The sequence below is a fragment of the Bubalus bubalis genome, chromosome 7 (assembly GCF_019923935.1).
Source record: "Bubalus bubalis isolate 160015118507 breed Murrah chromosome 7, NDDB_SH_1, whole genome shotgun sequence".
NCBI lineage: Eukaryota > Metazoa > Chordata > Mammalia > Artiodactyla > Bovidae > Bubalus > Bubalus bubalis.
Window position 1 is genome coordinate 52637948 of NC_059163.1, and position 144179 is coordinate 52782126.

Here is a 144179-nt window from a genome sequence, read left to right on the forward strand (position 1 = left end):
CTAGATTTGTGTAAAACACCTAATCTGTTTCTCCATAAGGCTCTTCTATGACACACTATGGTTGGTTTGATGAGCACCGTTTTACTTCTTGGCTTTTTTCAGAGCTCACACTGTGTGTCATCCCCAACTCCCACTATGCGCACGCGCGCGCGCGCGCACACACACACACACACACACACACAACTGATTCAGTAAATCAAATGAGACAGACTGTCAGGGTCAAGACATGGCTGATATACAAAATCAGGTTCTGGAGGGCACAGATCCCTCTAACATAGTTTACAGGGAATTATAATTAACTATGACAGCAGAATAGGATCCCTTTCCCAGAAGACAAATGTTACAAAAAGGAAAAGAAAAATCAAAGAAAGAGACATAGAAATAAAAAGTCACATGACATTGTTTGAAAGAAAGGATTTAAATAAATTTGAAATATTTCAGCCCCAAATTGGCAAAAATGTGTATTTCAGAAAATACAGAAAATTTCCCAGTTTGGAAATTATTCCAGTCCTTTATCTTTTACAACAATAAACAATGTATAGTAGCCTAAGGATATATCCTTCAGCTTTCCTCTCCATTAATTTTTTGTAATGGCTCTCAGCATCTTTCAGTTATGCATTAGAACAATAAGAGTAAAATTTTTGATGGGAGAACTTTCAACTACCGTTGTATAAATATATGCAATATCATATTGTCAAATTGATATCATATTGATTATATGCAGAAAAGTTACCTAATCTTTGAAAAATGCAAAGAGCACCTAGACAAGTATTTGTTATTCACCACATACTTCTAATAAATTCATTCCTAAGTTTGCTGGCTAACCAGAGCAGTGAATGAGTGTGTGCACCCAATAAAACAGTTAAACAGCTATGCAAAGTGCATTCTTAATTGGCCAGAAAAACAACAACTACTACCCAGATTCCTTTTGAAATCAACCTTTAACTGTATTCAATTCTTCTCAAAATTTATTATAATGAAACTATTGTTATTCAAATTATTTAGTATGAGGTACCTTGACTAATGTGGTTTGATGAAAGAGAATAATGTTTAGTAATTAATGGGTAGAAGAAGAAAAATAAGCAAGTCAATACCTATATTCAGAGAAGACTAAAGAGATGGAGAACCAAAGAGGAGAAAAGCCCTTGTATTTCACTATCTGTTATTCTGGGCAAGAAAATATCTGTAACCTTGTTACCCCATCCAGTTCATTTTAAGTGATTTCAGAAGCTAGGGTAGCAACAGATACTCATACACAAACATTGTTACTTCTACCTTGAACTATTTGCTGGGGAGACAAATACTCTAAGGTAACTCCATGGTAAATTGCATTTCATCCTTGAATCTGGTCAGTTCCAGGTAGTTGTGAGATGATTAAGGACACAGCCAAAGGCTCCAACCCCACGGGTTTTGCGGGAAGCAGCGATCTGGGAGGGCATAGAGGAGGAAGATGGCTGGGCAGAGCGAGCCTGCTTCCACCGCCACCACTGTCAGCCTGTACAGTTGTTCAGGCTGCCAGAGGCTTTCTAGTTGCCATAGCAACTGTTGGGCTCTGCTGCAAACTCAAAGCAGAGCCTCTGAAGTTAGGTACCAAACACTGGAGCTCAACAAACGCAAAGGGGAGAACAAGGATTACACATGTATTCGATCTACAGCTCCTAGGACTGAAATAATCTCTCTAAAATCGGATTTTTGTTATGTTTTTGTAAAATGAGATAATTCTTGCCTGGTATTGTTCATTAGTATCATTTGGTGCCCAGAGCGAGGAGACAGCAAATCCTCTCACTTGTAACTGCAACGGAAGTAGGGTGGGTAGGAAACGTGATTACCAGGAATGCACCCAGCTGGCTCATTCACTCATACAGTTATATATTTCAATACCTCCCGAGAACATATTTGTGTGGGGCATTATGCCAGGTGCTGGGTCTGAAAAGTAATGAGACACCGCCCCTCGCAAAGTAACAACAGTAATTACCAAAATTAGCAGAACCTTCGCGAGCCTGGGGAAAACCAATTAGGCATGGCAAGCTCCCCACGGATCCCTCTTGGAAGACAGATTCAGAATCCAAACGCGGGAGAGGAAAGAGACTCCCGAAATAGAGTCGGTCAGGGGGGAAGGCTAGGGGAAAAGAAGGAAGCCGCCTTTCCCTAGGGAGAGAAATCTGTCAGAGCCACTCAACTGTTTCTCTGAGGCTGCCAGGGAGAAGAGGTTTGTTTTTCTTTTAGGAAGAAAAGAGCCCTTTTCCCTACTGGGCTCGATTTCTAGTAGGGGAAGCTCCGCCTCCTTGGGCTGTTGATTGGCCCAACTTTTTTTCAGCTAATTTCTACCAGCATCCTCTCGGTCTGATTGGCTCTCTTTGCTCAATTCCGCTGGGAGTCGCATCCTACCTGGTTGGGAGGTGTACAGCCTTTCCACCTTCTCCTTTCTGTACTCACCAGTCTACAGCTGAGGTGGGAGGAAAAGTCCTGGCTGGAGAACTAAGAGGAAAAAGCGATCCCCATGGGTTCTTGGAAAGCTCTTCTCTTCTCCCCTTTTCTTCTGTGGAATCAAAGGAGAGGGGTGAGGTTGATGTTCCTGTTACTGACCGTGCATCTGGGAAACTGGTGAGTAAAATCAAGGACTTCAAACTATTCTCTGGTATCTACCCACTCCCTCCTCGCTTCTCTTTAGAAATCATTCTGGGTTAAATAATTTGCTTTTCCCCGGGCACATTTGGGATATTTTACCATCAGTTTATTTTTTTTTTTTTTATTAGACCTACTCATTTTCTGATAGAATGAAATGAGCCTATGTGTGAAGCACCGAAATTAGCTCAGTTGGTTTTGACTTGAAGCGCAGTGGAAACTAGTAAAGACTCAGTTACTGGAAGTAGGGAGGGGAGAAATGATTTTGTAACTGCATTTAGTGAATGAATGCCACTGTTGAACTTTCTGAATGATTCTTCATTTTAAAGACAAAGTTATTTTAGAAACTTGTTACACAGCATGGAATGTATGATGCTTTTCTATACACTAATATTGCTCTTTCCCTTATCTTTACTTTTTTGTTATTCTAAAAAAATTAGCAAAGTTTTAGTCAAGAAAGATCATAAATATGGCTAAAAAAATCCATCAGGGTGGCAAGTGTGTTATATTTGTTAGAAATTAATTGTGCATAATTTATTGAGTCAGTTTTGAATGATTTTTATTTTAATTGGCTGTGTACAAGTAAATGAAAGTGTTATGTTGATGTGAATGTCCTGGATGCATGTGTGTGCACGCGCGCGCGCGCGTGTGTGTGTGTGTGTGTGTGTGTGTATGCGCATGTGTATGACAGAAAGGGAAGGGGGGGCAGTGTTTAGAACTCAAGAGTAAAATGTAATCACTATAGAGATGGAAACATGCCTTTATAACTACTTGCATCACTGCTAAAATTTATTATGATTATGATTATTTTTAGCATATAGCTAGAGTGCTTTTTTTTTTTGCCACTACTGGCCTTCAGAACTGTATTTTCTCTCCAAAAACAGAGAATAAAGTATGCTAAGTAATATGAGTCTTGCCAGAATATGATTGACATTGTTTTTTAAATATTACGGTTTTAGTTTTCCCTTAGAAACGTAAATGTTCTGTATGGGCACAAACATATTATGTAATTAATAACTTCTTATATTTAAGTGTGTCATATTGGTTTATTTCTTTGAATCTATTATAAAATTATGAAAGATACCTTGGTAGGCCATATATCAGTGCTGTCCTGCATCTTCATAATAATGCAAATGAATCTGTGTTCTCATAAGTAAAAACAGATTTCCCAGTGGTTTTCTAAAATAGCAACCTGTATGCTCCTTTATCACTCCATGTGCAAGTTTCTTTTGCGACCTAATAGACAAGCTGCTTACTAAAGGGCATACTGTCTTTCTAAAGAGATGTTTGGTTTTAAATAATATATTTTCTTCTTGAGGATATTTGCATTATCAAGGTTCCAGAACTCTCTTTCAAGCTGCTCAGAAATAGAGAGTTTTGTGGTAGTGTAGACAGAGATGGACTCTGGTAGTCTGGAGACATGATTCTATGTGTCAAGAGTCCTTAATTTCTCTGAACACAGTGTCTTCATTTAGAAAATGAAGGAGAGTAGTAGATCATTTATGATTTCTTCAGGTTTTCATATACAATATGTCCAAGATTTGAACTGAAACAAAATAACTCAGTAGTCATGTCATTGGCTTTTCTTAGGAGTTTTCAAGAGGGAAATTTTAATTAGGAATGTCATGTGCATTTTTTGCCATTATGGATAAGTGAGAGAGAGACAAATGTGTTAACAGCTAAAGTAAATGAATTATTTTATCATAGTACCAAACAGAATATAAATTTTTCTGGCCAGTGAATAAATACATAGTAAAAAAAAATAAAGGTATATGTTGCTGTTGTAATTAGCTCTTAGGGTCTTAATGATGAGAATGTATGTATTCACTTTTCAAAGTAGCTACAGTTGTGATGAACTTTTCATTCTTTTAATATTTAGTTGAAGATAATTGATGTAACCATGTATAAACCACTTATGTTCATATTTTATTCTTGCTTTCTCCTTTTTTGAGAGACCTTCCTAAAGCTAACCACAGATGGTTCTTTCTAAGAATTTTGATGTCTGATGCCAGTTTCTAAATTAAATCTTCAAAGTCACCTATTTTGGAATTTACCAAATTGGAAGCCATTGTTTTTTTTGTATCTAATCAGAGATAGTAGCTTGTTTCCTCATTAGTTTTCATCGAGAGTATAAAGAAGAGACATTTTATTGATTTTTATATTGCTGAATTATGAAAACTGATCCTGTTGTTGTAGCTAAAACCTGAAGTCACAGTTCCTGTGTTTTATTCTCAGTGAGGCTCTGTGGCATCTTGGCAAGTTGGTTAAATTTTCTCAAGCTTGAGTTGTCTTATTTGTAATGTTGAAAACAACCTCATTTTGATCAGACTTCGTAAAAGAATTGAAAAAGTGGTGTGAGATTTTGGCTGTTCTAAACTAATTCAGTGAGCTTTGACTAAGAAGTTATATTTTGAGAGAGCTCAAGGAAGAGAACTCATTTTTACTTTTAAAAACAATTTCTTAATCAATAATCCTACAGTATAGCAATCATTTGCCTAAATGACAATATTCAAGTATAATTGCTTTTAAAATATATTATTTTCAAATAATTTTAGTAATATATTTTGTGAAGATGATAATACATGGTTTTTCTTTAGACATTTAGATTTTTTGCTTCATTCTCTAATAAAATATGGGTGCAAACTTACAGGCAAAATGACTAATAATGTTCTATAACAATTAGACATTTTAAGAAGAAATGAGAGACAAAATAATTTTGAAGCTAAAATGCAAATGCATTATTAATAAATCCCCTGTTTATAGAGTCTTTCAAGTATACTCTTCTTCCCTTTTATCCCATTATATACTATGAGACACATTTTTGGTTAAGCAACAAAAGGAAATGTCTGATTTTTCATTTAAAAATGGAATAGACAAATCTGGTGTTTTATATTTATATACAGGTGATTAAGATTTATCTAAGAAAATAATAATGACAATGGGGTCCCAAACAAGAGGAGGCAAGGCAGGGTGGAAAACTGAAAAAAAAAAAAAAAAGGCTCTTGAGATATTATCAAAATATGATAAAATGACTGCCACAGGCCTCTAGAGATTAATTCACATATATGCATGCTACCAACTGAGAATCCTGGACCTGATCATTAGATATAACACTAGTTTCAGCTACACCCCTTCCCACTAGGGTCATTTCAGACAAATCTTTGAGGCAGAGTCCTCATTTGTGAAAAGCAGAAATGACATCTACGTTTCGAGCTTGTTTCAAGACCAAGAAAGAAAATTTGTGCAAAGTAATGTCACCTAAATTTTTAACTCAAATGACATAACAGATATTCTCAGAATCACAGTAACTCTAGAATTATTTATTCTAGTTAAAGTCAAGCTCCTTGAATTATTGTGCATTATTATTAAATATCTTACAATGAACTGAACTATGAAACTACTTTTCATATTATTAAATCTCTTTTGAATTAGAGATACCATAAAGCCATCAGAAGCGTCCCTGATGGCGGAGATGGTAAAGAATCCACCTGCATTTCGGGAGACTGGGTGGGGAAGATCCGCTGAAGAATGGAATGGCTATCCACTCCAATATTGTTACCTGGAGAATTCAACAGACAGAAGCCTGATGGGCTACAGTTCATGGGATCACAAAGTTGGATACTACTGAGTGACTAACACTTTTACACTTTCAGTTTTGAATTATGAGAAATATCAGTCTTTCATTCAACAAATATTTACTGAATACCGGCTATGTTCTACACAGTACAACTTGCTGGTTTACAGTGGTGAATAAACTAGACATGAGTACTAGCCATATGGAAAGTACTTGTGTCCAGTGTTTTAGATGAGTAATACTGTTATACTCACTGCTAAGGCTGAGATTTATGATATTACTCAAAGGGAAACATCTTGTAGTCAAAATAAGGAAATATACCTTAACTCCAAAGATAAACAGAGGAGTCTAAATTTTTAAGGTTCAGTTCAGTTCACTTCAGTTGCTCAGTCATGTCTGACTATTTGCGACCCCATGAATCACAGCACTCCAGCCTCCCTGTCCATCACCAACTCTCGGAGTTCACTCAAACTCATGTCCATCGAGTCGGTGATGCCATCCAGCCATCTCATCCTCTGTCATCCCCTTTTCCTTCTGCCCCCAATCCCTCCCAGTATCAGAGTCTTTTCCAATGAGTCAACTCTTTGCATGAGGTGGCCAAAGTATTGGAGTTTCATAATGCTCAAAATTCTCCAAGCCAGGCTTCAGCAATGCATGAACCGTGAACTTCCAGATGTTCAAGCTGGTTTTAGAAAAGGCAGAGGAACCAGAGATCAAATTGCCAACATCTGCTGGATCATAAAAAGCAAGAGAGTCCCAGAAAAACATCTATTTCTGCTTTATTTACTATGCCAAAGCCTTTGACTCTGTGGACCACAATAAACTGTGGAAAATTCTGAAAGAGATGGGAATACCAGACCACTTGACCTGCCTCTTGAGAAACCTGTATGCAGGTCAGGAAGCAACAGTTAGAACTGGACATGGAACAACAGACTGTTTCCAAATAGGAAAAGGAGTATGTCAAGGCTGTATATTGTCACCCTGCTTATTTTTTAAGGCTGGAGGGTACTAATAGAAAATATCACAGTCAAGGCAAGAAAATTAGAACACCATAAGATTACTCATTGACAATACCAGAAAACCATGGGGGAAATGTCTCCAAAATAAAGAGACATGTTCAACCTAGAATGTTACTTAGTGGAACTACAATCAAGCATGAAGGGAAAATAAAGATTAGATACCATTATTCTCCCAAATTTACAGATGGAAAAATCAGGGCACATCAATTTTTAGGAACTCATGAAAGATGCCAGATATCTCAGTGGTAAACAATCCTCCTGCAATGCTGCAGACATAGCATGGATCCTGTGTCTGAAAGATCCCCTGAAGGAGGAAATGGCAACCCACTCCGGTATTCTTGCTTGGAAAATCCCATGGAGAGAGAAGCCTGGCTAGCTACAGTCCATGGGTTCACAAAAGAGTTTAACACAACTACATAGCTAAATTCAGTTCAGTTCAGTTCACTTCAGTTCAGTCGCTTAGTCATGTCCAACTTTTTGCAACCCCATGGACTGCAGCACACCCTGCATCCATTCCCTGTCCATCACCAATTCCCAGAGCTTTCTCAGACTCATGTCCATCGAGTTGGTGAAGCCATCCAACCATCTCATCCTGTCATCCTCTTCTCCTGCCACCTTCAATCTTTCCCAGCATCAGAGTCTTTTCCAATGAATCAGTTCTTTGCATCAGGTGGACAAAGGATTGGAGTTTCAGCCTCAGCATCAGTCCTTCCAATGAATATTCAGGACTGATTTCCTTTAGGATTCACTGGTTGTATCTCCTTGAAGTCTAAGGGACTCTCAAACTTCTTCTTCAACACCACAGTTCAAAAGCATCAATTCTTCAGTGTTTAGCTTTCTTTATGGTCCATCTCTCACATCCATACATGACTACTGGAAAAACCATAGCTCTGACTGGATGGACCTTTGTTTGAAAAATAATGCCTTTGCTTTTTAATATGCTATCTAGGTTGGTCATAGTTTTTCTTCCAAGGAACAAGGGTCTTTTAATTTTGTGGTTGCAGTAACCATCTGCAGTGATTTGGGGGCCCCCCTAAATAATACAGAGTAGGCACTAAATAATACATAGAAATAAAGTGAAAGTCACTCAGTCGTGTCCGACTCTTTGCAGCCCCATGGACTGTATAGTCCATGGAATTCTTCAGACCAGGATACTGAAGTGGGTAGCCTATCCCTTCTCCAGGGGATCTTCCCAACCCAGGGATGAACCCAGGTCTCCCGTATTGCAGGCGGATTCTTTTTACCAACTGAGCTATCAGGGAAGCCCAAAATAATACATAGTAGAGCCACTAAATAAACAGCAGCAAAGATCATCTTGCTGATAATGCTGAATCCATGACTCAGATCCATGTGCTCTCTGCACAGAACCTGAATTTTTAATCACCTTTCCTCTAAGATTACAAATGCCATGTAAATCAAAGCCATTAACATAACTGTGGATGAGGAAAGCAAGGGATGGAGGGAAAGGATGAGGAAGGGAAAGTAGAGAAAAAGAGAGGAGCAGAGAGAAGAGAGGGGAGGAGACACTTGAGTGTGATTGAGAGAAGCACAGTAGGTACACTATCCACTGTGTACCTGACACATAATCTAGAATATTATGTGCAGTGCTGGATTAATTATTTTAGGGAAAAAAACTTCAACAAACTGGACTTCTTGATCTAGGAAAAAACCCCACTGGATAAAGAGTTAAAAGTGAGAATTTGGAATTCAGGAAACTTGTATTGAGGCATCTTATATTCTTAAGGATGCCAGAGAAAATCATGCTTGAATTTACTAATTATAGATGTTATAAACAATCCATAACTAAGTAGTGAAAGCTATGTGAAGACAGATTTTCATCCATACAAAAGTCTTCTAACAAAGTAATGGATGCCTTATCACTAGACTTTTAGCAGAAACTTGTTAGCAGGAGATGAAATCTATGGTTTTCTTCTTTTTAAATAGCTCAGGATCTAATTCTATCTGTACTAAAATAGTTTAGCCAACTGAAGCCCCATGTTTCAGGAAAGAGTCTTAGCTATTAATTTAGTAATCAGTTATTAAACATTAGCATTCATTCAACAAATATTTACTCAGTGCCTAATATTTATTAATCAGAGTCTGGGAACTGGGATACAGTGGTAAGCAAGACATAGTCTTTTAGTAATGTTTGTATATTTTAGACAGGACATATATGTGATAGTATATGTGCTGGGCAAAGAAGGCACAGCCCCAACCCCCGTGGACTTAAATTCTAGTAGTTAGTGTTGAGATGGTCTGTCAATATAAAAGCAAAAACAGTAAAATACTGTAACTCTTCCTCAGAATTCTAGATGAGCTATAAAGAGGTATCAAGGAGACTGGCATCAGTTGCAACTCTAGGAAAAGACTAATATTCTTAGCTGTCATATGCATAAGTTCATATGACAGCGTTAGTGTTAGTAAAAAATATGCATAGAGAGAGAACATTATATTCTGTGGCCAGAGATATGGCCTCACATTTTGGTGAGCCTTTTGAAGACTATATTCCCAGGATATTCTTTACTTTGGTCATTTAATGTGTTTCATTAAAATGGCAATGCTTCCCTGACAGTTTAGTTGATAAAGAATCCGCCTATAACACAGGAGAACCTGGTTCAATTCCTGGGTGGGGAAGATCTGCTGGAGAAGGGATAGGCTACCCACTCTAGTATTCTTGGGCTTCCCTTATGGCTCAGCTGGTAAAGAATCTGCCCACAATGCAGGAGACCTGGGTTCTATCCCTGGGTAGGGAAGATACCCTGGAGAAGAGAAGGGCTACCCACTCCAGTATTCTGGCCTAGAAAATTCCATGGACTGTATAGTCCATGGGGTCACAAAGAGTTGGACACGACTGAGTGACTTTCACTTTCTAACATCCTGTTAAAATCTATATAATTTAGTTAAATAGTAAATTTCTGAACTGTAGGAATCCTTTTCTCCTAAATACAATCCATTTGGAGATTTAACATTTCTCCTTACTTTTAGACAAATATTTTGAGTAACACAGGGATATAGAAAGAAAGTTAACAAAGACTCTGAACTTCAACCTGTAGATGGATGGGCATATCAGAAGGCTTATGATTAGAAAATTAGGTTTAATATAAAATTTTAGCATTGTTGTGATCAGGGTATGATTAACTATAAGACTATTGAATCAAGGGTTCTGGAAAACAAGTTAATCTTTGGGTATGTTACTAGGACCATGATTCGTGTTTGCAGAATTTGAGAACTGCTTTAATAAAGGCACATCATTCACCTCTCAGTCATCTTGCTATTGCTGCTGCTAAGTCGCTTGGGTTGTGTCCGATTCTGTACTACCCCATAGACGGCAGCCCACCAGGCTCCCCTGTCCCTGGGATTCTCCAGGAAGAACACTGGAGTGGGTTGCCATTTCCTTCTCCAATGCATGGAAGTGAAAAGTGAAAGTGAAGTCGCTCAGTCATGTCTGACTCTTAGTGACCCCATGGACTGCAGCCTACCAGGCTCCTCCATCCATGGGATTTTCCAGGCAAGAGTACTGGAGTGGGGTGCCATTGCCTTCTCTGTCAGTCATCCTAGATGTGTAGAACTATCAGAATAATTTTCCAACACATGTAGTAGAGGGTTTTGAACAAGGATTACTTTTATACTAAAGAGTCATATTGACTGAAACAAGGTAGCTCTATTGGTTAGATTAAGTTTTAATCAGACATCTGTGTTCTTTAAACTGATTTCTTACTCTGTGCAGGTGACTTATGAGTGTACATTTGTTCCTGTCATTTCCTTAGTAACAATTCTTTCTGAAAACCTTCAGATTGTCATAACTGTAGTTGATGAGAGTGTTTTGTTGTTTCTGTTCTACTCATTTGTATTCTCTCCCTTTTAAAGTGAAAGTTCTGAGAAGATACTTATGTCAGTGAAAATATTTTACCTCTTATTTTACGATCTCAAGACTCAGGAAAAAGTATACCTTTTTGCATTCAGAAGAACAAATTCCCATTTATTTCTTCCATTTAAAGATCTTTTCATATCTTTTATAGTTTAATAACCTCAATATTATGCCTCAATTTTGCAAAAATTTTAGCAGCCTTATATAATTTATCTGAGCATCAAAGTCTTAGAGAATGTGAATGTCATGAAGAGTTATATTGTTTCTAAGTCTAATTTATGTTATGTTGTGTTCTATGAATATAAAATGAAATAATGAAAAATTTGGTGTTCATTCTAATATACTTTCAATCCAGCAGTAATTTTTTAATAGACTGAAGAAAATTATGGTTTATTTTCCTTCCTCAAAAAAATATTCACTTGGAAACAGGCTCAAAAAACATTTATAATCCCCCCTAAATATTATTCTTTGGAATCATGGTTTACAATTTTACAAACTCTGTTTCAAGAAAATAGAATTGGTGTGTCAAACAAAGCAAATAAAAAATCCAAAAACTTGCATAAAACATTGTTTTATTATTAGTATTTTTGGATCAATCACTAAACCATGAGAATTTCATAACTATGAGCAAAGATGTTAAGAAAAAATAAGCTGCTTTATTTTGTAATTTTCTCTTTTTGTTCTCTTTCTAAATATATGTCACTATACTAATTAATTTTTTAAAAATATATTCTGATATGAGTCTTTCCCTTTTCTTATTAACTATTATAACTCTACATTCCTATATCTAGTCTAATCAGATCAAATTATGTTCTACTAGATTTAGGAATTTGTTATACTCCTTTTTGAAACTAAGAATGAAGCACTGTGTGCCCAAGCAATCTCTATGGTCATTAATTTGTTAACCTTAATGTAGTTTGACAGATTCTATGTATCCTACTTTATCAAGAAAGTCACATAAAGTTCACAGTGTATGAAGATATCATATTTTATTTTTTCTTCTAGACTAATATTCCACATCTCAAATTGTAGAATCATTAATATTTAATCCAATTTCTATTCTATTCTGTGGACATAAAATATTTTAAGGTTTTTTCCACAGATAATTAGAATTTATTTTTCTTTATTTTCTTAAATAATTTAAATAATCTCTTAGTGATATACATATATGTTGCTGCTGCTGCTGCTAAGTCACTTCAGTCGTGTCTGACTCTGTGCAACCCCATAGACAGCAGCCCACCAGGCTCCTCTGTCGCTGGGATTCTCCAGGCAAGAATACTGGAGTGGGTTGCCATTTCCTTCTCCTATATGTCGTTGAAGTACATGGGAAAAATAAAACTTTTTTCCCTAGTGTCATAATGTTTTTGACCATGTAATGTTAATAATAATAGAATAATACTTATTACGTTTCTACTTATCAAAATTACTTAGCCATTTAAAGCCTATGCCTCCAGATTTTTCTGTAAGTTTAAACAAGTATGTGTACACACATTTGTGTGTACATTTTTTGTACAAATGAAATCTAACACTTGTTTTTGTCACACAACTAATATCAAAGGTATTTTTCTAGATTTATATATATACTTAGTTGTTGTTGTTGTTCAGAAGCCCATTCTGAATTTTTGCAGCCCCATGGATTTCAGCATGCCAGGCCTCCCTGTCCCTCACCATCTCCCAAAATTTGCCCAAATTCATGTCCATTGCATCGGTGATTCCATCCAGCCATCTCATCCTCTGATACCATCTTCTCTGTCTGTACTCAATCTTTCCCAGCATCAGGAACCTTTCCAATTGGTCAGGTGTTTGCATCAGATAACCAAAATACTGGAATTTCATCTTCAGCATCAGTCCTTCCAATGAGTATTCAGGGTTGATTTCCCTTAAGATTGACTGATTTGATCTCCTTGCTGTCAAAGGGACTCTCAAGAGTCTTCTCCAGCACCATAGTTCAAGGCATCAATTTTTCATTGCTCTGCCTTCTTTACTGTCCAGCTTTCACAACCATACATGACCACTGGGAAGACCATAGCCTTGACTACAGTCTTTGTCGGCAGAGTAATGTCTCTGCTTTTCAACACACTGTCTAGGTTTGTCATAGCTTTCCTGTCAAGAAGAAAATGTCTTCTGATTTCATGGCTGCAGTCACCATTCACAGTGATTTTAGAGCCCAGGAAAAGGAAATCTGTCACTACTTCCAACTTTTCCCCCTCTATTTGCCATGAAGTAAGAGACACTTGCTCCTTGGAAGGAAAGTTATGACCAACCTAGATAGCATATTAAAAAGCAGAGACATTACTTTGCCAACAAAGGTCCGTCTAGTCAAGGCTATGGTTTTTCCAGTGGCCATGTATGGATGTGAGAGTTGGACTGTGAAGAAAGCTGAGCGCTGAAGAATTGATGCTTTTAAACTGTGGTGTTGGAGAAGACTCTTGAGAGTCCCTTGGACTGCAAGGAGATCCAACCAGTCCATTCTGAAGGAGATCAGCCCTGGGATTTCTTTGGAAGGACTGATGCTAAAGCTGAAACTCTGGTACTTTGGCCACCTCATGCGAAAAGTTGACTCATTGGAAAAGACCCTGATGCTGGGAGGGATTGGGGGCAGGAGGAGAAGGGGACAACAGAGGATGAGATGGCTGGATGGCATCACTGACTCGATGGACGTGAGTGTGAGTGAACTCTGGGAGTTGGTGATGGACAGGGAGGCCTGGCGTGCTGCGATTCATGTGGTTGCAAACAGTTGGATACAACTGAGTGACTGAACTGAACTGACTGAAGTGAATCACAGCCAGATGCTGTGATCTTAATTTTTTTAATATTTAGTTTTAAGCTAGCTCTTTTGCTCTCCTCCTTCACCTTTATCAAGAGGCTTTTTAGTTCCTTTTCACTGTTTACGTACTAACTGAATAAATTATGATACTTCTGTAACATAGAATACCACATCATCATTAAAAGGAGGGACTAAGTATCTCAGTTCAGTTCAGTTGCTTAGTCGTGTCCCAACTTTTTGTGACCCTGTGGACTGCAGCACCTCAGCTTTCCTGTACAGCACCAACTCCTGGAGCTTTCTCAAACTCATGTCCATTGAGGCAGTGATGCCATCCAACCATCTCATCCTTTGTCATTTCCTTCTCCTCCTGCCTTCAATCTTTCCCAGCTTCAGAGTTTTTTCAATGAATCACTTCTTTGCATCAGGTGGCCAAAGTGTTGGAGTTTCAGCTTCACCATCAATCCTTCCAATCACTATTTAGGACTGATTTCTTTTAGGATTGAATAGTTTGGTCTCTTGCAGTCCAAGAGACTCTCAAGAGTCTTCTCCAACACCACAGTTCAAAAGCATCAATTCTTCGGTGCTCAGCTTTCTTTACGGTCCAACTCTCACATCCATACATGACCACTGGAAAAACCATAGCCTTGACTAGACAGACCTTTGTTGGCAGAGTAATGTCTCTGCTTTTTAATATGCTGTCTAGGTTGGTCCTAGTTTTTCTTCCAGGGAACATGGCTTTTTTATTACCGTGTTCATATATACACATGTGCTTGCATGTGTGTTGTCACTTTAGTCATGTTTGACTCCATGCATCCAACCCTATGCACTGTTGCCTGCACAGGCTCCTCTGTCCATGGGATTCTCGTGTTTTAATTTTATACTTCATCAGTATTTCCAAGTTACCCAATTTGTTCTATTAAAGTAGTTTATTCTGTTTATGGCATCATCAACTCAATGGACATGAGTTTGAGGAAACTCCAGGAGATAGTGAAGGGTGGGGAAACCTGGTGTGCTTCAGTCCATGTGGTCACAAAGAGTCAAACATGACTGAGTGACTGAACAGAAATGGTTATAAAAATGCCATTTATCTATATAATTGCTGGTACTGAATATACGAGTACCAAAACTTTTAATGTTTTGCCAGTGTTATGGCTAAAATTTGCCATAGTTTAAACTTATTTTCCCTTGCTACCAGTAAATATTAGCATAATTTCATATATTTATTAGTCTTCTCTTCCCTCTGAAATTCCTGTACAAGTTATGTTGTAAATATCTTTGTTTTTATCCCTCGTCTCTAGTTTTTGTCTGAATTCTGTCTAATGTCCTCCATAATTTATTATTATTATTATTATTTTTTTTTTAATTTTATTTTATTTTTAAACTTTACATAACTGTATTAGATTTGCCAAATATCAAAATGAATCCGCCACAGGTATACATGTGTTCCCCATCCTGAACCCTCCTCCCTCCTCCCTCCCCATTCCATCCCTCTGGGTCGTCTCTGTCTAATGTCCTCCATAATTTATTATTTTTTTTGTCAGTTTTTTTATTCTCCTGATTTGACAACATGTTGTGTAGAAAGAACTCCTTACCCCAAAAAGTTAGAAAATAAATATTTTTGATATTTTCTTTAATTGTTTTATACTTTATTATATTTTGATCTTTAGTATGCATGCTGAGTCACTTCAGTTGCTTCTGACTCTTTGCGATCCCATGGACTATAGCCCTCCAGGCCCCTCTGTCTATGGGATTTCCCAGGCAAGACTACTGGAATGGGTTGCCATTTCCTTCTACAGGGATCTTCCAGATCCAGGGATCTAACCACATCTCTTGTTTCTCCTGCATTGGCAGGCGGGTGCTTTACCACTAGTCCCACCTGGGTATATTAGTAATTTATTATGTAAGTAGTAATTTATTTTTTCTAAATGTTTTAACAGGCGTTTACTGAATTATTCATGCTCTCATTTCTAAGCTGACTAGTCACATTTATCATATACTGAATTTCTGGACATTTGGTATATCACTTTGAATGTTTGATTTCGTTCTCACTGATTTCTTTATGTATTACCACAATATGGTTTTGATTACAGTAAATTTACTGTTTTTCTCTTTATTCTGGCAAGGCAAATTTCATCTCACAATATATTTTTCAAAAATTTCTTGTAATCCTCATATTGAGGATTAATTACAGTATAAGATTTTAACATTTTACATAGGAAGCTTTCTTTTTGTTAATTTATTTTTAATTGAAGGTTAATTGCTTTACAATATTGGTTTAGTTTCTGCAATACGTCAACAAAAATTTTAAAATATAGATTTCTTAGATTTATAAACTATTTTGAGAATTATATATTAATATGACTGTTTTATAGCCAAAATATTTGCTTTGCATTTATTTTTTCTATTCTTATATGCTTCAATTAGTTTTTTAGTTTCCTCACATAAGATGTACACCTTTTTGGCGATATTTTTGTAACTGTTTTTTAGATTGTATTGCATTGTTTTTTCTGAACTTTATGATAGATTAGTACTAGGATGAGAAAGCTACTGTGTTTTTAAAATTAATTTTATATTAGGTAAAAATTACAATAATGTATGCAGGTCAAGAAGCAACAGTTAGAACTGGACATGGAACTGCAGACTGTTTCCAAATCAGGAAAGGAATACATCAGGTTGTATATTATCACCCTGCTTATTTAACATATATGCAGAGTGCATCATGTGAAATGCTGGCCTGGAAAAAGCACAAGCTGAATCAAGATTTCTGGGAGAAATATCAATAACCTCAGATATGCAGATGACACCCTTATGGCAAGAAGCAAAGAAGAACTAAAGAGCCTCTTAATGAAAGTGAAAGAGGAGAGTGAAAAGGTTGGCTTAAAACTCAACATTCAGAAAACTAAGATCATGGCATCCAGTCCCATCACTTCATGGCAAATAGATGGGGAAACAGTGGAAAGAGTGACAGACTTTATTTTTGGGGACTCCAAAATCACTGTAGATGGTGACTGCAGCCATGAAATTAAAAGATGCTTGCTCCATGGAAGCAAAGCTATGACCAACCTAGACAGCATATTAAAAAGCAGAGACATTTTTTATTGCTTTACCAACAAAAGTCCATCTAATCAAAGCTATGGTTTTTCCAGTAGTCATGTATGGATGTGAGAGGTGGACTACAAAGAAAGCTGAGCACCAAAGAACTGATGCTTTTGAACTGTGGTGTTGCAGGAGACTCTTGAGAGTCCCTTGGACTGCAAGGAGGTCCAACCAGTCAATCCTAAAGGAAATCAGTCCTGAATATTTATTGGAAGGACTGATGCTGAACCTGAAACTCCAATACTTTGGACACCTGATGCAAAGAACCAACTCATTGGAAAAGACCCTGATGCTGGGAAAGATTGAACGCAGGTGGAGAAGGGGATGACAGAGGATGAAATGGTTGAATGGCATCACCGACATGGTAGACATGAGTTTGAGTAAGCTCCGGGAGTTGGTGATGGACTGGGAAGCCTGGTGTGCTGCAGTCCATGGGGTCGCAAAGTGTCGGACATGACTGAGTGACTGTACTGAACTGAACAATAATGAATTATCTGATTAAGGCCAATGTTTACAGTTCTTAGTTGTTTATTTTCTTTATTCACTATAATTTTACCTATGAACATCAAGATGATTTCTAATATTCTTTACATTATTATTTATTTATTTAGTGAATTTTTTTTTTATTGTGCACATTAAATGTCAGGCTAAGCAACAATGTTTTCATATTGAAAATCTTAGCCCCGGCTTTCAAGGAGCTTATAGAACACCATAAACAAGTAAATTTTATGGTAGAGTTAAGCACTGAATAGACTGAAAGCACAGGGTGGAATACACTTACTTAATACTCTAGGCATGCTTCCCTTCTCCCTCTTCAGATTTCCAAAGCATTCCTCTCTAGTGCCTTAAGTGATGGGTCCCAAATTCGTTTGTGCTTATTAGATAATCACAGAATTGAGTGGACTATCATTTCACCTCTGAAGGTTCAAATCTGTAACATTGTTATCTATCACTCTTACTTATTTTGCTTCCCTACCAACATTTATGAACAATGAAAATGAGTCAGCATCAGTACCCTACAAAGAACTCTATAATAAAGAAATAAGTGGTGAGAATATAAAGGCAAAAAGAAGAAAAATAATTGAATTTTAAAAATTGTATTTTCTCTGACTTTTAAATTAAAATCAGTGCCTATAAATACTCTTTAAAAGTTAGCTCCTGTAAGCTTTGACTTTAAGATATAGTCTACTTAGAAGCATTAGAACATTATATTTCTTCCCTGGAATCTGTCAGTTGACTTATGGAAATGTATCTGATGTTTATAAAAAAACACTAATTTGTCATGAGCAACAGTTTACCGATGAGGCCTGGCTTTTGAGTTTCATCTGCACTGTCTTAACAGATTAATGGAAGGGTCTTCCTCAGATGTCAGAACAAGGACACCTGCATTGAAGTCAACTTCATATGAACTATATACAGGGTGGCTATACAATTTATAATTCAAATTAGGCTTTCTTTGAGTAAAAGAGGGTACTAATTATAATTATTCTAGGACAACAGGTATAAATCAAGATTGTCCTGGGCAAATCTTGATGAATGTTTACCCTATTTATGAAAAATTATATTGATTGATTGACTTTATATATATATATATATTTCTAGCTGTAGAGATGAACTCTTTCATGATTATATGCATTAGCATATCTTGTCTATACTTATCTCTTAGTTATCATAAGTTTAAACTTTTACTTATTGTATTAGGAAGAGTAATATACTCATTAAAGTATTTTTACATCGAATAATTTACTATGTATTTACTATAATCAGACTTGTAAATGTATTAAAATAGCTTAGTAAGACATAAATACAGACTGATTCTTTACCAACTGAGCGACAGGGAAGCCCAAAAATACTGGAGTGGGTAGCCTATCCCTTCTCAGTGGATCCTCCCAATCCAGGAATCAAAACAGGGTCTCCTGCATTGCAGGTGGATTCTTTACCAACTGAGCTGTCAGGGAAGCCCAATATTGATGCAGGTGACTCAACAAACTTTCTTTAGTATCTGATCACAAGGGTCAGTTAAGGAATGTGAGATGCAAAAGCCTCAGAGAAGCAGATGCCAAGATGGGATTAGACATGTAAGAGATTTTTGAGAGAAATGCCCAGCAGGGTAAAGGAGAGAAAGTAGAAATAAGCAGAGAGAGCCTTCAGATAATAATGGAGATCTGACCCCTATGAAAGTATAGGGCAAAGAAGATGTTTGATTCAAAAGAGTCTCAGAATAGAATGCCCTCTCAACAAACTTTAGTCAGGCCTTCTGGATTCATCCAGCCATAGCTGCCCTGTAGAGAGGTCCCTCGTCCTGCAGGAATGGGTCTGTACTACCATTGCCACTGCCGTTGCTGTTGCTAAGTCGCTTTAGTCGTGTTCGACTCTATGCGACCCCATAGACGGCAGCCCACCAGGCTCCCCCGTCCCTGGGATTCTCCAGGCAAGAACACTGGAATGGGATGCCATTTCCTTCTCCAATGCATGAAAGTGAAAAGTGAAAGTGAAGTCGCTCAGTCGTGTCCGACTCTTTGTGACCCTATGGACTGCAGTCCACCAGGCTCTTCTGTCCATGGGATTTTCCAGACAAGAGTACTGGAGTGGGGTGCCATTGCCTTCTCCAACCATTGCCACAGTGTGGAGTTATTGCCTGAAAGCTGCCCAGGGGAGCTTGGATCTGGTGCAGACACAGTGCTGGTCCAGAGAACTGGCACCTGGGCTGTCAGTAAACCATATTCCCATCCCAGGAAAGCCGAGTGGCAACATTTTAGGGCTGCCATATTCATTTTCCTGGCAGAGTATAAAGCTCTACTTCTCTCCATAAAAGCCTCTATTTAATTATTTAATTTTTATGATTAGAAATTTATTTCAGGGCATTATCTGGTATATAGGAAGAGGCAGTTCATTTTTAGGTAGGTATTAACGTCAAATGAACTGCTTTTCATGTATTTATATTACAAAATTATAGCTGCATACTATTAATATACAGAAAAAATTAAATTTTCTATAGCTCCATGAGTATAGAACACTTAATATATTCATTATGCTACTTTCTTGTTAAATATTTTAGTTATTTTATACCTAGGGTTTGATAAAAGCAAATTATTATGTGTTACTTTGTATATAACATTCAATTATGAAACTAATTTTATATTTTTACAAGACACTTCACAATCACCAATTGAATGGATAAATCCATTAGACGCTATAGGCATATAATAATTTACTTAAACATGATCTTACTGTTTAAAGTTTGTGCTACTACACATAACACTGTGATAAGCATCTTTGTATATAATGGTTTTCTGTATTGTTTGAATGTGCTGTGCTGTGCTTAGTTGCTCAGTCATGTCTGACTCTTTGAGACACCACGGACTATAACCTCCCAAGCTCCCCTGTCCATGGGGATTCTCCAGGCAAGAATACTGGAGTGGGTTGCCATGCTCTCCTCCAGGGGATCTTCTTGACTGAGGGATTGAACCTAGATCTCTTGCGTTACAGGTGGATTTTTACTGTCTGAGCCACAGGGAAGCCCAAGAATACCGCAGTGCATTGCAGGCAGATTCTCTACCAGCTGACCTACCACAGAAGCCCGATTGTTTGAATAATTATCTCCTTTAATAGAAAATAATGTCATTTAGGGGTTTCCCTGGTGGATCAGTGATAAAGAATCTTCCTGCCAGTGTGGGAGACTCGGGTTCGATCCCTGGGTTGGGAAGATCCCCTGGAGGAGGAAATGGCAACCCACTCTGGTATTCTCGCCTTGAAAATCTCACGGACAGAGGAGCCTGGTGGGCTATAGTACATGGGGTTCCAAAAAATCGGACACGACTTAGTGACTAAATAACAGGAAGATCATTTAGATCAGGAATACAGTTTTATTTGTCTTTATGTTTTCTGTAGTTAACATGTTTGTAGCACTTGTTATTTCTGCTATAAATGAATGAAAGCATTGGATTGAAGAGTAAGCATACCTGTTAGAAAATCTTTTTCATCAGAGAGAGCGTGTGTGATTCTTTGAAATTATCATTCTAACTTCTCAGAACACAAGGCAGAGACTAAGCATCCTACACATGCACAATCCGAATGCACTTGCTAACTATTTACCACAAGTGTTGTGTTGTTATAAATTAGAAGACTCAAAATTCAACCACACTGGATTGTTTAATGATAGGATACCATGGAAACTTCAAAGAGAAAATGAGCCTTCAATCTACATCAATCTTGTTTCAAATTCTGCCTCTATTGTTTAATAGTGTGGGTCCTGGAAATTCTCTATATCTATTTTTTCTCATTTGTAAAATAGGAATAGTAATATTTATTAAATAGGACTACTCTGTATTAAATAACATAACTTAATATAGAAGAAACCTTACACACAGTTCTGAAAACATGATAGGAACTTATTGGTGCATTACTGGCCCTCAACAGTTGTTAATAAAAATGAAAACATCACTCATTAAAATAAACAAATTATAAAATTATATACTGAGGAGTCTATGTATTTCCAGTAATTATAAAATTATATTTATTCACATTATTTAAAAGAAGTGCTTGAGAATGAGTCTAGAAATTCCCAGGGAAATTTCATAAGAAAATACTACTTATTTCCCCCAAATGAATGTTCACTCAACATACGTAAATGTTACAGATCTTCCAGCCTATGAAAGACAGTGAGACATTGATATGCTATACAAACTATGTTTAACTTATTACAAGTGTTTTTTAATCCACAAAATAATACCAATATGATATTAAAGTAGTTAATATTCTGAAGGCAATTTAGAAAATGTAGAATAATGAACTATTAATATAGTGAAAGTTCCTTTCTGTTATTGCCAAAAATGAGGGAAGTTAGCTTTGTAATATCTTTGAGGTAAATTTTCATATTACCTCTGAGCTTTCTGGGAAAATGGGAATATACATCAGTGTGAGCATGTACTTTTGGGATTACCAAGATTTTGTTGCCCTAAAAGTTAGGGAAAGCTTTTATATTTTCTGAGAACATCCTTTTGACTACAATCATATTGCAAAGAAAAATCAAGTTCTTATATGTGTAATGATCTTCTCTATCCATCAAATTTTTTTTTTTTTATAAAACCAGGTTTTAAAGCTAGATGTATGCCCTAAAGTTTTGGTTATTGACAATATCTCAGCAATTCTAATTTCATAAAATTTTGCTGGAGGACATACCAGCACGGATTCCTAATACTTCAGTGTTTTCGACTCCTTAGTTCATAAATGAATGTATCTATGTACATATATATACACCTTTTATTGAGAGAAAATAAATTATTTGAAGGAAATCATATAACTGTATTTCAGTAGTATATACTCTTTAAGTTAAATACAGCAAAATAATTATGAATGAACATTAAAAATCTGTTAATATACCAGGAGTATAAAATTTGTATACTGTGGTAATATATAGTATACAATATAATATATTACAGTATATAATATATAGTATATAATATATACAGTATACAATATAATACAGTATATAATATAATATATACAGTATACAATAGAATACAGTATATAATATATAATAATTTGTATACTGAGACCCCCAAGTCTCAGTAGCTTACAAAAGGGATAAAATTATATACTCTAGTAAATAAACTACTCCCAAATCTCAGTGACTTACAATTCTAAATGTTTATTTCTCACTCAGGCCACGTGTCCATTGTAGGTCAACTGTGGCTCTGTTCAGGTTGCCTTTACTCTGATAGACAAGTCATGGAGTAGTAGCCTCTGAGTGTGTCTGGATCTTTTCACAGAAGGACAAGAGAGATATGGTGAACATGCATTGACATTAGATCTTCTGGTTGGTAGTGGCACATGTTACATATTCCATTAGCCAAAACAAACTACTGAGCCAAACTTGTGTTTAGTGGGTCAGGGATGTATAATTCTCTTTAAGAAAGGAGAACTCAGGTCACATGACCAAGTTAGAAGCCAGTGAAGTGAAAACTATAATTATCTGACAGGAAGAAGATGAGAAATATTGAGAAGACTAATACATCCGATTATCTGTTAATAACTATCAATATAATAACAGTGAAGATGAAATGAGGCACACATATTTCAAAGGTTAAGTTTTTATTTACAATGTTAATTTTTAAAAGGATAAAAAGGGTGAATGTTAACTAAACTTACTGTGGTAGTCATCTTGCTGTATACATAGATCAAATCATTGTGTTGTACACCTTAAATATATACAATGTTGTAAGTCAATTATGTATCAATAAAACTGGAAAAAAATGATAAACGAGTTAAGGACTGCATTAGCTAAGATGTTTAGGTCCACAGCAAAAGAGAGCTGAATGAATAGTGTAGAAATGACAACTAAAGCTATTATGATAAACTTCAATATCAATTGTGGGAGGGAAGCCCATCTCTGAAACATATGTAAGTAAATAATGTATTATAGATTTACCTAATTTTACCAATAAAAGTTTATATATATATTTTCACTGGGGACTAAGATTTACTAAAGATGAGTGTAAGTCTAGGATGATTTCACTCAAAGATGGTAAAGAATCTGTCTGCAATGTGGGAGAGCTGGGTTAGATCCCTGTGCTGGGAAGATTCCCTAGAGAAGGGAACGGCTACACACTCCAGTATTCTGGTTAGGAGAATTTCATGGACTATACCATGGACTGGCAAAGAGTAGGACACAAGTGAGTGACTTTGACTTTTCAAAGATAAATATATTACAACTGAGGCTTCCCAGGTGGCACAGTGGTAAATAATCTACCTGCCAGTGCAGGAGACGCAAGAGATTTGGGCTCAATCCCTGTGTTGGGAATATCCCCTGGAGTAGGAAATGGCCACCCACTCCAGTATTTTTGCCTGGAAAATTCCATAGACAGAGGAGCCTAGTGGCTAGAGTCAAGGGAGTCACAAACAGCTGGACATAACTGAGAGACTGAGCTCACACACACACCCACCCACTCACACACACACATTACTACCGCAATATGTTTCTAATATAATTCATAAGTAAGTTGAAACTTTATGCTTGTTAAACACACAGGTATAGCAGGAAGCATTAGCTGTAGGACCAGGGTTTGAGTTTCAGTTTTGCAAACAAATGAGTTTGTGCTTTCTTTAGTTCCCTACAAACTTCAGTTTCCTCTTTACAAAATAAAGGCAGTGGGTTATTTGATCCCTAAAGTCTAAATTCTAGTCCTATAATTTGATAATCAGAGTTTTCAATCATGCATATATGAAGAGTGAGTCATTCACTTATGATTTGAAAAGACAATCTTCAACCAAATTGTTGGAATAAATGTCTGGGGTCTGGGTTCTTCTGACTTAGAAGGAAGAAGCATCAGTTTGGTCAGTTCAGTCACTCAGTTGGGTCTGACTGTTTACAACCCCATGGACAGCAGTACTCCAGGCTTCCCTGTCCATCACCAACTCCTGGAGCTTACTCAAACTCATGCCCATTAAGTTGGTGATGCCATCAAACTATCTCATCCTCTATTATCCCCTTCTCCTCCAAGCATCAATCTTTTCCAGCATCACGGTCTTTTCAAATGAGTCAGTTCTTTGTATCAGGTGGCCAAAGTATTAGAGTTTCAGCTTCAGCATCAGTCCTTCCAATAAATATTCAGGATTGATTTCCTTTAGGATAGACTGGTTGGATCTCCTCACTGTCCAAGGGACTCTCAAGAGCCGTCTCCAACACCACAGTTCAAAAGCATCAATTCTTTGGCGCTCAGCTTTCTTTATAGTCCAACTCTCTCATCCATACATGACTATTGGAAAAACCATAGCTTTGACTAGATGGACCTTTGTTGGTAAAGTAATGTCTCTGCTTTTTAATATGCTGTCTAGGTTGGTCATAGATTTTCTTCCAAGGAGCAAGTGTCTTTTAATTTCATGGCTATAGTCACCATCTGCAGTGATTTTGGAGCCCCCCAAAATAAAGTCTGTCAATGTTCCCATTGTTTCACTGGCTATTTCCCATGAAGTCATGGGGCCAGATGCCATGATCTTAGCTTTCTGACTGTTGAGCTTTAAGCCAACTTTTTCACTCTCCTCTTTCACTTTCACTAAGAGGCTCTTTAGTTCTTCTTCGCTTTCTGCCATAAAGGTGGTGTCATCTGCATTTTTGACGTTATTGAGATTTATCCTGACAGTCTTGATTCCAGCCTGTGCCTCATCCAGTCCACCATTTCTCATGATGTACTCTTGCATATAAGTTAAATAAGCAGAGTGACAATATGCAGCCTTGATGGACTCTTCCCAATTTGGAACCGTCTGTTTTTCCATGTCCAGTTCTAACTGTTGATTCTTGACCAGCATACAGATTTATCAGGAGGCAGGTAAGGTGGTCTGGTATTCCCATCTCTTTCAGAATTTTCCACAGTTTGTTGTGATCCATACAGTCAAAGGCTTTGGCATAGTCAATAAAGCAAAAGTAGATATTTTTTCTGGAACTCTCTCACTTTTTCGATGATCCAGCAGATGTTGGCAATTTGATTTCTGGTTCCTGTGCCTTTTCTAAATCCACCTTGAACATCTGGAAGTTCATGGTTCACGTACTGTTGAAGCCTGGCTTAGAAAATTTTGAGCATTACTTTGCTAGCATGTGAGATGAGTGCAATTGTGCTGTAGTTTGAGCATTCTTTGGCATTGCCTTTCTTGGGATTGGAATGAAAACTGACCTTTTCCAGTCCTGTGGCTACTGCTGAGTTTTCCAAATTTGCTGGTATATTGAGTGCAGCACTTTTACGACATCATTTTTAAGGGTTTGAAATAGCTCCACTGGAATTCCATCGCCTCCACTAGTTTTGTTCATAGTGACCCTTCCTAAGGCCCACTTTACTTTGCATTCCTGGATTCCTGGCTCTGGTAAGTGATCATACCATCGTGATTATCTGGGTCTTGAAGATTTTTTTTGTACAGTTCTTCTGTGTATTCTTGTCACCTCTTCTTAATATTGTCTGCTTCTATTAGGTCCATACCATTTCTGTCCTTTATTTTGCCCATCTTTGCATGAAATGTTCCCTTGGTATCTCTAATTTTCTTGAAGAGATCTCTAGTGTTTCCCATTCTGTTGTTTTCCTCTGTTTCTTTGCATTGATCATGGAGAAGAGCTTTCTTATCTCTCCTTGCTATTCTTTGGAACTCTGCATTCAAATGGGTATTTCTTTCCTTTTCTCCTTTTCCTTTTGTTTCTCTTCTTTCACAGCTATTTGTAAAGCCTCCTCTGACAACCATTTTGCCTTTTTGCATTTCTTTTTCTTGGGGATGGTCTTGATCACTGTCTCCTGTACAATGTTATGAATCTCTGTCCATAGTTCTTCAGGCAGTCTGTCTATCAGATCTTATCCCTTGAATCTATTTATCACTTTCACTGTATAATTGTAAGGGTTGTCACTTCCATTGTATAATATTAAGGGATTTGCTTTAGATCATACATGAATGGTCTAGTGGTTTTCCCTACTTTCTTCAATTTAAGTCTGAATTTAGCAATAAGGAATTCAAGATCTGAGCCACAGTCAGCTCCTGGTCTTGTTTTTGCTGACTATATAGAGCTTCTGCATGTTTGGCTGGAAAGAATATAATCAGTCTGATTTCGGTTGACCATGTGGTGATGTCCATGTGCAGAGTCTTCTCTTGTGTTGTTGGAAGAGGGTGTTTGCTGTGACCAGATGTATTTAATACTTCTGCCTTTTATTCTTTGAACTCTATTTCACTCATCTTTCCTTGTCTTCTTTTTTATACTTGCATTTTAAATACATTTACTAGACTAATTATTGTAACTTTTCCTATATATATTTACCTTTTAATTTTTATTTTACTGTCTGGTTTAGAATCACTGTATATGACTCTACAGATTGTGGTCTGCACAAATCTAGGGCCACTACTTACACTATTATCTGCATGATCTCTGTCATTGTAAATGACAGTTGTGGGATGGGAAAATTTTATTTTATTACATTAATATACATATTTATTCCTTGTATTGATTTCTTCATTTTTGAATATAATTGAAACAGGACAGTTCATATGATGAAGGTATTAGGTATTAGGCTTACTTAGTATAAGATATTTCTAATGCTTTTTTTCACCTCTTATTACTCCCATATACAGTTATAACAACCTTAAACTATTTTTTAAAATCCTTCTTTGACTGAACTATCATACTAATTTTTCTTTGAATTCCTTAGTGTTGATAAAGCAGATGATGAAGATGATGAGGACTTAACAGTGAACAAAACTTGGGTCTTGGCACCAAAGATTCACGAAGGAGATATAACACAAATTCTCAACTCCTTGCTTCAAGGCTATGACAATAAACTTCGCCCAGATATAGGAGGTAAGTTTGAGTAATCATTCTGGGATTTTAGTGCCTATGAAAGCCACACTTACTGATGTTACTTTAATCATATCTCATATTTTTTGATTTTCTGACAAATGTTATAAACTGCTAGATTTGACAGTTATTAGTTGGACTGGTACTGCTTCAAGAGATTCACAGTTTGATGTGGGAAGAAAGATATCTAAATATTTTTGATGTCATTATTTTACAACTGCTACAACAAAGGGTGACTTAGCAAAGTTTTGATAAAATAGCCATCAAAGTTTTGATGAAATGATGAGATATTTCATTAAACAGAATATTTCAAATGTAACTAAGAGTTCTAATTCTGTAAAGTACTGCTGCGCTGTATTAGATAATGTAGAATTATAAGCCTTGAGAGTATATTTAGTGTAGGTAATCCAACTTTGTTCTTCTTTGTCAAAATTGTTAGTCTCAGTTCTGTGCATTTTGGTATACATCTTATAACATGATTAACTTCTGTTTCTCCTGTGACAATTTAAAACAAAGGAGCAAAATACATTAATAAGTCAGCAAAAATTTTTATTGAAATTGCATTCAATCTATGATCAATATAGGGAAATTAAAATGTTACCATATTGAATTTTTACCAAACCAAATTCATGATCATCATATATCCTTCTACAGGTATTCTATTTTTATTAATGTTTTCTGAAAGAAGTTCTGAACATATTTTGCTAGGTTTAATTATCTATATTTGGAGTTTTTATATAAGCATAAACAGATTTTTAAAAAAATTTTATTTTGTAAGTTTTTATTAGCAGCATATGGAAATATGATAGACATTTTGCTATCTATTGTAGCCTCAGCAGCCTTGTTGAATTTATCAGCTTTATTTATTGATTGGTGATTATTACAAATAATGACTACTTTGCAAATAGTGTCCATTTTTCAACTAATGAATTTTTACTTCATTTTCAAAAATTTTGCTAGGGTTCTTTCTTCCTCCCTAATGTTTAAAATGATTTCTGTGCATCTTTTGAAGCAATCATATTGATCATATTTTGCTGTTTATTCTACTTACCATTTGTTTTATAAATTTGACTGATTTTTAAAACATCAACCAAATTTGCATACTTATATGTCACTTGGTTGTGACATGGTAAGATATTTAAAATATCACTAGATTCAATTTGATAATATTTTGTTTTAGAATTTTATATATATGTTCAGGAATAAAATTAGTTATTTTGCTTAAAAAATTTTTTTTCAGTTATAGAGTCAAGATTATGCTAGCGTCTACAAATGAGTTATGGTTCCCCATTTTTTCTCTTCACTGAAAGAGTTATTTAAAATGGATACTGTTTCTTTTAGAAATTTGAAAAGATTATTTGGTAAAATCATGTTGACCTAGACTTTGCATTTTAGGAAAAATTTTTAACAGTTCAATTACTTCAATAATCAGTTTTAGTGGGCTTTCAAGGAATTTAAATTTACTAATGTTAAATTGTTTCATAAAGCTTTTGTGATATTTTTAGTGATTTTTAGCACTACGGATTTTTCCCCTTTCTCACTCATATTGATAAACTATTCTTTCACTTATGAATAAATCTTGAAGGACTTAAAACTTTTTATCAGTTGTCATAAAATCAAATATTGGCTCTGTCAAATTTCTTAAGTGTCACTATTTTGTTTATTATGTTAATTTATTTTTTGTTTATTTAATTTCCTGTGTTCCTACATTGTTTTAAATATTTCATTTCAAAATAGAATTTAGACTTAGTAAAATACTACCTGGGCTTCCCTGGTGGCTCAGCAGTAGAAAGAATTCTCCTGCATATAGAGGAAATGTGGGTTCGCTGTCTGGGTCAGGAAGATTGCCTCAAGAAGGAAATGGCAATCCATTCTAGTATTCTTGCCTGGAAAATCCCATGGACCGAGGAACCTGGAGGGGTACAGTTCATGGGGTTGCAAAGAATCAGACATGACTAAGTGACTCAACAACAAAATGCTATCTATACATGGAATTCCCATAAACCTTTTGAATGTACTGTTAACATTTATGTAATCATAGAACCATTACCTAAATCAATGAACTAGTAGTATCAATACAATAATATTAACTAATCTATAGACCTATTCAAATTATGCTAGATACTTCACTAATGACACTTTTTTCTAGTTCAGAACCCTAACCAAGATCACACATTGCATTTTGTTCTCATGTCTCCATACTCTCCTCCAATCTGGTATAGTTTCTCAGTTTTTCTCTTTGGTACATTAACTTGATAACTTTAAAGTATATTAGCCAGAGTAAACTGCCGGGGTCCAGCCCAGGCTGATCCACGGTATTCGAAGCGGGGACGGCATTGGCGACCTATTTAATTATTTATTCATCAAAGATATAAAGAGTAATAGAATGAGGATAGCTCAGTAGGAAAATTCAGTGGAGAAAAGAGGCTGAGTAGCTTGGTTTACGCGGGAGACCAATAAAACTTCAAGACAAGAAGTTTGCACCACTTACGTAGGCCGCAGGCGTCCTTCTGTTCTCCCGAAGGAGAGGAGACACTGAGGCCTCCCCGGTCGGATCTTAGAAGCCCAGGCATAATTAGCAAGCATGGTGGGTTCCGCGCTCCAGATGGAGACTCAGCCAGAATTTGAAAGAGAGAGCAACATGGGGAGACCAAGTTTCAGTGAACAAGGCCCGCACTTTATTTTCCAAAGTAGTTTTTATACCTTAAGTAATGCATAGAGGATAATGGGGGAAGGGGTGGAGTCATGCAAGGACAGCAGTTCCTGGTCCTAATCGAAGCCAGGCTTTTCAAACTTATCATATGCAAAAGTTCAGGTGAATTACATCATCTTCTGGCCAGGAGGCCTGTTAACATTTTAAGAAACTTATCTTTCTCTAAAGGTGATTATTCCAAAGTCAGGCACCAGCCTCCAAAAAAGCATTGGACAAAGCTGCATTCCTATAGGGCAAAGGTGAGGTGGGCTCAATCAAGAAAAGAATTAACTCAAGGGTCCAACGTTACAAACATTGAGGCTACTACTTACATTTCTATACACCCATTATATCAATCAATACACTGCCAAGGACACAGTAGGTATGGAGTATGGAGACTTAGCAGCAAACATTGGCTCAATAAGTGAAAAACCCTTCACCAATACAATTTCTAATCAATCTTTTAACTACTCAAAGGAATCTGTGTTTAGACAGTTTAGAACATCTCCTGCCTCTCACAGTTGGGAGGCTCTGAACAATCACATGTGGCCGGAAAAACCTATTCAGGCAGGCTAGAGGATTTCCAAAGGAGTTTGTAGGTTAAACACTGTCACACCCAGGAATTATTAACTGGAGCTGTAAGCTAACTCTTTTTTCAGAGAGAGGTAGTGGGGGACAGCCCCCCGTAAAGTCAGAGGTGTAGGTAAGAGCACAAAGCAGAAAGTAGGCAGACTCTGGTTTGGGGGGTAGATGCTCGAGAATTTCCAGGGGGACTCCTGAGGCTCGATCCCGCCTTTGCGTATGCCGAACCTCCTTCCTCATGACCTTTGTCATGGGCGGAATTCCTCACGCTGGCTCCCGGCAGTGATAGAATTCCAGTTGAGCTATTCCAGATCCTGAAAGATGATGCTGTGGAAAGTGCTGCACTCAATATGCAATATGCACTCAATATGCAATATGCCGGCTCCCGGCAGTAAACCACTCAATTTGTCTGATATCTTCATTATTAAATTGTGCTTATGCATTTTTGCCAAGAATACCACAGACTGATATTTTGTGCTTTTCTGCACATGTGCTCACAAAATGAAGCAGGGCAAAGGCTAACAGAGTTTTGCCAAGAGATGCACTGGTCACAGCAAACACCCTCTTCCAACAACCCAAGAGACAAATCTATACATGGACATCACCTGATGGTCTATACTGAAATCAGATTGATTATAAACTTTGCAACTGAAGATGGAGAAGCACTATAATCAGCAAAAACAATACTGGGAACTGACTGTGGCTCAGATCATCAGTTCCTTATTGCAAAATTCAGACTTAAATTGAAGAAAGTAGGGAAAATCACTAGGCCAGTCAGGTATGATCTAAATCAAAGGCCTTACAGTTATACAGTGGAAGTGACAAATAGATTCAAGGGATTAGATCTGATAGAGAGATTAGATCTGGTAGACCAAAACAATCCCAAAGAGAAAAGAAATCCAAGACGGCAAAGTGGTTGTCTAAGGAGGCTTTACAAATAGCTGAGGAAAGAAGAGAAGCAAAAAGCAAGGGAAAAAAGGGAAGGATATATCTGAATGAATGCAGAATTCAAGAGAACAACATGAAGGAAAAGAAGACCTTCTTAAATGAACAATGCGAAGAAGTAGAGGAAAACAATAGAATGGGAAAGAGTAGAGACCTCTTCAAGAAAACTGGAGATATCAAGGAAACATTTCCTACAAGAATGGGCACAATAAAGGACAGAAACAGTAAAGACCTAACAGAAGCAGAAACAATTAAGAAGAGGTGGCAAGAATATACAAAAGAACTATACAAAAATGTCTTAATGACCCAGATAACCACTATGGTGTGCTCAGTTACCTAGAGCCACACATCCTGGAATATGAACTTAACTGGACCTTATGAAACATTGCTATGAACAAAGCCAGTGAGGTGATAGAATTCAAGCTGAGCTATTTAAAATCCTAAAAGATGACACTGTTTAAGTGCTACTTTCAATATGTCAGCAAATTTGGAAAACTCAGCAGTGGGCACAGGACTGGACAAGGTCAGTTTTCATTCCAATCCCAAAGAAAGGCAGTGCCAAAAAATGTTCAAACTACCATAAAATTGTGTTTATTTCACATACTAATAATGTTATGCTAAAAAACCTTCAAGCTAGGCTTCAGCAGTACATGAACCAAGAATTTCTAGATGTACAAGATGGATTTAGAAAAGGCAGAGGAACTAGAGATCAAATTGCCAACACTCATTGGATCATAGAAAAAGCAGAGGATTTATAGAAAAACATCTACTTCTACTTCATTAACTATGTTAAATCCTTTGACTATGTGGGTCACAACAAACTGGAAGATTCTTAAAAAGATGGGAATAACAGACCACCTTACCTGTCTCCTGTGAAGCCTGAAGCAATAGTTAGAACCTTACATGCATCAACTTACTGGCTCAAAATTGTGAAAGGAGTATGACAAAGCTGTGTATTGTTACCCTGTTTAACTTACATGCAGAATACATCATGTGAAATGCTGGGCTGGATGAATCATAAACTGAAGTCAAGATTGCTGGGAGAAATATCAGAACCTTAGATATGCAGATAGTGCCACTCAAATGGCAGAAAGCAGAGAGTGTCCTGATGAGGGTGAAAGAGGAGAGTGAACATGCTGGCTTAAAACTCAACACTCAAAAAGTTAAGATCATGGTATCTGGTCTCATCATTTCACAGCAAATAGAAGGGGAAAATGTGGAAGCAGTGACAGATTTTATTTTCTTGGGCTCCAAAATCACTGTAAATGGTGACTGCAGCTACAAATTTAAAAGACGCTTGCTCCTTGGAAGAAAAGCTATGAGAAACCTAGACGGTTTATTAAAAGCAGAGACCTCACTTTATTAACAAAGGTCCCTATAGTCAAAGGGACCTTTGACATTTCCAGTAGTCATGTATGGATGAAAAAGTTGAACCATAAATAAGGCTGTGGTGGTTTAGTCGCTAAGTCATGTTTGACTCTTGTGACTGCATGGACTGTAGCCTGCCAGACTCCTCTCTCCATGGGATTCTCCAGGCAAGAATACTGGAGTGGGTTGCCATTTCCTTCTCCAGGAGATCTTACCTGCCTGGAAATCGAACCCTGATCCCCTTTATTGCAGGCTGATTTATCAGCTTTACCGACTGAGCAAAGAGTGAAGCCCCCTAATGAAGGCTGAACACCAAAGAATTGCTGCTTTTGAATTGTGGTGCTAGGGAAGACCCTTTAGAGTTTCTTGAACTGCAAGGAGATCAAACCATTCAATCCTTAGTGAAGTCAACCTTGAATATTCATTAGAAGGACTGATGCTGAAGATGAAGCTCCAATACTTTGGCCATCTGATGCAAAGAGCCGACTCATTACAGAAGACCCTGATTCTACTTTTTGTAGAATGATATTTAGAAACCAAGATCTGGGTTCTTGGTGGTGGTAGTGGTTTAGTTACTAAGTCATCCGACTCTCACGACCCCATGGACTGTAGCTTGCCAGGCTCGTCTGTCCATACCATTCTCCAGGCAAGAGTACTGGAGTGGGTAGCCTCTTCCTTCTCCAGGGAATCTTCCGAACTCAGGAATCAAACCTGGATCTCCTGTTTTGCAGGCATATTCTTTACCAACTGAGCTATGAAGGAAGCTTCCCTGATAGCTCAGTTAGTAAAGAATCTGCCTGCAATTCAAGAGACCCTGGTTGGATTCCTGGGTTGGGAATATCCCCTGGAGAAGGGATAGGATACCCACTCTAGTAGTCTTGGGATTCCCCTGTGGCTCAGCTGGTAAACAATCTGCCTACAATATGGGAGACCTGGGTTGGGAAGATCCCCTGGAGAAGGGAAAGGCTACCCACTCCAGTACTCTGGCCTGGAGAATTCCATGGACTGTATAAGTCCATGGGGTCGCCAATGTCAGACACCCCTACAAGGGTCCTTCGTATATTCATTAATATTGAGGGTCATTGCTTCTTGACTTCATTGGACAGATGGAGAAAATATATGTTCTACCTACACATTCACACATTCCTGTGTGTATCCATGTGTACATGTTTTATGAACCATGAGTCCAAACCTTTCACTTTTCCTTATTTGTAACTTCTTTTTTCCAACAAATAGGTACCTGGTTCTCATCTTCACATAGTATATTTTCTTATTTGTTCAATTCTAATAAATACATAAAGTGGTTCTATAATTTTAATAGGTCTATTAAAAATTAACTAACATGAATAAAACATTCATATACAATTAGTTTTGTGTTTATCTTTGAAGTATGTAATGAAAACACTGTTTCCCAAAATTACTTAGTTCTGTTCTTTCCTATCCCCATTCGGTGTTGTTATTTTACCCATTTTTTTCCAGTTTGGTTTCAGTGTTACTGATTATATTCCACTTTGAATGGAATCCATCTATGTTTACTTTAAGCATTTGTATGGTTTTATTTCATTTAATTCCCTAATGCACTCAAACTTTATCCTGTGTATGGTGTAAAAAGTACGAATCTAATTTTTATCTTTTTCAAATGGCTTTTCTGTTGACTCAGCATGATTTATTAAAGAGTCAATCTTTGCTTCCATTTTGAGATGTCAACTGTATAATGTATTTTCTTATGTATTTTGGTTATTTATGACCTTTCTATTCCATTTTCTTACTTGTTTTTCTATTTATTTGCCACTACACTACATTAACAGTAGAGATTCAACAGTATTTTGGTACTTGTAATGCCTTTAAAGTATTTTAATGCCTGCCCTAAAGCTGGCCCCACCTCATATTTTCACTTTAGTTTGTTTTTCCTTTTAAGTTTTCCTGGCTATTGTGTGTCTTTATATATATATATATATATATGGTTTATTCCTGTATATAGGAACAACAAGTTTAGTTCCACTTGAAAAAGATTTTTTGGTATTTTTATTGAGATTCTGTCAAACTTATGAATTAACTTTGGGAGAACTAGCATCTTTATAATATTGAGTCATTTACAACAGGAACATGGGCTGTCTTTCTGAATCTTCATGCTTATTTTCTATCTCTCTGGAATGTTTTAAGATTTAGTCATTGATTTTTGTCACATTTGTTAAATTGAATCCTAAACATTTAAGTTTTTCTTCTGTAAATGATAGTTCCTCAAACATAATATCCTCTGATTATTGTCTTTGTATTTCAGTGCTATTGATTTATGAATGTTTATTTTATATGTTTTCACCTTAATCAATTTTTATTAGTTTAAGCATTATTTCTTTTCAAAATTTTACTATCATACCATATGCAAAAAAATCTTTTTTCTTTACCAATTCATATGAAACGAATTGAATTCTCTTGTCTAAAAACATTACAATGTCTCATAGTCTAATATAATAAATTATAATGGAGATAATGAGTAACTTTTCCTTGTTCTCATTCTTAGGGAAATGATTCAAGTATTCCTTTATATGAATAGTCACATTAAGAACTTATCCCTTGATTCACTTGATTTAGTTTTAAAATCAAGAATCAATGTTGAAATTTTTCAGTCTTTTTCAACATTTATGGACATAAGTTTGAGTTTTACCCTCCTTAAATCTATTAGTATGGTATATAATAGTAATTGAAACTATTTGAATTCTGGATCAATAGTTTCTTACTAATTCTTACTTTCTTACAAATTCTTACTAAATATTGATATTTTAGTAAGATACTGATCTTACTAAAGATAAAGATGTTTGAATTCTGGACTAAGACACTTATCAAGGTGTTGGATTCTGCTTACTAATATATTATTTAGTATTTTGCATTGGTATTTATAAGTGATATTCATCTTCCATTTTATTTTTGAGTAACATTTTCATATGTTTTGTTATCCTTTTACATTTGTTTCATGAAAGGGTATTTTCCTTCATTCTCAAAGGTCTACCACTTTTTAAAATTAATTTTTATTTGAGTATAGTTGATTTATAATGTTGTGTTAATTTCTGCTCTACAGCAAAGTGTGTCAGTTATATGTATACATATATCCATGCTTTTTTAGATCTATTTCCATATAGGTCATTGCAGAGTATTGAGTAGAGTTCTCTGTGCTATTTATTAGATTCTTATTAGTTATCTATTTTATAGATAGTAGTGTATATATGTGAATTTCAATTTTTTCCAATTTATCCCTCCATCCCTCCCACCTGTTTCCCCCTTGGGAACCATCAGTTTGTTGTCTACATCTGTGACTCTATTTCTATTTGTGAATAGGTTCATTTGTACATTCTTTTTAGATTCCATATATAAGCGATATCATATAATCTTTATTTCCTTCTGTCAGACTTACTTCACTGAGTATAACAATCTTTAGATTCATCCATGTTGCAGCAGATGGCTTTATTTATTTATTTTTTATGGCTGAGGAATATTCTATTGTATATATGTACCATATCTTCTTTATCCATTCGCCCTGTTGATGGACATTTAGACTGTTTCCTTGTCCTAGCTGTTGTAAATAGTGCTGCACTAAACATTGGGGTTGGGTTTCCCTGGTGGCTTAGCATTAAAAGAATCCATCTGCAATGCAGGAAATGCATGCAGGAGATGCAGGTTCAATCCCTAGGTTGGGAAGATCCCCTGGAGAAGGAAATGACAACCCACTCCAGTTATTCTTCCCCAGAAAATCCCACAGACAGAGGAGCCTGGCAGGCTACAGTCCATGGGGTCACAAAAGAGTCAGACATGATCTGGCAACTAAACAAAAATGAAAAGAACATTGGGCTACATGAATCTTTTCAAATCATGCTATTCTCCAGATATCTACCCAGGAGTGGGACTTCTGGATCGTACGGTAGCTCTATTTCGGATTTGAAAGGTTGTTGCTGAACGAAAATACGCCAGGATTCTTGGCCTCCAGAGGAGAAGAATTCAATCTGGGGCCAGAGACGAGGCTTGATCACTCAGAGCTTTTGTGTTATAAAGTTTTATTAAAGTATAAAGGAGATAGAGAAAGCTTCTGACATAGCATCAGAAGGAGGCAGAAATAGTACCCCCCTGCTAGTCTTCAACTGGATGTTATATAGTGACTAGCAGTCTGTTAATGAAAGAAAGGAATGTCTTAAAACTCAGAATGGCACCAGGCCCCTCATCCATAAAATGCATTTTGGAATAATCTTGGCACCAGATGATTCATCTCAGGCCATAAAATGATTGACTTGAATCTTGTAGAAGGGCAGATTACCATACAAATAGTTTTGTTTACATAGATTAGGGGAATAATATCCGAGTATAACATATTGGTTTGTCAAGTAGGTTCTAAGCCAGGAGGAACCTGACTTGAAGACAGAGTTTGGGGTAAACGCATAGTACATTAGCATAGCTTAAGACAAACACTCCCATAAGAAAAATGCATTGGTTAACTCAAGGTTTGAGAATAGTTAACTTCAGGTGAAACCAGGTATCATTATGGCAACACAGTATTTTAAGAGAAACCTCCTTTTAAATTTGTATAGAGAAGGAAAAAAATTTCGCTAGTTTGTTTCCTCCTGCTGATTAAGAGAGATAAAAATGTCTGACACTTGCAGCCTATTTCCTCCTTTTGGAGACCCCTGGCCTTCCTGCCTGTTACCCTCTGAGTTTTTAAAGGAGTTTCCATGCTGTTCTCTGCAGTGGCTGTATCAATTTATATTCCCACCAACAGTGTATATGCCCTTGTTTCCACACCCTCCCCAGCACTTATTGTTTGTAGATTTTTTGATGATGGCCATTCTGACTGGGGTGAGATCATACCTCATTGTAGTTTTGATTTGTATTTCTCTAGTAAACAATGATGTTGAATGGGGCCTAATTAAACTTAAAAGCTTTGGCACAGCAAAAGAAACCATAAACGAAACGAAAAAACATCCCTCAGAGTTGGAGAATATATTTGCAAATGAATTTACTAACAAGGGATTAATTTCCAAAATATATGAACAGATCATGGAGCTCAATATAAAACAAGCAAACAACCCAATCAAAAAAATGGCAGATCTAAATAGACATTTCTCCAAGGAAGACATACAGATGGCCAAGAGGCATGTGAAAAGATGCTCAACAAAGGTCTAACACTTTCTTTGTCCAGGTGTTGGCATTGTCTGACTCTTGGAAATTTGGTAGAATTAAATATAAATTCATCCAGGTCTTGTGCTATTTGGAAATAGTTAATCTTTTGATCATTTTTTTTCTCTGCTTCAATGTTTAGTTCCCATTTGTTATTTCCTACTTCATATTTTGTATTATTACCCCATTTTTTCTAATCATGAAAATTATGAGTAGTAGATTTTTTCAGGATTTCCATTTATTATAATAGCAAATGCATTCTAGTGGTTTTCTATTAACTACGTCATAATTCCTACTCTGTCTTTATTATAACCTTCATTTTATATTGTTTATTTTATTTTGTATTGTGTTTTTTGAGCTTGAAATTTAATGATTTATTTCCCCTCTTTAAGTTTTGGTGTGTTACTATTTGTGTTTCCTTTTTTTTTTCTTCTTCTTCTTCCCTGTATATTTTACCTCATAAATGTTGTTTGTTTTTGTTTAGTCATTGTGTCTGACTCTTTTGTGACTTCATGGACTGTAACCCACCAGGTTTCTGTCCATGGGATTTTGCAGGCAAGAATACTGGGAAGAGTTGCCATTTCCTTTTCCAGGGGCCTTTCCAGACCCTTCCAGATTGAACCTGCATCTCCTGAATTGCAGGCAGATTCTTTTACTGCTGAGCCACCAGAGAAGCAAAGGTGGCTGCATTTTATTTAGTGTAGAAATATTTTGTGTTATAGCTTCATACTGACTTGTGGATTTAAACACTGAAAAGAGAACTTATTTGTCAGCTATTTGTCACGCCTATAAGGTTTTTGGGGGTTCCCTGATGGCTCAGTGGTAAAGAATAAAAACTGCTTGCCACTGCAACAGACACAAGAGACATGGGTTCAGTGCCTGGGTTGGGAGGATTCCCTGGAGGAGGAAATGGCAACCTGCTCTAGTGTTCTTGCCTGGAAAATCCCATGGACAGAGGAGCCTGATGGGCTACAGTCCATGGGATCTCAAAGAGTCAGACATGACTGAGCATAGCAGATCACAAGGCTTTTTGACTTACATTTTCCTTTATCTGATATCAAGATATTGCTAATCCTAGTATTCTTATTGTTTCCACTTGCCTGTATCTTTTTGTCCTCATTAATTTTTGCCTCTGTTGATCACTTTGTTTTAGCTATGTCATTTGTATGCACCATGTCATTAGGTCTTGTTCTGTAGTCCAAGATATAGACAATTTGTTTTTTTTTTCTTTTAACAGATCATTTGATTCCATTATATTTGTCAATATGACTGATAGGTTTGTTCTCAATTCTTTCATAACATTTTAGTCATAGTTACTGTCTTTCTATATGAGATTGGATTATTTGCACTTTAATTGATAATGTTTATATTTTAGTATTTTCAAAGCTTTATATTTTTGTTCTACTTTACCTTTATAGTTTTAACTTTCCTAATGGGCTTAGTCCCCTTTTTAAAAGTCTTTGATCTTTCTATTATCAGATGATTTTGGTATAATTTAACTCCCACCTATTATCCAAGAAACAGCCAGCTTTTTCTAGGTTTTAATTTTTCCTCTCCAATGCTTTATTATTTTTAGTTAACATATTTTCTGCTTTACAACAACATATAACAATTGTAAATAGTCTCACATCCTTGTCTCAATCTTTGTTTTAGTATTTGATCTGCATGGATATGTGTTAAAAGGCTCATCATTAGCATTTTTTTCCTGCTATTTTCCCAGTTCTCTCCAATCTAGTATATATTTTTAGAAGTTTTTCTGCGTTGAAAACTCTTTTTTCATTGACCCAGTGCTTGAAGGACACATTGGCTGCATATGATATTCTTCATTCAGGCTTTCTTTCACTGAGTTTTCTTTTATTAGACTGTTTCAGAGTTGACGTGCTTTGTGTGTTTCTTTTAAAAATATATATATTTGAGGTACAATATTGTGTCAAGTGTACTACTTTGTGGTTGGAGTTTCTTTACATTATGAAATGGTCACCATCATACATTTAGCAATTGTCTGGTCCCATAAAATGTAAAACTATTATTGATCATATTCTTTATGCTTTCTATTATATACCCATGAATTATTCGTTCTATAAATGTAGGTTTGTACATCTTAATCCCTTTCACCTATTTTGTCCCTAACCCACCACTCTCCTTTCTGCCAATTAACTGTTTTCTGTATCTATTAGTCAGCATTTGGCAGGGGGGAGGGGTTGTTTGTCTGTTTTTTAGATTATACATATGAGATTAAATTTACTTTGTTTTACTCTGACTTGTTTCACTTAGCATAATACCCTCAAAATCTACCCATATTGTTGCAAATGGCAACATGGCTAGTGATGTTGAACATCTCCAAATGAATTAAATGCCTAAATGTAAGATGGGAAACTATAAAACTCCTAGAGGAAAACACAAGTATGTTAGTCTTTGACATAAATCATAGCAATATTTTTTCAGATCTGTCTCCTAAAACAAAGGAAATAAAAGAAAAACTAAACATATGAGGCCTAATTAAACTTAAAACTTCTGCACAGCAAAGGAAATCAAAAACAAAATGGGAAACTACTAAATAGGAAAAAAAAATATTTGCAAATTATCTGACTGATAAGGGTTTAGTATCCAACATATAACCATCTCATATAACTCAGCATCAAAAATGAACAACCAATTAAAAAATGGGCAGAATAACTATCTTTAATTTTTTAAACACTCTCCAGACTATTTCCTGTAAAGTGGCTCTACCAATTTACATTCCTACAAATAGTTCCCTGGGTTTCCCAGATGGTGCTAGTGGTAAAGAACCTATCACCAATGCTAGAGACACAAGAGATATGGGTTCAAAGTCTGGGTCGGGAACATCCCCTGGGGTAGGAAATGGCAACTTGCTCCAGTATTCCTGCCTGGAAATTCCATGGACGGAGGAGCCTGGTGGGTTACAGTCCATGGGACCACAAAGAGTTAGACATGATTGAGTGACTGAGCACACACACTTACAGCAATACACTAGGGCTTCTTTGTCTCTACATCCACACTAGCACTTGTTATTTCTCGTTATTTTGATAAAGCCCTCTTGCAGACATGAGGTGATAACTCAGTATGGTTTTGATTTGTATTTCCTTGATATTAGTGATGCTGGACATTTTTTTCATATGTGTGTCTTCTTTGGAAAAACATCTATTCAGTTTCTCTGTCTGTTTTTTAATTAGGTTTATTGTTTTTGAAGTTGAGTTGTAGTGTCATTTTTGAGAAAATCTGATGCCAATACAATTTTCTTGCCCTGGTTATTGATTCAATCTCTGTTTTATGAAAGCTAGAGGACTTTATGGATTTTTCTTTGCCTTTCAGCTGGATACTTTCGTTAAGATGTATCTTAGAGTTTTTCATTTTGGGTAACATTTTTTCTGGGTAATCAATGTCTTTTTAAAATGCAATTTCAGGTTTTCTTTCATCTCTGGATAGATTTATTTATTTATTGCATTATAGTGTTGAATATTGATTTTCTTTAACTGTTTTGGTTTTCTTTTTAAGCTACAATTACAGATGTGTTAATCATAGCTTTCTATTTTCTTTCATTCTCTTTGAATTCTTTCTTTACCTCATTTATATTCTCTTGATATTTTCCTTGTTTTTTATTCATTATTTTTAGTTTATTTATTTATTTTTATATCTTATGATATTGTATTCCATTTCTTTCCTAAGTTCAATAAATTTCCTATTCATCTCTTCCTATGTATGTGTTTGTGTTTGGGGAATGGCACATTTTTAGTTTCTGAATTTCTGATACAAGGAAGTTTTTCTTATCACAGAGTGATTGCTTGACTATGTGTACTTGTTTTTTTTTTTTTTTTTTTTTTTAACTTCCTGCTTATGTGTATTGAGGGGATTTTCCACAGTTAATTTGCATTGGATCTTGATTTCTTATTTCTTCAACATTTTGGTATGGATCCTTTCCTTGCTGTTTTCCTATTTCTTTTTGCTGTTTATGAGTGTTTTGTAAGATTACTAGTTTATCAGTATTTCTTATGTCAGTAGAGCAAAACCTCAACTTTGAATGGATTCATTGTTGTGGGTGGTGTATATTTGGTTGGTGGTGAGTGAGGGGTTGCATGGTTTCCAATATATTGGCTCTGTTTTTTTTTGTTGTTGTTGTACGATCAATTTTATCCAGATTTTATTTTCCCTCAGTTCATTCCCTCTTTTGAATTCATCATCTAGTTATAATTTTATTTTCTTTTGACATTATCTTATTATATGTACAATTGTTTATCAATTTTAGTGATTAAAATATGCCTTCTTTATTAGATTTACTCATACATTAGTAACTTAACATGATTTAAGGACCTCGCAAGCCATTTACTACATAAACTCTAGTCCTTATTTTTTTTGCTATTACATTCACATATTTTCAGTCTATATTTTGAAATACTAAAAGAAACTATTATTTTTAAATGTTGAACAACAATTAACTTTAACCAAGAAATTACTCTTTCTGATATTGTTTCTTCTTTTCAGTACTGTATTTCCATTTAGAAACATATGCCCTATAGTATTTCTTTTGGTGTAAGTCTCCTGGCAAAAATTTACTTCAGTTTTTATATGAAAATACTTTTGTGTGGCCTTCAGTTTTTAATCATATTTTCAATGTATGCGAAACCCCAGAATGGCTATTATTGCCTTTTCAAAATTTATACACATTACTCCATTTTCTTTGATTATTTCTGTTGAAAATCACTTTTAAACATTAATAACTTTTAAATCAACTTTAGGCATTTTATCAAATTTGACATCATCTCATCTATTTTCTCATAGTTGTATTAAAGTCTCTGATAATCACAATAACTTGTTATTTGTGTAACTTTCAAAAATTTTTTGAAAATTTTATGTCTTGGTTAAAGGTGATTTACTTCTCTTTCATGAAATGTGTGTTAATTTTTTATTGAATGCCATGACATATTAAAAACAATAGATATTCTAGATGATGTTATTTCCTGCAAAGTTGATGTAATTTTGCTTGTGTAGTCAGGGTGAGTTTGGCCAAACTTCATTTGGCCAAAATTGGTGTATTTCATTTTGTAAAACTTTTATTTCTCCTAGAGCACAGTCATTTGAAATTTCTCAACTTATAGCCTGGGGGTTGTACTAGGATTCCCTCTCCTTGGTGGCCCTAGACTTCTCTAAATAGCTGAGATCTCTACATATTAATTTAGAGTTCAGAAGCTGATTTAATATTTGTTTCCTCAGCATCACATGTGCACATACACAATTTAGGAATTAGTACATGCCTTGAGGGAGAGTTGATTATGGGTTGTCTGATTTAATTCCCTGTGGGGCAGGTACAAGTTCTAAGCCACTGTATTTTGTTTAGACACTATTGCTGTACAATGACAGAACATATATACCAAGGGGAAGAGTGATCAAAGAATAGCATAGAACTCACATCTGCATTTTTAAGTTGAGAAGCAAACATATACATAATGATTATTTTATAGGTAGGAGTATAGGAATGCTTTTGCTGTTGTTCATAGGCATTTTAAATTGCTCATTTCCTTGACTTGGAATTGAGGATGCTTCTCTATATCTTTCACCTGTGTTACCTACTTTCATCAACAATTTAGTCTGGATATATGTACTGCTAGTGGCCAAAAAATTGGCAAGTTGTATCTGGTCCAGGTATGTTCCTTTTATGTGAATGGTACCCATAAGAAAATAAAATATCCTAGACACCCTCTTCCAACAACACAAGAGAAAATTCTACACATGGACATCACCAGATGGTCAATACTGAAATCACATTGATTATATTCTTTGCAGCCAAACATGGAGAAGCTTATAAAGTCAGCAAAAACAGGACCGGGAGCAGACTGTGGCCCAGATCACAAATTTGTTACTGCAAAATTCAGACTTAAATTGAAAAAGTAGGGGAAACCACTAGACCAATAAGGTATGACCTAAATCAAACCCATTATGAATATACAGTTGAAGTGACAAATAGATTCAAGGAATTAGATTTGATAGACAGAGTTCCTGAAGAACTATGGATGGAGGTTTGTGACATTGTACAGGAGGCAGTGATCAAGACCATCCCCAAGAAAAAGAAATACAAAATGGTTGTCTGAGGAGGACTTACAAATAACTGAGAGAAGAAGAGAAGTGAAAGGCAAAGGAGAAAGGAAAGATATACCTATTTGAATGCAGAGTTCCAAAGAATAGCAGGGATAGATAAGAAAGCCCTCTTCAGTGGTCAATGCAAAGAAATAGAAGAAAACAATAGAATGAGAAAGACTAGAGATCTCTTCAAGAAAATTCGAGATACCAAGGGAACATTTCATGCAAAGATGAGCACAATAAAGGAAAGAAATTGCATGGACCTAACAGAAGCAGAAGATATTAAGAAGAGGAGGCAAGAATACACAGAAGAACTGTACAAAAAAGATCTTCATGACCCAGATAATCACGATGGTGTGTCACTCATCTAGAGCCAGACATCCTGGAATGTGAGGTCAAGTGGGCCATAGGAAGCATCACTATGAACAAAGCTAGTGAAGGTGATGGAATTCCAGTTGAGCTATTTCAGATCCTAAAAGATGATGCTGTGAAAGTGCTGCACTCAATATGCCAACAAATTTGGAAAACTCAGCAGTGGCCACAAACTGGAAAGGGTCAGTTTTCATTCCAATCCCAAAGAAAGGCAAGGCCAAAGAATGTTCAAACTACTGCACAATTGCACTCATCTCACATGCTAGCAAAGTAATGCTCAAAATTCTCCAAGCCAGGCTTCAACAGTACATGAATTGTGAATTTCCAGATGTTCAAGCTGCATTTAGAAAAGGCAGAGGAACCAGAGATCAAATTGCCAACATCCGCTGGATCATGGAAAAAGCAAGAGAGTTCCAGAAAAACATCTATTTCTGCTTTATTGACTATGCCAAAGTCTGACTGTGTGGATTACAGAAAACTGTTGAAAAATCTTAAAGAGATGGAAATATCAGACCATCATGAATATTCATTGGAAGTACTGATGCTGAAGCTAAAACTCCAATATTTTGGCCTCCTGATGCAAAGAACTGACTCATTTGCAAAGACCCTCCTGACATTCCTCCTGAGAAATCTGTATGCAGGTCAGGAAGCAACAGTTAGAACTGGACATGGAACAACAGACTGGTTCCAAATCAGGAAAGGAATACATCAAGGCTGTATATTGTCACCCTGCTTATTTATCATATATGCAGTGTACATCATGAGAAAAACTGAGCAGTATGAAGCACAAGCTGGAATCAAGATTGCTCAGAGAAATATCAGTAACCTCAGATATGCAGATGACACCACCCTTATGGCAGAAAGTGCTGCTGCTGCTAAGTCGCTTCAGTCATGTCTGACTCTGTGCATCCCCTTAGACGCAGCCCACCAGGCTCCTTTATCCCTGGGATTCTCCAAGCAAGAACACTGGAGAGGGTTGCCATTTCCTTCTTCAATGCATGAAAGTGAAAATTGAAAGTGAAGTCGCTCAGTCGTGTCTGACTTTTTGTGACCCCATGGGCTGCAGCCTATCAGGCCCCTTCGCCCATGGGATTTTCCAGGCAAGAGTACTGGAGTGGGTTGCTATTGCCTTCTCTGGGCAGAAAGTGAAGAACAACTAAAGAGCCTCTTGATGAAAGTGAAAAAGGAGAGTGAAAAATTGGCTTAAATTTCAATATTCAGAAAACTAAGATCATGGCATCTGGTCCCATCATTTCATGGGAATTAGATGGGGAAATGATGGAAATGATAACAGAGTTTATTTTGGGGGGCTCCAGAATCACTGAAGATGGTGATTGCAGCCATGAAATTAAAAGATGCTTGCTCCTTGGAAGGAAAGTTATGACCAACCTATACAGCATATTAAAAAGTAGAGACATTACTTTGCCAACCAAGGTCCATCTAGTCAAAACTATGTTTTTTCCAGTGTCCTGTATGGATGTGAGAGTTGGAGTATAAAGAAAGCTAAGCCCCTAAGAAATGAACTGTGGTGTTGGAGAAGAATCTTGAGAGTCCCTTGGATGGTAAGGAGCTCAAACCAGTCAATCCTAAAGGAAATCAGTCATGAATATTCATTGGAAGTACTGATGCTGAAGCTAAAACTCCAATATTTTGGCCTCCTGATGCAAAGAACTGACTCATTTGCAAAGACCCTGATGCTCAGAAAGTCTGAGAGCGGGAGGAGAAAGGTATGACAGGGGATGAGTTGGTTGAATGGCATCACTGTCTCAATGGACATGAGTTTTAGCAAGCTCCAAGAGTTGGTTATGGACAGGGAAGTCTGGAGTGCTGCAGTCCATGTGGTTGCAAAGAGTCGGACATGACTGAGCAACTGAACTGAACTGAGCCATTCTAAAGTGTGAGTGTGTAAAGACTCCACTGCTTCTCTTTCTTTAAATCTTACCAGTCCTCTTTTTCTTTACCCCTGATTAGGTATAAGCCCAGGGATAAGTTGCTCAGCCTTCTGCCTAAGGAGACATTTATTCAGAATTAGAGATCAGTGTTTTTTCCTCTAATAAGACACTCTCAATAATTAAATTTATATGTATTAATTATATGTCATATATATTAATAATAGCCTTATATTTATGAGTATTGAATATTGAAAATGGTTATTGACTACTGAGTATTGAATTATGTTAGTATGGCTAAGCAAGCACATTTAAATTCAAGCTTACTTAATTAATTTTTATTTAACTATAGAGCCTCTTTATGGGGGTTAAAAAAGAGAGTGAAAAAGCTGGCTTAAAACTCAGTATTCAAAAAAACTAAGATCATGACATCCTGTCCCATAACTTCATGGCAAATTGATGGGGAAAAAGTAGAAATAGTGACAGATTTTCTCTTCTCAGTCTCCAAAATTCCTTTGGATGGTGACTGCAACCATGAAATTAAAAGACACTTTCTTTTGGAAGGAAAGCTATGACAACCTAGACAGCATATTAAAAAGCAGAGATATCACTTTGCCAACAGTGGTCCATATGGTCAAAGTTATGGTTTTTCCAGTAGTCATGTATGGATGTTGGGTGGTCCATATAGTCATGTATGGTTTTTCCAGTAGTCATGTATGCACAGAAGAACTGGTGCTTTCAAACTGTGGCATTCAAGAAGACTCTTGAGAGTTCCTTGGACAGTAAGGAGATTTAACCAGTCAATCCTAAAGAAAATCAACACTGAATATTCATTGGAAGGATTGGTGTTGAAGCTGAAGTTCTGATACTTTGGCCACCTGGTATGAAGAGCTGACTCACTGGAAAGACCCTGAGGCTAGGAAAGATTGAAGGCAAGAGGAGAAGGGGTGACAGAGGATGAGATGGTTGAGTGACTCAATGGGCACGTGTTTGAGCAAACTTTGGGAGACAGTGAAGGACAGGAAAGTCTGGCATGCTGCAGTGCATGGGGTCACGGAGTCGGACAGGACTTAACAACTGAACAGCAACAACAAAATGTACAGTGCAAAGTAGCATTTTATCTTTTCATCTCAGAGTATATATATTAAATGACTTAAGTCTCTTCAAAAACTGGTATTGGAAAAAGCTTGACAACTACTTATAAATCAGTGAAATTAGAACACTCCCTCATACCATACAGAAAAATTAACTCAAAATGGCTTAAAGACCTAAACGAAAAACATGACAACATAAAACTCCTAGAAGAGAACATAGGCAAAACATTCTCTGACATAAATTGTAGCAATATTTTCTTAGATTAGTACCCTGAGGAAAAATAAATAATAGCAAAATATAAATAATTGGTACCTAATTAAATTTAAAAGCTTCTGCACAGCAAAGGAAATTACTGACAAAACAAAAAGACTACCTATGGAATAGGAGAAAATATGGGCAGTGATGTGTCCAATGGGGAGTTAATATCCAAAATATACAAACAGTATCTACAACTCAATATTGAAAAAAACAAGTAACCCAATCCAAAAATAGGCAGAAGACGTATATAGACATTTTTCCAAAGAATACGTATAGCTGGTCAACAGGCGGATGAAAAGATGCTCACATTTTTAATTATTGAAAGTGAAAGTGAAAGTTGTTCATTCGTGTCTGACTCTTTGTGAGCCCATGGACTGTGCAGTCAATGGAATTCTCCAGGCCAGAATACCGGAGTGGATAGCCTTTCTCTTCTCTAGGGAATCTTCCCAACCCAGAAATTGAATCTAGGTCTCCTGCACTGCAGGTGGAATCTTTACAACTGAGCTATCAGGGAAGCCCAATAATGTCCTCAAGAATCATTTAGTTCTTGGTATAGACTAAGTTCAGCCCCAAGTATCATGCAATAAAGAGCAGGTATTCAGTGTTTGTTGGTTTATCAGGTGAACCAAAAATCCAATCAAATAAGACATGTACACTGCACTTAATTGCTTATAACTAGTAAAAAATGTACTTGCAAATGAAACTAATCAACCTATTGTCTTGTTATTAATTGACTTGCATAAAACCACTCTGAATATAGTTATAATTAGCTTAATAATATGATATTTTTTGTGACCCCATGGACTGTAGCCCGCCAGGCTCCTCTATCCATGGGATTCTCCAGGCAAGAATACTGGAGTGGGTTGCCATTTCCTTCTCCAGGGGATCTTCCCAACCCAGGGATCAAACCCCTGGATCAAACCCGAGTCTCCTGCATGGCAGGCCGATGCTTTATCCTCTGAGCCACCAGGGAACACTTACAACTCATAGCTAGTCAAAAATAAATGGCAGCTGATTGAGAGAACTCATTTAGAAGTCATCAGTTAAGCTATAAAACCTTCTCTACTTTACAAGACCTACTTTTATTTAAGAAATCTAATTGTTGGTTAGTAGATCCAATTACATTGTCATGTATTGTGTAAATCTAGAAGCCTACGCCTGGAGGAGGAAATTGCAACCCCCTACAGTATTCTTGCATGGAAAATCCCATGGACAGAGGAGCCTGGCAGGCTACAGTCCATGGTGTCGCAGAGTGAGATGTAAAGAGCGGGACTGAGCAACTGAGCACTCAAGTACAGAAACCTGTAGTTTTGCCTGCTGAAACTATTTATAATTTCAAAGATTAAAAATAAATATGGTTTTAAAATAATATAAGCACTGTTTCTCAAAATGCCTCAAGTTTTCCATGGAAGCTTACCAGCCTCGAAGCTCTGCCAGAGTAGGTTACCAAGACAGGGAGATTTGGGACAGGCAAGGGAATCAGACAGGCAGACTCAGCTACATATTCAAGAAGATTCATCCTGCCAGGTCTAATATAGTGTTTGCATTGTAAGAATGATAAACACTGGGCCAGAAAGGGAAATCACATAAAGTTATCCAGAAAGGATACTGAATAAATATTACTAGAAACATGCTTACTTTAGAAACTTTTAATGTATACGGTGGTTTTTCTGCTTTAATTTGCATTATCTCTATGTAAATCTCTTTGAGATCTATTATAGATTTTTTCTCACAACGTTTGTTCCCTTCTTGTCTACTTATGAAACCCTTACATGTATTCCTCAACAAGTATTTGTGGAATCAATAAATGAACCTTTGGGGGAGTAGGGAATAAAAAGAAACTATGTGAAAATGTTTTTCATAGTAAACAAAAAAATCTCATGAATGTAAATTATCATTACTATGGTAAATCTCATTATAGGAAGCCAAAAATACCTGACAAAGGTAGAAAGCCTAAATCACAATCGCTATTTAGCAATCACAAAATATTTACTATAGAGTGTATTAGTTAACCATATAATTCAGTAAATGTTTAAAAGGCTGACCCGTGCTACACATTTTGATAGAATATAAGACTATAGACATTTAAAGACTAACTCAGAAAGCACAAATGGCTGCGTACAAAATACAACAGATGAAGTTCACAGTGGTGGCTATATAGTATACTCTGAGAGTTAGATGAAAATACACCTTTCCTTGGAGCCAACTGTAAACAATCCAAAGGAATATTGTTAACAAGGGAAGAAAGGGGTGTATATACACCGATTATGCTCCTGATAAGAATCAGACCTAGAGGTAGATGCTTTACATTCATCACCTCCTTTGATCATCATAACTGTGCTTCAAATTCTAGTATTGCTGGAACTGGTTTATATTGGCTCACAATAGCCACTAATTACATATTGTCCCCACTCTGCACTCAGTGACTTCACAGTGGTATCTCTACATCAGTTATTGTGGGAGTATTTGCAACATTGAAATCAGCAAAAGATACAAATCAGGGCTTTTTTACTCATCTCTAAGAGTAAGCTTGGTAACATTTGCTAGCACACCACTGATATGCACTAAATAGATTAACAGGTTTCCCAGGTGGCTTGGCAGTAAAGAATTCACCTGTAATGCAGGAGACATGGGTTTGATCCCTGGGTTGGGAAGATCCCCTGAAAGAGGGCATGGCAACCCACTCCCTCTTGCCTGGAGAATACGATGGACAGAGGAGCCTGGCAGGCTACAGTGCATACAGTTGCAAAGAATCGGACACGACTGAAGCGACTGAACATGTGCACATGCATAGGCTCACATAACAGTATTTAGGTTCTAAAATCCATCCGATCCTAAATTCTATAACTGTTGCAGAGTAAGTCATCTAACAATTTTAACTGAATTAACTTTATTAATTTTCATGGAAGGTTTGAACAGTTTTAACATTTTTAGGCTATGTGCTGAAATATTTTTAGTCAAAAATGGTCTTTTTTAGTTACATAATTGATTTAAAAGATTGTTGTGTTTATATAATGAATCATGCTCCTTCATTTCATAGTGCAAAATGTTTTATAACTAAAATGATAAAGTATTAATGATTAGTAAAGACTTATTTAAATAAGATTTAACACCACCTCTGATTATATCTTTGAACGTTCTTTGTATTGGTATTTTGCAGTGAGGCCCACAGTAATTGAAACTGATGTTTACGTAAACAGCATTGGACCAGTTGATCCCATAAATATGGTGAGTTATGATATTAAAAATTACTATTTGCATAAAGTTCTTGAGTACATACCACAGCAATAGAATGAATATGTGAGCAACTTCTCAGAGCTAATTCTGAATGAGTTCGGGGTGAAAAGGTGAAGTGATTTTCCGGTTGTGCATAGGCTGACTCTAAGGTATAGAGATGACTTTGTGGACAGCAGTCATCTTTTGAGATTGGAAATATAGTCACATATGCCCTCAAATGCTAAAGGCACATTTAGGAGGAATGGTCCAGCAATGATTTGGATTTTAAGTTCAGGGAATAAGTTGATTTGGAGATGATTTGGAAATAGATATAAATTGAGAAAGGAGGAAGAACAAGCAGTATAAGATATAGCTTGAAGCCTTGAGAAGTGATCCAAGGACGATGCATATTAAGAATACAGATCTGACAATCAGATGGTAAATTGAGGCCAATGTGTATAAACTACAGGTGGAAAAACAGAGAAGTGCAGAAAAGGGACATACTCAGAAACGTCAGTGGGTAAGAGAAGCAGGGAGAAGATTATATTAAAGTATCTGAGGAAGAAAAGAGGATGAAGAAGAAGGAATTAATAAACAATTGTCTATGTACATGAGAATCCAATGATAAATGAATTAAATTGGGCCTACTGGTATTAGCTAGAGTCTGGTACTGATTCTCTCAGATAAAATTCAGAGGAATGCTGAAAGTAAGAAAAGAATAACAGCTGAATCATATGTCTGCTCCAGCCTCATAATTGGTCTCATACCCAACTTCTTGGCACAGAGCCCTGAAATACAGGTTCACAGACATGAAATCATATGCTGATTTAAAGATGATGGAGATTAAGTGGGAATGCAGGTTAATTTTATGAACTACTATTTTGAGAAAATTGACTTACACTATAACTACTATTTTAAGAAACTTAACTTAGAAGAGAATGAGATAAGAAGTTGGTGATAGAGAGGGAAGAGAGTGTAAGAGAACTATGGGCAAGAGAGAGAATATGAAAAAATGCCAAGGGAAGGTCATTTAGGCTGAAAATTAATAAAAGTGTGTAACTATGCTTTATCTCTTACATGTAGAGTGAATAGTTTTCCTTACCATTAAAAAGACATAATTAACACCTACAATACAACCCATAGACATTATTTAAAGTAGATTGAAATGTACTGATCCGAACCCTAATAATCCCATTTCTGAGTCAGACTACTTGTTGCTTTTCAATGGGTTCTATCATGTGTTATTTTCATCTCCTTTGATGGACACCCATGTTAGCCTCCCAGGCTGCCATAATAAAGTATCAGAGACTGGATGGCTCTAACTATAGACACTTATGTCTCAAGTTCTGAAGGACAGAAGCTAAATCAAGGTGTCAGCAACTTTACTTTTTTCTAAGACTTCTCTCCTTGGTTTGCATATATCCGCCTTTTTGCTGAATCATATAGGCTTTCTTCAGTGCATCCACTTCCCTTGTGCTCTTTGTGTATCCAAATTTTCATCCAAGTTTCATCCAAATATCCAAACTTTCCCTTATTATAAGAACAGCAGTCAGATTGGATTCAGGTCCACCCTAACAACCTCATTTTAACTTAATCATCTCCTTAAAAGCCCTGTCTCCCAAAACAGTCATACCCTAACATATTGGGGGGTTAGGCCTTCAGCATATAAATTGTGGGAGGACACCATTCAGTGCATGCTGCAGCTGCTGCTAAGTCGCTTCAGTCGTGTCTGACTCTGTGCGACCCCATAGACGGCAGCCCACCAGGCTCCCCCGTCCCTGGGATTCTCCATGCAAGAACACTGGAGTGGGTTGCCATTTCCTTCTCCAATGCATGAAAGTGAAAAGTGAAAGTGAAGTTGCTCAGTCGTGTCCGACTCTTAGCGACCCCATGGACTGCAGGCTACCAGGCTCCTCCATCCATGGGATTTTCCAGGCAAGAGTACTGGAGTGGGGTGCCATTGCCTTCTCTGAATTCAGTGCATAATACCATGCAAAGATAATTTTCTAAGGCTTTGATGATTTTTCTCCCCAACTTCATTTATTCGTTATTACAACAAATTGTCCCTTTATTCTAGTCTTAACCATTTTATACTTGAATGTTATTGTTTAGTCATTGTCCTGTCTGACTCTTCTGTGGCTCCATGGACTGTAGCCCGCCAGGCTCCTCTGTCCATGGGATTTCCGAGACAAGAATACTAGAGTGGGTTGCTATGTCTTACTTGAGGGGGATATTCCTCACCCAGGGATCGAACCTGCACCTCCTATATGGGCAGGCTATTCTTTACCACTGAGCCAATGGGGAAGCCCTTTATTATACCTGAATAACCATCGTTATATACCTAACAGTTATCAGTGTCTACTTTGTCCTATAGTATTACAGTCATGATCGGTTTTTCTCTCAGTCAACATGATGTTCATGTGTTTGTCATTAACTTTCACAGTGCCTATATTGATCACCATAGTGGCAGGATTCTTTCCACACAATAATGGACATCTTTGTTGCCTTAATGCAAATGAATATGAACTGGCTGTGGATAAGTTGAATTTGATAATCTGAAAATTGGAGCCTGCTCTCAGGGTAAAGGGTTGAAGCAAATATTGTCAGGGATTAGCTAAACCTCTGAGGAACTGGAAAGTCTGAAAGTAAAGAGAGAAGGAAAAAGAAACAATATCAGACCTTGAGGAATATATACATTTAAGGACCTGTAAGATGAAGCTGATATAGCAAATTAAACTGATAAGTTGACAAGAAAATGAAGATAAAGCGAGGGAAGGTAAAATTTGAAGGTGTTTTAGTTTTCCTTCTAACTCCAAACAAATTTGTATACAACCACTGGTTTTTGTAAAGATAAAGAAGTTTATATAGCTGTGTGTATTAATTTAACATTATGCAAATATAAAATTTTATAAAGTAATGCCTTACTAAGATGTTAATTTTCTCTTTAAAAGAATCTTAAAATATTCAGTCTCTACTAATACTTAGGTAAACCCATTTGGGGATGTGGAAGTCTAAATTTTCCTGCATTGTATATTTTTTATTTGAGCCTTTTGTCTTCAATTTGAATGAATTCATTAAAAAAAATGAGGTTATTAAAAAGAAGTAGAATTCAAGACTGAATTAGTATTCCAGAAATACTTTCACATGAAGAGCTATCAAGAGACTTCTGTGATGATATTCTTGCATAAAAGTTTCATAGTATTAAATATTTAGTTTCCAGTGGGGCAAATCACACACTTGTAACCTTGGACAGTGATAGTTTTTTTTTTTTAAGCTAATTAAGTGAAATTACTATTAAAATTGGTGATACTAAAGCACATATAAGAAAAAAACTAGAATATTTAATAGTGTTTATTAAAACAGAAGCATGTCATACTAGGAACGAAGGAACAGTTTACAGAGAAAACTATTCTAACTAAACAATGCAGGAACATTAGAATTCAATTATTATAAAATGAATAGAATTGCTTTGACTGTGACTGTAATAAAACAAGCAGACTTGAATAGAATTAAGCAAGCAAGTCTTTTCCCCCTCTTAACTATATAAACAACTTAAGGTACTGATAAGAATCAAAGCTACTATATAAGTTTAATAATTTTACTTTTTCAAATGAAATAAAATGTGGTTTGGTACAAATGCTTTTTTTTTTTTCAAACTTGGCTGCATAAAATAGTATCTGTAGATTATTGATAAGACCTAAAACAGTATCATTCTACAACCATATGTATCTTTCTTTTCTTTTTTTTGTTTAATTGAAGGTTAGGTTAATGGCTTCAATCCTGGTGTCACTGTCAAACATTGGATATTCAATAATTACATGTTAAAAGAATGAATAAATTAGTCAATAAATAGATTGTCCCATAATTTTTATTTTGAAAATTTTAGTGCAAAGTGAGTAACAGATGCAACTAATCAGAATTGGAAAAAAAAAAAAAAAACAACTAACTTGGAAAGAGGCCATTCAACTATGCATGCTCTAATTAAAACTATCTAAATGTAAACAGAAAAAAAAATACAATAAAAACTGAAGGCACAAAACGTTAATAGAGGTTATTAGACTGAAATTAAAGTATTTCATCCTCTTAATTTTTCAAGTTTTGAGGAGATTATGTGTTTTCACTCTTTTGAGTAAATATCTCAGGGTAATTAAACAATTGCAGTTATCCTCTGGTAGCACATATAACAGCCAAGGGTTATGGGAATTCCCTGAATAAAAATCAGTGAAAGCTCCAGTGAATCCAAGATGATTAATGGGTATCTAGCAATGGCACCCCACTCCAGTACTTTTGCCTGGAAGATCCCATGGACAGAGGAGCCTGGTAGGCTGCAGTCCATGGGGTCGCTAGAGTCGGACACGACTGAGCGACTTCACTTTCACTTTTCACTTTCATGCATTGGAGAAGGAAATGGCAAACCCACTCCAGTGTTCTTGCCTGGAGAATCCCAGGGACGGGGAAGCCTGGTGGGCTGCCCTCTATGGAGTCGCACAGAGTCGGACACGACTGAAACGACTTAGCAGCAGCAGCGGCAGCAACACAAGGGGAGTAAGTACAGAACAGTAATCATTGAAAATTACAGCTATAGTTTGGACATGGGTTTCCCTGGTGGCTCAGACGGTAAAGCGTCTGCCTGCAATGCCGGAGACTCAGGTTCGATTCCTGGGTCGGGAAGATCCCCTGGAGAAGGAAATGGCAATCCACTCCAGCACTCTTGCCTGGAAAATCCCATGGACGGAGGAGCCTGGTAGGCTGCAGTCCATGGAGTCGCTAAGAGTCAGACACAACTGAGCGACTTCACTTTCACTTTTCACTTTCATGCATTGGAGAAGGAAATGGCAACCCACTCCAGTGTTCTTGCCTGGAGAATTCCAGGGACAGGGGAGCCTGGTGGGCTGCCGTCATGGGGTCACACAGAGTTGGACACGACTGAAGCGACTTAGCAGCAGCAGCAGCAACACCCTTATATAGCCGAATATTAAGAGATTATCAGTATAGGTACTTTGAAAGTGTCAGACCAGAGAGAAAAACAGTGATAAAAAAACTTCTCAAGAACAAGATCCCAAATCATGTCTATAGAATTTAACTTTATATCATTGTAAATGCCAGGGTCATAGGTCACATGATCTGAGACTATGGTTCCTAAGCTGGATAGATTCTTCAGCCTTGAAATTTTTATTGGTTATGGTACTGGAGACAGGGCTGAAGACTGAAGGCACCAGTTATAAAGAGGGCAAATTAGAAAGAAGCCAGGGCACCAGCTGGGCTAGATTCCAGAGTAACTACCTGCTGGAGTGACAACACAGGGAAGTTCAGTTCAGTCGCTCAGTCATGTCCAACTCTTTGCGATCCCCTGGACTGCAGCATGCCAGGCCTCCCCTGTCCATCACCAACTCCCAGAGTTTACTCAAACTCATGTCCATGGAGTCGGTGATGCCATCCAACCATCTCATCCTCTGTCATCCCCTTTTCCTCCCACCTTCAGTCTTTCCCAGCATCAGGATCTGAGCAGTACACAAATAGGATTTGTTGTATTTAGCAAAAGACAAGTTGTTTTCTTTCTTGCCAGTATAGAAATATTTAACAATAATGCCCCCTTTCAGGTTCTTTTTGCCAGAAAAGGAAAGTTCAACTGTTCCCTATAAAAGTATAAATAATCTTAAAGCATAGGTGAACTTACAAAAGTTATAAACATTAATTATTATTGCATGGAAATAAAAAAAGGTGGATAAGAGATTTTTTCAGTAAAGAAGTTTTGTTCTATCATTTAAGCAGAATGGGCAAGCATCAAATGTCTGTATAGAAGGTGCCTGAGTGCATGCTAAGTCTCTTCAGTCGTGTCTAACTCTTAGTGACCCCATGGACTGTAGCTTGCCAGGCCCTTCTGTCCCTGGGATTCTCCAGGCAAGAATACTAGAGTGGGTTGGCATTTCCTTCTCCAGGGGATCTTCCTGACACAGGAACGAACAGGTGTCTCCTGCGGCTTCTGCATTAGCACAGATTTTTTTTTTTTTTTTTACACCACTGAGCCACCTGGGAAGCCCATGAGGTATAGTTAGAGGGTAAGGTATATTTAAATAATTCATTTGAGAATGGTGAGAACTGACTTTTAAGATTTTTTTTTAATTTTACCTTATTTTATCAAACTCAATTTTTATAATTAAATCCCTAGACATATAACTTTTGTTTAACCATTCCAAATATACTGAGAAAGCTGGTGCTTGGGGAGAAGTTTTTTCTTCATGAATCATGAATTTCTTTCAAGGAGCACATTTCTTTAGCATGGTTCATACAATTGGTCATGATGTTCTTGCTGCTACTGCCGCTAAGTTGCTTTAGTTGTGTCCGACTCTGTACGACCCCATAGACAGCAGCCCACCAGGCTCCTCTGTCCCTGGGAGTCTCCATGCAAGAATACTGGAGTGGGTCACCATTTCCTTCTCCAATGCGTGCATGCATGCTAAGTCACTCCAGTTGTGTCCGACTCTTTGCGACCCTATGGGCAGTGGCCTGCCAGGCTCCTCCGTCCACAGGATTCTCTAGGCAAGAATACTGGAGTGGGTTGCCATTTCCTTCTCTACCCAATGTTCATAAGTTCTTCCATTTCTCTGTCTTTGTCTCTTTCTGCCCCTCTTTCTCGGGGTTTCTTCCTCTCTCCTCTTTTCCTTCCCATTCCTCTCCTTCCTTTCTTCTCTTTTTTTGTTACTGATGCTTCCAGATTTAAGGAAATAAAGATTTAAACATAGCTTCTAAATATTAAATTAACTCCATGTTTTACTTTTACTATATTAACAGGAAATAGTCACTCCTTGCCAGCTATATTACTTTTAGGAATTATAAAACAGCAACACATTAAGTTTACTTGTTTCATTTGTACAACATTTTAAAGCTTGCTACCATGGTTTTTATTTCTTTTTTTGCATATTACATTAAGATTTATTTTTTCATTATATCCTTTAAAGTCAATTTCTTTTCACTGGCTCTATTTTAGGTAACTTTTGACTCAACACTAACAGAAATAAAATTAAAAATTATAAATAGATAAGTGTTATTTTCATCTCTGTGCTGCTTTGATCCAGAATGCTCATTTGCTCCAAGAATAGGAAGTTAGAGTTCTTATAAAGAAATTAAATTAACAACTAAACCTGCAAAAATTATTAAAATAATTTATACTATTTCTTAATGTTAAAAAACACTTTAAAATTTTTATTCTCTGATCTTATTAGTCTTTTATTTATGTAACACTTCTATTGTGACAGTTGATACATTGATTACTGAGTTAGAAAATATATGGCCTTCTTTGGAGAAGCATAAAACTTAGTGGGGAGGATGGCTTTTAAAGTATTAAATTAGATCAATACAGAGGATGAAGGGTCAGGAAAAATTCTGTTATAAATCCATATGTATTTTAATTTGCAAATGGTGACCCTATGCCATATTTTCTAAACTATTTTTGAATAATATCATGGATTATCATTATACAGTGGTCACCACTGTTAGCTACTATTTTAACATTTTAATAACTTTATGTACATGGCTTCCCCAAATGCTATACTATTATGCATATTTTTACTATAACATGGTATCTTTCCATGTATTGTATCATGGCTATTATTACCCTTGCTGCTAAGTCACTTCAGATGTGTCTGACTCTGTGCGACCCTATAGACGGCAGCCCACCAGGCTCCCCTGTTCCTGGGATTCTCCAGGCAAGAACACTGGAGTGGGTTGCCATTTCCTTCTCCAATGCATGAAAGTGAAAGTGAAGTCGCTCAGTCGTGTCCAACTCTAGCGACCCCATGGACTGCAGCCCACCAGGCCCCTCCGTCCATGGGATTTTCCAGGCAAGAGTACTGGAGTGGGGTCCCATTGCCTTCTCCAATTATTACACTTAATTCCTGTTTAAAAATATTAAATATTGCCTCCTATATTAAATATATATTTAATAATTCATTTTCTAATACTGTGGTTAGTCTTTGGAGGTGTCTAATGTTGAATTCTTTTTTAATGATATGCCTCCCAGCTTAGTTATAATTTTGAGTCCTTTATGTACTAATAGATATAGAATGTTCTATAATGGGCTAGTACTGCTTGACAGTTCTGGCCTCAGGTTAGGATTAGGGGGAAAAATGTCATTAAAATCTGGTTTTTAGTTTTGCTTCCTACCTAGCTAATTTAAGGCCCTATTTCATTTGTCAAATGTTATAGTTAATACAGTTATACCTTTTGAATCTACAGTTTTCACCTCTTTATTTAAATTGAGTTATATGGTACCTACCAAAGGTTTTCAGTGATGAATTCAAAGTTATTAAGCAACCACTTTGATTGTTTCATTTCTTAATATAAAATTTATTTATATGAGGAGAGTGACAAATAGTAATATGTTGCTAATAATATTTAAAAAAAAACAGAAAAACAATGAATAGGAAAAAGCAGTTTAGCACATAAGATGATGATTTATCATGGATAAAGATCACTTCAAAGGGATAATATTTCAGAAGATTCAGTTCAGTTCACTTCAGTCACTCAGTAATGTCTGATTCTTTGCAACCCTGTGGACTGCAGCACACCAGGCTTTCCTGTCCATCACCAACTCCAGGAGCTTGCTAAAATTCATGCCCATCGAGTTGGTGATGCCATTCAACCATCTCATCCTCTGTTGCCTCTTTGTCTCATGCCTAAAACCTTTCCCAGCATCAGAGTGATTTCCAAGGAATCAGTTCTTCACATCAGGTTGTGAAAGTATTGGAGCCTCAGCTTCAGCATCAGTCCTTGCAGTGAATATTCAGGACTGATTTCCTTTATGATGGACTGGTTGGATCTCCTTGCAGTCCAAGGGACTCTCAAGAGTCTTCTCCAACACCACAGATCAAAAGCATCAATTCTTTGATGCTTAGCTTTCTTTATGGTCCAACCCTCACATACACACATAACTACCAGAAAAACCATAAATTTGACTATATGGACCTTATTCAACAAAGTAATGTCTCTGCCATAATGGTATGGACCTAACAGAAGCAGAAGATTTGGCAAAACTAATACAATTATGTAAAGTTTAAAAATAAAATAAAATTAAAAAAAATAAAATAAAAATAAAAAGAGGTGAATAGAATACACAGAAGAACTGTACAAAAAAAGATCTTCATGCCCGGATAATCGTGATGGTGTGATCACTCACCTAGAGCCAGACATCCTGGAATGTGAAGTCAAGTGGGCCTTAGGAAGCTCACTACAAGCAAAGCTAGTGGAGGTGATGGAATTCTAGTTGAGCTATTTCAAATCCTGAAAGATGATGCTGTGAAAGTGCTGCACTCAATATACCAGCAAATTTGGAAAACTCAGCAGTGGCCACAGAACTGGAAAGGGTCAGTCTTCATTCCAATCCCAAAGAAAGGCAATGCCAAAGAATGCTCAAACTACTGTACAATTGCACTCATCACATGCTAGTAAAGTAATGCTAAAAATTCTCCAAGTCAGGCTTCAACAATATGTGAATGGTGAACTTCCAGATGTTCAAGCTGGATTTAGAAAAGGCAGAGGAACCAGAGATCCAGTTGCCAGCATCCGCTGGGTCATCCAAAAAGCAAGAGAGTTCCAGAAAAACATCTATTTCTCCTTTATTGACTATGGCAAAGCCTTTGACTGTATGGATCACAATAAACTGTGGAAAATTTTGAAAGAGATGGGAATACCAGATCACTTGACCTTCCTCCTGAGAAATCCATATGCAGGTCAGGAAGCAACAGTTAGATCTGGCCAGGGAAAAACAGACTGGTTCCAAATCAGGAAAGGAGTAACGTCAAGGCTGTAGTTGTCATCTTGCTTACTTAACTTATATGCAGGGTACATCATGAGAAACACTGGGCTGGATGAAGCACAAACTGGAATCAAGATTGCTGGGGAGAAATATCAATACCCTCAGCTATGCAGATGGAACCACCCTTACTGCAGAAAGTGAAGAGAAACTAAAGGGCCTCTTGATGAACGTGAAAGAGGAGAGTGAAAAAGTTGGCTTAAAGATCAACGTTCAGAAAACTATGATCATGGCATCCAGTCCCATCACTTCATGGCAAATAGATGGAGAAACAGTGGAACAGTGGCAGTGTTTATTTTTTGGGGCTCCAAAATCTCTGCAGATGGTGACTGCAGCCATGAAGTTAAAAGATGCTTACTCCTTGGAAGGAATGTTATGACCAACCTAGACAGCATGTTAAAAAGCAGAGACATTACTTTGCCAACAAAGATCCGTCCAGTCAAAACAATGTTTTTTCCAGTTGTCATGTATGGATGTGAAAGGTGGACTATAAAGAAAGCTGAGCACCGAAGAATTGATGCTTTTGAACTGTGGTGTTGGAGAAGACTCTTGAGAGTCCCTTGGACAGCAAGGCAATCCAACCAGTCCATCCTAAAGGAAATAAGTCCTGAATATTCATTGGAAGGACTGATGTTGAAGCTGAAACTCCAATACTTTGACCACATGATGTGAAGGACTAACTCATTTGAAAAGACCCTGATGCTCAGAAAGATTGTAGCTGGGAGAAGAAGGGGATGACAAAGGATGAGATGGTTGGATGGCATCATTGACTCAATGGACATGGGTTTGAGTAAACTCTGGGAGTTGGTGATGGACAGGGAGGCCAGGGGTGCTGCAGTCCATGGGGTTTCAAAGAGTCAGACAGGACTTAGTGACTGAAATGTACTGACCAGACCTACTCCCATAATATACATTAAGAGATACGTCCAAGGTAAGAGAAAACCAAGTAAGACGGTAGGCACTGAGAGAGGGCATCAGAGGGCAGACAGACTGAACCACAATCATAGACAACTAGCCAATCTGATCACATGGACCACAGCCTTGTCTAACTCAATGAAACTAAGCCGTGCTGTGTCAGGCCACCAAAGACAGATGGGTCATGGTGGAGAGGTCTGACAGAATGTGATCTACTAGAGAAGGGAATGGCAAACTGCTTCAATATTCTTGCCCTGAGAACCCCATGAACAGTATGAAAAGGCAAAAAGCTAGGACACTGAAAGATGAACTCCCCAGGTCGGTAGGTGCACAATATGCTACTGGAGATCAGCAGAGAAATAACTCCAGAAAGAAAGAAAGGATGGAGCCAAAGCAAAAACAATTCCCAGTTGGGGATGGGACTGGTGATAGAAGCAAGGTTTGATGCTGTAAAGAGCAATATTGTATAGGAATCTGGAATGTTAGGTTCATGAATCAAGGCAAATTGAAAGTGGTCAAACAGGAGATGACAAGAGTGAACATCGTCATTCTAGGAATCAGCGAAATAAGATGGACTGGAATGGGTGAATTTAACTCAGATGACCATTACATCTACAGTACTGTGAGCAGGAATCCCTTAAGAAGAAATGAAGTAGCCATCATAGTCAACAAAAGACTCCGAAATGCAGTACTTGGATGCAATCTCAAAAACGACAGAATGATCTCTGTTTGTTTCCAAGGCAAACCATTCAATATCACGGTAATCCAAGTCTATGCCCTGACCAGTAATGCTGAAGAAGCTGAAGTTGAACAGTTCTATGAAGGCCTACAAACCTACTAGAACTAACACCCAAAAAAGATGTCCTTTTCATTATAGGGGATGGGAATGCAAAAGTAGGAAGTCAAGAAACACCTGGAGTAACAGGCAAATTTGGCCTTGGAATACAGACTGAAGCAGGGCAAAGGCTAATAGAGTTTTGCTAAGGGAACGCACTAGTCATAGAAAACACCCTCTTCCAACAGCACAAGAGAAGACTCTACACATGGACATCACCAGATGGTCAACACTGAAATCATATTGATTATATTCTTTGCAGGCAAACATGGAGAAGCTCTATACAGTCAGCAAAAACAAGACTGGGTGCTGAGTGTGGCTCAGATCATGAATTCCCTATTACCAAATTCAGAGTGAAACTGAAGAAAGTGGAGAAAACCACTAGACCATTCAGGAATGACCTAAATCAAATCCTGTATGACTATACAGTGGAAGTGAGAAATAGATTTAAGGGACTAGATCTGGTAGACAGAGTGCCTGATGAACTATGGATGGACGTTCGTGACATTGTGCAGGAGACAGGAATCAAGACCATCCCCAAGAAAAAGAAATGCAAAAAAGCAAAATGGCTGTCTGAGGAGGACTTACAAATAGCTGTGAAAAGAAGGGACATGAAAAGCAAAGGAGAAAAGGAGATATACCTATTTGAATTCAGAGTTCGAAAGAATAGCAAGGAAAGATAAGAAAGACTTCCTCAGCGATCAATACAAAGAAATAGAGGAAAACAACAGAATGGGAAAGACTCGAGATCTCTTCAAGAAAATTAGAGTTACCAAGGGAACATTTTATGCAAAGATCGGCTCAATAAAGGACAGAATTTGTAGGGACCTAACAGAAGCAGAAGATATTAAGAAGAGTTGGCAAGAATACACAGAAGAACTGTAGAAAAAAGATCTTCATGCCTGGATAATCACAATGGTGTGATCACTCACCTTGAGCCAGACATCCTAGAATGTGAAGTCAAGTAGGCCTTAGGAAGCATCACTATGAACACAACTTTTGAAGGTATTGGAATTCCAGTTGAGCTATTTCAAATCCTGAAACATGATGCTATGAAAGTACTGCACTCAATATGCCAGCAAATTTGGAAAACTCAGCAGTGGCCACAGGACTGGAAAAGTTCAATTTTCATTCCAATCCCAAAGAAAGGCAATGCCAAAGAATTTTCAAACTACTGCACAATTGCACTTATCTCACACGCTAGTAAAATAATGCTCAAAATTCTCCAAGCCAGCCTTCTACAATATGTGAACTGTGAACTTCCAGTTGTTCAAGCTGGTTTTAGAAAAGGCAGAGGAACCAGAGATCAAATTGCCAACATCCGCTGGATCATCAAAAAAGCAAGAGAGTTCCAGAAAACATTTGCTTCTTCTTTTGACTATGCCAAAGTCTTTGACTGTGTGGATCACAATAAAGCATGGAAAATTCTTAAAGAGATGGGAATACCAGACCACCTGACCTGCCTCTTGAGAAATCTGTATGCAAGTCAGGAAGCAACAGTTAGAACTGGACATGGAACATCAGACTGGTTCCAAATAGGAAAAGGAGTACATCAAGGCTGTATATTGTCACCCTAGTTATTTAACTTATATGCAGAGTACATCATGAGAAACACTTGGCTTGAGGAAGCACAAGCTGGAATCAAGATTTCTGGGAGAAATATCAATAACCTCAGATATGCAGATGGCACCACCTTTGTGGCAGAAAGCAAAGATGAACTAAAGAGGCCTCTTGATAAAAGTGAAAGAGGAGAGTGAAAAGTTGGCTTAAATCTCAACATTCAGAAAACTAATATCATAGCATCCGGTGCCATCACTTGATGGGAAATAAATAGGGAAACAGTGAAAACAGTGTCAGACTTTATTTTTCTGGGCTCCAAAATCACTGCAGATGGTGACTTCCACCATGAAATTTAAAGACACTTACTCCTTGGAAGGAAAGTTATGACTAACCTATACAGCATATTAAAAAGCAGAGACATTACTTTGCCAACAAAGGTCCATCTAGTTTAGGCTATGGTTTTTCCAATGGTCATGTATGGATGTGACAGTTGGACTATAAAGAAAGCTGAGCACAGAAGATCGAAGCTTTTGAACTGTGGTGTTGGAGAAGACTCTTGAGAGTCTCTTGGACTGCAAGGAGATCCAACCAGTCCATCCTAAAGGAGATCAGTCCTGGGTGTTCATTGGAAAGACTGATGTTGAAGCTGAAACTCCAATAGTTCAGCCACCTGATATGAATAGCTGACTCTTTGGAAAAGATCCTGATGCTGGGAAAGATTGAGGGCTGGAGGAGAAGGGGATGACAGAGGATAGATTGTTGGATCACATCACCTTCTCAAGGGACATGGTTTTGTGTGGACTCTGGCAGTGCATGATGGACAGGGAGGCCTGGCATACTGCAATTCTTGGAGTCACAAAGGGTGAACTGAACTGAACTGAACTGAACTGAAGTGCCACTGCAGATGATGTCTGCAGCCATGAAATTAAAAGACGCTTACTCCTTGGAAGAAAAATTATGACCAACCTAGATAGCATATTGAAAAGCAGAGACATTACTTTGCCAACAAAGGTCTGTCTTGTCAAGGCTATGGTTTTTCCTGTGGTCATGTATGAATGTGAGAGTTGGACTGTGAAGAAAGCTGAGCACCGAATAACTGATGCTTTTAAACTGTGGTGTTGAAGAAGACTCTTGAGAGTCCTTTGGACTGCAAGGAGATCTAACCAGTCCATCCTAAAGGAGATCAGCCCTGGGATTTCTTTGGGAGGAATGATGCTAAAGCTGAAACTCCAGTACTTTGGCCACCTCATTCGAAGAGTTGACTCTTTGAAAAAGACTCTGAATTGGGAGGGATTGGTGACAGGAGGAAAAGGGGACGACAGAGGATGAGATGGCTGAATGGCATCACTGACTCGATGGACGTGAGTCTGAGTGAACTCTGGGAGATGGTGATGGACAGGGAGGCCTGGCGTGCTGCAATTGATGGGGTTGCAATGAGTCAGACACGACCAAGGACTGAACTATCTGACTGAACTGAAGTGAAGGTATCAGAATTCGTCAGAAGGTTTTCAGGAAGGAGAAATCACTCTCAAGCAGGATACATTGTTGTTATATAATCCCTAGTGCAGAGTTTAAACTGAGTTGTTTGTTGTGTAATCATCAGTTCTGGGCTTAAAGAAAATGAAGTTTTATGTGACTAACACTGAGGAATGTAGAGAAAAAAGAAAAAAAAAATCTCCTCCTTGGGGACCCTGGACTTCTTATCAACCCCATAGGAATTGACTCTCTCAATATCTTAAATCAGAAGTATTTTTATGAGGATAAGTCACTGGGTGCTACAATGTCGATAGGGCCTTTATTCTTATGTTTAGAATATGATCACTGAAACTTAGAGCTAGGAAAGATAAGAATGATAATTTTATGTAGTGCACTCATTTTTCCATTGAAAAAGAATAAAGGACTTGATCAGCTTCCTACTCTAGGAACTCACAGAATTGGGAGCTGACATGATTTCCTGTCTCCATTCAACCAGTATTCTTTAGATTACATCGTAACGTCTCACTATAACACACATTTGATGTATTTGTTGTAGTTTATCTTAAAAGTATTTAAAATTATGTATACAGTTAAAGTGGAGAAGGCAATGGCACCCCACTCCAGTACTCTTGCCTGGAAAATCCCATGGATGGAGGAGCCTGGTTGGCTGTAGTTCATGGGGTCACTAAGAGTCGGACACGACTGAGTGACTTCCTTTTCACTTTTCACTTTCATGCATTGGAGAAGGAAATGGCAACCCACTCTAGTGTTCTTGCCTGGAGAATCCCAGGGGCAGGGGAGCCTGGTGGGCTTCCGTCTGTGGGGTCGCACAGAGTTGGACATGACTGAAGCAACTTAGCAGCAGTAGCAGCAGCATACAGTTAAAGAGAATGTCCTATTCCTTAGTTGTGTTATTTATATATATATATATATATATATATATATATTTTTTTTTTAGTCCAAAGGCTTTTAAATAATGTATGAAAGCCTTAGGTTTCCGATGGGCAATGGATTTTAACTCACATCAGTTTAAATAAAATCTGAAGTAGATAAACCTTGTTAAAAGTCTCCACTTTTAACATTTTGCTATAACAGAAATCATGACAAATCTCTCTAGGAGAAGTTGTGCAAGTCCTGCAACAGGCTTTGGTTTTATCTGCATAGAGAACTCTATTTTGTGATAAGTAAACGCTGGAAGCCAGCACTTCCAATGATACTGCGAAGAGTGCTATTCTAGAAGCATACTGATACGCCAGAAATTCTCTGATTCTATGTTTGTGTTAGTAATTGAACTTGGACAGCATAATTAACTTTTGTTTTAGAGACAAAAATCTCTAATGTTAGTCTGCAACTGTTTAAAAGTCAATTCAGATTAAATAAAATTTCCATCATGAAGTCTTTATTAATTTCTCCTAGCTGAAAATAATCTCTTTTGTTTTTATTTCTCTTTAATTCTGTCTCTCCTAAGTAGTATTAATTTCCAATTTTATTATGTAAATATACATAACGGAAAAACTTCACATTCATCTTTGTAAACTGAGAACAATATAGAAGTAACTTGAACACTGAAAAATATTTGTTAAAAAGTTATTTGATGAATGTACATGGCATTATGTACTTTTGGCAATCTAAATTTACAGACATAAAAATAGAACCCAGTTGGTAACTGAATGGAGGATTTATGTCATATTATCCGTCAGTGTATTGATGACTGACTTCAATGATTTAAGTATCTGACAAAACCTTTTTTTCTTTTTCATTTGAAGAAAGGAATACCGAGTCTTTTTCTTATCTTGTGACAGTATCAAGAAGTTGGTGCTTTTATAATAATTGAGCAAAGTGGGAAGAATCCTATGAACTTGCATCGCTAAAGCTATTTGTGCTGGTGATTAGCTACACTTGTACCTTTTCTCTACGTTTATAGCCTTAGTATCTGATTCACTGCTAACCACTGATCTATTTTACTGTTTTGGCCATGTGAATCAATAGCTTAGGGAGAGATCAATGCCAGGTTCCTAGGATCAGATGAGAATCAACCCAATTTCATGATGTAATTATGCACCTAAGTTAATTATTTAGGTCTGCATTTTGTGTGATGTTAATTTCATTACTAAAAAAAGATACTGAGTTAACCTGTGCATTTAAGTTTTAGACACAGCACATAATTGCAAGCTGACAGTGAAGTGGGAAAAGGGCATGACACTCACTTTCATCAATTATGGTTTGATTGATTTAGTTAGAAGTCAAGATGGCTCACTTCTTCACCTTTACCCACTAATGCTATTTTCTGGGCTAACTGCAAGGAGGCAAAGTTTCACAATGTACATATGATCTGAAATGCTAAATGCACTGCTCCTCATCTTGAAATGTTTATCCTAGAAGCTATTCTCCTTGTTGTTCTGAGTGACTGGAAGTTCCTTTTCATGTTTCTTTTGCTTAGTTATTATGTAGATAATTATAACCTGTAAATAGGAACATGAAGTACAAGAACAGGGTTTGATCATTTTCTTGAAACTACCCTAATACAAATGAGCAAATAAAATGGGATTTTTCAATTATGTATAAAATGGCACAGGCTTGAATAACTTCTTATCTCAGTGAAGCATTTATTAAGGATTAGTAATTTAAAACAGCTTGGAAGTATTAACCTCTGCACAAAGTTTAGGAAGGATGGATTATCAAGACACATGCTCTGTATCTTTCTCTTCTTGAACCTAGATTGAGGGAATTGTGAGCAGAAAAAAATCTTCCCATTTTCCCAAAAATCTCTGCTTGAGGAAATTTGACCCTTTGGAAGTCATAACTCATCCAACAGTGATTAGCACAGTTACAAACGGGTCTGCTAAAGAAAGAACTGCCAGCTGAAAAGCAGGATCCACAACTGTTTGCTGGGTGTTTCCCAGCCCTATACAAGCTAGTTCTCAAGTGTCATTTTTAATGTCCTATTCGTTAGGAATACTGCAGCCAATATACCTACTAAGTAGCTTAAGGTTTCCTCTACCAACCAATGTTGTATCTTTGCTAATCCATAATCCTGGTGGGGTATGTTAGCCTCTTACTTTATCTTAAGCAGTTTCTGCTGTTCAGTTCTCTCTACCATTTAAAGATTTTTATTTCATTAGTCAAACTCTCAATCATACTTCTATTTATTATATTAAATATTTCTTTCTGGGTAAGTTTGGACAAGAGCTAGCATTACATCAAGAGTGAGCAAGTAATCTCTCCCACCTCAAATGACTCATATAAAACTTCATACTTTTCAGTTTATTCTTTTCCTAACCTTCTAACACCAAAGTTTCACACATACATACACTTATTTTCCTTTCTCAGTAGCATTGGTTATGCATTCTTATTCATTAATTTTATCAAATTATTATTTTTTTCTTTATTTTATTTTATTTTTTTAAATTTTATTTTATTTTTAAACCTCAAACACTGTATTAGTTTTACTTTTATAATATGGTAGGCATAACTGTCAGGATACAAAGGTAGGTTATACCTAAGTACCTACTTCTAAGAATTCTCTCATAACCATGCAATTTCCTATTTATAGTCTTTCTGATTATGAACAGAGGCTTTTCTCTAATTATGGCACCCATCAGGCCTCACTATGATGACCATTATACGTGATTGCTATGTATGTGGATTTGGGATTCAACTTAACAATGCCTCAGTTTTCATACCATCTACTCTGTGTTGTAGGGAGAATTATTTTATGTCTCTATTAATGCTAAGTTGCTTCAGTTGTGTCCAACTCTGTGCTACCCCATAGACGGCAGCCCACCAGGCTCCCCTGTCCCTGGTATTCTCCTGGCAAGAACAATGGAGTGGGTTGCCAGTTCCTTCTCCACCCATGAAAGTGAAAAGTGAAAGTGAAGTCACTCAGTCGTGTCAGACTCTTAGCGACCCCATGGACTGCAGCCCAACAGGCTCCTCCGTCCATGGGATTTTCCAAGCAAGAGTACTGGAGTGGGGTGCCATTGCCTTCTCCAGTCTCTATTAATAAACATTCCTGAAAATAAATATTATAGTAGTACTTATTTCATAGGGCTGTAGTAAGGATTTAATGACATGATACTTGGAAGTGAAAGTCACTTAGTTGTGTCTGACTTTGCAACCCCATGGACTATACAATCCATGGAATTCTCCAGGCCAAATACTGGAGTGAGAAGCTTTTCCCTTCTCCAGGGGATCTTCCCAACCCAGGGATCAGAACCCATGTCTCCCCCATTGCAGGTGGATTCTTTACCAGCTGAGCCACAAGGAAAACCCAAGAATACTGGAGTGGGTAGTCTATCCCTTCTCCAGCAGATCTTCCTGACCCAGGAATTGAACCAGGGTCTCCTGCATTGCAGGTGGATTCTTTACCAACTGGGCTATCAGGGAAGCCCTGATACATGCAAAACTCTATTTATCTCTCTCTCTCAATTTTTGATACTTGCAGAACTCAACACAATACTTAGCATATTATAAGTGTTTAATGGAATTTCTGTGTGTGTGTGTGTGTGAAAGAGAGAGAGAGAGAGAGAGTCTGTTTGCTTTAAAACATTTGAATCTAAATGACTGAAATTAGTTTTCTAGACAAAGGATAATCTGATGGCTGTTAGAGAATTTGGTGAGTGCTTGAATTTTGATATTTTAGTTTGTGCCTTTTTGTGTGACTTAATCACTCATAAATATCACAAAATTTTTATATAGTTGTTAACATGAAAGTGATTGACCTTTATATTAGTAACCATATTATAAAATGTTGAATACAATTTACAGAAAGTGTGTGAAGCGACACTGGACAGCAGTTATTGCTAGAAATCTTGGATTTTGTTTTACATGACTCATGTTAACAATGGAAAAGAAAGGTTAAGATAATGGCATACACTTTTCTATGAAAAGATTGAGTTCAAGTGCTATTTACTTACAGAAATTTTAAAATATAAAAATTCAAACTTCTGAAGAGAATGTCTAAAATAGAAGCTTTACTATCATGAATCATTACTCTCTTTTTATCTTTTAGGAATACACAGTAGATATAATTTTTGCCCAAACCTGGTTTGATAGTCGTCTAAAATTCAATAGTACCATGAAAGTGCTCATGCTTAACAGTAATATGGTTGGGAAAATTTGGATTCCTGACACTTTCTTCAGAAACTCAAGAAAATCTGATGCTCATTGGATAACAACTCCTAATCGTCTTCTTCGAATATGGAATGATGGACGAGTTCTATATACTCTAAGGTATTACTGTTTAAAAAAAAAAAAAAAAACTTGTAGTTGCTCTAATTTAGTTTCCATATCAATATTTGAAGCGCATAAATTTCCCTTTTTCAAAGTTGCAAAGTAATAAATATGAAGCTTCTTTTATACACTAAAATTTAAAAAGGTGAAATATTGTGGAAACACTTGTTTAAGCTTGGCGTTACCAGTATGTGAATAGGACTGAAAGCAAAGAGGAAAAACTCCTCGATTTCCCTGTTTTGAAGCAGAAAAGGCTATGGCATAAACACTATATTTTTAAACCTATAAGGCAAACGATTGACAAAGATTTTCTTTAGGAGTCCACCCTGCTATAACACTTTAAAATACTTTGATTTTCAGTGGTGTAGTAAAACATCCCTAACAGGATTGAATGAGGGTTGATAGGTAAGATTCAGGTTTATTTAATTCATTGTCTTGAACATATTGACTCATTATAAATCATCCTTTTAATGGAAAGGTGTTTATGATCCAAAGAAAAAAAATTACCATACTTAACTGAATACACTCTATTAATCTGCCTGTGTATGTACGCCTGTGTGTTTGTTGAGATTCTGAAGTATAAAATTTTAATCACAAACACAGAAACCACACTTGGGCTAATTGAGGCAAGTTAGTTGGCTGGAGAGAAAAATGTCAGAATTTTATTAATCATTTTTGAATGTTATAATACTTAAGATTTGAGACTTCAGAATTAATATTATTTTATATTGTATCACAGTCCATTATTGTAGGACAAAATTATGTTTTAAAATTAAAGAAAATATTTTTAATGCCTGAAATTATGTCTCATTATTTAATATTTGTTTTTCCATCTAAATAGACTGACAATTAATGCAGAATGTTATCTTCAGCTTCATAACTTTCCTATGGATGAACATTCATGTCCATTGGAATTTTCAAGTTGTAAGTGATAAAATGCTTGATATTTTCATAGAACTTTATAGTCTATGACCCTTTTTATTGAAAAATGTAAAATGATGTGAGATAAACCATGATTTATACAATTATCAGAAGTTTAAATTATGTTTAACTGTCTTAAATTTATAAATAACATTTATTTCTTACTTTCAAAAGTGATAATAAATGCATATTGAATATATATATCTTATTATTTAAAAATATTCGTTCTATCTGTATCCTTTTCCTATTTTGATTAACTAAAGGACTACTGAAGATAGATTTGTATTCAAATATTCTAACACTGCCATGAATAAAAAGTTGATTGAAATTTTATTCATCTTCTAGGAGGCCAGATTTAAGTTTATTACACTGTATTTGAAATTATATTTAATTGGTCTGGTGAAGAATTTTACCACATAAATAGCAAATATTTAAGAAGACTTTAATGAGTTGGAAAAGTCAAGGAAGAAATAAGTTTATTTCATTCAAAAGAATGAATGAAACAAAGATAAATTTCTAGAGAGAAATAATTTAGGTACACAAACTGAATATTTGTTGCAAGGAAATAGCTATAATCTTTCTATACCAATATCAGTTTTATTTAATATTTATTAACATTTATTCTCACATATGTTTTTATAAAAATATTTTTCTACATAATATATAATTGAGCAAGTCTTTAAAACACATAAAATGCCTTTAAAAATGATATTGCCTATGTCTATGAATGATATAATTCTATTTTCCTATTTTAAAATTGATTTTTAAAGATATTTTCTAGAATTTATTTACAGTAGATTATAAGTATTCATAAGTCTTTATCCTGCTTCTTCACTTTAAATATTCCCATGTATCTCTTGTTGCCCTTTATTAAGGATTTTCTTGACTTTTTAAAATTTTCATCTCACTAAAATGCCCTTTTTAATTCATAATCTCATGTCTCACTACTTTGATTTTCTAGCAATGACCTTTCAATGAATAAAACAGTCAATTAACAACAAAGACTTGATTAATAGGAACATTCAAGGAGTAGCTAATACAGGAATATTTGAAGATATACTGTATTCTCCTCTAGGTATCATGCCTAAATTCTTGGTGTAGTATCTCTTTAGCTTTGATTGTCTTTACTGGGAATATTCTATCCCTGTTAGTGCAATTGGGTGTCACTAACATCAACATAATAATTATAACCATCTTTTTTTCCACACACTCTATATGAGTCCAATAGAGAATTAAGCCTTATCCATCTAATATCTCACAACAAATATATTTAGAAGATGTCATTATAGTTCCCATTTTAAGACTCAAAATCATGAAATTTAGAGTGGTTAAGTAACTACCTCACTGTCTTATTTGACTAAGGTCTAAATCAGCATACCTGAGTGAATTAACTCCTTGAGAGGATTTAATCACAAGCCCACCCAACATGGATTTTCCCAAATTTCCTTAACTTGGTCCAAAATACCTTGTGTATTTCTAGGACATGTAGCAAAAATAAAAGCATATATTTTTTAAAAGAATGCGCTTCCATTCTAGACAGCTATAGAGAAGGTAGATGTTTTCAACACAGATAACTAACAAAGGTCTAGTATCCAAAATATATATGAGAATTCAGACCAAGAAAAGATAGGAAAAAAAAAAAACCAGTAAAATAATGGGCAATTGAATAAGCAATGATCCAAAGAACAAACTCAAAAATCTAATAAGCACGTGAAATTTGTTCTAGATTTCATTCGTATTCAGGAAAAAAAAAAAAAAAAAACACTCTGCAGTGAAAATAAAGAAGCCTGTCCACATAAACTTTAATGAGAACATGGATCAACATGCATTTTCAAACTCTGCCTGGTGAGAGATGAGGTTAATATATTCTCTATGGAAAAGAGATTGACACTATCTCATAAAGTGGGAAGTATATGTAATCCCCAACCCAGCTATTTCATGTCTAAGTATTTATACCAGAGAGACATTTACATATATGTATTTTGTGAGACATGTACAATAATATTGTAAACTGCAGTGTTAGTAATAGCCGACAGGAAAGATTACAAGTGTGGACACAGTAAAATGGATGAATAAATTTTGGCACATCTTTACAACAGAAAAAAATTTACTGCTGCTACATAAAATAGCATGAATGATGATTATAAACATTATATTATAATAAATAAGATATAAAATAATACATCCAGCATGGCAAAAATCAAGCAGAGTTCAAAAAGAACCTAAACTATATTTTTCAGAACTGCTTATCAAAAATATATACAGCCAAAATCATAAGGGGAGGATTATCACATAAATCAGGTCAGTGGTTACCTCTGGTTGAACGGGGAATAACTTTATTGGAGTGGATGCATGGTTTTTCTTAAATGCTAGCAAGATTTTATTTCTTGATTTAAATGTAATTAGCATGGACTATCATTATTTAATCATTAGGATTATTCTTTATACTATACTCACCAATTTTATGCAGTATTTTTCTATATCAACATATAAAAATGAGAAAGAATTTCCAAACATTTGTCTTTTGATAATGTTGGTATTGCAACAGTAACAGATTTGTATCTGCTAATGTATATATTTTTAATTTTAATTTTTACCTAGATGGATACCCTAAAAATGAAATTGAGTATAAGTGGAAAAAGCCTTCTGTAGAAGTGGCTGATCCTAAATACTGGAGATTATATCAGTTTGCATTTGTAGGATTACGGAACACAACTGAAATCTCTCATACAATCTCTGGTAAGAAAGGAACACAAATCAATGACTAATGCTAGCATCAAGTGGCATTTGTATTTAAATCTATGGCTTGAAATACTATACTTATTTGTATTTTATATCCAAAATATTTTTTTTCCTTCCAGGGGACTATATTATCATGACAATTTTCTTTGACCTGAGTAGACGAATGGGATATTTCACTATTCAGACGTACATTCCATGTATTCTGACAGTTGTACTTTCTTGGGTATCTTTTTGGATCAATAAAGATGCAGTACCTGCAAGAACATCATTGGGTATGATGTAATATTATGCTATAGTGTCATACAACTTTTAATGTGCTAAAAGTTTATAATTTAATATATTAGAAATATTCCTCTAACTACAGTCAGACAAAAATGGACAGATACTCTAGTGCAGTGTGATGTTGAAGTGAATATATGTAAACAAGTAGGAAATAGAATTGTAAAGAGATGGAAATCTCAGAATTGTTTTTAATAGAGGTCAAGGGAAGCATAAAAGCTAAATAAGAATTAATGCATGAAAATCATACATAATCCATGCATCTTAAATGTGGTCAGTATTGTCAATACTTTTCATCAAGACTTTATTTTTTAGCTGAATCACTAATAGGCAGTATTTATTGACTAGCGTGTATTTAGAAGGCTTTGAAATCCCCTGCTCTTACAATGGTACTAATGAATATTCAACTGTTCCAAAGGACAGGGACAAGAAGTTTCTGGGCTTCTGTTATCTATAAAATGTGTTATTATTCTGTGAACTTTTGAGAGTTGCCTATATAATAACATTGATTAAAAGGGTAATTTGTATTTAGTACTTGATAAAAGAAACTTTTCCTTTCTTTCTTTGGCAATCTGTTGCAATAATCAGTGTAATCAGTAGTAAGGCATAAGAAAATGTCCCTAATTACTATACATTTTGTTTAAAAGAAAATGATAACCTAAACTCTTATATAGATATACAAAGATAAATTACTGATTAATTGATTACTTCCCCATATCAGTATAGTGCATGAATCTCACTACTGATAATTGTGTCTTAAAAACAAAAAAGTTGGGACAGTTTCTATTTTCAAAAATAGAGAGGTTTTCCTGTGGTTCTATTGCAGCTGGTAAATAAATAACTCCATTTAGTAAATAGTAACAAAAATTGTAAAATTCAAATCACATAAAAGTAGCAAGATAAAACAGGAAGTACCTAGTTCTGTACTTGGAACTGCAACTCCCAGAGGGTCTAAAGAGAGGTATAGATACAGCTGGGGACAATGCATTCATATCTGAATGTTGTTTCTGTAATTATTTCAAATTATTTTATGTTACAAGGCAAATAAATTACTTTAGATTCTTTTTGTATGCTTCTCTGAGTATTCTTGCCTGGAAAATCTCATGGACAGAGGATCCTGTTGGGCTATAGTCCACAGGATCACAAAGAGTTGGGACATGACTTAGCAACTAAACAACAACTGAGTATAATAAATATTGTATGTTGTTTTTAAACATTATTTTCATATTTTCCCAAAAATAATTTGGATGGATTTTTTATACCTTTAGGTTTCTACAAAGCCAAAAGCCTATGCCATAATGTCAAAAAGAATAGACAATTGTGGAATTGTATTTTTACATGAATTCATATTTTATAATGTTACCGTATCAACTATAAACATAAGCCATAGTCAAATCTACTTAGAAAATATCTCTTAAAATTGTGGATCCTATGTAGTTGGAGGAGCAAGAATATTTTAAAAATTATATATCCATACATGCATATTTATTCAACATTGCATTTTAGCAAAATTTTTCAACTGCTTTATGTGAAATACGTAGTGTTCTAGGTGCTGCAATGTTAACAGTGAACATATGTTATAAAGTGCTAATGTTCATGTTAAAACAGGAAAAATTTATGTTTTAGTGGGGTATAAATGTGATGTACACATGTATAAAGCATATAATAAAATGTCAGTGAGTAATAACAGCTATAAAGAAAATCAAAGTAAATGGCTAGAGAATGACAAGGTATGTGGGTAGATACTCATTTGCTATGTTATCTTGTGGAGTTAGATTAGTCCTCTCTGAGGAGGTGGCAGAGACCTAATGAAGTCTCTGTTGGATATCTGGTATTCTAAATGTTTTCTTAATTTCATGAACTCAGAGATATTTTAATAGGAAATCCACCATATTATTTTTAAGCTAAACTCTGTGATAATAAATACTAAATAAAATAGGTAAATATCTAGAAGCTAAGTTCTGCTATAGTTTTCCTTACTTCATGAAATAGATATGTAATAGTATTTTAGTCAAGTGAAATTTAATTTCATCACTGACAATGAAATCAATCTACTTGGAATGAGACATAATAATGGAAGCAAGGGATACGTTGGGAAATCTACCTTTGACCATAGGAATGTTATGATTTAATAAATTACAAAAAATAGTGCACTCAGCAAGGAAGAGAGAAGAGTGGTAGTCACTGAGATTATTTCACACTTACTATATGAAAATCCTTTAATTATAATTTTGGGTTAAAAATAATTGAAGCAAAACTGTCAGGAATAATGAGAGAAATATAAAAAATCTACAATAATAATTGGACATTTTAATACCCTTTCTTTTTCATTTACAGAATAGCTACATGGAAAAATCAATTAAGATGTATATAATTTAAATGAAATTATCAACCTACTTTACCTGATTGATATTTATAAAACACTGTACCTAACTACAGAATATACAGGTTCAAATGCATACAAAACATTAACCAAGGTATCAACAACATTCAAAAGCCTAAAATTTTCCAGAATATATTTTCTGAGCAAAATGAAAGTAAATGAAAAATTAATAAAACTTTTTATAGGTTAATAATGGCCTCATTTATTTGAAATTTTTTAAAATGATCTTTTAGATAACCCCCGGGTTAAATAAGGGAAATTAGAAAACATTTCAAACTGAATTTCAGTAAGAAATTAGCATATAAACATTTGTAAAATGCAGCTAAAGCCTTGCTTAGAGGGGGAAATTATAGATTTAAAATCTAGTATTAGAAGGGAAGAAAGATTTTACATCTACTTTAAACCCAAGTGAAGTAAATACACTTTTTATAAATATATTAAACATAATGTATTACATTTCTGTGTCAATTTTTTATCTGAGGGACACAGATGAGTTAAGAATCTTCCCTGAGGTCACAGAATTAATAGGTGGGAGTGTCAGAATTTGAACTTAACTTGTCTCTATGACTTCCAATCCATCATAACTGTATCATCCTTAATTTTTTTCAATCCTAAGTGATGACAAAAATAAAACGATGGGCATATGAAAGAAATTATTAAGGTGTGTTTTAATGTAGACATGAAGGAAAAAGTTGGCTATTAACTTCATCATACAAAAGAGGTGCTATTTTTTTTTCAACCCAGATATTACCAGTGTGTAAATAACTGGCCAAATTAAGATTCATCTGGCATTATATTTAGTACTTCTTAGAGAGAAAACAATTCCACTAATGGTGCTCTGTTTCATGAGACAAAGAATGAGAAGTAAGGTGGTTTAGATAAGAGGAGGTAGAGCATGTGCATCAGTAAGGGGGGCTAAAATGAGCAGTGCTAAGAACACAAGAAGGCCACGGATAAAGAGAAATAGACAGCCTCAGGGATCCATACACAGGGCTTCGGTCCAGGGGGACATCCTCATTTTATATGTTGACTTCTTCAAAATATGACTTACTCTTGTCTTTTAAAAATAGTCACTTGGTATCATTTTGCCTGTATTCTTTAGTGAGACTAAAAAAATAGTTTTAGTACGTTATAAAAATGTTATGGCAGTTTGGATTAATTTTAACTCTGTGTGACAGGAAACCTTAAATCACTGTAGATTAAATTAAACAGGGGTCTAACGTGGCTTCTGATGGTCTGGCCATCATATTCCAGCAGAAATCAATCGAGAAAGAGGACAAGAAGGGCATTTCCTATCTCTCTAATGTCTAAGGTCATCTTTTGGTCCTTGTTTACACCCTTGACTTGATTCTTCTTGGCTACATTTCAGCCTGTGACCACACATAGCTAAAGGACACTGGCTTTACTTCCAGGCAGGCACAGGAAATGTGTACCTCCTGGCAGGCACAGGCCAGATAAAAATTGGATAGTCTATTATTCTGGAAGAAGGCAAGGACAGGTATGGGGAGTTATCTACTTTCAGTCCAGAGAATTTACATGATTAAAAGTCATATAAGAACACACTGAACACAATGTAGCTATGGTTACCAGATTTTTTTCCCCTGTAAATCATGAATAATCATATTCTTTTGTTTCTATTTTTTATTTATGCAAACAATATTGCCATATCAAATGGAAGAACAAAAATGGCCTAAGATCATTTTCATCATCTATTTTTCTTCCCTCCCTCCACAGGTATCACCACAGTGCTGACTATGACTACTCTGAGTACCATTGCCAGGAAGTCCTTACCTAAGGTTTCTTATGTGACTGCGATGGATCTCTTTGTTTCTGTTTGTTTCATTTTTGTTTTTGCAGCTTTGATGGAGTATGGCACCTTGCATTATTTTACCAGCAACAAAAAAGTTAAGACTACTAGAGAAAAAAAGCCAAAAATCAAGACCTCGGTATGTGAAAAAAAAAAATTATCTCTATAAACAACAACTTACTGTTGGAGATACTCTTTTGAGTTCTCTTGTTATATTTTCTTAGATTGATATAGATGCTAGAAGTACTCTGACAAAAGATAAAAAATACTAAAATGAAACTGAGTACCTAATATTTCCTACTAGCAGAAGTATACTTATATTTTTTCCCTAGAAATTACTTTTGAATCACCTCTGCAAAGAATGGTTATTATGCTGTGAAGTTTTCCACAAGCAGTAAATTCTTTGCCCTAGAAAACTCCTCATTTAAACTCTCTCTTTTAATCTATTTTTGTGACAGGACTTTAATTTCTAATATGGTTGTCCCACAAACCTAATTTTTAGAGATTAATATCCCTCTTTAATGGTGGTATTCAACTGTGTTTGAAAAACACAGCTTTCTATGTCAGAGAAAAGATATCTGTTTGGCTTTTGTACAGATACAGTTGTACTCTCTCACTCCCCCTTCGTAAGCATATGTCTACCTTAACTTATAAAACATTAAGTTTGTTAATTAGAATTAATTCTACTGACTCTAAAATAATTAAGTATTGGATGACTAACTATAATTTCTTTTTATAATGGCATTATAACAACCTTAAAGTAATACTTTTACTGAGTGTGACAGGAACTCCTCTATTTTACATGCATGATTTCATTTATGCTCATAGGCACCTAATAAATACTTTGCACAAAGACAGCCTTAGAAAGTGAAGAATCCAAGACTCAAACCCGGGTCTTTTTTGGTGCCAGAGGTCAAGCTTGTAACCCTTCCTTTATGTTGTCTGTTTTTAAAAGATTCTGAAAAATAAGACACTTCATTGCTAATTTCACTAAATGTTCTCCAAGCAGATTTGTTCCATAATAGCAATATACTTGAAAAGTATATAAAACAGTTATGCATGAGTGGCAAGCTTGTAAACTTACCATGCATGCTTGTGTGCTAAGTTGCTTCAGTGGTGTCTGCCCCTTTGCAACCGTATGGACTGTAGCCAGCCAGGCTCCTCTGTCCATAGGATTCTCCAGGCAAGAACACTGGACTGGGGAATCTTCCTCCAGGGTATCTTCCTGACCCAGGGATTGAACCCAAGTCTCTGTGTCTCATGCTTTGGTGAATGGGTTCTTTACCACTTGCAACACCTGGGAAGCCCAAACTTACCATAGCAGATACATAATGAAGCATGGGATTTTTCAGGTTATGTATTAAATTTGTAAGTTCTAGGATATAATGCTTTTTCTCCTGTCCCTCATTTTTCATCAGTTTGTTTATATAATTTTGCCACGCTTTAAAATTATATTATGTTGTACTCCAAGGACCAAAGCCTTATGTATTTGCTTCCAAATTTCCACAATATTCCAAGGAAGGAGAACACATTGTTGGTGGTCCATGTTTCAGAATTTACGTGGTAAAATTAGCCTGTGATTCTCTCAAATTGATGTCATTTTAGCTTTTTAATAAGATTTACTATGGTCTCTGAATGGACAAAGCATCAGGAGGCAATGACTTCAAGTTTAATACCCATTTGCTATTTTTTTAAGTAAAGAAAAACACAGGTTTTCTACTTTCTTCCTTTAATCCAAGCCAAGAATCCTCTCTGGATTTTCCATTTCATCATTTACTCATCCACAGCTATGCTCAATTACTACCTTGACAATTTTATTTCTGAACATTGTGAATGAAAATGTTTAAAATAAAAATAATTGACATTATAGGATACCAATGTACAGTCTCACAAGGATTCTAGAATTTCATTCTAAGAATATGTGATATAGATACTAATATAGTCTAAGGCTATTGTAGGACTACACATTATCAGTTTGACTCCAGGTCATGTGCTCTCAGTCACCTTACCAGATGCCTCACTCAGGAAGCTGAAACACTGGAGTGCAAGCTTTAAAATTATGATGTTCATATAATTGTTCATTCATCAAATGTTTATCAAGGACACCCAGGTTCTAGGTATTGTTCTAGAACAGTTATTTAAGAAAAAAATTATCTATATGTTGAATATTTATAATATATTACCAAGCCCTAGAAGCCAAATACTAAAGCTGAAAAAGTAGGGAATAAAAAATAAATGAGTGCTTAAAAGCATTAAATTATAAATATCAAAAAGTTAAACATGTAATTGACTACCTAGAGAAGAAATACATTTAGACCTATCTAAAATAAAATTCTATAGTATCTTCTTTCTGTTCAGTTACATGCTTCATTAGCTCTTTCAATACTAAATGACACTTTAAGTGAAAAACTGGATCACTAATCAAAGCTGACTCCCTGCCCAGTTCAGTGTTCAACCATATGGTCTCACTAATCAGGTAAATCAGAACACACTTCTATGAAGAATAGATAGCTCTGTTTGCTGTTGTCTCAAAATGTTCTATTTAAGGGCTTTGTGGAACCTGTGTTTTTCTTCTGTTCCAGCCAGGAGAATCAAAGGCAAGCCTAGACCCAGAAATCTTGCAGCACATTGCCTTTACACCTGTTTCAATAGTTTGTGAGTTTATCTTCCTTTCTCATTCTCTATGTCTCTGTTCTGCCAACACTCTACTTTATTTTATAAGGCCCCAAATTGTGAATAGTTTAAAACCAAGCATTTCCTTTCCTTCACCAAATTATTTATGGCAATGGGCCAGGACCAAAGATCTTGCCTAGAGTCATTGAAAGGTCAACGTGTCTATTTAAATGATACTCAAGGCCATTCTTGAGATCTCTTTGACTGCTTAGCTGAGAATTCCTGAAAAGTTCAATTTATTTTACTTAGGAAGAGATGATGCATGCATTAGTACTAAGTTGCTTCAGTTGTGTCCAACTCTTTGCAACGCTATGGACTGTAGCCATCCAGGCTCCTCTGTCCATGGACTCTTCAGGCAAGAATACTGGAGTCGGTTGCCATGCCCTCCTCCAGGAGAAAGAGATGATACTTGAACACAATAGATTTTTAGCTTCAATGACCTCTCTAAGAAAAGTATAAGTTAATAAAAATGCTTTCTACCTTATTCTCCATGTGATATTATACAATGGACCTCTTCTCTGTTTCTCTTACTCCATCCCCCACCTTCCTTCCTTCTATCTTTTCATCATTCTTTTCATCCTTCTACCATTTTCTTACATCTGTATTTCTTTATTTCTTTCTTATTTATCTTTTATTGTGAATGTCAGTGCCATTTTGACTGGGTCTTTATTACCATAGCTGAGAAAAGAAGAGACACTAAAGGAAAAGGAGAAAAGGAAAGATATACCCATTTGAATGCAGAGTCCCAGAGAATAGCAAGGAGAGATTAGAAAGCCTTTCTTAATGATCAATGCAAAGAAATAGAGAAAAACAATAGAATGGGAAAGACTAGAGATCCCTTCAAGAAAATTAGAGATACCAAGGGAACATTCATGCAAAGATGGGCTCAATAAAGGACAGAAATGGCATGTACCTAACAGAAGAAGAAGATATTAAGAAGAGGTGACAAGAATACACAGAAGAATTATACAAAAAAGATCTTCAAGACCCAGATAACCATGATGGTGTGATCACACATCTAGAGCCAGACATCCTAGAATGTGAAGTCAAATGGGCTTTGGGAAGCATCACTACGAACAAAGCTATGGGAGGTGATGGAATTCCAGTTGAGCTATTTCAAATCCTAAAAGATGATGCTGTGAAAGTGCTGCACTCAATATGCCAGCAAGTTTGGAAAACTCAGCAGTGGCCACAAGACTGGAAAAGGTCAGTTTTCATTCCAATCCGAAAGAAGGGCAATGCCAAAGAATGTTCAAACTACTGCATGATTGCACTCATCTCACTTGCTAGCAAACTAATGCTCAAAATTTTCCAAGCCAGGCTTCAACAGTACATGAACCCAAGTCAATGCTATGGTTTCTCCAGTAGTCATGTATGGATGGGAGAGTTGGACTATAAAGAAAGCTGAGCGCCAGATAATTGATACTTTGTAACCATTGTGTATATTTTTTGGGGCTCCCAAATCACTGCAGATGGTGAATGCAGCCATGAAATTAAAAGATGCTTACTCCTTGGAAGGAAAGTTATGACCAACCTAGATAAGATATTCAAAAGCAGAGACATCACTTTGCCAACAAAGGTCCATCTAGTCAAGGCTATGGTTTTTCCAATAGTCATGTATGGATGTGAGAGTTGGACTGGGAAGAAACCTGACTGCTGAAGAATTGATGCTTTTGAACTATGGTGTTGGAGAAGACTCTTGAGAGTCCCTTGGACTGCAAGGAGATCCAACCAGTCCATTCTAAAGAAGATCAGTCCTGGATGTTCTTTGGAAGGAGTGATGCTAAAGCTAAACTCCAGTACTTTGGCCACCTCATGCGAAGAGTTGACTCATTGGAAAAGACTCTGATGCTGGGAGGGATTGGGGGCAGGAGGAGAAGGAGATGACAGAGGCTGAGATGGCTGGATGGCATCACTGACCCAATGGAGGTGAGTTTGAGTGAACTCTGGGAGTTGGTGATGGACAGGGAGGCCTGGCGTGCTGCAATTCATGGGGTCACAAAGAGTCAGACATGACTGAGCGACTGAACTGAACTATTGTGTTGAAGCTTCTTGAGAGTCCCTTGGATGGAAAAGAGATCCAACCAGTTAATCCTAGAGTAAATCAGTCTTGAATATTCATTGAAAGGACTGTTGTTGAAGCTGAAACTCCAATACTTTGGCCACCTAGTATGAAGAACTGACTCATTTGAAAAGACCCTGATGCTGAGATAAACTGCAGGCAGGAGGAGAAGGGGACAACAGAGGATGAGGTGGTTGGATGGCAACACTGACTGGATGAACATGAGTTTGAGCAATGTCTAGGAGTTGGTGACAGTAGGGAAGCCTGGCCTGCTGTAGTCCCTGGAGTCACAAAGAGTCAGACACTACTGAGCATCTGAACTGAATATATTTTAATAGGATTTTATTTCTATTCATTGAGAATATGATTCAGGTATGTTTGTATCAATATCCATTTTCAGTTAAATCTAGTATACTAAATATACTGAATTATAGAATCAAGATCCCCTATGAAAGAGGTAAAGATCTCAGAAAATCAATGGTAGTAAACAATCCAAATAAAGAGTTGTTCATTTTAAAACTCAAATATTCAGCCCTTTGATGATAAAAATACCAGAAAACTATTTTATACCTATATTAGGAGCCTGGTATACCCATTTAAGGATGGAACTTTCTTATTTGTAATCTCTCAGTTGGTGGAAATGTTAAATGTTTGAAGTTTATTTCACCAACAGTGGACAAGATGGGCTTCCCTAGTGGCTCTGAAGTAAGAATCTCCCTGCTGTGCAGGAAACCCAAGTTAGATCCCTGGGTCAGGAAGATCCTCTGGATAGGAATGGTTGGTTACCCACTTCAGTATTCTTGCCTGGAGAATACATGGACAGAGAAGCCTTGTGGGCTACAGTCCATGGAGTTGCATAGAGTTGGACACAACTGAGTGACTAAGAATGGACAAGACACTATGAAGAGAATAATGACAGAATGTGTTCTCTGCTTTCAGGGCTCTGTAAATCTAGTTGTGGAAAAATGAATTAGAAATATAAACAGAAGATAAGAAATACAGTACAAATAACAGTCCAATGTAAAAATCGAAAGTAAACAAAGACACTGTAAGGAAGTATAAGTTAGATAACTGGTTTCAAATACCTTTTCAGCAGCAAAATATTTTCTACGACATATATAAGTTAAGCATATTTGAAGATGTTCTTACTGAAATAGAGATAGCCACCACGGAGTCCAAACTAAGTGGCCTGTCTCATGCACAGAAGGAATCCTGAGACATTATGTAATGTAGTTTGTAAAACACTAACAAGCACATAGTGTTGAGAAGGAGCTATACCATTGTGAGTGACAGTGTAGTGGGTGGGCTTCTCTCATTTCACTGTAAATAATTTATTCAAAGTGTATGTAAACTAATTCTTCCAAGTGGGAATTTGATAGAGAAAACTACAAAGAAAGCATGACATCTTTGAAGTAGTTCTCTGAAGAATAAATTGCAGTTTTCAGGAAACAAATTAGTAAGAACATTTGAGAGAAGGAACCATGTAATCCAGGTTGAGGTTTACATATAAGAATAAAAAGTAGACTGGTGTGTTTCTCAAGCTCTTTGTCTAATGCAATAACCACTAGCTAGGTTGATTTAAATTAACTAAAAACAACCAAAAATTTAAAATGTAAATCTTAGTAGCAGTGGTCACATTTCAAGTGCTTAATAGCCACATGTAACTAGTAGAAACTTCTGGACAATGCTGGTTTAAAAATAGGAATCTTAGGAAAGAAATTAAGCCAAGTTGGGGATAGAAAAGTTGTTTATTGCCAAGATGTTGAAGTCTCCAGCACAGGGTTAAGAAATTTAGATTTTGCCCTGTCAGCACTGATAAGCTATGAATGTTTTCAAAAAGATGGCATATTTGTTTCTGTATTTTTGAAAGACAATTTTAAGTAGCATGGAATGCTTTTGAATTACCAAAGAAGCAAGGAGATAAAGACTACTGCAAAAGTTCAAGATGTAATATATTACTGAGAATGTCACTAGAATATAAGAGTGGAAATACAGTGTGAAAGGTATTTGTGTGTGTGTGTATTTGTTTTGGCCACAGTACCCAACCCACAGCCCATTCTTCAGCTAATATATATCATATCTTTATAAATAAGCAATCCTCTACCTTTTAGAGCACAAAAATAATGAAAAGCTGTATCAATACACAGTTTCACCAATTATAAACTTTCTTTCCTATAATGGTATTCGGCAAAGCTCCCAGAAATGATTATTTGATATTGGTGAAATCTGAAATACAGTAAAGAAGCTTACTTGCGTATGGTTGAAACAAATGAACAAATCAAACAATGTATAAATGTACAAGTGAAAAAACAGTTCTCTGCTTATCAGCCTTGGTCTCAACCCTCAGAATTAGGTTTATTTGTTTGTTTTTTTAACTTTCTATTTTGTACTTTCCTCTGATAATTATTTACATTAACTTCTATGTTCTTGAAGTACCAAGATTGACAACTCTGACGAAAATCTACCTCACATCTATTTTAACACTAATATAGTTTCATAATATTTGAAATTTTGACTGATAATTAACTAAGTATTCTCATGTGTAACTTTTTGATGAAAAATTAATAATAGTGATACTAGTCAATATTTCACTAGGTCAATATTCAATATTAGGTCAATAACATGACCTAATAATGTCTGCAATGTCTGCTAATTGCTAATACTAAATATTATCAATGGTAGTAGTATATGATCTAAATAGTAAGTATTGGCCTTGGTGCTTAAAGTATATTTTGTATATTAACTATATGATTAAACTATTAGTAATAGAGTATTTAGTATATAACCAGATACATATGTATCTTTAATAGAATGGGATTGATTTCTCAAAATGTTAAGTTCAGCTATATTCTTAATGATTTTTTTGAAATAACAAAAAGATGGTATATTCTCAAAACTACATCATTTGAAGTAAAAGAAAATTCTATTTGATTGTTGTTTTCTTTATATTATTTAAACAGGTCTATTTTATTTTCTCAATGTTTGTTATTTTGGGTGGACATCAGGATCTTTATTTGAGAAATTATAAGGTAGGCTATGCAGTTGTACTTCAGATAAATAAAGTTTATAATGTTTATACTTTTCCAATTCATATTTCAGTGGTTCCAGATTACAAATCTGTATATCACAAATATTTTATTTTGCTGATACTGTATCAACTCTTTAGTTATTTTTCTTAGCACATACAAAATTCACTTCAAGTCACGTTCATCATTCAATGAAGTACAGTTTCAATTTATGATTAGTGGCATTTTGAGGGAGATAGCAGGAAACTAGAAAACCATCAATCTGAAGTGTCTCTGCAATAGATGTTCTCCATGATTTTGGCCACCAGGGATTGGTTCATATTTTAAGTGAAACATTTGCAGTTTTCCTCCATTTTTGTGCACTTTTATGTTTGATCATCCTTCTCATACAAAATTGATATCTTCCAACAAACACACTGTCTCCATTTATGGCAGTTCTGAGTGATAAAGGGAATGTGCTTTATGTCTTATAGCCTTGAAATTGCATACTAAAAATCTTATCTTTTAACCACTTTCACTCTGATTAACATTGGAACATATGCTATTTAAGTATCAAGTGATAAGAAAATTAATACAAATTTGTCTCAATTTTTTACATAAGTTAGTGCTCCACTAAAATTTAGGAGTCTAGTCAAGTATGCCCAAGTATCAATCTCAGAAGATCATCATTAACATATAATAATATATTGCTTCTGTTTTTCATGATACGTGTGCACAAGTTCAGTCACACATTTATTTGTTTTTAGGGCATTGTTTATCTTTGGACTGCACAATTTGTTTCTAATATGGATAGTATACTTTGTGTGATGGATTTATCTTTTAAAAACATCATTAAATGTGATTATTTTCTTTTTGTATCTACTGAATGTTTAATATTTATTGGTTCAGATTCTATGTTTATTTTAGAAATAAAGTGGATTTGAATATAGGTCCAAATGTTTTTAAATTCTCATTTGTCTGCTTAATTTTCTACATCTTTCTCATTCCATGTTTAATTTTCATAGTTTTGAGATTTATTTCAGAATTTAGGATGAAAATTTTTTATAAACATTTTCATTCAAATTTAAAATCAGGATAAAACAATTGTTATAATGTCAGCATTGTATTCAGTGTTTACAAAATAAAACCACTGATTATATTATATTGTGAGATTCACAGTAAAATAACCCCTGAAATATGTGGATGTCCTGAAGAATAAGGGTTACTAAAGATGGCAATTTTCATTCATAATTTACCTGCCATTTTATTTAAGCATTCATTAATGTAATTCTTCCCCAGCTATGGGGAGGACTGGAATGAGACGGATTGTGGTAGAATGAGCAAAATTTTGAATATCAGTTGTTTCCAGGCTGAGTTTTTAACTCTTTGTGCTTATCCACAACTCCAGACCTCAAATATTTTTTATTAATTTACACCTTCTTAAAATTTTCTGCTTTATCAAAATCAGATACTAACAATCTTGTATTTTAACCACTTTCACTCTGATTAACATTGGAACATATGCTATATAGGTATTAAGTGGTAAGAAAATTAATACCAACTTGTCAATCTTTATTATTTGTTCTCATTATGACTAAAATACAGTACAGAATATAACCACAGCAAACCAACATGTTTATAGTATTGTAAATATTTTACTGTAAAATATCATAGAAAATATAGTTTATCCTCATTTTAGAATTAGATTCATGGTCAAAAATAATTTAGTAGATCATCTTTTTAAAGGTATAAAATATATTTCATTTTTTAATGTCTTTTTCCTTCAAAATCTTTGGAATATAAAATAATATTGGTATATGCTACAAGGTAAATTATAGTCTAAAAAAGATGTTAGGATTGAATATTTGTTTTATTTTTGCAAAATATGATTTTTTTTTACTGCATATCACTCTTAGAGTTTACCTTGAGGGGACATATTAATCTTTTTTATGCTATTTTTTTTCTCAACACTCATTTATTATCTTACTCAGATGTCCTCTGGACTCCATCCTGGATCTACTCTGATTCCAATGAATAGCCTTTCTCTGCCACAAGGAGAAGATGATTATGGCTACCAGTGTTTGGAGGGCAAAGATTGTGCCAGCTTCTTCTGTTGCTTTGAAGACTGCAGAACAGGATCGTGGAGGGAAGGGAGGATACACATACGCATTGCCAAAATTGATTCCTATTCTCGAATATTTTTCCCAACAGCTTTTGCCCTGTTCAATCTGGTTTATTGGGTTGGCTATCTTTACTTATAAATTCTACTTACTAGGAAAAATGAAAAAGAAGTCTGACTAAATCCAATATAATCTACTGTCCTTCAATACTGCATGAAGTTTGAATTCAAAATGCAGAGAAACCAATGGTTTAAATGTGAATAGTTATTTTACCTATTTTATGGCTTTCATAGGTAAATACAGTAGCAGCTTTCAGTTTAATGTACTTTATAAAAAGCAGATTATTGCAAAATTCAGTCTATTAAAATAGTATTGTATATTTGTACTTTAATTTTCTTTATTTTTGCATATATCCTATTAGGAGTTTGAATTTATGAGTTCTGTGATTCATATTTTAAAGATGGAATAATTTATTACAAATTTTATTTAAATTTAACCAATCATTTGTAATGGTAGCCTAATCTAATGCCTAATAATATGTAATCTGTTTTTGCCTAGAAAATATTGTTAATTTGATTTTTTTTTTTGCTTTTTATATTTATGCTTTGTTTGGAATAGAACTAGTTGAAAACAGTAAACCATGATTTCATTGGGTTGATTTCTAAGAAGCTTTACTCCTCCAAACAAATTAATTTTACAATTTTTATTTTTTAAAGAAGAAAAAGCCAATTTTTAGCTTACCTTTAATCTAGTTCATTTCCTGATGAAATATTTAGGTTTGGTGGCTTGCAAACTAGGATGGAAACTGTCAAAGACACTTAAATACAAGGTGAAAAGAAATGAAAAATATTACATTTAACCATTTTATTCTCTGTTTCATGGCATTTATGAAGAACAAAGAGATTAATACTGAAATGTTTAGATCTACCAACCTGAAATTAAATGACTTTTTCTTAACCTTCTACAAAAGTGCTATATTCCTTAAATTAACGACAACTAACATTGAGGAACAGGGCTTGTATTTACTCATGTGGCTAAAGAATATTATCCAGCAAATGATTTGAAATTCAATTTGAGGATATTGTCTTAAGTACATTCTATTAACATTTTTCAGACCAATAATATTCTGGAAAAACAGTTTCAGGCCTGTGTTGCATATCATCTTTTCCAGTTCCTAAATTTCAACTTGGGCAGGTTTATGAGTTTGTTATAAATTGTAATGACATTCTCTTTTTTAGAAAATGTGAGCAGGCACAGAAATTATATTAAAGGTGAAATTCTGTTAGAGGTACCTCTAATGAAAATGAGTGTATGGAACTCTCAATTCTGAGAGACAGGAACAAAAATAATCTTACTATAGTTTAGAGCCTGTTGGTTAATAGTTTCCAAATGTCTGTTTTGTTAAGAGATGAGTTAAACTCAGGCTTTAATTACTATATTCCTGTAACTAGTTTGGCATATCAATTATTTATAAGAACTCCCTATTCATTCACCATCACCTAATCATTTGGAAAATCACCAGGGTGATCTTGAGGGGTAGCCTTTAAAAATTGGTTCCATTGTCAACAGCAACCATCAGGACAAAGTGTTTTATGGTCCTGACCCATCTTATGGTATGTGGAGGAAGCTATCCCTTGTGCACTTGACACCATGTGGTTAATGAATACATGATTATGCTCTGGCATGGTATTACTTAGGTTTTTAGAATATATAGGGTTTTTTTCAGTCTAGTATATTTCATTTTGTATCACCAGCCTACATCTAAATTTTTTCACTTTGCTTATAAATCTTGGGGAAAAGTAACCATGAATTAAGTGATATTGCCCAAATATCCACCGACACTGCTTTTTTTGAATGGAGAGCCAAATTAAACTTTGGCCATGTATATATTCACTTACAAAGTGCTCATGCTTTCATTTTTATAACATTGCATATTGACGGATATTCTTAAAGTAAGCATTCATTTAAAGATAAATGAAAAATGAAGTACCAATGAAGAATAAATCATTTCACTAAAATGTATCATGGGTATTTCCATGTTTTAAGCTCTGGCCTGCTCATTATCATGGGGGCAGTTTTAATTCTGCTGTTCTTTCAAGTCTATCTGAGCATGACCATACTTCAAAATTCTTAAAAATTAATATGAACAACTTTGCTTTTCTCAAAGTGTTCCATTAACTTGACTTCACTATTAACAATTTTCACATTGTGAATAAGAGAAAATAAAATATGATAAAAATTAGATAAAAATACGACAGATACTTTTCTATGTACATTCATTGTATATACCATCAAGACATGTGATTTGTTTTCAAAGCCAGTGGTATTCTGAGAAGTTCTATTTAAACATGCATATCAGAAAAGGAAGTGTGTACAAATTTTATTCTTTTTAAAAATGAGAGTGAAAAGAAGATGCAATTAGATTATTTTTAAAGAAATCAAGGAAATCTTACTTTAAAAGGAAATGCAGTCTAAACCCCGTTTCTCTCTTCTTTCAAGTATTAGCTTTATTATCTTAAGAAAGAATTCTTAAAAAAAAAAAATTCCTCCTCTTTCTCCAGGTGACTTACATCTTGATTTTATTGGATTCTCTGGTACTTGTGTTTTCTGACTGTTTAAATATACACCGAATAACATACACCAAAAAAAAAAAAAAAAAAAGATATAGATAGAGAAAGGATAATTGGACCAGAGGGACTTAAAATAATTTGGAGAAGTGTTAATTCACATAGCACTATCCTCTAAATATGTTACCAGGATCTAGAAGTATTGAAAAGGAAAGTCGTGACTAGGATGATTTTATTCTCTTGGATTTATGGGTGCATGAAAATATTTCATCTATTTTTGAACTGCATAGATAGACTCAATTGAAATCAAATTCCTAAAATTTCAAGTCATTTCTGAAAAAAAAAAAAAAAAGAACTTAGATTTTCTGAGAATTCAGTAGGGAAAGAGCATAATTCAAGAGTAAATCTAGCTATATAGAAGGTGTTTAATATAAGCAGAAATTAGACAATTCATTGGATACATTATATTTTAAAGACATAGATTTCATTAAGGAGTTTTTAAAACTTATTAACTTTAGGTTAAAGTACAATAAATATGGGGGAAAGAAATGGCAACCCACTCCCATGTTCTTGCCAGGAGAATCCTAGGGACAGTGGAGCCTGGTGGGCTGCCATCTATGGGGTCGCACAGAGTCTGACGCGACTGAAGCAACTTAGCAGCAGCAGCAGCAGCAGGTGGCTTACATGGTAAAGAATCTGCCTGCAATGAGGTAGACTCAGGTTCATTCCCCATTGCAGGCAGGGGTTGGGAAGATCCCCTGGAGAAGGGAATAGCTTCAGTATTTCAGTATACTGAAATATACTGAACCCCCTTCAGTATTCTTGCCTGGAGTATTCCATGGACATAGGAAACTGGCAGCCTATGGTTGATGGGGTCACAGAGTCAGACACGACTGAGCGACTAGCATTGCACTTCTCACAATAAATGTGGGTAAATATAGAAACAACCCCCAGGGTTTTTTCCCCCTTTAGTGTGTTCCCATATTCTGATATTAAATTTAATCATAAAATATCTTATATTTCAGCTTAATAACAAGACCCATATTGAGAGCTACATCCTTTCTAAGGATTCAACATCAAAAATAATGATTGACAGGACTCCCATATCAAGGGCCCATAACTGTAAGATGTGAAATTGTATTTCAAGTCAAGTGTGTTGTGAAGAAAGGCATCTCGTACTTTGATTATGCAAGAGATTTAGATCAGATGATATGTTTGAGTTTAAAATTTAAATTGATTACCAATAATTGAATAAATGCATAATAAATAAACAAACACATGTATAAAATCATCGGTTTATTTTTTGTTGCTCAGTCATTTGGTCATGTCTGAGTCTTTATGACCCCATCAACTGTAGCCCACCAGACTCCTCTATCCATGGGATTTTTCAGGCAAGAATACTGGAACAGGTTGTCATTTCTTCCTCCAGATCTGTCTGATTCAGGGACTGTGCCTGTGCCCCCTGTGTCTCCTGCATTGGCAGGCAGATTCTTTACCACTGAACCACCTGGGAAGTTCCCAAAGTTTTATACCAGTGCTTATTTTCACTCTTGAAAAATTCAGCAAGATACCACATTTGCAATTACAATATTCCATTGATCTTAGTGCTGGAGTTTAAGTGAAGTGGTTCCATAGACCTTTAATGATTTAGCATTTGTCCCAAGAATAACATTTTGAAAATAATTTCTGACCAAGCTATTTTTCTTTACATCATCAAATTTATGTAACTCTGTCACACCAAACAAAGTCCAGACTTACCTGCTATTGTTTCTATTGGTCATCATGGTTTTTGCTGCTGTAGAGCCCTTGACAAAGCATAGTAAACTTTACCATAGTAAAGTCCATTTACTTTACTTTTAGTTTACCATAGTAAAGTCCATTCCCAACCTTCTAACAAAATTTTCTAAATGTTGTTTCCAGACACTATTGACCACACTACTCTAGTCAATGTAAGGTCAGGTCTGCTTTTCTTGTGTTTTCATTTTGAAAAGAACCTAACTTAATTCAAATATTTATGCAGTACTTCCTATGTATAAGGTAATGAGGTACAAGAGGGAATATAAAAATGAACTTTCCTTAGGAAAATTATCATATCATCAGAAGATGAGTTATATAATCTAAGGGAGGGAGGGTAACTCTGAGAAAATTTCTTGGAGAATATGTGCTTAGAAATGGGAGTTTGAGAATTCAATATGTCAATAGGTGAGGTTAATAGAGAACACATTTTCCAGTTGAGTAAACATCTTGAATAAAGAAGCAGAATCAAATAAAAGTTTGCTTTTATTTGGGTACACATAAAAGTTCGTTTTAATTGAAGGTTAAAATTCATACAGGGACAAGCAAAGATGAGGCTAGATAGATAGGTCTAGCCCCATGATAGAGAGGCAAGAATACAAATTTCAGAGGGCTGGGTGATACGAGCCTAGCATGCTGCAGTCTATTGGGTTGCAAAGAGTCAGACATGACTGAGCTACTGAACTTAACTGGGTGATACCAATTCTTGAGGAGTTTATGATGTTACGTGAGTACAGAAGCATCATTATTAATATCATAAAAGTTTCATCCTACTGGTGTGTGATGCTTAGAATAAGAAAAACCAGTTAGGAAGCTTCTACTATAATACATGGAAGGAGAGAGAATGAAGGTCAGTATGCTAGGAATAGAAATTCAGTGGAGTAGGGGGAAAGATAGATCCTGAAATAAAAGGAAAAAAAATGGCAAACAAGAAGCTGTGATTAACAGACAATATTAACTAAGTGACGTGCTGTGGGTAGGAAAGGGGATCCTGTATTGCATAGTAGGTATGTGAGTGTAAACTGACAGTAAAACATTACAAGGTAATTTTGGATGTATTATGATCTTGTTGTTACTTGTAACATTTTAATCAAATGCTTATTTTTCCTACTGATCTAAGTTTTTCCCACATTAGGGATGGCAAAAAAGAATAATCTCCTGAAGTACAATCTGTCCAAATTATTATTATTTTGTAAAAATCTGTTCCTTCACTGAAAGGGCTTTCTCTTCAAGTAACTTTCTCTTCTTTCTAACTAAGGAAAAATACTATATTTGGACAAAGAGAGGAAGGAAGGAGAAGCGTGAGTAGAAATAAGTGGCTGAGTGACCAGACAGATCCAGGAAGTTGATTTCTGAATCTCAAACAATTTCTGAAATATTTGTCTCAAAATAAATTATTGTTGGACAATGGAATGTACCTGGTACCTTTGAATCTGTGAATAGTTAAGATGAGCCTGTGATAACTATAATGCAGTTAAGCTGAAAAGAGTTACTAATTAAAAGACTTTTAAGTATAGAGGATTTAAATGTAAATGGTTTGGATCTTGATAAACCGCTGTAATAACAGTTATTTGTGTCCATACATAGTCACTTTGTATAATAAAATTTTATGGCTTGTGATTGCAATGGCTTCTGTTGTCAGCTTCTGACATCATTTTGGGGAGCATTCTGTGAGTGTGTGCCAAAAGTATCTCAGTTTATCAGCCTTCTGTCCTTTAATGATTCTAAGTGCAAATAAATGCAGTAACTTATTATGAAACAAAAAGTTACATTCTCTTACAGTGGGTCTTTTTTGCAGTTTTCATACAGATAGGTCACTTTTTTGGTTCTGAATCTGTAATTATGATTTTAGCATAGAAGTTAATTTCTGATAATGTTATTTCTCATTTTTTCCAATTAAGGAAATAAATTTAAGAGTTTCTCTTTGACACAGAGATCAGAAAATGAATTAAGCTAAATGAACTAAAAGCTTAGGCAAAGATAGTTAATGTTTATGCATGATTCTCACTGCAAAGACAATGAATCTCTGGATTATTTTAACAACCTGTGATTTCATCTTAATCAAAACAGCCAGATAGTATTCCCCACATGAATCAATGAGAACAATATATATTAGCTAGGATTAATACCCAGGCCATTCCAAATACCCTGATATGAAAATGTATTATTTCATTTGAGGAAACAGCTAGTGAAGGAACATTCTCTACCACTAAAATATAGTACTTTAAAAAACGGAGGAGGGGAGTTTGTGATTCTTCTTTAACGTCCAATGCTGTTTCTATAAAAAACTGAATAAGATGTGGGAGGTTTTAGCGTTTTCTGAGCACTTGCCATGTGTCTAAAACTTTAAGTGCATTATATATGAATAGCCTAGTCTTCAAAGTAAAGAGCTATATGTAACAGATGGAAAAATTGAGGATCAATATGTTAAATGCATTCTCTAAGCTCACATACCTAAAGAAACATATGTACCTTAAGTTGTACAGATGCTTCTCTTTCAATTACAAGGAACTACTCTGATGACAACATAATTGTTCATATTTCAACATTAGAACAAGATTGCTTTCCTAAAGAGGCATTTCAACTTAAGAAAAAAACATCTACTCAATTGTGTTTGAGGCACAGAAATCCTATATTATTCAGTAAGAACATAATCTTTATCTAATGTGGACTTAATGTCAGCTGATACATTTTAAACAGGTGCTAAAAGTGATCTAAAAATTTACCCTGATATCTAATCAAATATAATACAGACTGCACAGCATGCCTCAGAGATACTGTGGGTTCAGTTTTACACCACTGCAATAAAGTGAATATCGCAATAAAATGAGCCACATAAACTTTTTGGTTTCCCAATACAGTTAATAGTGAGCTTATATTTACAGTACACTGTAGTCTATTAAGTGTACAATAGTTTTGTTTATTAAAAAAGGTATATACCTTAACTTAAAAATATTGCTGAAAAATACTAATCATCATCTGAGCCTTCAGCAAGTCATAATCTTTTTCCTGGTGGAGAGTCTTACCTAGATGTTAATGGCCGCTGACTGAACTGGTGGGTGTTTAATAAAGATTGGGTGGCTGCAGCAATTTCTTAAAGTAAGACAAAAAATGGAGTTCCCCATATCAACTTACTCTTCAAGAATTATATTTCTGTAGTTCAGTTCAGTTCAGTTCAGTCGCTCAGTTGTGTCAGACTCTGTGACTCCATGAATTGCAGCACGCCAGGCCTCCCTGTCCATCACCAACTCCCGGAGTTCACTCAAACTCATGTCCATTGAGTCAGTGATGCCATCCAGCCATCTCAGCCTCTGTCGTTCCCTTCTCCTCCTGCCCCCAAAACCTCACAGCATCAGGGTCTTTTCCAATGAGTCAACTCTTCGCATGAGGTGGCCAAAGTATTGGAGTTTCAGCTTCAGCATCAAGTCCTTCCAATGAACACCCAGGACTGATCTCCTTTAGGATGGACTGATTGGATCTCCTTGCAGTCCAAGGGACTCTCAAGAGTCTTCTCCAACACCACAGTTCAGAAGCATCAATTCTTCGGTGCTCAGCTTTCTTCACAGTCCAACTCTCATATCCATACATGACCACTGGAAAAACCATAACCTTGACTAGACGGACCTTTGTTGGCAAAGTAATGTCTCTGCTTTTGAATATGCTATCTAGGTTGGTCATAACTTTCCTTCCAAGGAGTAAGCATCTTTTACTTTCATGGCTATAGTCACCATTTGCAGTGATTTTGGAGCCCAGAAAAATAAAGTCTGACACTGTTTCCACTGTTTTCCCATCTATTTCCCATGAAGTGATGGGACCAAATGCCATGATCTTCATTTTCTGAGTGTTGAGCTTTAAGCCAACTTTTGCACTCTCCTTTTTCACTTTCATCAAGAGGCTTTTGAGTTCCTCTTCACTTTCTGCCATAAGGGTGGTGTCATCTGCATATCTGAAGTTATTAATATTTCTCCCAGCAATCTTGATTCCAGCTTGTGCTTCTTCCAGCCCAGCATTCCTCATGATGTACTCTGCATATAAGTTAAATAAGCAGGGTAGGGAGTGCTATTTGATAGCTTTTTAGACACAGAAGAAGACCATCATTCAAAATTGAAGTTAATCTTTCAAACCCTACCTTTGCTTTGTCAACTAGGTTTATGTAATATTCTCAGTTTTTTGTTATCATTTCAACAATCAAGTTTGCCACCTTATATGAGATGTTTTGTGGCACCACCAAATAATTATAAGAGTAACAGTAAAGATCACTGATCACAGATTACCAAAAGAAACAGTGGAAAGTTTCAAAATATTGAGAGAATTACCAAAACGTGTCACAGAAATAGGATGAGCAAATACAGTTGGAAAAATTTGCACCAACAGACTTGTTTGACCCAGGGTTGCCACCAATCTTCAATTTGTAAACAATACAAGATCGACAAAACACAATAAAATGAGCTATGCCTACATTTACCTTTTAGAAAAGAAGGTGGCACTCTATCACAGCACTAGGTATTGGTTCACAGCCATACCCCTTCATTTATGTGTTGTCTGGGGCTGTTTTTCCACTGTATTGTCAGAATTGAGTAGTGATGTGTGTGCATACGTGTTAAGAGTTTCAGTTGTGTCCAGCTCTTTGCAAACCTTTGGGCTGTAGTTCACCAGGCTCCTCTGTCTATGAGATTCTCAAGAATACTGAAATAGGTTGCCATACTGTCCTCCTCCAAGGGATCTTTCCAACCCAGCGGTCAAACCCACAGCCCTTATATGTCTCCTGCACTGGCAGGTGGGAAGCCCAGTTGAGTAGGTACCAGAGATCAAGTGGTCCATAAAGCCTCAATATTTACCCTCAGGCACTTTACAGAAAAAATTTGCCTCCTTTTTTTGAAATAACTTTATTGGGCTATTTAAAAGGCACCACATGTTTTTAAATGCATTTTCTTAATTTTTAAAAAATACTGCATTGGCCAAAAAGTTTGTGTGAGTTTTTCCATAAGATATTACAGAAAAATCTGAATGAGGTTTTTGGCCAACCCAATAATGCAATTCATTGCTCTTCACTGTACTTTACAGTCTCAATTCCTCTCAGAGACATTAATCACAGCTATGATCTTTTTTTTTAATCTGCTTAAAAAACTGTTGTGAATCTGTTTTATTAATTCAAATGCATGCTTCATAATTATTTCAATGTTTTCTGAAGTAGATAAAGTAGATTAATCTAGAGAGAAGAGTGCTGCTACCACTAAAATTGACACATGATGCTTTAAGTAAAAGAAAAGTGATAAATGCAACTACTAAAGTAATTGTAATATTTTCCCCCTTTAGACAGCATAAAGTATGTTTATTCATTAAAGCTGTTTTTGCCAATGTATTATCTTGCTTTTAACATTTTTCACAGTATCAAAATCTGAACAGCTCTTTCTGAATAACTTTATTGGAATAAATATTTGATTTACTTTGCACATTACTCATGTGCTCTCTCTCTGCCTTTCAGTATGTGCACTTCAATAATTAAAATTTACAATTTCAATAGTCACAAAAATTAGTTTGTTAAAAGTTCTATACTCTGACTAAATAGGAAAGCATCTTTAATATAATACTACATAATAGGTAACTTTAATAATGACATATTCAACATTTACCATAAATCAAATCTCTGAATACTGATTCAAGTACACTACTGAAAAATTGTTTATATTCATATTAAGATTTAGATTTTTAATTTTTTTACTGTTTACCTTCAAATTACTATGCAAAAATTTCAATTCTTCATTATGGCTTGTCTTTTTAAAAGATTATTCTCAATAAAATTTTGAAACTGTGAAAACCTCACTTTACATTAATCTTAATAATTAGTATTAGAATACTCTTTTGCTACACATTTTAAAATTAATACTCTCAGCTGACAAGTAAAAAAGCTTATGCCACATGAATAAGCAATAGTAAGCATTCCATTTGGTTAACTAGAAACCATAAGCTTGGTGACCCTGATAATATGGCACATGTCAGGTTCAAGATTTTTGCTTGTAAGTTCTGTGTTTATAATGTAAACTGGATTTTAAGGACTATCACAAAAGAATTAGAACCATTTGTACTGTGTCCATAATCCCTCCCATCTTCCCTGTCTCTTCTCAAGGAGGAGTAAGGAAAAAAAGAACCTATACTCTTTTCTTTAAATTTATTTTTAATTGGAGGATAATTTCTTTGCAACACTGTTCTGGTTTCTACCATACATTAACATGACTCAGCCATAAGTATACATACATCCTCTCCCTCTTAACTTCCCTCCCCTCTCTCACCCCATTCCATCCCTCTAGGTTGTAACAGAGCCCAGGGTTGAACTCCATGTGTCATACAACAAATTCCCACTGGCAGATGGTGACTGCAGCCATGAAATTAAAAGATGCTTACTTCTTGGAAGGAAAGTTATGACCAACCTAAATAGCATATTCAAAAGCAGGGATATTATTTTGCCAACAAACGTCCGTCTAGTCAAGGCTATGGTTTTTCCAGTAGTCACGTATGGATGTGAGAGTTAGACTGTGAAGAAAGCTGAGCACTGAAGAATTGATGCTTTTGAACTATGGTGTTGGAGAAGACTCTTGTGAGTCCCTTGGACTGCAAGGAGATCCAACCAGTCCATCCTAAAGGAGATCAGTCTTGGGTGTTCATTGGAAAGACTGATGCTGAAGCTGAAACTCCAGTACTTTGGCCACCTCATGCGAAGAGTTGACTCATTGGAAAAGACTGATGCTGGGAGGGATTGGGGGCAGGAGGAGAAGGGGATGACAGAGGATGAGATGGCTGGATGGCATCACCGACTCGATGGACATGAGTTGGAGTGAACTCCGGGAGTTGGTGATGGACAGGGAGGCCTGGTGTGCTGTGATTCATGGGGTCGCAAAGAGTTGGACACGACTGAGTGACTGAACTGAATTGAACTATTTTACATATGGTAATGTATATGTTTCAATGCTACTCTCTTTATTCATCCCACCCTCTTCTTACCCCACCATGTCCAAGTCTGTTCTCTATCTGTGTCTTCATTGCTGGTTCATCAGTAACATAGGTTCATCAGTACGGTTTTTCTAGATTCCATATATATGTGTTAATATACAATATTTGTTTTACTCCTTCTGACTTGCTTCACTCTGTATAATAGGCTCTAGGTTTATCCACCTCAATAGAACTAACTCAAATGCATTCCTTTTATGGCTGAGTAATATTCCACTGTATTTATGAACTACAACTTCTTAATCCATTCATCTGTTGATGGACATCTAGATTGCTTCCATGTCCTAGCTATTGTAAATAGTGCTGCAATGAACATTTGGGTATATGTATATTTTTCAATTATGATTTCCTCAGAGCATATGCCCAGTATTGGAATTGTTGGGTCAGGAACAAGATAAGGGTGCCACTATTATTCAACATAGTTTTGGAAGTCCTAACCACAGCAATCAGAGAAGAGAAGGAAATTAAAAGAAAAAAAAATCCAGATTGGAAAAGAAGAAGCAAAACTCTCACTGCTTGCAGAAGGCATAATACCATATATAGAGAACCCTAAAGATTCCATCAGAAAATTAATAGAGCTAATTAATGAATATAGTTAAGTCACAGGATATAAAACGAACACAGAGAAATTACTTGCATTCCTTTACAATAACAAAGAAAAATCAGAAAGACATGTTAAGAAAACAGTCTCATTCATTACTGTGACAAAAAGAATAAAATACCCAGGAATAAGCCTACTTAAAAGGACAAAAGACCTGTATGCAGAAAACTACAAGACACTGGTGAAAGAAATCAAAATGACACAAACAGATGGAGAAACATACCATGTTTCTGGGTTGGAAGAATCAGTATTGTGAAAATGACTATACAATACATAGCGATCTACAGATACAATGAAACTCCTATCAAACTACCAATAGTATTTTTCACAGAACTAGAACAAAAATGTTCACAATTTGCATGGAAATGTGAAAAAAAAAATCTAAATAGTAAAGGTAACCTTGAGAAAGAAAAACAGAGCTGAAAGAATCAAGCTTCCTGACTTCAGATTTTACTATAAAACTACAATCATCAAGATAGTATGATACTGATATGAAGACAGAAATATAAACCAATGGAACAAGCTAGAAAGCCCAGAGATAAACCCATGCACCTGTTGGCACTTTGTCTTTGACAAAGACAGCAGGAATATACAATGGAGTAAAGACAGCTTCAATAAGTGGTGCTGGGAAAAATGGACAGCCACATGTAAAACAATTAAAATAGACCATCCTCTAACACCATACACAGAGGTAAACCAAAATAGATTAAAGTTTTAAATGTAAAGCCAGAAACTATAAGGCTTTTAGAGGAAAACCTAGGCAGTACACGCCTTGACATAAATCATGGCAATATCCTCTATGACCCACCTCCTAGAGTAAAGGAAATAATAACAAAAATAAGAAAATGCGATCTAATTAAACTTGAAAACTTTTGCACAGCAAAGGAAACTATAAACAAGGTGAAAATACAACCCTCAGAATGAGAGAAAATAATAGCAAATGAAACAAATGGCAAAGGATTAATCTCCAAAACTTACAAGCAGCTCATGCAGTTCAATACCAGAAAAACAAAACAAAACAACCCAACCAAAAAGTGCGTAGCAGACCTAAACAGGCATTTTTCCAAAGAAGACATCAGTTCAGTTCAGTTTAGTCGCTCAATCGTGTCGGACTCTTTGTGACCCCATGAATCGCAGCACGCCAGTTCTCCCTGTCTATCACCAATTCCCAGAGCTTACCCAAACTCATGTCCATCGAGTCAGTGATGCATTCAGCCATCTCATCCTCTGTCGTCCCCTTCTCCTCCTGCCCTCCAATCCCTCCCAGCATCCCAGAGTCTTCTCCAGTGAGTCAACTCTTGGCATGAGGTGGCCAAAGTACTGGAGTTTCAGCTTTAGCATCATTCCTTCCAAAGAACACCCAGGATTGATCTCCTTCAGAATGGACTGGTTGGATCTCCTTGCAGTCCAAGGGACTCTCAAGAGTCTTCTCCAACACCACAGTTCAAAAGCATCAATTCTTCAGCGCTCAGCCTTCTTCACAGTCCAACTCTCACATCCATACATGACCACAGGAAAAACCATAGCCTTGACTAGATGGACCTTTGTTGGCAAAGTAATGTCTCTGCTTTTCAATATGCTATTTAGGTTGGTCATAACTTTCCTTTCAAAAAGTAAGCATCTTTTAATGTCATGGCTGCAGTCACCATCTGCAGTGATTTTAGAGCCCCCAAAAATAAAGTCTGACACTGTTTCCACTGTTTCTCCATCTATTTGCCATGAAGTGATGGGACCAGATGTCATGATCTTTGTTTTCTGAATGTTGAGCTTTAAGCCAACTTTTCACTCTGCACTTTCACTTTCATCAAAAGGCTTTTTAGTTCCTCTTCACTTTCTGCCATAAGGGTGGTGTCATCTGCATATCTGAGGTTATTGATTTTTCTCCCGGCAGTCTTGATTCCAGCTTGTGTTTCTTCCAGCCCAGCGTTTCTCATGATGCACTCTGCATATAAGTTAAATAAGCAGGGTGACAATATACAGCCTTGACGTACTCCTTTTCCTATTTGGAACCAGTCTGTTGTTCCATGTCCAGTTGTAACTGTTGCTTCCTGACATGCATATAGGTTTCTCACGAGGCAGGTCAGGTGGTCTGGTATTCCCATCTCTTTCAGAATTTTCCACAGTTTATTGTGATCCACACAGTCAAAGGCTTTGGCATAGTCAATAAAGCAGAAATAGATGTTTTTCTGGAACTCTTTTGCTTTTTATCATCCAGCAGATGTTGGCAATTTGATCTGTGGTTCCTCTGCCTTTTCTAAAACCAGCTTGAACATCAGGAAGTTCATGGTTCACGTATTGCTGAAACCTGGCTTGGAAAATTTTGAGCATTACTTTACTAGCATGTGAGATGAGTGCAATTGTGCTGTAGTTTGAGCATTCTTTGGTATTGCTTTCTTTGGGATTGGAATGAAAACTGACCTTTTCCAGTCCTGTGGCCACTGCTGAGTTTTCCAAATTTGTTGGCATATTGAGTGCAGCACTTTCACAGCATCATCTTTCAGGATTTGAAATAGCTCAACTGGAATTCCATCACCTCCACTAGCTTTGTTCGAAATGATGCTTTCTAAGGTCCACTTGACTTCACATTCCAGAATGTCTGGTTCTAGGTGAGTGATCACATCATCGTGATTATCTGGGTCGTGAAGATCTTTTTTGTACAGTTCTTCTGTGTATTCTTACCACCACTTCTTAATATCTTCTGCTTCTGTTAGGTGCATACCATTTCTGTCCTTTATCGAGCCCATCTTTGCATGAAATGTTCCCTTGGTATCTCTAATTTTCTTGAAGAGGTCTCTAGTCTTTCCCATTCTGTTGTTTTCTTCTATTTCTTTGCACTGATCCCTGAGGAAGGCTTTCTTATCTCTTCTTGCTATTCTTTGGAACTCTGCATCAGATGCTTATATCTTTTCTTTTCTACTTTGCTTTTCACTTCTCTTCTTTTCATAGCTATTTGTAATGCCTCCCAAGATAGCCATTTTGCTTTTTTGCATTTCTTTTCCATGGGGATGGTCTTGATCCCTGTCTCCTGTACAATGTCACAAACCTCATTCCATAGTTCACCAGGCACTCTATCTATCAGATCTAGTTCCTTAAATCTATTTCTCACTTCTACTGTATAAACATAAGGGATTTGATTTAGGTCATACCTGAATGGTCTAGTGGTTTTCCCTACTTTCTTCAATTTAGGTCTGAATTTGGTAATAAGGAGTTCATGATCTGAGCCACAGTCAGATCCTGGTCTTGTTTTTGTTGACTGTATAGAGCTTCTCCATCTTTGGCTGCAAAGAACATAATCAATCTGATTTTGGTGTTGACCATCTGGTGATGTCCATGTGTAGAGTCTTCTCTTGTGTTGTTGGAAGAGGGTGTTTGCTATGACCAGTGCATTTTCTTGGCAAAACTCTATTAGTCTTTGCCCTGCTTCATTCCGTATTCCAAGGCCAAATTTGCCTGTTACTCCAGGTGTTTCTGGACTTCCTACTTTTGCATATGGTTAATAAACACATGAAAATATGTTCAGCATCGCTCATTATTAGAGAAATGTAAATCGAAACTACAATGCAGTATCATTTCACACCAGTCAATGGCTACCATCAAAAAATCTACAAACAATAAATGTTGCAGATGATGTGGAGAAAAGGGAATCCTCTTGCATTGTTAGTAGGAATGTAAATTGATAAGCCACTATGGAGAACAGTATGGGAACTCCTTAAAACACTAAGGATAAGAATATGTACTCTTTTTTTTTTTCCCAATTATAATTTGAAAATCCTCTTATTTTTTTTATTTTATTTTTAAATTTAATTTTATTTTTAAACTTTACAATATTGTATTAGTTTTGCGAAATATCGAAATGAATCTGCCACAGGTATACCTGTGTTCCCCATCCTGAACCCTCCTCCCTCCTCCCTCCCCACACCCTCCCTCCGGGTCGTCCCAGTGCAGCAGCCTCAAGCATCCAGTATCGTGCATCAAACCTAGACTGGCGACTCGTTTCATACATGATATTTTACATGTTTCAATGCCATTCTCCCAAATCTCCCCACCCTCTCCCTCTCCCACAGAGCTCATAAGACTGATCTATACATCAGTGTCTCTTTTGCTATCTAGTACACAGGGTTATGGTTACCATCTTTCTAAATTCCATATATATGTGTTAGTATACTGTATTAGTGTTTTTCTTTCTGGCTTACTTCACTCTGTATAATAGGCTCCAGTTTCATCCACCTCATTAGAACTGATTCAAATGTATTCTTTTTAATGGCTGAGTAATACTCCATCGTGTATATGTACCACGGCTTTCTTATCCATTCATCTGCTGATGGGCATCTAGGTTGTTTCCATGTCCTGGCTATTATAAACAGTGCTGCGATGAACATTGGGGTACACGTGTCTCTTTCCCTCCTGGTTTCCTCGGTGTGTATGCCCAGCAGTGGGATTGCTGGATCATAATGCAGTTCTATTTCCAGTTTTTAAGGAATCTCCACACTGTTCTCCATAGTGGCTGTACTAGTTTGCATTCCCACCAACAGTGCAAGAGGGTTCCCTTTTCTCCCCACCCTCTCCAGCATTTATTGCTTGTAGACTTTTGGATCGCAGCCATTCTGACTGGTGTGAAATGGTACCTCATAATGGTTTTGATTTGCATTTCTCTGATAATGGGTGATGTTGAGCATCTTTTCATGTGTTTGTTAGCCATCTGTATGTCTTCTTTGGAGAAATGTCTATTTAGTTCTTTGGCCCATTTTTTGATTGGGTCATTTATTTTTCTAGAGTTGAGCTGTAGAAGTTGCTTGTATATTTTTGAGATTAGTTGTTTGTCAGTTGCTTCATTTGCTATTATTTTCTCCCATTCTGAAGGCTGTCTTTTCAACTTGTTAATAGTTTCCTTTGATGTGCAGAAGCTTTTAAGGTTAATTAGGTCGCATTTGTTTATTTTTGCTTTTATTTCCAATATTCTGGGAGGTGGGTCATAGAGGATCCTGCTGTGATGTATGTCGGAGAGTGTTTTGCCTATGTTCTCCTCTAGGAGTTTTATAGTTTCTGGTCTTACCTTGAGATCTTTAATCCATTTTGAGTTTATTTTTGTGTATGGTGTTAGAAAGTGTTCTAGTTTCATTCTTTTACAAGTGGTTGACCAGTTTTCCCAGCACCACTTCTTCACAGAGCTAGAACAAATAATTTCACAATTTGTATGGAAATACAAAAAACCTCAAATAGCCAAAGCTATTTTGAGAAAGAAGAATGGAACTGGAGGAATCAACCTACCTGACTTCAGGCTCTATTACAAAGCCACTGTTATCAAGACAGTATGGTACTGGCACAAAGACAGAAATATTGATCAATGGAACAAAATAGAAAGCCCAGAGATAAATCGACGCACATATGGACACCTTATCTTTGACAAAGGAGGCAAGACTATACACTGGATTAAAGAATATGTACTCTTAACTAAAAGTGTTTTAATGTGTTTTTCATAGTCCCAGGAGCATGATAGGATTGTTTAATTGTGTACCTTGAGGAGGGTTTAACAAAAGTACACTTTACAGAAATGTGAGCATTAGGAAAGCCCCCAGGCATCTTTCAGAATCTTGAAATTCCAAAAGGAAGAGCTCTTGTGGACGGATCAGAGGGGAGGGAGTAGTTGCAGAGAGCAAGAAAACTGTAGGCAAAGGGACATTTGATAGGTGCTATGATCTTCATTTAAGGACACTGGCAATTCGTGGCAACCCTGTTGGAGGATCCTGTGGAATAACATCATTTCCCTTCTTCCTTCTGATCATCTGTTAAGTGCTTGTGGAGTCCTAAACCAAGGCCACACGCGTGGAGCCTAGAACCAAGTCACCTCTGAAACTTACTGAGTCTTTTTGTAACCATTGCCAAAAGCCCCCTGATCTTTGCCAGGCAACTTCCTGACTCCAAATTAGGCAAAAATGCCCACCCCAGTACTCACCCTATAGCACCCTAGCCAATCACCTAACACCACCCTTCCAATAGGAATTTTGTCTCTAGGCTATAAAAATTGGCTACTAATCCAAGAAAGGGATTCCCAGATGGTGCAGTGGTAAAGAATCCAGCTGCCAATACAGGAGACACAAAAAATGTAGGGTGATCCCTCATTCGGGAAGATCCCCTGGAGTAGGAAATGGCAACCAACTGCAGTATTCTTTCTTGGAAAATTCCACAGACAGAGAAGTCTCGTGGGCTACAGACCATGGGTCACATGAGCTGGCCCTCTGTCCTAACAGTCAGCTCTCCCTGGCCCATTGGATTTGCAGCACTTTCATTATCTCTGTTCCTTACCCTTAATAAACTCACCTCAATTTGAAGTACTCTGTGTCTGGAAATTCTTTTCTAACCCACCCTTGGATTGCCACAACATTGCTTCTCATTGGCAAATCTTAACTGGAAGCCAGAAAGCAAAGGACATTTGACTTAATCCATATAGGTCCATTTTCTGGGACACAGACCAGAGATCATAAGACTGGAGATTTTTAGAGGGCAAAGTGGAAAGCATCCAGAACAATGTTTGAGGATTCTACTATGAAATTTAAGGCTTCCCTAGTGGGTCAATTGGTAAAGAATCTGCCTGCAATGCAGGAGACCCAGGTTGAATCCCTGGGTTGGGAAGAGCCCCTGGTGAAGGAAATGGCAACCCACTCCAAAACTCTTGCCTGGAGAATTCCATGGACAGAGGAGCGAGGCAGGCTACATTCCATGGGATTGCAAACAATTTGACACTGCTGTGCAACTAACTGGACATGGAACAACAGACTGGTTCCAAATAGGGAAAGGAGTACATCAAGGCTGTATATTGTCACCCTGCTTATTTAACTTATATGCAGAGTACATCATGAGAAACGCTGGGCTGGAAGAAGCACAAGCTGGCATCAAGATTGCCGGGAGAAATATCAATAACCTCATATATGCAGATGACACCACCCTTATGACAGAAAGTGAAGAGGAACTAAAAAGCCTCTTGATGAAAGTGAAAGTGGAGAGTGAAAAAGTTGGCTTAAAACTCAACATTCAGAAAACCAAGATCGTGGCATCTGGTCCCATCCCTTCATGGGAAATAGATGGGGAAACAGTGGAAACAGTGTCAGACTTTATTTTGGGGGGCTCCAAAATCACTGCAGATGGTGACTGCAGCCATGAAATTAAAAGACGCTTACTCCTTGGAAGGAAAGTTATGACCAACCTAGATAGCATATTCAAAAGCAGAGACATTACTTTGCCAGCAAATGTCAGTCTAGTCAAGGCTATGATTTTTCCAGTGGTCATGTATGGATGTGAGAGTTGCACTGTGAAAAAAGCTGAGCGCCGAAGAATTGATGCTTTTGAACTGTGGTGTTGGAGAAGACTCTTGAGAGTCCCTTGGACTGCAAGGAGATCCAACCAGTCCATTCTGAAGGAGATCAGCCTTGGGATTTCTTTGGAAGGAATGATGCTAAAGCTGAAACTCCAGTACTTTGGCCACCTCATGCAAAGAGTTGACTCATTGGAAAAGACTCTGATGCTGGGAGGGATTGGGGGCAGGAGGAGAAGGGGATGACAGAGGATGAGATGGCTTGATGGCATCACTGACTCGATGGACGTGAGTCTGAGTGAACTGCGGGAGTTGGTGATGGACAGGGAGGCCTGGCATGCTGCAATTCATGGGGTCGCAAGGAGTCGGACACTACTGAGTCATTGAACTTAACTGAACTGAAATATATGACTATACATCTAAATATACAGCTATACAGAAGATAAACTACTTCCAAAATTTTCTTTTTAAACTAGATCTAGGTAAGTTGTATCAGCGATAGTCATTATAATTAGGAAAATTAAAACCATGTTGTATAGCAAAAAAAGAGAAACTGTTTTAATGTAATACAAGATTGAAATCCTATCCTAACCTTCACTTGCTTCTGTGTGGCTGTGGACAAATTACTTAACTTTATAAGCATTGTTTGTTCATTTTTTTTAGTCTAAAAACTGGGCTAACATATACTTCAAAATATTTTTAAAGATAATATTTATATAGATCAGTCTTATGGACTCTGTGGGAGAGGGAGAGGGTGGGGAGATTTGGGAGAATAGCATTGAAACATGTATAATATCATGTATGAAACGAGTCGCCAGTCCAGGTTCCATGCACGATACTGGATGCTTGGGGCTGGTGCACTGGGATTACCCAGAGGGAGGGTATGGGGAGGGAGGAGGGAGGAGGGTTCAGGATGGGGAACACAGGTATACCTGTGGCGGATTCATTTTGATATTTGGCAAAACTAATACAATATTGTAAAGTTTAAAAATAAAATAAAATTTAAAAAAAGATAATATTTGAAAACATTTGGGGCCTTGCAGTTGCTCCTAAATTGTTAATATCTGTGCTTGATGTTTCCATGAGGGGAAAGACTTGGGAAAGGGAGATTTCTTGAAATAATTATATTTTGGTCAATAACTTAATAGGAAGCAGCTTTTTATAGCAGTTGAAAACGTGACTTGGAATTCAGATGCTATGTTTGTAGCCATATCCACTAGTTATTGAGCACATGGCACTAGGAAAACCACTTAACCCCATTCAGGGCTTGAGCCACATTCCTAAACATGAATGATAATAAATGTACCAAGTCTGTAGAATGTACAGCAGACACTGTAAAGTGAAGTGCCAAAGAAATATTCCAGAGAAAGGTAAATATCACAGGACATTACTCTTTTGTGTAATCTAAAAAATGATACATATGACGTTATTTACAAAGCAGAAATAGACTCACAGATGTAGAAAACAAGTTTATAGTTATCAAAGGGGAAGTAGAGGAGAGAAATTAGGATTTTGGGATTAACGAATAGGCATTCCTCTTTATGTAAAATAGAAAAACAACAAGGACCTACTCTATAGCACAGGGAACTGTTTCAGTATCTTTCCATAACTTATAAAAGAGTAGGGAAACGTATATATATATGCGTGTTTGTGTGTACTCAGTCACTTCAGTTGTGTCCAACTGCTTGAGACACTATGGACTGTAGCCCACCAGGCTCTACGGTCCATGATATTCTCCAGACAAGAATACTGGAGTGTGTTGCCATGCCTTCCTCCAGGATATCTACCTGACCCAGGGTCGAACCCACATCTACCTGTGTCTCGTGCATTGCAGGAAGATTCTTTACCCTCAGCCACCTGGGAAGCCCATGTAAATGCATAATTGAGTAACTTTGTTGTACACCTATACAAATACAGCATTGTAAAACAACTATACTTCTATTAAAAAAATATTACAAATCCTTTTCTTTCCCCTAGTGTTTCTCTACTATAGAGGCAAATAAAGAAAATAGAAAATACTCATTTTCCCATACTTTCTTATAATCTAAGGATGACCATATGATCCAATTCTCATTAATTAGATGTAAGAAAATGCCTGGGTGTCCCCTTTAGCAAGATTTTCTTTTTCTTCTTAAGAAATATACTGAGCTGGTATCTGCAAATAGTCATAGTCCTGTCAGCTTTTGTCAGCTTCTCTTTCTTTCTCTAGGATTCAGACAGAAGAATTCTAAGTGCAAAAGTTGATGTACAGAAAAAGTAGAAATCATCATATTGCTGATGAATTGTCATATAAGCCTTATATTACTTATGCCAGAATTTCCTATCCTCATGGATTTTTTTAAAAAGGGGAAAAACTCTATTCTTCCAGACACTGTATATGCTTGTCACAAGCATGAAAGGAAGCAAAGGGAAGAAAACAGCAGAGACTTGCCTGCAGAAAATTATTATTGACAGACATGTGTGCCTAGATGAATTGTGGATCTCACAAGTCTATTTCATATTCTATGATGCTGAGCATATGCTAGCTATGAATGCATTGGTATCCATTTCTACGTGTCTTAATTTAATGTTTTTATCACTTTTCTAACCTCTACCAATAAATACATAATTATGAAGAACCAATTGTACTGCAGGTTTCCTCAGTTTTTAGAGTTGCTTTCCACTATATTTTGATTGATTGGTTGAACCATGATGAAAATTGACATTCAAGAAGGCATGAGAATATATTGTGAAATCCTCCAAAGGATGTAAAAAATCATTTCTGGGATAAATTTTATTGTTGCATTAAAAAAAATGGATCTACATCCAGTTCGGACTATTTAGACAAACTTAAAATATCTTAAGGGGAGTACAGTGTGTATGCCATATGCTCAAGCCTTAGTTCATTGATTAGTTTATTGAGCCGTGCTGATTTCCTAGTATAAAGCTGATTCATTTTGTGATTCATCATAGAGAAAGCTAATAAGTTGAAATGCTTTTTTTTACTATTATGGAAAATGTATGTTTTCTAATGGGCTTCATAATGGTGTAGTTTTCAACCATGACCTGCTTTCTTTAAACTATCAAGATGAAAATTAGAATAGCATTTAAACTAAAATGATATATTCAGTGAAGTAAAGATGTGACTGGCTCTTTGAAAGCATATGTATCAAATCATATTTCCAGAGCTCCATTATTTACTGAATCTGTTGCACAGCAGATTGTGTTTTCCAAAAATGGTTGCCACAACACTTTACAGCATATATGATTTGTTTCTTTCTTTGTTTTACAGTGTGATTGTTTACCTTCCTTCAGTTAAGAGGTAGGATTTAATTCAGTTACTTATTAGCTGGAAAGTTCTGCAGTATCTGGACTTCCAAACATTTGCAAGTTAGTCTAATGCCATTTCAAAGACTCTTGGGGTTCACAAGAACCTTGGCATAATTTATTATTTCTGCTAAGGTATCATTTCCCCTACAATTTGCATTGTTGGCCTTTCTTATATGGTAGATCTAAGCTTAATTGTAATCTAAAGAAAGTATCCTCTGACTACTATATAAATGTGGGTGCCTCCCTAGTTATTCTCTGTATATGATTGATCTGACCCTCAACTATTCACTTTGTAGCACTTATATAAGTGGTAGCTTTTATAAGTATATAATATGCATTTATTATTGATTAGTAGATCATTCTCTATAGCTTTAGATAGTCAGGGGCCAAAGCAGCTATCACATAAGACAAAATAAATAACTATTTTTTGAATGAAAAATGGAAATAATGACTCAAAAGGGAAGTCATAATTATACATTGATTACAACAAATGTACAAAATTTTTCCTAAAAAAATATGGACTGTAATATATATATATATATACATAATCAGGTAAATGGCAGTTTAATGCTATCATTATCAATCAGTAAAAACAAAAAGGACTGAATAAAAGCTTAATCAAATCATACAACAAATGCAGAAAAACCAGAAAAAATAATAAGAAAAAATATATAAATTGATAAATATAGCATGAATTGATAAACACAGGCAGGCAATTACAAAGAAAAAAGGAAAAATCACTTTTAAAACAAGAGAAAATTAGGGGAAAAAAAACAAAACAGGTAACTCATGTAACCAAAGTTTTAAATGTAAAGAAGATAAAACCTCAAATAGGGAAATAATTGAGACATTTTAGAATACATTGTGCAATTACACAATAATAATAAAGCAACATGAAATAGGCAAGACTGACATAAAACTATTAGGTATTTCTACAACAATGTGAATCAAGAGGGAAAGGCAGTGGAGTCAGACATTTAACAAGAAACTATTTTACATTTTAAGAAATAAACAAGAGATAAGTTTTTAAAACCTCTCAATTTTATTTTTATAGAAAATACATTTTAAAATCTTAAAACCATAAAAGAAAAAAAATAAAATTACAGACCTGTTGCATAAAATATACTACCTATATTTTATATAAAATTCTACAAATAAATTCATCAATCATAGCTCCATACCTGACAGAGAATATTATTAGCTACATATGGCTAAAAGCTTCCAAAATGATAACCCAAGAGATTTGTGACCAGTAATACCTCACAGAAATCAAAGATGTAGCTTCCCAGAGGGTTTTCCTAAAACAAAATTTCCATTTCCACAGGCTATTTGCTATGATATTTCATACATATGACAACTTAAAACAATACTGCTAGCTCAAGAACTTATAGCAATGAATATGCACATACACAAATATATTTTAATATTTCAAGAAAAAGGATTTATACATTATTTAATTCAGGCAAGTTTACTATTATTGAAGATATTTAAACCATATTAAGTAATGAAGAAAAATATAGGTACTAAGGGGTTTTCAATAATAGTATTTTTGAAGAGTTATTCCATCTGAATAATCTAAGCTCATTCAATATTCATCTTTAATTTTTCTCTGCCATACACACACACAATTATGGAGTACATTGTATTTAGAGTCATCTTGAAAAGCTTACTAAATGATTTTATGGATGCTTTAATTCTCCCATTTGAATAATTCCTTGCCATGGAGGGGGCAAATTTAGGAAATGGAGCCCTATCAGGGAAGAAAATTCATTGTCAACATGTGCTTAAATAGTGGCAATACTGGATACATTATTTCATTTAATCCCTGCAATCTCCTTATGACGTAGTTATTTGAAAATTAGATGCTGAAAGACTTTGCAATGGTGGCTCAGTGGTAAAGAATCCTCCTTCCTACTCGAGAGAGACATGGGTTAAATCCCTGGATCAGGAGGATCCCTGGAGAAGGAAATGGCAAACCACTGCAGTATTCTTGCCTGGGAAATCCCATAGACAAAGAAGAATGGCAGGCTACAGTCTGTTGGGTTGCAGAAGAGTCAGACATGACTTAGCTACTGAACAACAACTAAAGGTTTTGGTATTAGAGATATCTGTTCAGGTCATGCTGTTGTTAAATGTCAGAGTAAAATTTGAACTTAGATTCAGTTCAGTTTAGTTGCTCAGTCGTGTCTGACTCTTTGCGACCCCATGCATTGCAGCACACCAGGCCTCTCTGTCCATCACCAACTCCCGGAGTTCACTCAAACTCACGTCCATTGAGTTGGTGATGCCATCCAGCCATCTCATCCTCTGTTGTCCCCTTCACCTCCTGCCCCCAATCCCTCCAAGCGTTAGAGTCTTTTCCAGTGAGTCAACTCTTGGCATGAGGTGGCCAAAGTACTGGAGTTTCAGCTTTAGCTTCATTCCTTCCAAAGAAATCCCAGGGCTGATCTCCGTTAGAAAGGACTGGTTGGATCTCCTTGCAGTCCAAGGGACTCTCAAGAGTCTTTTCCAACACCACAGTTCAAAAGCATCAATTCTTCGGTGCTCAGCCTTTTCACTGTCCAACTCTCACATCCATACATGACTATTAGAAAAACCATAGCCTTGACTAGACAGACCTTTGTTGGCAAAGTAATGTCTCTGCTTTTTAAGATGCTATCTAGGTTGGTCATAACTTTGCTTCCAAGGAGTAAGCGTCTTTTAATTTCATGGCTGCAGTCACCATCTGCAGTGATTTTGGAACCCCCCAAAATAGTCTTAGCCTGACTAAATACAGTGTGTATGTGTGTGTGTGTGTGTGCATGTATGTGTGTTCTGCTTCCTTATTTTATGGCTTGATATTGAGAAGGATAAAAGAAATGTAGTTAACTCTACTAAAAGCAAAATAAATTAACAAGTCACAGAAACATTAGAAATGGTGGCTCTCAATGTGAAATATTATTATAAACATCATGAATTATTTTATAAATAATATCTCAGAGCAATATTTTATTTCCAAATTGCTGAAATACTACAAACATAAACATACTATCATTTCATAACTACATTAACAAAGTAATAAAGTGAAGCCAAACTGCCCTTGGGATAGATGAGAGCAGCTATTAATGAAATAAGACTTTTAAAAGTCATAAAAATAACAAGCAACAAAAAACTTAAACATTTTTAGTAAACTGTGAAAAATGGGAATAACCTATTTGTGATAATCACAAAGTGCTTGACAAATATTGCTATTGTTTTATTCCTATTGAAATATACTGGAATATAAATAATTCTTTGGTAACAGCTTTTAATATTCACAAACCACTCAAGATATATAAGCAAACAAATACTTTGGACTCAGCTTTTCTCTAATTGCACCATCACTTTTTCTACTGAATATTTCTAACTTCCAATTCTTCTAAATATATATATATATGTGCATATAAAATATTCACTTAGTGTTGAGCACTGAGTTTCAATGGATATTTACCCAAGAATACATTTACAAATTTCAGGTTTCAAAATGTTTTTTGTTTTTTGAAATTCTGACTATATGATTGCCAGTGGTAATCATCTGACATATGTTAGACCTGGTCTTTCAATAGAAACAAAAGAAAGGTCCTTTAGAGTCAAACAGACCACTACCCATGTACTATATCCAATCAAATTAAATACATCACCTGAGTTTTTCATTTATCAGTTTCAGAATAACTAAATATGGTCCAACTACTCCGAATCTCATCTTGAATATCTAAATCAAAAGTCTTTCCAGTATATGTTACTCATTTCTATTTCAAGAACTTGTTCTATATACAGCATAATATATACTAGTTTTAAGAATTTGTGTAGAAATATTTGTGGTCATAAGACCCAATTTTTTGAATCAAGAATCATCAAGCAACTTCAAAGACAGCTGATGTTAAACAGCCATAAGACAACCTAATCTCACCAAAGTCAAGAATTTTCCTTTATAATATTGTTTTCCAAATTACAGGAATATTTTAGCCATTGTTTTAATGTGATCTTCTTGAAGAAAGATCACTCTCTTCAGAATGGTTATTCGATTGATTTAGATCTCATTCTTTAAAAGAACTCCTTCCTTGGTCTACCCAGTTCAATTCATTTCAGCCACTCAGTCATGTCTGACTCTGTGACCCCATGAACCACAACACCCCAGGCCTCCCTGTCCATCACCAACTCCCGGAGTCCACCCAAACCTATGTCCATTGAGTCAGTGATGCCATCTAACCATCTCATCCTCTGTCATCCCCTTCTCCTCCTGCCCTCAATCTTTCCCAGCATCTGGGTCTTTTCCAATGAGTCAGCTCTTCGCATCAGGTGGTCAAAGTATTGAGCTTCAGCTTCAACATCAGTCCTTGCAATGAAAACCCAAGATTAATCTCCCCTAGGATGGACTGGTTGGATCTCCCTGCAGTCCAAGGGACTCTCAAGAGTCTTCTCCAACATCACAGATCGAAAAAAATAAATCTTCTGTGCTCAGCTTTCTTAGACTTGGGGAAGAAGGTGCCTGGACTAAAAAGGAAAATGTGAGAATATTATGAACAGGTAGGGAGACAAAGCCTTTGACTGTGTGGATCACAATAAACTGTGGAAAATTCTTAAAGAGATGGGAATACCAGATCAACTGACCTACCTCTTGAGAAACTTATATGCAGGTCAGGAAGCAACAGTTAAAACTGGACATGGAACAACAGACTGGTTCCAAATAGGAAAAGAATTACGTCAAGGCTGTATATTGTCACCCTACTTATTTAACTTATATGCACAGTATATCATGAGAAATGCTGGGCTGGAAGAAGCACAAGCTGGAATCAAGATTGCTTGGAGAAATATCAATAACCTCAGATATGCAGATGACACCACCCTTATGGCAGAAAGTGAAGAGGAACTAAAAAGCCTCTTGATGAAAGTGAAAAAGGAGAGTGAAAAAGTTGGTTTAAAGCTCAGCATTCAGGAAACTAAGACCATGGCATCCTGTCCCATCCCTTCATGGCAAATAGATGGGGAAACAGTGGAAACAGTGTCAGACTTTATTTTTCTGGGCTCCAAAATCACTGCAGATGGTGATTGCGGCCATGAAATTAAAAGACACTTACTCCTTAGAAGGAAAGTTATGACCAACCTAGATAGCATATTCAAAAGCAGAGACATTACTTTGCCAACAAAGGTCCGTCTAGTCAAGGTATGGTTTTTCCTGTGGTCATGTATGGATGTGAGAGTTGGACTGTGAAGAAAGCTGAGCACCGAAGAATTGATGCTTTTGAACTGTGGCATTGGAGAAGACTCTTGAGAGTCCTTTGGACTGCAAGGAGATCCAAGCAGTCCATTCTGAAGGAGATCAGCCCTGGGATTTCTTTGGAAGGAATGATGCTAAAGCTGAAACTCCAGTACTTTGGCCACCTCATGCGAAGAGTTGACTCATTGGAAAAGACTCTGATGCTGGGAGGGATTGGGGGCAGGAGGTGAAGGGGACGACAGAGGATGAGATGGTTGGATGGCATCACCGACTTGATGGACGTGAGTTTAAGTGAACTCCGGTAGCTGGTGATGGACAGGGAGGCTGGTGTACTGCAATGCATGGGGTCGCAAAGAGTCTGACATGACTTAGCGACTGAACTGAAGTGAACTGAGGGGGCTCTGAATCTTTGACAGCAGCTCCGCTCAAAAGCTGCAGTCCACTGGCTATGCTTCAATTCTTGTACAGAGAAGGCAGATTTCCCAGTGAGGCCCGCCACGTAAAGCCTTTGTAATTGCCTATGATTGGGCCTGAAAAATCACACATAAGTTTTTAAACAGAAGCCAGACTCCTCATACATAGTATTTTCTCTATGGAGCCAAAGTATATTGTATTTCTTTTTATTCCCTGATAGCAGCAGCAGCAGCCACCTAGAATGCAGGAGACCCCGGTTCAATTCCTGAGTAGGGAATATCCACTGGAGAAGGGAATGTTACCCACTCCAGTGTGCTGGCCTGGAGAATTCCACAGACTGAATAATCCATGGGGTCACAAAGAACTGGACATGACTGAGTGACTTTCATTTTCAAAGTGAATGCTACTTCATAAATGAATACAAATAACCAGCTATTCCTATCTTCATTTTCAATAATTGCAAGTATGGGACTTGATAGGTCTAATAAAGGAACTTAAAGGTCTTCTATTTTATTTTAAAGGTATAAGAATTTGTACAGAGTTCTTAGCCCCTAGACTATTTTCTTTACTAATTCACTCACTTCCTATGTGATTTCATCTAGTACACACTATCTATTTAAATGCTAATGATTTCCCAGTTTCCATCTCATCCATGAACTCTATTCCCAGCTGCCAACTTAACATCCTGACTTGGTTCTCCCATAGGACCTATAATCCTGCCCCAAGATTTTGATATGTATCATCTCAAATATGTTCCTCCTTTAGTCTGCTTCATTTTAATACAGTATAACTTCAGTATTCAAGATTGCAGTTTAGTCTAAAAACCTTGGTCTCATCCCTGACCAAACATTTAAGTGCAAATATTGTTGGCTTTTCATAAAATTCTATTAAGTTAATGAGTACTTCCTAGAATTTTCAAAGCTCTGTTCACAAGAATAAGTCACCGTTACATCTTAACTGAATTGAATAGAGTTTATTTTTCTCTTCGTGGAACCAGAGGGACCCTTTCGAAACCTATGCACATCAGATCATTCTAATCCTCCCTAGCAAAGTAATGCTCAAAATTCTCCAAGCTAGGCTTCAACAGTATGTGAACTGAGAAGATTATGATCCCAGTGAAGTTAAGTGATGTGAAGTGAAGTCGCTCAGTCGTGTCCAACTCTTTGTGATCCCGTGGACTGTAGCCTACCAGGCTCCTCCATCCATGGGATTCTCCAGGTAAGAATACTGGAGTGGGTTGCCATTTCCTTCTCCAGGGGATCTTCCCGACCCAGGGATTGAACCCTGGTCTCCCGCATTTCAGGCAGACGCTTTAACCTCTGAGCCACCAGGGATGATTCAGTAGGGGGCTCTAAATCTTTGACTGCAACTCCTCTCAGAGGCTGCAGCCCACTGGCTATGCTTCCGGATGTTCAAACTAGATTTAGAAAAGGCAGAGGAACCAGAGATCAAGTTGCTAATAACCATTGGATCATAGAAAATGCAAGAAATTCCAGGAAAACATCTACTTCTGCTTCACTGACTATGTAAAGTCTTTGACTGGGTGGATCACAACAAACTGTGGAAAATTCTTAAAGAGATGGGAATACCAGACCACCTTGCCTGCCTCCTGAGAAACCTGTATGCAGGTCAAGAAGCAACAGTTAGAATCAGACATGAAACAACAGACTGGTTCCAAATTGGGAAAGGAGTATGTCAAGGCTTTATATTGTATGATGCTTATTTACCTCCCTCCCTCCCTTAGAGGGTAAAGCATCTGCCTGCAATGCAGGATACCCGGGTTCCATCCCTGAGTCAGGAAGATCCCCTGGAGAAGGAAATGGCAACCCACTCCAGTACTCTTGCCTAGAAAATCCCATGGAGAGAGGAGCCTGGGAAGCTGCAGTCCATGGGGTCGCAAAAATTTAGACATGACTGAGTGACTTCACTTTCCTTTCCTTATTTACCTTATATTCAGAGTACATCAGGTATATTGCCAGGCAGTATGAAGCACAAGCTAGAATCAAGATTGCTGGGAGAAATATCAATAACCTCAGATATGCAGATGACACCACCCTTATGGCAGAAAGCAAAAGGAACTAAAGAGCCTCCTGATGAAGGTGAAAAAGGAAAGTGAAAAAGCTGACTTGAAACTCAACCATCAAAAAACTAAGATTATGGCATCTGGCCCCATCATTTCATGGCAAATAGATGGAGAATCATTGGAAACAGTGACAGACTTTAGTTTTTTGGGCTCCAAAATCACTACAGATGGTGACTGCAGCCATGAAATTAAAAGACGCTTGCTCCTTGGAAGAAAAGTTATGACCAATCTAGACAGTGTATTAATAACCAGAGACATTACTTTGCCAACAAAGGTCCATACTGTCAAAGCTATGGTTTTTCCAGTAGTCATGTATGGATATGAGGGTTGGTCCATAAAGAAGGCTGAATGCTGAAGAAATGAAGCTTTTGAACTGTGGTGTTGGAGAAGACTCTTGAGAGTCCCTTGGACTGCAAGGATATCAAACCAGTCAATCCTAAAGGAAATCAACCCTGAATATTTATTGGAAGGACTGATGCTGAAGCTGAAGCTCCAATACTTTGGCCACCTGCTGAGAAGAGTTGATTTGTTGGAAAAGACCCTGATACTGGGAAAGACTGAAGGAAAGAGGAGAAGGGGATGGCAGAGGATGAGATGGTTGGATGGCATCACTGACTCGATGGACACGAGTTTGAGCAAGCTCCGGGAATTGGTGAAGTATAGGGAAGCCTGGTGTGCTGCAGTCCATGGGGTTGCAGAGTCGAACATGACTGAGCAACTGAACAACAACAATCTTCTTCAAGTAAAAATCCTATATCCCTTAAATGGCCTACAAGTTTACATGAACTGACTGACTTTATCTAATTTTTATCTATCCTACGGACTTTATCTACTTTCACTCTGTTCCTAGTTCTTATCACCTCAGTCATACACATTTCCTTGCAGTTGGCTCAAATATACCACTCACACTACAAGCCACACTTTGTACTTGCTGTTCCTTTTGCCTGAAAAAGCCTCCTTCTGATGTCTTGATGATTAGTCTCTTCTCTTTCTTCAGGTCTCTGTTCTAATATTACCTTATCAAGGAAGCCTTCCCCTAACTCACTTAAATACCAACATCTTTCTTCTCTTTTCACTGTAACTAATAACTCTTTAATTAATTTTTCTCCATGGCTTTCTGTGATAATTTTGAATTAAATAATTAATTCCAGAGCCTTTTTCTAAATTTTCTATTAAAGTATTACAGCAGCTAAGCATTTTTTTTTACATAGGATTTTTAACAAATAAAACTGTTGTCTTAAAAACCAGAACAAATGATCAACACATTCTTTTGAGTTTATAGTCTCCCAGTACTCATTTTAACTAAAATGAAGCCATATCTAATTTTCTGAGTGGTCAATATATGGAACTGAAGTTTACCTTTAAGTAAAATATAATTATTATAGATAAAAAAACTAATTTAGGGGTATCTTGCTCAATTGAAAAAAACTTCTCAAATATTTTTATCCATTCAGCCATTCATTCAATCATTTATATGCAGAATAGTTTTATTATGTTCATGTCATATATAATGTTGTAAGTTAGCCATCTCATATGCAAAGTTAAATAAAGCATAGCCTTTGTTCTTTCCTTTAACAGAGGAGAGATTGATGTCTAAGTCTAATCATAATTGTGATGTAATCAACAAAGCATGCCCAGATAAACTATCCTTATCAGGCAGCAGTATTTTAAATGATCTTATATTTTATGTTCTTCGTAGGAGTTGATTGTCATTAAATGATTTTCCAATGATTCTGATTTTTCAGCAGTTCAGATAATGTTTCCTAATTCCACATCAGTGAAGTTGGATATTATCCTTTATGCTTTTCCTTTGTAATAAACTCCTTTGAGGCCATTTATAATACGACTAATTTGTTCTTGCAATATCTTGCCAAGCTAACTGACACAATTTTTTTCTACCTAAAGAGAGAAGAAAAAGACCTAAGTCTTTTGCAACACTGACATATTTCAAGGACTTAAACTTAAACAATATTTGCTGTAATTATTAATTCATGAAGAGCAGAACCATTTGCACTATTTTTTAAAGGAAGACTAAATTCATGTCCCGTTGATTTTGGATATATATAGACTAATAACGGCTACCCTGGTGGCTCAGATGATAACTGTCTCCCTGCAATGCAGGAGACCCAGGTTCATTTCCTGGGTAGGGAAGATATTCTGGAGAAGAAAATGGCAGCCCACTTCAATATTCTTGTCTGGAACATTCCATGGATGGAGGAGCCTGGTAAGCTACAGTACATGGGGTCACAAAGAGTCAGACACAACTGAGCCACTTCACTTCACTTCAGGCTAATAACAAAATGTTTGCATTTTCTTCAGTGATTAGATTTTCTATTCTTCTTCCATGGAGAATTTCTTTAAAATGGCGACAAGTCCTAAAAACTAGATCACTGTGTAGGTATTTTAATGTACAAGAACATTAAGTTATGTTATGTACTGCAGATGAGTTCTTACAACACATGTTCTAGTTACAGAGCAAGTATTGTCAAATGCCTTGACATCTGATTTCCCTATATCAGAGAAGATGGATATTTGGTAAATCAAGGAATGACTGAGCAATTTTAATAGCCATCCATACTGAGATAAATTTATTTGATAATTTTTTTAACTTGTCAGATTTTATCTACATCATCGAAGATATCCCAAATTAAATTTTTAAGTGGTGATGAAACAGATGTTGGTTATGACAAGATACTTGACTACACTATTTGTAAAACATCAAAATTGTGTGTGTATATATATATATATATATATATATATATATATATATATAAATTGAGGGCTTCCCTGTGGCTCAGAGGGTAAAGCATCTGCCTACAATGTGGGAGACCTGGGTACCTGGGTTCGATCCCTGGGTTGAGAAGATCCCCTGGAGAAGGAAATGGCAACCCACGCCAGTACTCTTGCCTGGAAAATCCCATGGACTGAGAAGCCTGGTAGGCTACAGTCCATAGGATCACAAAGAGTCGGACACGACTGAGCGACTTCACTTTCATATAGAAAATTGTATATTGTACAAAAATTGCATATATATATATATATAAGCTTCTGCGCTGGCTCAGTACTAAAGAATCTGAGAAACTGCCTGCCAACCAGGAAACATGTGCTTGATCCCTGGGGTCAGGGGAAGATTGCTTGAAGAAGGAAATGGGAACCCACTTTAGATTCCTTGCCTTGGAAACCCCATGGACAGAGGAGCCTGGTGGGCTACAGTACATGGGGTTGCAAAGAATTGAACAACATAATGAAGGGGTTAACAGCCTCCATAGGGAGGCCAGAGGTCCCCAAGAGGCAGAGAAATTAAACTTGAAGTGGCAGACTTTTTTTTTTTTTCTAATCCTGTGTTGTCATGACTACACCTGGTTCCACCTAAACTTAACTTTTCTCAAAACTTGAGTTAACCAATGCTCTTTTCTTATGAAATGTTTTTCTAAAGCTATGTTAATGAAACTATGTATTTGCTTTGGAATCTGCCTTTCTTCAAATCAGATTCATTTAAGACTAACTTTTTTCTCAAACTGTGAGGCAATAATAACAACAAACCAATAAGTCTTACTCATGGAAATGTTTTCTTAAACTATGCTAATGAAGCTATGTATTAGTTAGAAATATGCCTTTCTTCAAGTCTCAAATCAATTGTTTTACGGCAGTAGATGACTACCCTTGTACCATTCTATCTCAAAATGCATGTTATGGGAGAGGGTCCTGGTGCAACTCAGTCTTAAGGCATTTCTTTTATCTGATTAGCATCTTGTTAACAGGTATAAATGGAGAAGGCAATGGCACCCCACTCCATTACTCTTGCCTGGAAAATCCCATGGATGGAGGAGCCTGGTGGGCTACAGTCCATGGGGTTGCTAAGAGTCGAACACGACTGAGCGACTTCACTTTCACTTTTCACTTTCATGCATTGAAGAAGGAAATGGCAACCCACTCTGGTGTTCTTGCCTGGAGAATCCCAGGGACAGGAGAGCCTGGTGGGCTGCCGTCTATGGGGTCGCATGAAGTTGGACACGACTGAAGCTACTCAGCAGCAGCAGCAGCAGCAACAGGTATAAAATGCCTTGCTAAAAACAAGCAAGGTGGCACTCTTTCCGCTGATGTTTATGTCAGAAGTTTTCTCTATCTCTTTTTATACTTTCATAAAACTATGCTAAATGTAAGATATAAGTGATCAAGCCTCGTCCCTGGCCCTGGATCAAATTCCTCTCCTCTAGAGGCCATGAATCCTGGCATCGTTCACAGCTCACAGCCACAATCTTTTTATAGCATATACACAATAACATATATACTGTATATCTGTATGGGTGTGTGTGTGTAAATATATTTCAAACATTGCCAAAAGACTTTCTATTTCAATAACTAACTTTTTTAGTTTTTAGTCTCAAGTCAAAATTATCTCCTAGGCTCATAATGCATACTTGTACTTTCCTAGAAACCAGGGAAGAAGAGATAAAAAAAAGAGTGAAACAAGTCCCATTAATTGTAGAAACTTACAATTTTGTGAGTGATTTTGACAAAGCTAGCTAAAATATCACTCATTACTTTAGAATGTGAAAACTATATGATCTTTTTAGTTAGTATTATAAAAATGGGTTTAACTGAAAAAAGTAATTGATAAATTTAGAAAGCTGCAAACAATTTTTTATTACTATTTCTTATAAGTTTATTGTTTTCTTAATTTTCACCAACATATAAAATATAACCAACTGTTTTTAAAATTTTAAAGTAAATGTAAAATACTGTACATCAGGTGGTTAACAATGAAATATCTAAAGAAAACAATTATATAAAAGTCAAAACAAGGAGTGTGTAGGTAAAAATAGTTTTTATACATTGATGTTAGCTGCAATTAGCAGAAATGATACAAAAATGAAAATTGGAAAAGAACATATGGTACATCAGAATTCATCAAGAAAAGAGATAATGACTCTGAAGACTAGAGACAGAAGTCTAAGCTAACCAATTTAGATAATTGGTCAAAATGTTGCTAAGAATTCTAAGTCACACCATTAAATTCAGGATAGTTTCATGAAAAAAGACAAACATCAGCACAGCATGCAGACTTCTAATAAAACTTTTCTATAAAATCTTATTTTTTCCCCCCACAGGAAATAGATAACTTTATTTATTTTTTTTGATTAGTACTTTATATTTATTATTTTTTTAATTTTATTTTATTTTTAAACTTTACATAATTGTATTAGTTTTGCCAAATATCAAAATGAATCTGCCACACATATAAATCTTATTTTTTAGAAGAAAACCCCTTGAAAACCATGGGGTTTCCAAGGCCATAAATATATGGCCTGCTGCTGCTGTTGCTGCTGCTAAGTCGCTTCATTTGTGTCCAACTCTGTGAGACCCCATAGACGGCAGCTCAACAGTCTCCTCCATCCTTGGGATTCTCCAGGCAAGAACACTGGAGTGGATTGCCGTTTCCTTCTTCAACGCAAGAAAGTGAAAAGTGAAAGTGAAGTCGCTCAGTCGTGTCGAACTCTCAGCGACTCCTTCAGTCATGTCCAACTCTGTGAGACCCCATAGATGGCAGCCTACCAGGTTCCTCCATCCATGGGATTTTCCAGGCAAGAGTACTGGAGTGGGTTGCCATTTCCTTCTCCTTATATAGCCTACACATAATTGTTGCTCATAATTTCACTTACAAAGAATTAAACCAAAAATAATGTAGAAAAAATATTATATAAAAGATCATTCTTGCCTGAATTTATCATTACTATATACATTGCGGAACAGTGATTTTCTGTCATTCTTTTTAAATTTTAAATTTGTTTTTAATTGATGGATAATTGCTTTACAGAATTGTGTTTGTTTCTGCCAAACATCAACATGAATCAGCCATCAGTTCAGTTCAGTTCAGTCACTCAGTCGTGTCCAACTCTTTGCGACTCCATGAATCGCAGCATGCCAGGCCCCCCTATCCATCACCAACTCCCAGAGTTCACCCAAACTCATGTGTATCAAGTCAGTGATGCCACCCAGCCATCTCATCCTCTGTCGTCCCCTTCTCCTCCTGCCCCCAATCCCTCCCAGCATCAGGGTCTTTTCCAATGAGTCAACTCTTCGCATGAGGTGGCCAAAGTATTGGAGTTTTAGCTTCAGCATCAGTCCTTCCAATGAACACCCAGGACTGGTATCCTTTAGAATGGACTGGTTGGATCTCCTTGCAGTCCAAGGGACTCACAAGAGTCTTCTCCAGCACCACAGTTCAAAAGCATCAATTCTTCGGCGCTCAGCTTTCTTTATAGTCCAACTCTCACATCCATACATGACCACTGGAAAAAATCATAGCCTTGACTAGACGGACTTTTTTTTGGCAAAGTAATATCTCTGCTCTTTAATATGCTATCCAGGTTGGTCATAACTTTCCTTCCAAGGAGTAAGGGTCTTTTAACTTCATGGCTGCAGTCACCATCTGCAGTGACTTTGAATCAGCCATAAGTATACATATATCCCCTTCCTCATGAACCTCCCTCCTATCTCCCTCCCCATCCCACACCTCTGGGTTGTTACAGAGCCCTGGTTTGAGTTTCCTGAATAATTCTACATATTCTATCATTCTTTGGCAATTATCAATCAGATTTTCTACTCAAGAGTCTTCCCTTCTTCTTGAATTTATTTGTTTGCTTGTTTTTTAGTGATAATATGTAAATCATGAATTTTTTTTATATCTGTTGTCTTTTATTTTCATTGACCAGATCTGTTTTATTTTCACAGCATCCTTTGGTTCAATTCAGTTGCTCAGTCTTGTCCAACTTTTTGCAACCCCATGGGCTACAGTACGCCAGGTTTCCCTATCCATCACCAACTCCTGGAGCCTACTCAAACTCATGTCCATCACGTCAGTGATGCCATCCAATGCTCTCATCCTCTGTCAACTCCTTCTCCTCCTGACTTCAATCTTTCCCAACATCAGGGTCTTTTCCAACGAATCAACTCTTCCCATCAGGTGGCCAAAGTATTGGAGCTTCAGTCCTTCCTGTGAATATTCAGGGTTGACTTCCTTTAGGATTGACTGGTTTGATCTCTTTGCAGTCCAAGGGACTCTCAAGATTCTTCTCCAACACGACAGTTTGAAAGCATCAATTTTTCAACTGTCATTATTTATTTTGAGGATTTACTTCTCAAATTTGGTCAACAGTGGGAAATTTGTCAAAATTGGCTCTTGTGTCATTTGTACAAGACTCCTCATTTGTGAGGGTTCGCAGACCTTCTGGCACAATAAGTTACTCCATAATTATCTTGCACTTTCACTGGAATCAGCTATTTCTCTAAGTATTCCTGTTTTACTTTAAAAAAATATTTATTTTAATGGGAGGCTAATTACTCCACAATATTGTAGTGGTTTCTGCCACATATTGATATGAATCAGCCATGGGTATACATGTGTCCCCCATCCTGAACCCCTCTCCCTCCTCCCGCCCCATCCCATCCCTCAGGGTTGTCACAGTGCACCAGCCATGAGCTCCCTGTCTCATGCATTGAACCAGGACTCTCCATCTATTTCATATATGGTAATATACATGTTTCAATGGTATTCTCTCAAATCATCCCACCCTCACCTTCTCCCACAAGCCCAAAATTCTGTTCTTTATCTCTGTGTCTCCCTTGCTGTTTTTTGTGTAGGGTCTTCGTTACCATCTTTCTAAATTCCATATATATATGTGTTAATATACTGTATTGGTGTTTTTCTTCTGACTTACTTCGCTCTGTATAATAGGGTCCAGTTTCATCCACCTCATTAGAACTGATTCAAATGTATTCTTTTTAATAGCTGAGTAATATTCCACTGTGGTCTATGTACCACAATTTTCTTATACATTTGTCTGCTGATGGATATCAAGGTTGCTTCCACATCCTAGCTATTGTAAACAGTGCTGCGATGAACATTGGGGTACACATGTCTCTTTCAATTCTGGTTCCCTTGGTGTGTATGCCCAGCAGTGGGATTGCTGGGTTATATGGCATTCTATTTCCAGTTTTTAAAGGAATCTCCACACTGTTCTCTGCAGTGGCTGTACTAGTTTGCATTCCCACCAACAGTGTAAGAGGGTTCCCTTTTCTCCACACCCTCCCCTCTCCAGCATTTATTGTTTGTAAACTTTTTGATAGAGCCATTCTGACAAGCATGGGATGGCACCTCATTGTGGTTTTGATTTGCATTTCTCTGATAATGAGTGATGTTGAGCATCTTTTCATGTGTTTGTTAGCCATCTGTATATCTTCTTTGGAGAAATGTCTGATTTGTTCTTTGGACAATTTTTTGATTGGGTCATTTATTTTTCTGGTATTCAGCTGAATGAGCTGCTTGTATATTTTTGAGATTAATTCTTTGTCAGTTGCTTCATTTGCTATTATTTTCTCCCATTCTGAAGGCTGTCTTTACACCTTGCTTATAGTTTCCTTCATTGTGCAAAAGGTCTTAAGTTTAATTAGGTCCCATTTGTTTATTTTTTCTTTTATTTCCAATATTCTGGGAGGTGGGTCATAGAGGATCCTGCTGTGATTTATGTCGGAGAGTGGTTTGCCTATGATTTCCTCTAGGAGTTTTATAGTTTCTGGTCTTACTTTTAGATCTTTAATCCATTTTGAGTTTATTTTTGTGTATGGTGTTAGAAAGTGTTCTAGTTTCATTCTTTTACAAGTGGTTGACCAGATTTCCCAGCACCACTTGTTAAAGAGATTGTCTTTTCTCCATTGTATATTCTTGCCTCCTTTGTCAAAGACAAGGTATCCACAGGTGCATGGATTTATCTCTGTGCTTTCTATTTTGTTCCATTGATCTATATTTCTGTCTTTGTGCCAGTACCATACTGTCTTGATGACTGTAGCTTTGTACTATAGCCTGAAGTCAGACAGGTTGATTCCTCCCATTCCATTCTTCTTTCTCAAGATTGCTTTGGCTATTTGAGATTTTTTGTATTTCCATACAAGTTGTGAAGTTATTTGTTCTAGTTCTTAAAAATACCATTGGTAGCTTGATAGGGATTGCATTGAATCTATACACTGCTTTGGGTAGTATATTCATTTTCACTATATTGATTCTTCCAATCCGTGAACATGGTATATTTCTTCATCTATTTGTGTCATCTTTGACTTCTTTCATCAGTGTTTTATGGTTTTCTATATATAGGTCTTTTGTTTCTTTAGGTAGATTTATTCCTAAGTATTTTATTTTTTTGTTGTTGTTGCAATGGTGAATGGAATTGTTTACTTAATTTACCTTTCTGTTTTCTCATTGTTAGTGTATAGGAATGCAAGGGACTTCTGTGTGTTAATTTTATATCCTGAAACTTTACTATATTCATTGATTAGCTCTAGTAATTTTCTGGTGGTGTCTTTAGGATTTTCTATGTAGAGGATCATTCTTCTTTTCCAATCTAGAGTCCTTTTATTTCTTTTTCTTCTCTAATTGCTGTGGCTAAAAATCCTAAAACTACTATGTTGAAAAGTAGTGGTGAGAGTGGGTATCCTTGTCTTGTTCATGACTTTAGGGGAAATGCTTTCAATTTTTCACTATTGAGGATGTTTGGTGTGGGTTTATCATATATGGCTTTTATTATGTTGAGGTATGTTCCTTCTATGCCCACTTTCTGGAAGGTTTTTTTTTTTTTTTTATCATAAACGGATGCTGAATTTTGTCAAAGGCTTTCACTGCATCTATTAAAATAATCATATGCTTTTTATCTTTCAATTTGTTAATGTGGTGTATCACATTGAATGATTTGCAAATATTGAAGAATCCTTGCATCACTGGGATGAATCCCACTTGGTCATGATGTGTGTCCTTTTTAATGTGTTTTTGGTTTCTGTTTGCTAGGATTTTGTTGAGGATTTTTGCCTCTATGTTCATCAGTGATATTGGCCAGTAGTTTTCTTTTTCTGTGGCATCTTTGTCTGGTTTTGATATTAGGGTGAAGATGGCCTCATAGAATGAGTTTGGCAGTTTACCTTCCTCTGCAATTTTCTGGAAGAGTTTGAGTAGGATAGGTGTTAGCTCTTCTCTAAATTTTTGGTAGAATTCACCTGTGAAGCCATCTGGTCCTGGGCTTTTGTTTGTTAGAAGAATTTTGATTACAGTTTCTGTTTCTGTGCTTGTGATGGGTCTGTTAAGATTTTCTATTTCTTCCTGGTTCAGTTTTGGAATTTGTATTTTTATAAATATTCATCAATTTCATCCAAGTTGTCCATTTTATTGTCATATAGTTGCTGATAGTAGTCTCTATGATCGTTTGTGTTTCTGTGTTGTCTGTTGGGATTTCTCCATTTTCATTTCTAATTTTGTTGATTTGGTTCTTCTCTCTTTTTTTCTTGATGAGTATGGCTAATGGTTTGTCTATTTTATTTATCTTTTCAAATAACCAGCTTTTAGTTTTGTTGATTTTTGCTATAGTCTCCTTTGTTTAACTCATACCAGTTTCCTCAGTTAATAGACTTTTCAGTTCTGTTGTCATTAACATGAATGAAATTTTACAAGTGTTTTTAGTAGAACAATATTCCCACAAGATGCTTTAGGGTTGAATAAAGATTTTGTAGTCAGTAAGTTTGGAAAATACCATATTCTCTATCTCCTTTCTGGAGATAGATGATGCACAATAGCATTTTGAAGCTTCTAAGAAGTTGAGCTACAGTAAAGGAGTCTGTCTAACCAGTTTCCTTAAACCATTTGATCAAATAATGCTTTTCCCATTTTGAAAAAGGAAATCTAATCAAACTGGTATTACACAAAATTCATTTTAAGAAATGCTCTTCTAGATCACATCTATAGAAATATATTATTGAGTTTGTCAATGTAGCCCAGTTAAAAGGGAACAAAGCTAGAGGGAACATATTATTTTCACATGTACAAATTGTAGATGATTATTTGCTGCCTTGAAAAAGGAGAAATCCAAGGATAAATTTTTCTGGCATGATCTACAGGAAACTTCAGCCAGAGTCTGCTGATGGGGCTCTTAACTGCCTCTAGTTTACAGCTTCTATGTGATGATTCAATATGGTTTAGATAGTACTAGTCAGTGGTTTAATAATCACCTACCCAAAACCTCTTTTTTATATAATATCAAATCCAGATAGATAAATTGCTTTCTTCTCAGTCCTAAAAAAATTGTCTTTCCTTATCTAATAGCAATGATTTCAGTGTAAGAAGATTTGGAATTATAGTATGACAAATATTGACAGATATTACTATATATCTAAGAACTGTGTTCACTACACATCTACCTCTGTTGTTGACAAGTTCATTTCAGCCTGTGATGAATAAAGAGTAATTGGAAATGTCAGCATTGAAGTCGATATATGTAAAATAATTATTGCTAAAGTGTATGTGCTGTTGTGCTATACAAATTAAACACAGAAATTCTTTGCATATTCTAGACAGACACACTTTTTTGTTAGATAAACCAACTCAAGACAGTATTTCTTAAAACAGCATAATACCTTTAATAAATTAAAGAATACACAATTTAAGTGATTCTGCTTCTTATACTATTTTGTTTCTCTCTTGGTTTTATATAAAGAAATTGAGAACATGTGAAAAGTTTCCTAAGTCATTTCTTCAATTTTCTGTCAGTTTTCAATATGCAGAAAACTCTAAAATTAATTAATTTATGTACATTTTCATGATTTTTACACTGCTTTACTTAATATAGGTGACACTGTACCATCAGTTTGAAAACAAAAAGTATTTGCTCTGCAAGTATTCACGCAACCTTTTCTATTTGCTAGATATAATCTTAGAGGTTTACAACACAAAAAGTGAATACATGGGCCCTGCATACAGGATAGATGCTTACAGTATAAAAAGAAGGCAGGCATGTAATGAATAAGATATATTTGTGGAGAGTGTCAAGGATTCATTTAAAATATGCTAAATGAAGCATTATGGAAGACAGAGATTTAAGAGATTTATGCTACCCTTATTATTTGTAAAAACTGATGCTTTTCTGAATTTTCAACAATATCAACTTTATCTGGTGGTTACACCAGCTAAAATTCTGTGAAGACATGGATACATTTTATCCTAAAATTCAGGGAAAACACTAATAAATGAATTAGAAAATTTCACAATAAGAAATAATATTGTATTTCCTTACATTAAATTCAGAATGGTGGTCAAGGTAAAGTCTCCATGGTAATAGAAGGACCAATGAACTAGAAGGAGCTGTATTCAATACTGAGAGACTTGGCATGTAGCATCTTTTCCCTATTTATTCAGTCCCGGTTTGGGACAGGGTTGAGAAGGCAGAGAATGCCACATACTTACAACTCAGCTGCTTTAGAAATAAGGTAAAGATGTTTCATTATATGATTTCTAAAGAGTAAACATTAAAATTTTAGGCATCAGTGAAATAAATGGACTGGAATGGATGTGTTTAACTCAGATGACCATTATATCTACTACTATGGGCAAGAATCCCTTAGAAGAAATGAAGTAGCCATCATAGTCAACAAAAGAGTCTGAAATGCAGTACTTGGATGCAATCTCAAAAACCACAGAATGATCTCTGTTCATTTTCAAGGCAAACCATTCAATATAACAGTAATCCAAGTCTATGCCCTAACCAGTAATGCTGAAGAAGCTGAAGTTGAACGGTTCTATGAACAGCTACAAGATCTTCTAGAACTAACATCCAAAAAAGATATACTTTGCATTATAAGGGACTGGAATGCAAAAGTAGGAAGTCAAGAGATACCTGGAGTAACAGGCAACTTTGGCCTTGGAATACAAAATGAAGCAGGTCAAAGAATGAGTTTTACCAAGAGAATGCACTGGTTATAGCAAACACCTTCTTCCAACAACACAAGAGAAGACTCTACCCATGGACATCACCAGATGGTCAATATCAAAATTAGATTGATTACATTCTTTGCAGCCAAACATGGAGAAGCTCTATACAGTCAGCAAAAACAAGATCAGGAGCTGACAGTGGCTCAGATAATGAACTTCTTATTGCCAAATTCAGACCAAAACTGAAGAAAAGTAGGGAAAACCACTAGACCATTCAGGTATGACCTAAATTAAATCCCTTATGATTATACAGTGGAAGAGGGAAATAGATTCAAGGGATTAGATCTGATAGACAGAGTGCCTGAAGAACTATGTTTAGAGCTTTGTGACATTATACAGGAGGCAGGGATCAAGACCATCCCCAAGAAAAAGAAATACAAAAAAGCAAAATGGTTGTCTGAGGAGGACTTACAAATAACTGAGAGAAGATGAGAAGTGAAAGGCAAAGGAGAAAGGAAAGATATACCCATTTGAATGCAGAGTTCCAAGGAATAACAAAGAGAGATAAGAAAGCCTTCCTCAGTGATCAGTGCAAAGAAATAGAGGAAAACAATAGAATGGGAAAGACTAGAGAGCTCTTCCAGAAAATTCGAAATACTAAGAGAATATTTCATGCAAAGATAGGCTCAATAAAGGACAGAAATGGTATGGACCTAACAGAAGCAGAAGATATTAAGAAGAGGTGGCTAGAATACACAGAAGAACTATACAAAAAAAATCTTCATGACCCAGAAAATCACGAAAGTGTGATCACTCACCTAGAACCAGACATACTGGAATGTGAAGTCAAGTAGGCCTTAGGAAATATCAGTACGAACAAAGCTAGTGGAGGTGATAGAATTCAGTTGCGCTATATCAAATCCTAAAAGACAATGCTGTTAAAGTACTGCAGTCAATATACCAGCAAACCTGGAAAACTCAGCCATGGCCACAGGACTAGAAAAGGTCAGTTTTCATTAGAATCCCAAAGAAAGGCAATGCCAAAGAATGCTCAAACTGCCACCCATTTGTGCTCATCTCACACGCTAGCAGAGTAATGCTTAAAATTATCCAAGCCGGGCCTCAACAGTACGTGAATCTTGAAAATTCCAGATGTTCAAGCTGGATTCAGAAAAGGCAGCAGAACCAGAGATCAAATTGCCAACATCCACTGGATAATCAAAAAAGTGAGAGAGTTCCAGAAAAACATCTGCTTCTGCTTTATTGACTATGCCAAAACCTTTGAGTGTGTGGATCACAACAAACTATGGAAAATTCTTAAAGAGATGGGAATACCAGAACACAGTACCTGCCTCCTGAGAAATCTGTATGCAGATCAAGAAGCGATAGTTACAACTGGACATAGAACAACAGACTGGTTCCAAATCAGGAAAGGAGTACATCTAGGCTATATATTGTCACCCTTCTTATTTAACTTATATGCAGAATGCATCATGCGAAATGCCAGGCTACATGAAGCACAAGCTGGAATCAAGATTGCTGGGAGATATATGAATAACCTCAGATCTGCAGATGACACCACGCTTATGGCAGAAAGTGAAGAAGAACTAAAGAGCCTCTTGATGAAATTGAAAGAGGAGAGTGAAAATGTTGGCTTAAAACTCAGCGTTCAGAAAATGAAGACCATGGCATCTGGTCCCATCACTTCATGACAAATAGATGGGGAAACAGTGGAAACAGTGTCAGACTGTATTTTGAGGGGCTCCAAAATCACTGCAGATGGTGACTACAGCCATGAAATTAAAAGACACTTGCTCCTTGGAAGAAAAGCTATGACCAACTTAGACAGCATATTAAAAGGCAGAGACATTACTTTGCCGACAAAGGTCCATCTAATCAAAGCTATGGTTTTTCCAGTAGTCATGTATGGATGTGAGAGTTGGACTATAAAGAAAGCTGAGCACCAAAGAATTGATGCTTGTGAACTGTGGTGTTGAAGAAGACTCTTGAGAGTCTCTTGGACTGCAAGGAGATCCAATCAGTCCATCCTAACGTAAATCAGTCTGAATATTCTTGGAAGAATTGATGTTGAAGCTGAAACTCCAATACTTTGGCCACATGATGCAAAGAACTGACTCATTGGAAAAGACACTGATGCTTGGAAATTTTGAAGGCAGAAGGAGAAGGGGATGACAGAAGATTAGATGGTTAGATGGCATCACCAACTCGATGGACCCATGTTTGAATAAATCCCGAGAGTTAGTGATTGACAGGGAAGCCTGGTGTGCTGCAGTCCATAGGGTCACAAAGAGTTAGACACTATTGAGCAACTGAACTGAACTGAACTGAACTGAAAGGGCCTTTGAGGGTCAAGATTTGATCTATCCTATTCCATTAGGTATGAATATAGCAGAATGCAAAAAAGGCAAAAAGGAGCAGGAAGTGGGCCCAGTAAATCATGGGAGTGAATCAGTTCTGATAACCAAGTAGAAACTAAGTTGCACTGGCCTCTGTAGGGAAAGGACAGAAATGATGGAGGTGGGGACAGAGTTGGGGAGAGGTGTGTGAGAATGAAAACGCCATGTAACAATTCTTATCCAGTCCTTCTCTACTACAGCTTGAACCTGGATATTACTTAAGATGTTAAAGAAATCCTTGCTCGGATTTTCCATGCAATAGCTCGGGAAAGCCAAACACCTACACTTAGCATACCACCACTCCTTTGAACTGCAAGCACGTAGAGCAAGAAGTTGAACATTCAACTAGGAGAAAGCATCCTCTCTTGGCTGGGTTACAGGTTTCTCTTTTTGCTCTGATGAAAGGTTCTTGGTCTCAGGGGAAAACATTCCACGAATCTGAATGAAATCCTTTTGGCATGAAATTTGTGCATACTCCTGGCAGGAGGCAGTTTTCATGTGGTTTGGCATTTTTCTGATGAAAATTTCACACTGTTCTGGTTTGTTTGCTTCCCCCAGGAACCTTCACAAATAAGCCTGTGTGAAACAGTTCCCAGGGGACATTTCACTTTATTAACTTCCCCTTATTTCTCTTGCGGCTGTTTTTTATCTTTCTCTTTCAAGCTCATGCAGCCTAGTCCCCCAGAGCTACGTGTTAGGTTAAAGTGTTATTGCACTGCTCTGTGAATGTCCATGTGTGGATGAGATGCTTCTTTCACTGTAGAACATGAGCTAAACACTCTGGGGCACATTTTTTTTTTCATCAGAAAGCTAACTTGGGTCCATCTAGTCCAACATCTTTATTTGGTAACATATAAACCCGAGGTTCAGAGAGGTTAAGTGAAATTGACCTCCCTACTCCAATGACCCTGGTGACCAGAGGCCACTTTGTTTCTTCCTTTGTTTGCTACACACCTACATAAGTTTATCATTGTCTTCACAGAGTTGCCTTTTGCAATCCATTCTCCACATTCATAAATGAGAACTCTTTCAAAACTGCACTCTTCGTGTCATAAAATCTCTAACGCTTCCCATTGCCTAAAAATAACCCCTTAATTTCCATTCTAAGTCCATGACTGATCTGGCCACTTCTGATTTCCAGTTTGAGCTCTTCTCACTTCTTCAAGGTCCTCTAGCCTTATTGACCTCAGCATGTTCTTGCATGCCCCATAGGCTTTACTGTAAATGCTGATGTCTTGCTTTACAGAAACTTCCACTTTCTCTTTAAATCTAAAGAGTTAAATCTAACTCCTGCAGGTTATAATTTAAAACTCACATGGCACAAATATCTCCTACAAACTGCCTTAGTTCCCTGCACTCACCTCCTTCCCTCCCAAATACCACTTAAGCTACTATAATATGTATTGTGAATACTTTTGACCATATGGTTATCTACACTACGAGCTCCACTGGACAGGGTTTTTATTTGTTTTTGCTAATTGCTGTAAGTTACCCAATAAGCATAGTGTCCAGCATACAAAGGACTTAAGGTACCTATTTGTAAAACAAAGTCAAAACCGGAAATGAATTTTCCCCCCTTTCAGTCTAACACTCTTTCCACTACTTCATATAGCTTAATTTCACTTAAATCACCTATAATCTAGGAAGCATTCCAAGATTCTCCAGGTAGACACTCTTGTGTCTCCACTGTATTTTTATTGCACTTGACAAACATTTCAAGAGGACTTTTCCTACACATGTTTGGCACATCATTTCCAAGATAACATTTTCTATATTTTTTTATATGTCATCCTGATAACTTCAAGATTCATTGATTTAGAGATTAGGATTTACTCACTTTTCAATGTCAGTATTTATCACATAATCTGATACAAGTTAAGCGCAATAAATGCCTCTTCAATAAGTAACAAAACTGGTGTGATATTATTACCCATTCTTATTCCCTTTATTTCCTGCAAATAAGAGATGAGTGGTGCCTCACATATTATAAAGCAAGACACATGCATTTTATTTTAGAATACCCCTGGGTTCCAGTTTTACCATTTATGAGCTGATTTACCTAAAGTCAGTCATTTTACCATTCTGAACTTCAACTTCCTGATCAATAAAAAGAATTGAAAATAAATAACTGAATAAATAAATCTCAAAATAAAGATATTTACATAAAATTTATTGGGATCATTATGAAATGAATACAAAGTGTTTTCTTATCAATGACATGATATTCTGATATTATCTTTTATTATTAGAAATATATGGATTAAAAATGAGGTCTGAATATTTCCTATAGAATTGAGTTAATTTTATTTCAAAAGTTCTTTTTGGTAATTTAAAGAACTATGACTGATTATTTAATTTAATTTACATTTTTATGAAACATTAGTTTTCTTTTTAAAGTTGGCTTTTTAAAATTTTATAAATAGTATATGCTCAACATTAATATGCAAAACATTTACAAAGATGTTAAAAGTACACAAATAATTTTTATTTTTATCTATAAGTAACTTTTAATTATATTTTGATGCATTTCTCCTAGTCTTGTATCTATGTGAACTTTTATTTCCATTTCATGCAACTGTGATCATCATCACATAGTATTCTTTTTAAAATTACTTAATCATCATATAAGCAGAATTCATTTTATTTTTCACTAAACATGTTTTTTTTTCTTTTTAATTTTATTTTATTTTTAAACTTTACATAATTGTATTAGTTTTGCAAAATATCAAAATGAATCCGCCACAGGTATACATGTGTTCCCCATCCTGAACCCTCCTCCCTCCTCCCTCCCCATTCCATCCCTCTGGGTCGTCCCAGTGCACCAGCCCCAAGCATCCAGTATTGTGCATCGAACCTGGACTGGCAACTCGTTTCATACATGATATTTTACATATTTCAATGCCTTTCTCCCAAATCTTCCCACCCTCTCCCTCTCTCACAGAGTCCATAAGACTGTTCTATACATCAGTGTCTCTTTTGCTGTCTCATACACAGGGTTATTGTTACCATTTTTCTAAATTCCATATATATGCGTTAGTATACTGTATTGGTGTTTTTCTTTCTGGCTTACTTCACTCTGTATAATAGGCTCCAGTTTCATCCACCTCATTAGAACTGATTCAAATGTATTCTTTTTACTGGCTGAGTAATACTCCATTGTGTATATGTACCACTACTTTCTTATCCATTCATCTGCTGATGGACATCTAGGTTGCTTCCATGTCCTGGCTATTATAAACAGTGCTGCGACGAACACTGGGGTACACGTGTCTCTTTCCCTTCTGGTTTCCTCAGTGTGTATGCCCAGCAGTGGGATTGCTGGATCATAAGGCAGTTCTATTTCCAGTTTTTTAAGGAATCTCCACACTGTTCTCCATAGTGGCTGTACTAGTTAAGGAAACAATTCCATTCACCATTGCAACGGAAAGAATAAAATACTTAGGAATATATCTACCTAAAGAAACTAAACATGTTTTAATAATTGAAATTAAACTAACATACTGGCAAATGCTTTTGTACTTTTATATGATTTCAAAAATTTACAGTTATAAGCAATGTTGTACTATCATTTTGCCTAAAGTTTTGTTTTACCTAAAGAAAAATCACAAAATATTATTTTTAGGCCAAATAATAAAAATCTTTGCCTTTCATTATAATTATTGATAAATTGATTTCTAAAATGATTATACAAAATTTATACCCCCACTAGCATTACACAAGCACATTAAAGCTTTTCAGACAAGCAAAAGCTGAGAGAATTCTGCACCACCAAACCAGCTCTCCAACAAATACTAAAGGATATTCTCTAGACAGGAAACACAAAAACGGTGTATAAATTCGAACCCAAAACAATAAAGTAAATGGCAACGGGATCATACTTATCAGTAATTACCTTAAACGTAAATGGGTTGAATGCCCCAACCAAAAGACAAAGACTGGCTGAATGGATACAAAAACAAGACCCCTGCATATGTTGTCTACAAGAGACCCACCTCAAAACAGGGGACCCATACAGACTGAAAGTGAAGGGCTGGAAAAAGATTTTCCATGCAAATAGGGACCAAAAGAAAGCAGGAGTAGCAATATTCATAACAGATAAAATAGACTTTAAAACAAAGACTGTGAAAAGAGACAAAGATGGTCGCTACATAATGATCAAAGGATCAATCCAAGAAGAAGATATAACAATTATAAATATATATGCACCCAACACGGGAGCACCGCAGTATGTAAGACAAATGCTAACAAGTATGAAAGAAGAAATTAACAATAACACAATAATAGTGGGAGACTTTAATACCCCACTCACACCTATGGATAGATCAACTAAACATAAAATTAACAAGGAAACACAAACTTTAAACGATACAATAGACCAGTTAGACCTAATTGATATCTATAGGACATTTCATCCCAAAACAATGAATTTCACCTTCTTCTCAAGCGCACATGGAACCTTCTCCAGGATAGATCACATCCTGGGCCATAAAGCTAGCCTTGGTAAATTCAAAAAAATAGAAATCATTCCAAGCATCTTTTCTGACCACAATGCAGTAAGATTAGATCTCAATTACAGGAGAAAAACTATTAAAAAATCCAACATATGGAGGCTGAACAACACGCTGCTGAATAACCAACAAATCACAGAAGAAATCAAAAAAGAAATCAAAATTTGCATAGAAACGAATGAAAATGAAAACACAACAACCGAAAACCTGTGGGACACTGTAAAAGCAGTCCTAAGGGGAAAGTTCATAGCAATACAGGCACACCTCAAGAAACAAGAAAAAAGTCAAATAAATAACCTAACTCTACACCTAAAGCAACTAGAAAAGGAAGAAATGAAGAACCCCAGGGTTAGTAGAAGGAAAGAAATCTTAAAACTTAGAGCAGAAATAAATGCAAAAGAAACAAAAGAGACCATAGCAAAAATCAACAAAGCCAAAAGCTGGTTCTTTGAAAGGATAAATAAAATTGACAAACCATTAGCCAGACTCATCAAGAAACAAAGGGAGAAAAATCAAATCAATAAAATTAGAAATGAAAATGGAGAGATCACAACAGACAACACAGAAATACAAAGGATCATAAGAGACTACTATCAACAATTATATGCCAATAAAATGGACAACGAGGAAGAAATGGACAAATTCTTAGAAAAGTACAACTTTCCAAAACTCGACCAGGAAGAAATAGACAATCTTAACAGACCCATCACAAGCACGGAAATTGAAACTGTAATCAGAAATCTTCCAGCAAACAAAAGCCCAGGTCCAGACGGCTTCACAGCTGAATTCTACCAAAAATTTAGAGAAGAGCTAACACCTATCCTGCTCAAACTCTTCCAGAAAATTGCAGAGGATGGTAAACTTCCAAACTCATTCTATGAGGCCACCATCACCCTAATACCAAAACCTGACAAAGATGCCACAAAAAAAGAAAACTATAGGCCAATATCACTGATGAACATAGATGCAAAAATCCTTACCAAAATTCTAGCAATCAGAATCCAACAACACATTAAAAAGATCATACACCATGACCAAGTGGGCTTTATCCCAGGGATACAAGGATTCTTCAATATCCGCAAATCAATCAATGTAATACACCACATTAACAAATTGAAAAATAAAAACCATATGATTATCTCAATGGATGCAGAGAAAGCCTTTGACAAAATTCAACATCCATTTATGATAAAAACTCTCCAGAAAGCAGGAATAGAAGGAACATACCTCAACATAATAAAAGCTATATATGACAAACCCACAGCAAACATTATCCTCAATGGTAAAAAATTGAAAGCATTTCCTCTAAAGTCAGGAACGAGACAAGGGTGCCCACTTTCACCATTACTATTCAACATAGTTTTGGAAGTTTTGGCCACAGCAATCAGAACAGAAAAAGAAATAAAAGGAATCCAAATTGGAAAAGAAGAAGTAAAGCTCTCACTGTTTGCAGATGACATGATCCTCTACATAGAAAACCCTAAAGACTCCACCAGAAAATTACTAGAACTAATCAATGACTACAGTAAAGTTGCAGGATATAAAATCAACACCCAGAAATCCCTTGCATTCCTATACACTAATAATGAGAAAACAGAAAGAGAAATTAAGGAAGCAATTCCATTCACCATTGCAACGGAAAGAATAAAATACTTAGGAATATATCTACCTAAAGAAACTAAAGACCTATATACAGAAAACTATAAAACACTGGTGAAAGAAATCAAAGAGGACACTAACAGATGGAGAAATATACCATGTTCATGGATTGGAAGAATCAATGTAGTGAAAATGAGTATACTACCCAAAGCAATCTATAGATTCAATGCAATCCCTATCAAGCTACCAACAGCATTCTTCACAGAGCTAGAACAAATAATTTCACAATTTGTATGGAAATACAAAAAACCTCGAATAGCCAAAGCGATCTTGAGAAAGAAGAATGGAACTGGAGGAATCAACCTACCTGACTTCAGGCTCTACTACAAAGCCACAGTTATCAAGACAGTATGGTACTGGCACAAAGACAGAAATATAGATCAATGGAACAAAATAGAAAGCCCAGAGATAAATCCACCCACATATGGACACCTTATCTTTGACAAAGGAGGCAAGAATTTACAATGGATTAAAGACAATCTCTTTAACAAGTGGTGCTGGGAACTCTGGTCAACCACTTGTAAAAGAATGAAACTAGAACACTTTCTAACACCATACACAAAAATAAACTCAAAATGGATTAAAGATCTCAACATAAGACCAGAAACTATAAAACTCCTAGAGGAGAACATAGGCAAAACACTCTCTGACATACATCACAGCAGGATCCTCTATGACCCACCTCCCAGAATATTGGAAATAAAAGCAAAAATAAGCAAATGGGACCTAATTAAACTTAAAAGCTTCTGCACATCAAAGGAAAGTATAAGCAAGGTGAAAGGACAGCCTTCAGAATGGGAGAAAATAATAGCAAATGAAGCAACTGACAAACAACTAATCTCGAGACTATACAAGCAACTCCTACAGCTCAACTCCAGAAAAATAAATGACCCAATCAAAAAACGGGCCAAAGAACTAAATAGACATTTCTCCAAAGAAGACATACAGATGGCTAACAAACACATGAAAAGATGCTCAACATCACTCATTATCAGAGAAATGCAAATCAAAATCACTATGAGGTACCATTTCACACCAGTCAGAATGGCTGCGATCCAAAAGTCTACAAGTAATAAATGCTGGAGAGGGTGTGGAGAAAAGGGAACCCTTTTACACTGTTGGTGGGAATGCAAACTAGTACAGCCACTATGGAGAACAGTGTGGAGATTCCTTAAAAAACTGGAAATAGACCTGCCTTATGATCCAGCAATCCCACTGGTGGGCATACACACTGAGGAAACCAGAAGGGAAAGAGACACGTGTACCCCAATGTTCATCGCAGCACTGTTTATAATAGCCAGGACATGGAAGCAACCTAGATGTCCATCAGCAGATGAATGGATAAGAAAGTAGTAGTACATATACACAATGGAGTATTATTCAGCCATTAAAAAGAATACATTTGAATCAGTTCTAATGAGGTGGATGAAACTGGAGCCTATTATACAGAGTGAAGTAAGCCAGAAAGAAAAACACCAATACAGTATACTAATGCATATATATGGAATTTAGAAAGATGGTAACAATAACCCTGTGTATGAGACAGCAAAAGAGACACTGATGTATAGAACAGTCTTATGGACTCTGTGAGAGAGGGAGAGGGTGGGAAGATTTGGGAGAATGGCATTGAAACACGTAAAATATCATGTATGAAACGAGTTGCCAGTCCAGGTTCAATGCAGGATACTGGATGCTTGGGGCTGGTGCACTGGGATGACCCAGAGGGATGGAATGGGGAGGGAGGAGGGAGGAGGGTTCAGGATGGGGAACACGTGTATACTTGTGGCGGATTCTTTTTGATATTTGGCAAAACTAATACAGTTATGTAAAATTTAAAAATAAAATAAAATTAAAAAAACTGTAAACTTCTTATGTAGTATATTCTTGTGTTTTTCCATATTTTTGCTGCTTTAATGAAGAAGGAAATGGCAACCACTCCAATATTCTGGCCTGGGAAATCCCATGGACAGAGGAGCCTGGAGGGCTACAGTCTATGGGCTCACAAGAGTCACACATGACTTAGCGTCTAAACTACCACCATCATGATACTTTAAAAAATAAAAATTATTTTTAATTTTTCAATATGTATTTCTTGGGTTTTCCCAGGTGGCACTAGTGGCAAAGAACCCGTCTGCCAGTGTGGGAGACGTAAGAGTCGTAGGTTCAATCCCTGTGTCAGGAAGATCTCCTGGAGAAGGGCATGGCAACCCATTCCAGTATTCTTGCCTGGAAAATCCCCTGGACAGAGGAATCTGGTGGGCTACAGCACATGTGGTCACAAAAAGTAGAACATGACTGAAGCAACTTACCACATGTATTTCTTTGCTTAATAATGAAATTTACCTTTGCCCTAAAGAATATATGTCCCCTTTTTGAATTATCTAATTTTGTCTTTTTTCCATTGATGTATTTTATGTATTTTAATAGATTTATGGGAAAAATAGTATAATAAAATATTATATTGTTGCATATATTTATCCTACTTTATCCTTCAGAATGACTTTTGAATTATATTGAGTTCTTATTCCATAGTATCAGTTTTCCATGCAGTTTACCTGTATTAACTCACCTAAACCTGACAACAGCACATTCACTGGGTTTTCTTATCATTCTTACTTTAGACATAGGGATTTAATATATAGAAAAGGTAAATACTCTGCAGTGGTGAATTAGAATTATCATCCAGATGATGTGCCAATTGCATTTATGCTATTTGGCAATATGTCATGTTATCTCAAGATCTAAATTAACCATTAAATATGATTATTTGAGAAAAAGACTTACTTTGTTTTACAATTTCTAACTATTCTTGACATGATTCAGGAAACTGTTAAACTATTTTTTAAGAAATAACTTTCTGTGGTTCAACCAATTTAGATTGTTATACATTAGTGTATAGGGTAAAATGTATTTTAAGTTCCCAATTCTGAGCTCTTTCAATTAGTCCCAGATTCTGTATGCAATTTCTAAGAATTCAGATGTTTGCAATATTTTAAATTATGTAGAAAAGCAAGCATCTTCCAGAAGATATAGGGAATATGAAAAAAAGAAACTCTTCTAAATTCACCGTGCACTCCAACTTGATATATAGATCTGGCTTTGGTAAAATGAAACTATATCTGTTCAAAATGACCTGAAAAAATCTCATTTGACTTTTATTCTCTCAGGAGTGAAATTCAAAGATATCAACTATATATTTTTTTGAAATTTCATTATTGATAAACATTGAGTGTACTATTTCATAGAGATTCCTTGACTTCCCATGAATTATATGTTTGCAGTCTTGAGTAGCAAGTGCTCTGTGAACATCAAGTGATATGATTTAGTAGATAATATGGTGACAGAATAATTTGCAATGCAGATTAAATAAACAAGCCAGTGCATAAAATAAACCTTCCAGCTTGAATTCTTGTACAGGAAACAAAAGATGTATAACTAATATCCATATAAAAGGTACAACTTACACCTTTCAACAGAAAAGAAGAAAAAAAAAATCAAAGTAACATCCATCCTGGTTACTGAAAATGCTGACCTTGGTTTTAGAAAAAAGGGCAAATTGCAATAAATACTCCAACATGGTAAACAGTGGGACATGTTATTTTCTTCGACATAGCATGATGTGATCGCATTGTGTTTTATGACTAGTTTTATGCCCACCACAAGAGATGTCAGAAGGATATCTTGTTCTGAAATGTCAGCTCTAAAGCCCTAAACAGTGTCTTCCCAGACAGAGTTTTTAGATGGCCAGCTTCATCAAAAACCCACAGG

At 36.3% G+C, this 144179-nt stretch overlaps 1 protein-coding gene across 2 annotated transcripts; it reads left to right on the top strand.

Annotated features, from left to right (window-relative positions):
- Window positions 1-1912: 1912 nt before the first annotated feature.
- On the top strand, window positions 1913-94894 carry GABRG1 (gamma-aminobutyric acid type A receptor subunit gamma1). Of its 2 annotated transcripts, XM_045166296.1 has the most exons (10): window positions 1913-2604; window positions 27128-27276; window positions 50888-50955; window positions 70552-70772; window positions 71614-71696; window positions 74295-74432; window positions 74555-74707; window positions 78832-79043; window positions 86600-86668; window positions 88636-94894. In XM_045166296.1, the coding sequence occupies exons 1-10, from the start codon at window positions 2501-2503 to the stop codon at window positions 88903-88905; spliced, it is 1467 nt and encodes a 488-aa protein (XP_045022231.1). In that variant the 5' UTR covers window positions 1913-2500; the 3' UTR covers window positions 88906-94894. The 2 variants fall into 2 exon arrangements, with proteins under 2 accessions (XP_045022231.1, XP_006056347.3); XM_006056285.4 differs by lacking the exon at window positions 86600-86668 and having other exon boundaries at window positions 1944-2604.
- Window positions 94895-144179: the final 49285 nt, after the last annotated feature.

Bases quoted from the DNA above. Each gene is read 5' to 3' on its own strand.
- GABRG1 (XM_045166296.1), top strand. From the start codon at position 2,501: ATGGGTTCTTGGAAAGCTCTTCTCTTCTCCCCTTTTCTTCTGTGGAAT. The intron at 74,708-78,831 runs GTATGATGTAAT...CTCCCTCCACAG, and splicing joins ACCTGCAAGAACATCATTGG to GTATCACCACAGTGCTGACT. The intron at 79,044-86,599 runs GTATGTGAAAAA...TTATTTAAACAG, and splicing joins AGCCAAAAATCAAGACCTCG to GTCTATTTTATTTTCTCAAT.